This window comes from Primulina tabacum, chromosome 16 (assembly GCF_025594145.1).
Source record: "Primulina tabacum isolate GXHZ01 chromosome 16, ASM2559414v2, whole genome shotgun sequence".
Classification (NCBI taxonomy): domain Eukaryota; kingdom Viridiplantae; phylum Streptophyta; class Magnoliopsida; order Lamiales; family Gesneriaceae; genus Primulina; species Primulina tabacum.
This window is the reverse complement of record NC_134565.1, coordinates 3,226,869-3,371,047: the sequence shown is the minus strand read 5'-3', so window position 1 is coordinate 3,371,047 and position 144,179 is coordinate 3,226,869. Positions and strand designations below refer to the sequence as shown.

At 35.9% G+C, this 144,179-nt stretch overlaps 5 protein-coding genes, 1 long non-coding RNA gene, 1 other non-coding gene and 4 pseudogenes across 8 annotated transcripts; 5 read left to right on the top strand and 6 right to left on the bottom strand.

Annotated features, from left to right (window-relative positions):
* The first annotated feature begins 1,195 nt into the window (after window positions 1-1,195).
* Window positions 1,196-9,668, top strand: LOC142528273 (protein TAPETUM DETERMINANT 1-like). Its single transcript, XM_075633321.1, has 5 exons — window positions 1,196-1,360; window positions 6,739-6,876; window positions 7,082-7,142; window positions 7,295-7,399; window positions 9,121-9,668. Exons 1-5 carry the CDS (start codon window positions 1,196-1,198, stop codon window positions 9,519-9,521), a joined length of 870 nt encoding a protein of 289 aa, XP_075489436.1. The 3' UTR covers window positions 9,522-9,668.
* A 37,424-nt stretch (window positions 9,669-47,092) lies between these two features.
* On the top strand, window positions 47,093-48,489 carry LOC142528272 (uncharacterized; annotated as a pseudogene).
* A 712-nt stretch (window positions 48,490-49,201) lies between these two features.
* On the bottom strand, window positions 49,202-50,563 carry LOC142528271 (uncharacterized; annotated as a pseudogene).
* Window positions 50,564-51,014: 451 nt separating this feature from the next.
* On the top strand, window positions 51,015-51,852 carry LOC142528270 (glutathione S-transferase T3-like). The gene is made up of 2 exons (XM_075633319.1): window positions 51,015-51,308; window positions 51,388-51,852. Exons 1-2 carry the CDS (start codon window positions 51,015-51,017, stop codon window positions 51,850-51,852), a joined length of 759 nt encoding a protein of 252 aa, XP_075489434.1.
* A 1,533-nt stretch (window positions 51,853-53,385) lies between these two features.
* On the top strand, window positions 53,386-58,519 carry LOC142530020 (RNA pseudouridine synthase 7-like; annotated as a pseudogene).
* Window positions 58,520-59,947: 1,428 nt separating this feature from the next.
* On the bottom strand, window positions 59,948-61,703 carry LOC142529323 (bidirectional sugar transporter SWEET14-like). Its single transcript, XM_075634833.1, has 6 exons — window positions 61,548-61,703; window positions 61,267-61,303; window positions 60,963-61,173; window positions 60,710-60,871; window positions 60,458-60,577; window positions 59,948-60,372 (listed from the first exon to the last, which is right to left on the bottom strand). The coding sequence occupies exons 1-6, from the start codon at window positions 61,579-61,581 to the stop codon at window positions 60,085-60,087; spliced, it is 852 nt and encodes a 283-aa protein (XP_075490948.1). The 5' UTR covers window positions 61,582-61,703; the 3' UTR covers window positions 59,948-60,084.
* Window positions 61,704-83,801: 22,098 nt separating this feature from the next.
* Window positions 83,802-85,153, bottom strand: LOC142530185 (uncharacterized). Its single transcript, XR_012816056.1, has 3 exons — window positions 85,086-85,153; window positions 84,908-84,953; window positions 83,802-84,825 (listed from the first exon to the last, which is right to left on the bottom strand). It is a non-coding gene; the product is annotated as an uncharacterized LOC142530185 (long non-coding RNA).
* Window positions 85,154-93,577: 8,424 nt separating this feature from the next.
* On the bottom strand, window positions 93,578-105,003 carry LOC142528268 (uncharacterized). Its single transcript, XM_075633318.1, has 6 exons — window positions 103,611-105,003; window positions 102,130-102,509; window positions 101,074-101,520; window positions 94,026-94,128; window positions 93,808-93,907; window positions 93,578-93,650 (listed from the first exon to the last, which is right to left on the bottom strand). Exons 1-6 carry the CDS (start codon window positions 105,001-105,003, stop codon window positions 93,578-93,580), a joined length of 2,496 nt encoding a protein of 831 aa, XP_075489433.1.
* A 17,884-nt stretch (window positions 105,004-122,887) lies between these two features.
* LOC142529475 (uncharacterized) lies at window positions 122,888-124,163 on the bottom strand. Of its 2 annotated transcripts, none has more exons than XM_075635015.1 (2): window positions 123,047-124,163; window positions 122,888-122,949 (listed from the first exon to the last, which is right to left on the bottom strand). In XM_075635015.1, the coding sequence occupies exons 1-2, from the start codon at window positions 123,867-123,869 to the stop codon at window positions 122,921-122,923; spliced, it is 852 nt and encodes a 283-aa protein (XP_075491130.1). In that variant the 5' UTR covers window positions 123,870-124,163; the 3' UTR covers window positions 122,888-122,920. The 2 variants fall into 2 exon arrangements, with proteins under 2 accessions (XP_075491130.1, XP_075491131.1); XM_075635016.1 differs by having other exon boundaries at window positions 123,053-124,163.
* Window positions 124,164-126,279: 2,116 nt separating this feature from the next.
* Window positions 126,280-128,568, bottom strand: LOC142529841 (putative late blight resistance protein homolog R1A-10; annotated as a pseudogene).
* Window positions 128,569-134,650: 6,082 nt separating this feature from the next.
* Window positions 134,651-134,811, top strand: LOC142530228 (U1 spliceosomal RNA). Its single transcript, XR_012816069.1, has one exon. It is a non-coding gene; the product is annotated as a U1 spliceosomal RNA (small nuclear RNA).
* Window positions 134,812-144,179: the final 9,368 nt, after the last annotated feature.

Genomic DNA, 144,179 nt, shown 5'->3' with positions numbered 1-144,179 from the left:
AAGATTATAAAAGATATATAGATATATATTAATATATATGAGTATCAGAATGATTTATATCTTTAATCTTTTTTTAGAATTTGAGTCATACGTTAGATAAAACATATATATGTAATAAACTAATATCTCATCATTCATGCTGAACGGTTTGTTAAAGTTAAATTCTTATAAAGATTGAATATGGTTGAACCCATTAGGCCGAGATTACCAGTTATTGTTAATTATGTCTCATGTGGTTTGTGAAAATATAGGAACGCTTCAAGTTATGACTTTGTTTTCGGCGTCTCAATGAAGGTGATGTAGCGAAAGAAGCATACATTATTGAAGTAGTATCTTTTTAGGTTACCAAATTGATTTGGCAGCTTGCAGACCTTTGTGCAGCAGAGATTTTGTGGCTATCAACGGTTATCGGGCAAGTAACCTGCTGCAAGTGCAACCATATCCATTTGCACAATCTTAACAAAGTAAATTTCAAAGAGTAAAAAATAAGATAATATAGAAAAAAACCATGGAAAATGGAATGAAACAACTCATGAATTTCTTTAAGAATATCCTCTGAATTTCAAAGAGTAAAAAATAAGATAATATAAAAAAAAAAACCATGGAAAATGGAATGATACAAGTCATGAATTTCTTTAAGTATATCCTCAAACTAATCATCATGCTTATGATTTATGAACATGTTAAATCCCAAGTCACTTTCTGTAGTACACAAAACCCTGTTCCGTAGCTACACCTTTTTCTTACATTTAGACCAATCCCTTTTCAATGTCATTCCAAGAATCTGAGTTTTGAAATCCAGCCTAAAAAAACAATTTTGTTTGTCTTTTTCAAATCACGGGCTCAATAAAACATGGAAAGGGATAAAAAAATTTCTAACAAATTCTCTTTTTTCTTCTTCTTGCTCAGTTTTCAAGATCTTGGTCAAATATGAATCTGAAAGATGGCAGCATAGTTTTGAACTAAATGTGCAACGGGGGAACCGACCCTTGTTCCACCAGCTGATGAAACAGTAAAGGGCCCCTACTTCTTGTCGAATCTCTATCAGAACATAGCAGTTCTCGTGCGCACAATCTACTGCTATGAATCATGGAAGAAAGGCAATGAAAATGTTGGTGAAGTTGTGAAGCATGCATTGTCAAAAGTCCTCGTGGATTACCATCCACTCGGGAGGCGTCTCACGATCTGTTCCGAGATGAAACTTTTAGGGGATTGCACTGGAGAAGGAGCTGTCTTTGTTGAAGCTGAGGCAGATTGTGAAATGGGAGCGTTGGGAGATAGTACGAGGATGGATCAAGAGACACTTGGGAACCTTGTTTATGAAACTCCTGGTCAGGGAGGACCTGGGTTGGTCAACCTGGTGCCGCCACATATGGCCAGTTGAATAGGGCCCCCAAATAAAATTGGTGTATATTAGGTTAATGGGTTGGGTATTTGGGTTTATGGATTATGTCTTCAAATTCTTTAAAATCTAATAATGGGCCGAGCAAATCCAATCCGCTCACTTAAAATTTTTCAATAATAACGGTTATTTTTACTTTCAAAAAAATTACCTTAAAGCTCGATAATACACATGTAAAAGTTTTTTTGAAAAATATATTTGAATCTAAATCCGATAAAGCTAAATTACTGAGATGACACATTTTGTGTCAAATTATATTTTGATATTGTTATTTATTAAATTTCATGAAAATGTTCTTGCAGATTTCTTAACAAGAGATGAGCAATGTTAATGTTTATGTCATCGTGAAAATACATAGACATTTAAGAAAGCACGTTGAAATGCTTCAAAGCGAGTTCAATAATCTTGTCATAAATGTAGAAATTACGGGTAGACTACAACAAGTTGATAAAAGCACTCTTTCTAATCGAATAACATGTTTATATACTTATATTCAGCTATTGTCTGTATTGTAAAATCCGATCCTCCAGGCTATTGAGAAGCCACTGGTTTTTCGAATGGAGTGTTTTCGAGTATATATCTAGAGTAGGGGATTCAAGTACCCCTAGCACAAATGCTAAGTCTGGATCATCTTTAGATGAGTTGGCTAAAGAAAAAATCGAAGCTCTTGTTCCTTATCTCGAGCCTTGAAGTCAACCTTCACCTCGGGGATTGACGAGTGAGAGATCAACATTAGAACTCATGCTGAAAAAGAAAAATCTAAGGTTAGTACTAACGAGCTTATAGTTTTTCCATATCCACATAACTGGATAAATTGAAAACAAGAAAAGACATCAACCCAACCACAATTCAAGTCGATGTAGAAGGAAAGTATCCTAAGATATGGATGAAACCAAATTCTTATCCCAAGGATGTAAAATAATGGTATGAATTTGAGGCTCTTATCTCAGTTTATGCTACATCACCCAACTTCCCAGAAATCTCAGCACTACCAAAATGAACTAAGAGTAGATATTTTGGAGTTTTAAAACCATAACCAGTCGAAAAAGGCTCACATGAAGCCTTTCACTTCATCAAGTTAAAAAGACCAGACATGAACATTCAAAAGTTCATCAATGATCCTTCGGAAAATGAAACACCTATTGTTTCATCATTTAATGAAGACGGCATCTCAACTAGAAGAACATGTGGATTATGAGTCTGTCTCACTGAGATGAACAAAGTCAAGCTTTCATTTAAGATTTATCAAAATTCTGTAAATAGATATTTTCTGTTATATACCATGATAGGAAAAACTACAACCTTTGTAGAAGAAATATTTGAAATGAAAAGAAATATTCTATGAAACAGCAAGCCGTTGGAAGTAAAGAAACTCGTCAGAAATTCTTTAATATGGACCATGTGGGAAGATGGTCGGAAGGAATCTGCCCAAAATTTTCAAACTAGAAAAGCCAGAATTCAGGAAAGGTTTTCGGCTCAGATCTGACCGAAAACATAATGTAGAGCCAAGTCCAAGATGTGAATATCCACACAAGTTACGTTTTCCCAAAGGACCATACAAAAGCAAAAGATTTCCTGACAAAAGTAAAGAATGCATGTGATCCAATTACTCCATTAGTAGATGATGGACCACTCAACCCTCACAACATGACAAACCACTAACTAGTAGTACACCAATTAAAAAATGCTTTCGGGCTCAAATGACAATGTAATTCACAAGTTTGAAGTTCGGATTTCAAATCCACCAAGACTCCTATGTATATCATGACATAAGAAGATGGAGACATCATTCAACCTTTTCATTTTTCTTTCAAAATAAAATTTGTAATATTTTTCAGTTTCTGCTTGTTGTTATTCCAACTACTATAAGTAGCTAAACAAGTTTCTCATCATCTACAAGAAGTTAATATGTAATAATATGTTGTATGTTTGAATAAAATAACAAAGGTTTACATCCCATCTCATGTACTATTTTTAAAATTAAACTTATTTAATATACACCATAAGGTAAAAAACAATACAGAGTTGTGTTAAGTATTGTTGCGGGGATCAACATCAGGAACCATCTGTTGCGGCTGAGTGGTTAGCCTGTGAGGAGTATACATGTCAAAACGGGCTGGCGGGGCGGGCCAGACCGCCATTTTGGCGGGCCTCTAAATGGCCAACCCAACCCAACCCAACCCAACCCACCTTGGGCCGCGGGTTAGGCGGGCCAACCCGCTTATTATTTTTTTTAAAAAAAATACTAAACAGTATTAAAATAAACATAGAAGAAAAATATATTTCAGTCAAATAGTTTCATAAAAAACTTAAAAACATTGAAATAAGACATTGAAAGTATACAACAATCAACATAATCCATAAAAAATAAAGTGCTTATTCTAATTCATATAAGATTTCATCGTACACATGTACTAAAAATTAACTCATGTAATATCACCAACCGTAAATACAATGAAACCTTTAAATATGAATTCTAAATCTTTTTTAGTATACATTTTCTCCAATTTCTTAAGAATTTGTCCTCACAAGAAAACAAAAATTAACGATCTTAAGGGTTTGCCCGCACAAGGCACCTAGCTCTTACCATCCACATTTTCTTAAAAAGTGAGAAACATTTGAAGATAACAGAAAGTCGAGGAGACAGACAGTTGTAAATTTCAGAAAATATTATTTGTTCAACAATACACATAATTACTTTATTTACTATATTATTTCGATAATTCTGGATTAGTTCGAGTTAAACATTAAAGAAAAGGGAGGAGACTGGAGAGTATAACATCTTCAAAAAAATAGAAGCATAGAGATTTTACCGGAGTGATTGAAGTTAGGCACATGAGAAAAAATAAGGAAGAAATAGGAATTTTTATATAAAACTTAAAAATATAAAATTCTACCCTACCGCTTGGCCCGCCTCCAAACGGGCTGTTATTTTATCAACCCAACCCGCTCAATTTTTATGGCGGGACGGGCCGGCTTGACGTGCCTGACCCAATTTGACAAGCCTAGTGAGGAGCAGTCTGTAAAACTCAGTAAATACAATCTGATGACATTTTGGTCAAATAATAAAATGTGGAATCTGTTAACTGTTTTTGTACGAGAGATAATTGTTCACCTATGCACAAAATTGAGTATTAAAGTTATTAAATGTTGAATCTAGAGGCTATAAACCTATAACATATTCAAAATAAAAGTTTAAATTGATTTATAACGATTATAATTATTAATATAAAAATTAAAGATAGCCATTTTCATAGAATATCGACGAATATAGATTAGCCCTTATATGAGCAAGTTGTACAATCACAATTGTGTAGCCTAGGCTCGAGACTTGACAAACAAGTTTCACGATCAATTTCACATTTTTATTTTTGGTTATTTTATCAATCAATTCGGTTGCAATACATTATTTGTATTTTTTTAAATTTTAATTTTTTTTGTTGGAATGATGTTGTGGTACCCTAAAATGATGATGTGTCACAAAATTTTTAACACGACGTTGTAGGCTCGAACATTATCGACGTGTCTAACTCCACGTCACAAATGACGTGAAAAATACAAAATCAAAATATAATTTTTATATTAGTATATCGATCACAAGTCATCAGCTATTTGAAATCCCGTGGGACGGAATGTTACACGACTACTCATGTTTTATTTTATTTTTTAACATGCCAAACATGTAACCAAACAAATAATTTATAATAAATTTGAATTTATACTTTCGAAACTTATTTTTGTATTAGGCATGAAACACACACACATATATGTGTGTTAATTTTGACACGATAGTCCATCAATCGTGTTCACATCTATATTCACTGTTGAGGTGACACTCACTTATTAAATGTAATGAAAAATAATAAAATTGTACTTCCATTATGAGGAAAATTGCAATTTTAGTCTTGTAAATTGCTATTGGTCTATTTTGGGTTTTATTATTTTAATTTTTTAACGTTTGACTTTCATTTAATTGACTTAATTTTTTTGTTTTTGTATTTTTTTACCCAAAACTAATAAATTCACCAGATATTACTTATCCGTCACATATGCTCTCTTACGTGGATCATGTGACAAAAATAAAACTTATATTATACATATTAAAACATATGTAAACAAAAATACAGGGAAATGATAAATTTTTTACACCCATTTTAAAAATTGAGAGTCGTTTTGCTTTATTTATTTATTTTTTATTAGATGAATTTTAATATGAGTAATATGAGCTTTATTCTCGTCACATGTGTCACGTAGAGGGGACTCAATGTCAAATAAATTATATTAGATGGATTTGGTGATTTCAGAGGAAAAAAGACCAAAATCAAAAATAAATTCAAGTTACCGTACAAAAATCAAACTTAACAAATTACAAAAATAAATTTAAAATTGACCAACTTAAATGATTAAAATTGCAAATTTTTTCTCCACTAGATAGTGTCATCTCAATGATAATTACCATTGATGGAATTAAACCCTCAACTAACCATGCAATAGACTCCACGTGCTGTATTTAACCATGGTTAAGTTTTTCCTCAGCTAATTTCTTTAATTCCACCATTCATTTATTCACGAATAGAGAATTCAATGCTCCGCACGCTTTCATGGCTTCTTCAATTCAATTCCTTCTCCTCCAAAACCTTAATTAAATCGCGATGCATTAAGCATACGCACATTCGATCAAGCACACTTTTCGGGAATGATCCCTAGCTCGCCAGCCTAAGCAAAAGGTGAAGCAAAGGGATCTATGTGTGCATTATGCTATTTTGCTGCCGCTGCAAAAAAATCTCTGCCATTTTTGTCTGCTCTGTGTTTTCTAATCGCACACCTCCGTTTCACCTTCAATGCTCTGTCCCCATGCTAAAGTTTATATGTTTGTGTATCATGCATATATATACACGGATGGGTTTTGCAGGGTTGGTGTTGTTTTCGTCTGTTGCTGAATGATTTTTTCGATTTCTGTATGCATTTATTAGGAAAGGAGCTTTGTGTTGGGGAAAAAATTCGGCTGTGGGCTCTTTTCCCGTGATTATGTTAAAAGCCATGTCGGGGAACTTTGCCTTTTTTGATGCTTAAATTCTTAGAAAATTTTCTCGTAGACTTTCATCGAACACCCACTCCCGCCTTCCTCTATAATGTAATTTTTGTGAAACACCATTTGTGATTGACCTCTCTTTTACGAGTCAAATCTCTGGTATAATTGTTACCTTTGTGAGTATCGGAATGTTTCTCGATTCAGATACTGAAATTTTCTTGATACACGATTGATTTTTTTGTTCTTTTCTTGGTTTCTTTGCTGTTTGTGTTGATTTGAATTAGTTTAATGGGTTTTTTTTCAGAGATTTGCAGTCGTAGCGAAATCAAAGCTGTCAAGTCCCGTCGAAGCTTTTCATCGTTCTCTCTCCAGTTCAGTCAAAGGAGAATATAAAGCTGATTTAGACTTCATTCGTGGATTTCCCACAGCTCCCTCTTCGGCGGTGATTTGCTCGATTCCCGCTGTTTTAGGCTACACTTGCTAGCTTAGCTTCTGTCCGGCCCGACTTGACTCGGATATATCTAACTATATCTAACGTTCCCCTTCGGCAAACACTTAGTTTAAAAAAAAAACAGCTCCGAATTTTAATTTTTCGGCGCCGGTAAAACAAATGAGGCAAGAATCATCATTACGGCGGCGACGAATAGCCTGTATTTACTGCGGTGTTTGCGGTCAAATTCTTGCTGTTCATCATTCAAACTTATTCAGGTCACTGTTTACTGTAAACACACAATCTATATGTGGGTTTTCTGTGCATTATGGTTCTTAGTTTATGGCGGAAATTATATCAATAAACATCGAAATTCTTTGCAGTATTTTTTGTTTGATTTTGATCTCATTGGGTTTCCTTTTTGTTTCAGATCATGATCAATGGCAGGTCGGTACAGTTTTATCTGAGAAGAAGAATTTAACTGTACCCCGGAACACACCCTCTCTTAATACTCATCGCAAGCTGCTTAATCATGGTAATTTCCATTTATTGCATCTTCCGAAATACAAAAATCGTGAATAAATCGATTTGTTGGCATTCTTTGATCATACTTTTTGGGCAAGAAATATATTTTTCCCATAAAAAATGAAGCCAAAAGAAAACATATCTTGGATATAACGTACACTATGTGTGACACATACAGAGTCTGCTCGCTGTGCGCACTACGCCACAGTCGTCGGCTTGTACAGTTCGCCACCGGCATATACAGCCTCAGCCCACTTTTACTTTTTCTTCTCAGTTGTCGCATACGGCTCTGCCTCATATGTGGCTGGCGCAAATTCTACGTGTCATTTTTCCTAACACGCGCCCCTTGTATTGTACACCTCCTACTGCGTAATACTTCAACAACCCTGTAATAATATCACCCTAAGTGTCCAATAGAGTGGCTAATTATTTGGTTTTTCTGCATTTAATTACGTTTCCATCCCAAAGAATCACATGCACGTGTGCATTGATAAGGACCGGCGTCGTTTGAATTGAGGGGCGCATTTTAGCAAAGTGGATGCGTAGGTTAGTGGGTCTTTTAATTTATTATCGAACAAAATCATTAAGGGCCATTTTGGTGGCTTTTTTGAGATCCCATATTATGTTGACAGGGTGTATGTTAGCAAGGATATTTATTAGGACACCCACGTTTTATGCATTAATGGATGATTATTAACATTCATTAATATTCATGAACCAATATGGGTGCATGAATTATTAATCTTGGTTACCATGCCAGCTAAGAAATTCATCAGAATGAACGGCATTATTTCGCAAATAGCGACGGTTTTTCGTAAACCGTCGCAAATTGAAAAACCGTCGCAAATTGAAAAACGTCGTTACTTGCGACGGTTTTTCATTTTTTAATAATATTTTAATGAAAATTGAAATTAAGTTATTTTTAAAATAATAATACTATTTATTTTTAATAATATTTGTTATAAAATTTTAACCAAATTAGAAAGATATTGAATTAATTAAAATTAAAAAAAATGAGTAAGTGGACAGTGAGACCCATAAATAATGAAAGTTGATATTAAATGAATGTGAGTGTGTGTTAATAATGAGAAAGTGTTAATGTAATGAATATGTGGCTCGTGGACCCATAATTTTTGAGGAGATGGAAAGTTAATAGCATACATTAACGTGGACGGATCCAGATGCAGTGGAAACCATCAATTTGAAATGAAGTCCTCTATTCTCCCTGCAAAATCCCTTTTTGTTCATATGTCTCTTTCAAAAGTCCTCTGCTCATTGTCCAAGAAGTTTATTACAACCATTATATTAATTCTGACATTTCAATGTATTTAGCAATACCAAATACTAGAATATAATACATATTTTGTTGTTTGTGAGAAAGGTATTTTTTTTTGTGTTATTTTACTTTCTAACATGCAAATGGAGTAAAAAATGTGATGATATATGTAGCTAAAGAGTAAAGACCCTTCAAATGCCAAGAATTTGCATAAGTAGTAGCTTTCTTGATTTGTTACATTTGATATCAGATGTCCTAAATTTGATATGTCAAACTTATTGTTATCCATATTTCTGCCATTCTTGAATGGTTACGACTATAATTATATATCAATGTTATTAACTTCGATTCTTGTCAAAGATTGAGACTTTTTCCCCATAAAAATGTGTCATTTTTCAAGATCATTCTTGATTTTGTGCTAAAATTATGTTTGTATTTGTTGGGTTTTTTAACAGCTCCAAGAAAAGGTGAAAAGGGAAATGAAGAGAAAGTGGAGCCCAACAGAATCTGGAGCGAAAAGTGTTCAAAGTCGGATATAGTGCTCAGCCAGGGCGCCACCGAGTCGCTGCCGAACGGCATCCCCACGTACACGGTGGAGATAATGAACGAGTGCGTCTCCGGCTGCGACATCTCCGCCATTCACCTCAGCTGCGGCTGGTTCAGCTCCGCCCGCCTTGTCAGTCCCCGCGTCTTCAAGCGCCTCCGATTTGACGACTGCCTCGCCAACGACGGCAAACCTCTCGTCAACGGCCGCACGCTCTCCTTCCAATATGCTAACACCTTCCGATACCCCCTCTCTGTCTCCTCCGTCACTTGCTGGCTTCCGGGGCAAGCTCCGGCCGACACGAGAAATTAGAAGCAAAAATCAAGATTTTCACGCTAATCTTGAAGAAATTCCACTGCTAACTAATTTTTTCAAAAAAATTTCGATGTAGGGCTGTGTAAATCAACATAGAGTCATAGAAGCAGATTGAAGGCGAAAATATTAAAGATTTAGGTGAATTTTTTGGGCATATATTGAATTATTATTGCATGAAATTTTGATTTTTCTGATTTATTTTGCTTTATGCTTGATGGGAAATTGGCCTTTTTTTTTGTTTTTTTGTAGAATTGTGAATGGATTAATTTTTATTGATCTGGAGAATATAGGTTTTGGTTGTGATTAAGAAATATCAGAGAATTATTATTATTATTATTATTATTATTATTATTATCGTGTTAGTTTATGAATTTATTCTTTGTAATTTTCTTTTTTGGTGTTCATTTTTCGGTTTACTATGATTTGATTAATATTGCAATTATCCCTCTGAATATATTATTTTGCACCTAACTAAATGTATAAAAAAATGAGCATATTATTAAGCATAAAGTATATTTTAAATGATACAGAAAATTCTTATTTAAATTATTATTATATCCTCGTAATATAATTTTATTGATTTTATTTTTCTAAAATAACCTTTTCGAAAAGCTTTCGATTGTATTTTTAAGAAGATAAATAAGTAATTGTTTTATAAATTATATTTTCAAATAATTGATCATAACCTTTTAAAGTTATTTTAGTGTTTTATTTATATAAAAATAATTTTTAGTTGACACACCTTGTGTGTGATTGAGCGCTAGAATAATATAAAAAATATATAATATCTATAATTAACATAAAGTATTATATAAAATATTCTCAAAATTTATATTCTATTTTGGGAAATACGTATTGTAAACTTAAAAAAATAAACTTCATTTACTAACTTATTAAATTTAGGGGTGTATTGGTTCTATATTTTATATTGTTTTTGTGAAGTTAAATGTTAAGAGATATCCAATTTAGATTTTTGTATACTTTATAAAAGTTTATTTGTATTCAATTGTAAATTTTGGTAGAGTTTTAAAAAATCACGTAATATTCAAACTTGACTTTTAAAAAAACTACAAAAGTTTAGAATTATTCAAAATGTACTTTTAATAACTCTATGAAATTCTATTAAGTGCAAGAATTAAAGTCTAATGTACATCTATAAAAACTTAAAAAATATATTTGATTCAACATAAAGATTTGGATGAATTTTTAATTGAGAAATATATCAACCCACATACTCACTTTTATTTCTATTAAAAATAAAATCAATACAAACATTAATTAATTCATTCTTTTTCTTCCATATGTTATTCTTTTTCCTTGGATTTTTTAAAACCACATTTTTTAATTATTATTAAAAATAGTTTAAAATCAATATTATTAATATCATTCAGTTTTATTTTATGAATTTTTTTTATCTTTTCAAAATATCTATCACGCTACATTTTATTTTATGAAATTTTGGTCATAAAACCTCGTGAAATTTAAAATTATATTTATTAAAAAAAATTAATAAGTAAAATGTAAGTTTTTTTATTAATTATTATATAACATTTGATGTTTAATTATTTTCTATAATTTAAAATAATCTGCATCTTAATTATAATTATAACTCAAAATTCATATATGGTAGTGAACACAAATTTTTATTCACTCGAATTGATTGATATATTAATATATTTTTAAAAATTTGTAAACACACAAATATATAAATGTAATTATAATAAAGAGCATTAACATAAGTCAATTTTACAAGACAGATATCCGATCCAACTCAAATCATGAAAAAATATTATTTTTATGCTAAAAATATTATTTTTCATGGTAAATATGGATTGAGTCGACGTCTCACAAGAGACTTACTCATTTTTTATGTCGAAAATATTAATTTTCACTTCAGGTGAACTGGATTGGTCCGTTGTCGATTAGCGTGTGCTTAGAATAAAACACAACATTATTTAGTGACGGTTTGCTTCAAACCGTCGCTAATTTTAGCGACAGTTTTACCTATATCGTTGCTAATTTCAAATTAGCGACAGTTGAAATAAAACCGTCGCTAAAGTTAGCAACAGTATCATGTACACCCGTCGCTAATTTGAAATTAGTGACATTTTAGCTATACCGTCGCTAACATTAGCGACGGTTTAGCTTTAAACCGTTGCTAATATTCGCGACGGCTGTAAGCCAACCTTTGCAAATTCAAAATTAGCGACAGTTTAGCTATACCGTCGCTAACATTAGCGACGGTTTAGCTTAAACCGTTGCTAATATTCGCGACAGCTGTAAGCCAACCGTCGCAAATTCAAAAAATCGATCCCGTCCTAAACATCCCTCCATTTTCTTCCCCCACTCTCTATAAATACCTGCAAATTCGCTCCATTTTCTTCCACTTCACTTCACAACACTTAAAATTTTTCTCACTTACACGATTTTACAACTTCACAACACTTAAAATTTTTATCTCTTACACGATTTTTTTACCACTTCAAAACAATTAAAATTTTTATCTCTTACACGATTTTATCACTTCACGACATTAAAATTTTTTTTTCTCTTACACGATTGTACCAATTCAAAACACATATTTATTAAATTCTTAATTTTTTTTATTTTACCTAAAATAATAGCGACGGAATTCATGTATGAACCGTCGCTAAGTAGAGACGGTTTTGCACATGAATACTGTCGCTACCTTTAGCGACGGTTATTATTAAACTGTCGCTAAATTTAGCGACGGCGTCACAAACAGTCGCTAATTAGCGACAGTTTATATATGCTTTCCGTCGCAAATATCATTTGAGACGGTTGTTAAAACCGTCACAAATTGTAGCTACGACAACGGTTTTTCATTTGCTACGACAACGGTGAAAACCGTTGTCTTTGAGCGAACCATTTAACAACACTGGCTTTAACAACAGTTTTAAAATGGCTACGACAACGGTTTTTAAAAACCGTTGTCGTATGACATTTTTCTTGTAAGTGAATTACTCAAACATATGATGAAAATGACAATTAAATGATAGTTAATAATAATAACAACTTATATCCGTGAGACAATATCACAACATAAGTTACTCAAATATGTGACCGGGGCATGGCAGTTAAATGGTAGTTAATAGTAATAAGTAGCATTGAATTTTATACAGAGTTAGTGTTACAGCACACGTCCGTTTTCACTTGTTCATTCAAGTTATCCATGTGGATGCTCTTTATTAATAACATAATTATATTACAAGAATTCAATTCCTGTGATATGCCTACGTATAATAAGACAAATATGAAAAAATTTAAAGATTTAATCTTTGATTGATCTATCAAAATTTCGGGGGAAACTAACGTTTTTATTGTGTAACTTGTATTTTGTTTATTTTTAATAATGTTATCTGTTAGACTTAAATTTGTTGTAGAGATGCTAGTAAAAGTGGAGATGCTAGTAAAAACTAGTAGATGCTGGCTTAGTACAAAACCAGTAGATGTAAAATAGCAGAAAACCAGAAGCATTTGTATCGAGCTAAAGACCAGTAGCAACACTTGTCAAGTACTGCTTCTTATCTAAAATCATAACTAGAAGGGATACAAAACTCGAAATATACACTAACAGAATTTTGCGTATCTCAAAGTCTTTAAATATTACCGTTGATCTATTAACGTGATACTAGCATTTATTGCTTCATTAAATGCCATTAAATGTTGTACGAAAACATTTAAGACGGTTTACCATTTTTAGTATGAACTGAGACTGATTGCTTTAATGTATTCGGCAGGGTCCATTTTCGGCAATAAAGTTGAACCACTGAAAAGTCAAAAGAGCCGTTCAGATTTTAACGTTGGAAAAAGTCTATATATATGGAGACGAAGCACTTTTCAAAAAAAAGTGGAACGAATCTAAATAAAAAAATATCATTTGAGCATCGCTAGAACTTTCAGTCATCCCAAAAGTTCAACACTGAAAAAACAGCACACGTTTCTTTGCATGCTCTTGATCATTGAGATCATATTGTGCTAGCTATTTTCGTTATATCTTCTCAAGCTATTCACTTCACTATTTCATTGACAGAAGAATTTGTAACTGGAAAAGAGTCTTTTCCATAACTTAAGATCATTCAAGAAGTTGAGTTGTAAAACTAAGAGTTTCGATAGGCGAAGTGTAAGTCCTGTTGAAGTGGGTGTGTACAACTGTTGTATTGTATTCACCAAAGTCTTTTAGTGATACCTTCTGGAAACAGAAGAAGGGGAGACGTAGAAGATTCATCTTCGAACTTCCAGAAACAAACCTTGTGCCATCTACTGTTTTTCTGTTTCACTATTTTTCACCTACTAACCAACAGATCGTTTCCGTACATTATCTTGTGATCTGCTGGTCTTTAAACTTGAACAAGAATCTGCTAGTGTCTTTAACAGGACTCTAGCACATCATTCCAAAAAATCGGTTAAGTTTGTCGTTGAGTTTATTCAACCCCCCTTCTAAACTCAACCCGATCCTCAACAAGTGGTATCAGAGCAGGTTATTCTTGTTCTGAAAAATATTTAACAGACATGGCTCACTTCAGCAAAATTCCAATGTTCTCAAAAGAAGACTCTGATGATTGAAAAATCAGAATGCAAGCCCATCTTGCAGCTCAAGATGATGACATGTGGTGTGTCATCACAGATGGTCCATTAAAGATCTTAAAGCCAAATCCAGCTATTGCTATCACCGAAGGCGCACCTCAGATGCTGGAAAAACCAAGATATGAATGGACAAGTGAGGACAAAAAGAAAGCCAATCTTGACAACGTTGCGAATGACATTCTGTACAAGACACTCGACAAAAATACCTTCAGCAAAATCAAGATGTGTCCTACTGCAAAGGAAATCTGGGAAAAATTGATTCAGATATGTGAAGGAAACGAAGAAACTAAGGAAAACAAACTTTCTGTAGCCATGCAGAAGTTTGAGAATATGAAGATGAAGGCTGGAGAAACTATGAATGAGTTTGATGAACGCTTCAGCAGCCTTGTCAATGAACTCACAGCTCTTGGGAAAGATTTTGGCAATAAGGAAGTTACATTAAAGGTAATGAGAGCCCTACCCAAGAATGAGACGTCAAAACGATGGCAATGAGAGCTTCCAGGGATCTAAACAAGTTGGAACTGCATGACTTGTTCTCAGATCTGAAGGCATATGAGTTTGAACTTGAAGTTCGAAGTGGAGAAGAGCCTTTAGCAATTCCACCAACCAAATCTCTCGCAGCTACTACTGCTACAGTTGTCCCAAGTTCATCATCTGCTACTGCTATAGAGAATACTTTTGAGAGAAGTGCTGAACAGATAAGCAATGACGCAATGTCATTATTTGTTAAGAAGTTTTCCAGATTCATGAAAAAGAATCACAGAACATTTCAAAGTCCCAACCGCAATTTCAAAAAGGAATCACCCTCTGGTGATATGGCATGCTTTAACTGTGGAAAAGTTGGACATTTTATTGCTGATTGTCCAAAACTAAAGAAGGATGACCAGAAGAAGAAGGGTGTCAAACGCAATGATAAAAAGATCAGAAGAGACAGAAAGGCAATGATTGCTGAAGAAAGTAAGTCCAAATGGACATACTCAAGTTCTGAATCTTCTGATTCTGAAAGCCATTCAAGTGAAAGTGATGAAGATGAGATCAAATGTCCGATGGCAAATACTGAGTCAACCTCGACATCCGGAGAGGTATTTGACTTTGACTCTGATGAATTTACATGCACTAATTTAGTCAATGCATTACACGACATGCTAGAAGAGTATTCTAGACTTTCTCAATCATTCGAGGAAGTTAAAATTGAAAATCAGAACTTAAGAGATCAGAACAGTAAGTTAACTTGCTTGCAAGTAAACAGCTGTAATGAATCTACAAGTTGAGATGAGTAAATTAAAAACTGAGAATGAAAGAGTAATAGCAAATTACCAGATGATGCTTTCGGAAAATCAGAAGCTATCGCTACTGGTGAATGCTTGGAAGAAGTCCTCTATTTCACTCGAAAAGATGCAAGAGTTACAAAAACAATCTGGAGACAGGAGTGGTCTCGGATTTTGTAATAACGAAGGCACTTCTGAAACGAATACTAAGCCAAAACTAGATATGTGCAAAGGAAAGTACATTCACTTTGTGAAATCCAGTGTAGTACAGAAACCAGAAGTACCTACTGCTTCAATTGAGAGGAATGTAAATCAGATGAACAACAGGATGCATTATGGTCTGGGTTATGTTAAACTCAAGGAAAGAGTTTACCAGAGTTCTGGATCCAGTAGAGGATTCAACTCAGGAAGACAATTTTCTATGAAGGTTAACAGCTACCAGTACTACAATTCTAGACCTGTTCAAAAGAGATACAGGATTGACAATAGAAACAGAAGGGAAGAACAACTTTTTAAGATGCATAATGTGAGAAATAACAGACCCTTCGTTGCACACACCTCCATGGATACCCGAAGTACAAGAATTGTACAAATGTGGGTTCCAAAGGGACTAATAAGGCTTGGACCCAAATAGATTGGGTACCAGATAATAAAATTTGTGTTTGCAGGTACAGGTAAAGAAAACCAAGATCAGTAGCTCAACATGGTATTTGGACAGTGGATGTTCTAGACATATGACTGGACAGAAAAGTCTACTATCAGAAATAGTGAGTTGTGCTGGTCCAGAAATAACCTTTGGGGACAACTCAAAAGGTAGAACCATGGATAAGGGTAAGATTATCCATGATAACATCACTATTATGGATGTGCTCTTAGTTGAAAATCTTTGTTATAACTTGATCAGTATTAGTCAATTATGTGATAGTGGTTTTTCAGTAGCATTCCAGAAGCACACTTGCACAGTCAAAAATGCTGATGACTTTACTGTTCTAACCGGAGTTAGAAAAGGCAACACCTATAAAATTTCATGGAACATAGATCATATCATTGCTCCTACATGTTTAGTTGCATCTTTAAGTGATAAACACTGATTGTGGCACAAGAGATTGAATCATCTGAATTTCAAGTCTATCAACAATCTCAAAAAGCAGAACTTAGTCGACGAATTGCCAGACATAAAATTTGTTAAGAATCATGTATGTTCTGTATGTCAACTTGGTAAGCAAGTAAGATCTAGTTTCAAAAATAAAGGCAGCAAATCATCCTCAAGATGTTTAGAATTATTGCATATGGACTTATTTGGTCCAATTTCTATCATGAGCTTAGGGGGAATGAGATACACCCTTGTTGTTGTTGATGATTTCTCTAGATTTACTTGGGAATCTTTCTTGCTGGAAAAGATCAAACCAGTAGCCTCCTGATCAAACTTCTGAAAAAGATTCAAAATGAGAAATCAGTCTCTGTCATTATAATCAAAAGTGATCGATGTACTGAATTTACTAAGAAGGCTCTTGAGATTTATCTAAACGAACAGGGCATTCATCATGAATATTCAGCTGCCAGGACGCCTCAACAAAATGGAGTAGCTGAGAGGAGAAACATAACACTTAAAGAAGCTGCTAGAACAATGCTAGCAGATGCAGACATCTCTCAGCGCTTCTGGACAGAAGCTATTAATACTGCTTGCTACACACAAAACAGAACAATGATCAACAAGAGAAACAATCAGACTCCTTACGAAATATGGAAAGGGAGTAAATCGAATGTATCTTACTTTCATGTTTTCGGTTGTAGATGTTTTGTGCACAATAATGGTAAAAATCATTTAGCTGCATTTGATTCAAAATCTGACACTGGTTTATTTCTTGGATATTCAGCAGTTAGTAAGGCATTTAGAATTTTCAATAATAAAACACTAAATGTTGAAGAATCTATTCATGTTGTCTTTGATGAAGACAGCAGTGCTCCCGAGATTACTAACATATCTAATCTAAGTAACAGGTTAGACAGGGTTCATCTGGAACTAGACAATGAAGATGATGCAGAAGCAAGTGTTAAGGATATTCAAAATCAAGAACCAGACATTCATATAGCAGAACCAGCAGCTGGCACTTCAGAACCAGCAGCTGACACTTCAGAACCAGCAGCTGACATTCCAGAACCAGCAACTGAACTTCGAGAACCAGCAGCTGATATTCCAAAACAATCTAATGCTTTGTATGAAGATAATCTAAATCCTTTATTTGGAGAAAATCTCATCCTTCATCTTTGCTGATTGGAAATCCAGCAGCTCCGCTAAGGACCAGAAGACAGATGATGAATGAATACATGCATACTGCTTTTATTTCTCAAGATGAACCAAAGAAGATTGAAGAAGCTCTTCTGGATCCCAGTTGGATAGAAGCTATGCAAGAAGAGCTGAATCAATTTGAGAGGAATAAAGTTTGGTTTCTAGTACCTAGACCATCTCACCAAACTGTCATTGGAACCCGGTGGGTATTCAGAAACAAACTAAATGAGGAAGGAACAGTTGTAAGAAACAAAGCAAGACTGGTTGCACAAGGATTCAGACAAGAAGAAGGAATAGACTATGATGAAACCTTTGCACCAGTAGCTAGGCTCGAAGCCATCAGAATATTTTTAGCCTTTGCTGCTTTCAAAAATTTCAAAGTATATCAGATGGATGTGAAGAGTGCGTTCCTCAATGGTTTACTACAAGAGGAAGTCTATGTTGAACAGCCTCCAGGTTTTTCTGATCATCTGTTACCGAATCATGTTTTTAAATTACACAAAACATTGTATGGTCTGAAACAAGCACCTAGGGCTTGGTAACAATTTCACAATTTCTTATTAATCATGATTTCACCGTTGGTACCGTAGATAAGACTTTGTTTACCCTAGTAAAAAACAAGCACATATTATTAGTTCAGATTTATGTTGATGATATCATATTTGGGTCAACTAACCCCAAATTATGTGCAAAGTTTGCTAAGTTAATGCAGGAACAGTTCGAGATGAGCATGATGGGAGAATTAACATTTTTATTAGGACTTCAAATCAAGCAACTTGATACTGGAATCTTCATAAATCAAGCTAAGTATACAAAGGAACTACTAAAAAAGTTTGGGATGGAAGCGTGTTCTGCTGCTTCCACTCCTATGAGTTCGTCTACCAAACTTGATAAAGATGAAGGGGGAACTCCAGTAGAGGTAACTCAGTATCGAGGTCTTATTGGCTCATTATTATATCTTACTGCCAGTAGACCCGATATTATGTTTGCTGTTTGTATTAGTGCGAGATTTCAATCTAACCCCAAACAATCTCATTATATTGCTGCTAAACGTATTTTGAAGTACTTGAAAGGAACTCAAAATGTAGGCCTCTGGTATCCCAAGGACTCGTCGTTTAATCTTATTGGATACTCAGATGCTGATTATGCAGGATGTAAACTGGATAGGAAAAGCACAAGTGATTTTTGTCAATTTCTTGGTGATAAGTTGATCTCCTGGTTTAGCAAAAAGCAGACTTCCATAGCCACGTCTACTGCAGAAGCAGAATATCTTGCTGCTGGAAGCTGTTGTTCTCAAATACTTTGGATACAACAACAACTTAAAGACTATGGAGTTTAAGCCTCTGAATCACCTATATTTTGTGACAATACCAGTGCAATTGCTATATCGCATAATCCAGTACTCCATTCCAGAACTAAGCACATTGATATCAGACATCATTTCATTAGAGATCAAGTGCAAAAGAAGAACATTCGTCAGGAATACGTTCCTACTGATCAGCAAGCAGCAGACATATTTACGAAACCTCTGCCTGAGAATAAGTTTTCTTATTTTCGAAATACACTTGGATTGATAGACTTAACTTAATTATTTGTTATCTTCATCTCAGTTATATATATTGTGGCTTAATTTTGTTTGGTTGTTCAGTCTTAGTTTGCAGAAAATAAAAGCTGAGCGAAAGAGACAATCAGTAGACAAAATATAAAATTTCATAAATAATAAAAGCGGGGGCGTACATTCTTTACTTTTTTTTTTAACGTACTCCCTCCAGAATGCCAACCAAGTGGTCAACTCTCCGGTGGAGGTACGTAGAAATTCCTCTGAAAAAGCAATCTTTTTCTGAGTCCTCTGCTCCTTTAAGAGCATGAGGAGGTAGACGCCATCATCAGAGAAGACGTCTTCGCTGTCAGCACTATGGAGACGTCGATAATACATCTCCATTGCTACCAGCTGTTTGGTAGTAGCCAACAACCCATCTTCAAAGGCGGACTGAAGCTCCTGAACCTTAGTCCAGGTGGAAAGTACTTTTTCCAGCACCTTGTCTTCAATCGCTTGCTTCCTTGCAGCGGTCACCTCTTTCATGAACTCCTCGGCCAAATCAGGATTATTCTCTCTTGCCATTTTGTTTAAAAGTGACTGTATGACTAACCTCTATGCCTGTATTTATAGATGATAAACCAGGTTCCAGAGATCGAGGTAATCATAACTTTAGCATGAAATGCGAAGCGTTCTGAATCAAGCCATCGACAGTTCACTTACCAAGATGTGACAATTAATAATTACATTAATTTAGGGGAAACTTTATTCCGATTATATGTGATTTTTGTCAGATGCAGAAGGTGATTTGTCTTTTTAACAAAACAAGGCATTCTTTATCTTCCAGTAGAAGCTATCATAGGACGACCAACTTCCTTCTGAATTTATCTCATTATCTATCAGTTATTTATTTTATTCAGTTAACATTGAGTTATTTGCAGAAAAGAATAAAGGAACACCAAGTACTTCAACTGAAATTTTATTATAAACCATTCCAGTACATTGAACGATGCAGAAGTGAAAAATCTCAAGTCTACAGAACCGTCTTCTGATTTAAACAGACTAAGTTTTTCTTATCCTTTATTATTTTCATTATTATTGTCTAACATTCATTAAAAGCAGTAGATAAACAAAATATGTCAAAAACAAGAACATTCTTTCATAAAACCAGAAGCATTACATTGAGTTTATCTACTACTTTTAGTGGATATGAGCAGCTTGAAGTACTTTTCTTGTTGCAAAGTACTTCAGCAGAAACCTATCTAAAGACTAAGGATTTCTAAACTGAGGATTTTCTTCCTAATCCTTATAACTTGGAAAAGGATGGTCTTCTTCGAAAAGAATCCAGCAAGCTTGGGTCTTGCTAGCACCAATGTATTGGAAAAAGATGTCTTCAAACATCTGCTTACAAAAGACTTCAAGTTGTCTTTGGAATTCCTCTGCTGATTCTGACTCTGGAGAAGACTCAGAGAGATCATCCACACCTATCATTTGAATTAATTTAGTAAATGAATGACTTAGTTTGTGAATGTGCAGGCATTTATATAGAGTTTCGAGGAAACTAAAGAGACGGCGATTCAGATATCATATCCCTGCATTTATTAGTTGCATTTATCGAGGGGGAACAGTATCTGAGTCAGACTAAGATTTTCTTATCCTTTTTAGAAAACAGATAGAATGTCTATCTTTTTGATAAAACAACAAGTCTACTGGTTTTAGCAGTAGACGTTACCATAAAACGACAAACTCTCTTCTGTTTTTATTTTAGCAACCGCCTCGGACAGCCCGCCATTTTTTTTGAAATGAGTAGAGTAACTGACACACCTGTTTCTCTCTCTATATCAACCTTAAACATATTGACACGTGTCCCTATTTTTACTGACGGATGTACATTTTGTTTTTAACCGTTCATTTTCTTTCATTGCCCTTTACGAACTCATATTATTTCCTTGCATCTACTGCTTTCTCGCATCTACTGCAAATATACCTCTAATCTCTTTCAAACTTAGAAATGGCCACATCTTATACTTTGAATGCTTATCAGGTGAATTTTGCATCTGTTCTCACCATTAAGGATGAGAACCTTGTTAAGATGTTCAAATCATTGGAAAAATCTGGACTTCGCCAATTCTTGGAATCGCCTGCTATTATCTACAAGTCTGCTCTTCTAGATTTCTATGCCAAAGCAGAAGTTGTCGAAGGAAAGATTAACTATACACAGGGAGATGCATCAATCTCCATTGATGCTGCATTTCTCGGTTCCACCTTCTTTCTACCAATTTCTGGACCTTCCGAGCTTTCGGATATCACAAAGGAAGAAATATCTACTGCTTTAGCCATCTTTTCAGCTACTGGTGAAGAGCTCTCACCTTCCTGCTTCAAGAAGCTACTGAAAATTGAGTACCAGGTACTCGCTGATATCGTGGCAAAAGCCTTGTTGGTTAAGGCTGGAACATTTGACAAACTGACCAAAGAAACGGTTCAAGTGATGGTGGCCATCACTTCAGAAAAGAAAGTGGATTGAGGTCGCTTTCTGTTTCGAATTATGAAGGATATGATTCTAAGGAAAGGTACTGGATTTGCTGTGCAAATCAGTAAGATGTTGAAAGATGCTGGCTTTCCTGGCACAACAGAAGAGGATGGCTCTTCGGTCACCATGACTTATGCTGATAATGTGCTTGCCTTAAGGCCAAAGCCAACAGTTGGTGAATTTGTGGCCATAAAGAAGGAGATTGGGGAATCTCAGACTGAGGGGCAGAAGAAAATCAAAAGAAAAAGAGCTGTGGTTTTGTCTGATTCTGACAAAACGAAATCTGGAGAATCAGCAGCACCCACTCAACAAGCCTCACTGCCTCCCACCCCATCCAAGAAGAAGCCTCGCACCACCATCCGCATCAAGAAAACAGCAGCTCTTGCTGAATTAGAGAATGTTCCTCTTCGACAAGTTTTTACATCAGTTGTCCCATTCACCAAAGCTAAAGCCGTTGAATCAGGGCCTTCAACTGCTCCAAGTTTCAGACCAACTTCTGGTGTGGTCCTTAGAAAATCTGCTACTGGTTCTTCTGCTTTTAAACCAGTAGTCCCTGCTACTTCTGAAAAAGGGAAAGAAAAGATTACTGAGTTGTCTCAGTCACCGCTGGCAACATCAACCATTCAAACAGCAATTGATCTTCATCTAGAAGAAGTTAATAATTCAACCAGAGAAGACATGAAATTCTTTGACGATTGGCTCAAGGTAAGAGTCTACCATCCAATCACTTTTTTGAAAACTACTGGTGTTTATACTCAAACTGTGGAAAATGAGAAAAATGTTTTTGCTGCTGCCAACACACAAAATGTGATAGAAGCCATCAATCGCCGAAGTTACATTCTGGATAAAATCAAACAGCAGAAGATAGACAATATTCTAACAACGTTGAAGTCAAATTTTGACTCTACTGGTCCTACTGCTTTTCATGATCAGAATGTCATTCAAATTTTGTCGGAGCAGCTGACGATTCTATCTGAGCAAATTGTTACCAAGGAAAAGGTTTTTTCTCAGCCTCCAAAATTCAGTGTCACCACTGTCCCCACCATTTTGAAGACTCAGTCAGTTGAGGAACCGGCCAAAGCTTCTTCTAAAATCAAGGTCTCCAGTACTCCTGCACATCAAGAAGTTCCTACTCAATCATCCTCTCTGATTTCTGTTCATGATCTGGCATCGGTTGATGAGGTGATCGAATCGATTGTGCAGACTCAAGCAGCACAGGATGACACAATGCCCGTTACTTCTACCTCTGCTGATCATCCTCTAGTCCAATCCATTCCAGAATCTGCAACTGCTTACTGCCACTGCTACTATTACGGCTACTGCTTCTTCATCTCTTCCAGAGCTTGAGCATTTTTCAGAAGCTCATCAAGCTGAAATGGCAAATTTATTGCATACTTCACCGTCTACTGTTGAGCCACATGCCATACCTGAACCTGCTGCTGATTTGCAGCAACCAGAAGAAAGGCCAACATATCAATCTACTGCTTCAGAAGGACCTTCTGCTGAACCAGAACCAGCTGTTATCACTCAAGCAGAAGTTGCACACTCTACTGCTCTTATTATTCCTTCTCTGCAGTCTCCTGAGCGCATCGCCAGAATGGAAGACATTAAACAACGATTGCTTGCAAGAACCCCTTCACCAGTTGTGGAACCATTTGATTTAGAGTTTCATATTGATAATCTACAAAAGGAGCTACAGAATCTTTATGATATAGTCAAGCGGCTATCTCGTGAGAATGCCGTGGAAATCAATGGTGCTCAGTTTTTCTGAGACCGTATGTCCAAGGAAATACATAAAACGGCGGAATCTGTGCATAAAATGAATGCTGAAACCATTGTTTTTCGACAAGCTATATCCAAAAGTTCCAGTCAGCTCATGATTGCTCAATCTGACATACTTACCCGGCTCACCGAGCATGATGGCTTTTTTCGCTCAATCTCCACCACCATGGACCTAATGGATGCCAAGATCGATTCTCAATCTCAATCTCTCACCGCTCTAAATGATCGAGTTTCTAATCAGGCTCCATATCTGGAGATGCTGACTAATGGCATTCACAACTTATCTGGGCGAATGGATGACTTAATTGCTAGGGTCATTGCCGATGATGCCAAAAAGGGGGAAGAAGATAGAACTGGAGATAGAACTGGAGCGAGTAGCAGCAGACCTCATTCTTCTGGAAGGGATCAAAATCCAAATGAAGCTACTTTCAGAGATATTGGAACAAATTAGTTTTTCTTGTCTGAACTAATTTGTGCTTTACGTGATTTTTCTAGATAATAACTGTTTTTATCTGCTTCGTAATCTGTTTTATCTATTCATCTTAACGTCTAAGGAACATCTAGGTTTTGGCATCACCACAAAGGGGGAAATTGTTAGACTTAAATTTGTTGTGGAGATGCTAGTAAAAGTGGAGATGCTAGTAAAAATCAGTAGATGCTGGCTTAGTACAAAACCAGTAGATGTAAAATAGCAGAAAACCAGAAGCACTTGTATCGAGCTAAAGACCAGTAGCAGCACTTGTCAAGTACTGCTTCTTAGCTAAAATCATAACTAGAAGGGATACAAAACTCGAAATATACACTAACAGAATTTTGCGTATCTCAAAGTCTTTAAATATTACCGTTGATCTATTAACGTGATACTAACATTTATTGCTTCATTAAATGCCATTAAATGTTGTACGAAAACATTTAAGACGGTTTACCATTTTTAGTATGAACTGAGACTGATTGCTTTAATGTATTTGGCAGGGTCTATTTTCGGCAATAAAGCTGAACCACTGAAAAGTCAAAAGAGCCGTTCAGATTTTAACGTTGGAAAAAGTCTATATATATGGAGACGAAGCACTTTTTTAAAAAAAGTGAAACGAATCTAAATCAAAGAATATCATTTGAGTATCGCTAAAACTTTCAGTCATCCTAAAAGCTCAACACTGAAAAAGCAGTACACGCTTCATTGCATACTCTTGATCATTGAGATCATATTGTGCTAGCTATTTTCGTTATATCTTCTCAAGCTATTCACTTCACTATTTCATTGATAGAAGAATTTGTAACTGGAAAAGAGTCTTTTCCAGAACTTAAGATCATTCAAGAAGTTGAGTTGTAAAACTAAGAGTTTCGATAGGCGAAGGGTAAGTTCTGTTGAAGTGGGTGTGTACAACTGTTGTATTGTATTCACCAAAGTCTTTTAGTGATACCTTCTGGAAACAGAAGAAGGGGAGACGTAGAAGATTCATCTTCGAACTTCCAGAAACAAACCTTGTGCCATCTACTGTTTTTCTGTTTCACTATTTTTCCCCTACTAACCAACAGATCGTTTCCGCATATTATCTTGTGATCTGCTGGTCTTTAAACTTGAACAAGAATCTGCTAGTGTCTTTAACAGGACTCTAGCACATCATTCCGAAAAATCGGTTTGTCGTTGAAAAATATTTAGTTAAAATTATATATATAGTACGAAGTCATAAGATTGTGCTTTTGCGAATCCACCCTCGTTTCATGGAATTTTATATTCCAAATTCAGATGTTTTAAATTATTGTTGAAAATTATGAAATAATATTTTTTTATTAATAAACATGATCGCAATAAAAATAATTTAATCCATATGTTAATAAATTCAAAAATATAATACAGCTAGAGAAATATTTCAGAAATTTTGAAAAAAAACAAAATATCAATTTTAGTTATGTATATATATTATTGTGTGACATTTTTTGTGCCGTAAAATTTTTGAATAAAAAAGAGTAATGTAATTATGCTCTTTTGATCAATTTTAATCATTCTCGTCAAAATATATAACTAAATGAGTAATATCATTGTTTTTTTGAAGGTCAAGATCTTGTAATTTATTGAGAAGTAAATAAGTCTTTTGTTACAAGATGAATTAACCAAAGAGGAAAATCTCCAACCTCTCATACAAAATGGGATGAAGATGAACTAGCAAAAGCATCAATAGAATGTGCAACTACATTGGCTGATCGTCGCACATGGCTCAAGTGAGTGATACTATGAGAGTCCAGAAAAATTCGGATATCTTTAGCTTTGGACCCTACATAACTGAAGTTCTCTTCCAGGCTAGTGACTGCTTGCACCGCTAGAAGAGAATCGGATGTCATCTGATGAATAGGAAGGTTTCGCTCAATAGAAATCTGTAGTCCACCTTCAATAGCAAGAAGCTCAGCATATGTAACAGACTGTGTTTTGTCAATCTTTCTACCAAAAGTCATCACAGGTTGTCCCTCGTGGTTTCTAACCACCCCTCCAATTGCAAAGCTATTAGAACCCTCGTTATAGGCAGCATCAACATCCAATCTAAGTTTATCTTCGGGTGGCCCCATCCAAGTCGCAGGAGAGAGGCACTTGATTTCTCCAGCTGCAGAATATAAAGATTTCCGAGCAAGATGGAAATCGGTAAGAAAGATCTCACTCCAATCACTATTAGTTCCTCCAACAAACTCCTTTTTCTTATGTATCAGGCTTAGTCTTTCATTCCATGTTGCCCAAGCTCGCACCACAAACCTCTCAAAGTCGATCTTACTGAGATTCTCTTTCATCCATATGAAAATATCAATGGTACTCACATGTCCAACCTTTTTCAAAGTTGGCCAGAAGCTCGTCCCATTCCAGCAAGGTTTTATTAAAGGGCACATGAATACTGCATGACTAGACGAATCACAAGAGTAATGACATAGCGGGCAATTACCTAAGGATGGAACATGATGCGCTAAAAGATTTTGTTCTGTGGGTATTATATTCGGAACCGCTCTCCAACAGAATATCCGTACTTTCAGAGGGATCGAAAGAGCCCAGAGGAATTTCCACCAGTCTTCCATACGCGAGGTCGAGCTAAATTCTGGCGGATCATAAAACCCTGTACCTACCCTGTACCCATCCCGAACTGTGTACTTTCCTCTTGGATCAAAAAACCAGAAACGGTGATCTTCACTCTGAGACGTGACAATAGGGATGGCTAGGATGTCATCCACTAAATGGTGTGGGAATAGTTCTCGAATCTGTGGTTCCCGCCATCTCCCAATTTCTATAAGGTCCTTGACCATCATTTGATTGTCCCGTGCCCGAGGTAAAGCGATTTTTCCCCCTGGCCTCGGTATCCATCTGTCCTTCTTTATATCAATCTTTGTTCCATCTCCCACCTTCCAACAAAGCCCACAGTCTAGCAACTGGCGACTCCAAAGCAGAGAGCGCCAGAGGTAAGAGGGGTAATTACCGAGAGTGGCCGTCATGATATCTTGGTGCCGGAAGTACCGCGCCTTTAGGACACGAGCTACAAGAGATGATGGTTCCACTATGATCCTCCAGACCTGCTTAGCCAGCAAAGCCCTATTGAACGTTTCCAGATGTCTGAAACCCAGTCCACCCTTACATTTTGGTTTACAGAGAGATTTCCAAGATTTCCAATGCATCTTCTTCTTCCCCTCATTACCACCCCACCAAAAGTTAGCACATTCGCGCTCAATTGCTGTAAGGCCCGAGATTTTATTACTGTAATCTGGGATTAATCTGAAATGATTTATTGATTAATTGATATGATTATAGACGAAACAGATCAGACCGAGAGAGCCGAAAGAAGATTTGACATGAGGTGCAAGAAGAGTCCCGCGCACATGCGCGACATGTATGGGCGCACATGCGCGAGGAAGACAGAACCATGCGCGCACATGCGCAGCCTGAATGCACGCACATGCGCGGAACGTCCAGAGAATTTGGCGCACATGCGCGGAGGAAGGCGCGCATATGCGCGAGTATTGAAATGCCGAGACAGTAGGTCTCGCGCATATGCGCGACTTATGTGCGCGCATATGCGCGAGCAGTCTAGTAGCCAACGTTTTGAAACAGAAGCTTTGGCGCATATGCGCCGGATTGAGGCGCGCATATGCGCCAGTAGTTGCGAAGCCGAGCATTGAGACCAGTAGGTCTCGCGCATATGCGCCATTTGGAGTCGCGCATATGCGCGAGACATGCAGATTGAGGAGTCGCCATGTTTTTTTTTGATTCATGCAGGTGTATAATCAATATCGGTGCAACTCATAATTTCAATAACAATACAAATCTGATATCGAATCTCAATTAATCAATTCCAAAAATCATAACAATTATATAACCAGTCTGTTCTTTAATTTGACTTCGATTATACGATGTCCACTGTATCAGAAACACCATATATGATTCCTATTCAATTCTGACAACATCATAATTTCAAATCGTATCTAAACGTAACAAAACTTACGTCCAGTTGTAGCCTGCGTTGATAGGAACACAGTACTGCAGTCGGATTAGAAATCAAACGGACGGTTCGCTCGTAAATCAATTTCGAAAATCACGGACGAAGCCTTTTTCCCTTCCTCGGATAACTGAATGTAAATTTCGTTCATTTACATATATATATATATATATATATATGAGTTCTGGTATTATATCTGTGGTGTTGAAATTGACGGGGTTATCGAGACTGTACTGTTATGCCGTCGAAACATCTATGGGTTGATATTGATCAGATTCAGTAGTGACTTCGATTATATCGTGACATCATCGATATGAATTAGATTGTGTCTTGATTCGATATTGATCAGATTATGTTTTGAGTTGTGTATTGATCAGAACAGACTTTAAGTTAAGCGGTATATTGACATGGTCTATTTGATACTGTTATTTCAGATTTGATATAGACAGACTTGACTTCGATACTTCGACTTCGTCAGACCGAGAAGATAAATGTATAAATTAATGTTGAGTTGGGATTGCACAACTCGAGTGAGGTTTGACTCGAGTTTCCCTAAATCACATACTTTATTTTATTGCATTGTTATTTGCAATTAAATACGATTGATATCTCTGGTCTATGGATGTATAGACAATGTATGTCTTGAGTCATAGGCGAATGTGCCTAGTCGTAGACATTTGATCTTGTGACAGAAGGGCAGGATAGTGAGGAGTCGTCACTGGCCCATTGCACTTTGTCGCAGGATAGGATATTGGCGATAGGGCCATAGTCCATGACGGTTAGGTCAGGACACCGGACGTTTGGCTATATCGGAGTGGATAGAACTGGAGTCTTTTCTATTACTGGTGTTCGATATGGAAAGAGCCAAAGTCCGTGAATAAGAACATACCACCACCCCGATCGGGAGTGTAGGTGGGTGTATGTTCTTATTCCGAACGGGATCCCTAGATTAGGACTGAGTCGAGTCTGAGTCCGAGAATCACGGAGAGTGATTCATTGCTTGATGTTGAATTATGTTCCTGATGATTGTACATGTTTAGAATATGATTTATTCTTGATAGTGATTCATGTTTAGAAGTATAATACATGTGATGAATATTTGATTCATGTTTCTAATTTTGATACATGTTAGGAATATCTGTTATATGCTTTTATATTGTTTTTATGATTGCATGTATACATGATTTATACTGAGAATGTAATTCTCACCGGAGTTATCCGACTGTTGTCTTGTTTGTATGTGTGCATGACAACAGGTGGGACATGATAAGGGTCAAGAAGAGAACGAGGCTGGACTAGATAGCGTGGAGATCCGGGCTCAGAAATGGACTAGGATTCAGTACTTGATCTATAGTAATTGAAATCTAGTTTAATAGGAATGTATTAAGTACTAGACTTGTACTTTAACTTTAATATGTAAATTAGATTGATTTACATTACGTTTCCGCTGTGAATTTTAAAAAAAAATTTTTTATGTCCCACATTACCTAATTGTTTCATTTGATATTAGAAACGGTTAAGGAAATGGTTAGCGTCCGGGTCCCCACAACAGGTGGTATCAGAGCGATAGATCTTGGAGACTAAAATAGAAGAGAGGAGCGGGGTAGAATGAATTTTCTTTTTTTTTTTGCATGTGAGTGCTAGCATGATTTACTGCTTTCTTGATACATGTTACTTTATTTATCTGATTTGATATAGTAATATGCATTATTGAGGCTGGACTCTTGATCAGCTGTAAGATGATCAGAGGAGGACTGAAACTTGGAAACAGGTTGTGGTATCTGGTTACTGATCCTTATGATAATCTGATTAGCTCCTCAAAGAATCTCAGAACCAGGGAAGTATCTGGATGGATCAGATGGATGTATCCGAAACTTCGATGGAAGTACAGTTGAAGAGGTTTCAGTCATTGACACCGCCGAGTCTGAAGGGTACTGAGACGACTGTTGATTGTCAGAATTGGTTAGACGATATAGAGATACTGTTTGATTCACTTGAGTACCCAGATGAACGGAGAGTTAAACTGATTGGGAACCAGTTAAAAGAAGTCGCAAAGAGTTGGTGGATTGCAACAGAAGGGGTTTTAGAGCAGCGTGGTACAGTGATTACGTGGAAGATCTTTAAAACTGAATTCTATCGAAGATTTCTCCCAAGTTCGTACCGAGATGATAAAAGGGCAGAATTTGAAGATTTGAAATAGGGTCATTTAAGCGTTGAAGAATATGTTGCTCAATTTTCTACCTTGCTACGTTTTGCTCCTCACGTGGCTGGGAATGATGAAGCTGTGACTGATCAGTTTGTTAAGGGATTGAATCCTGAGATATTGACATTAGTAAATACAAGCTGACCCTATAGTTTCGTTGATGCTCTGAGTAGGGCCAAGAGAGCCGAAGCCAGTCTGATAAGACAGAAAGGAGCTTCGTTTGCGCCTCTAGCATTGAGACCACAAAAACCACCTCTCGGACCTGAGACTGGTAGTAGTAGTGGTGAAAGGAAAGACTATTTGAAAGCTCGAAAGAAGCAGTTTAAGAAGTTAGGCAGCAGCCTTTCTAGCTCCAGTAGTTCCAGTCAGAATTATACCGGAGTGTACTGCAGCACCTGCGGAGGGAGACATCCCACTGAGCAATGCCAAGGAGTATTTGGTAGTTGCCGTATTTACAAACAATTAGGACATTTCGCAAGAGTATGTCCACTGAAAGATTCCCGAAGATTCCCAGGAGTAGGAGCGTCTGGTGGTAGTGATCGAGGAACAGACCCAGGATGCACTTGATGATGTAGTGACATGTATCTGTTCTTTTATGATTATGTCGCATATGTATTGATATATACTAATGCATTTCCTACGATTATCTTTGACTGAGTTGCATTGATATATGTTGTACCTGTTGAGTCTGTGTTACTATAGTATTGATCTTTGTACCTTTTGGGGAGAGGAATTGATATCAGTGAATTCTGTGATATATTGTATACTACAGTAAAAAGGGAATGAGATTGAATTAGGTTGTGTTGTACTTGTGTTGTCTGATTCTGACTACATTATTGATATTGATATGCTAACAAGTACAGAACTATTATAGATTCTTGCCAGGAGATGGTAAGATTCGGACTTGAAATGGCCGATGAACGAATGATATACGGTAAGGATTCTCGATTTTGAATTCCTTGATATCCGTATTATGTAGGATTCGATGATTAACGAAAAGAATGGAGTAATTCCTTATGTATTCAGTTGATTTCTGAAGTTGAGCCTATCTGAGAATGATTTGTCAGTAGCAGGAGAGTTGCTATAGTCGTTCCAGATGGAATTCCGGGTTTGTCTTATATCAGGGAGAGCGACTTCAGCCTTGATTTGATATCAGGTATGGATTTCATTTTAGACTTCTGTACATAATGATATCGATTGAATTGAAAGAATTGAAATGTCAGTTAGAAGATTTACTGCCTGAGAATTAGAGTTACATCTGATTATGTGTTTCTCTGGGAAATACTTCAGTTCTGTGTATGGGTTGATAAATCCTGTGTTCCGAAGTGTTCTGATGACCTTATGCTCGTTTTATTTATGATATTTTGATATATTCGCAGCGTATGATTGATTGAATCGAACAGTTGAAATTTGTATTGAATATTCTGGGAACTGAGATTGTTGTATACAGAATTGTTCGGCTATGAATCCAGATTGCAACAGATTGTATTCAGAGTCTATGATATCTGAAGATAGTATACTGATTGATTGTAGCACAGTTGAGACAGTGATCAGTGGCTGAAAACGACATTGATAATGGCAGAACTTCAGAACGTTCAAGCCGGCCCAGAGTTGATGTTGAAAATTATAGCAGTTCCGAAGTTTGATCAGATTGTTCAGAACTTGATTTCGATAGTCAGAACTGTGTGTCAATCAGAATACCTGGTAGGTAAGGCTTTATTTTATATAATTAGCTGATTTTTTTGTGCCAGATATTTCGAATTTGAAATAACAGGCATTGTCAGAGGCACACGGTAGTAGATTCAGTATTATTCTAGTAACAGGAAATGTGTGATAATTCGAACGGACAGTTTTGATGTAAATAAACGAAATCAGTTATGTCAGAATTTGTATTAAAATGTCTGAATCGCTGACAGATGGAGACAGGAAGATAGAAACCAGAAAATTGGTTATACAGATTATCGATTCCTGGATAGAAATAGGAGTATAATTCTATGGATCTGGTGATAGACTTACCGAAATCCTGCCAAGAATGTACCAGGATGTGGTTATGATTGAACGATTGTTCAAATCTGCATATGTTGTATTGTACAGGATGACGTACAGATATGACTAGATGACTGGGAGGTATGTCAGAAAAGGGGCCAGATCTTATTGAATGCCAGAGTTAATTATATCATACCGTGATTTTTGGTTGACTTTATATTTTTGACAGAATGTATAGCATGATTTTTATCTATGGTTTATAGATTGACGGATAGTCGAAGCGAACTATCTAGATACTGGAGGATATCCAGGAACTGTAGTGCTGGATTTTAGCACTAGTGACCTGATGTCTTGTCACTTTATGAATTATTATACAATAATAGCTATTAGATGAATATCGAAATAGTTTTATTCGAGGCATTGTACAGTAAGTACTGCGGATTTCCTCTGAATGGGAATGATATTACGGTGATATCTGAGATTGAATTTGATAAAAGCAGAAATCTGATAAAGAAAATGAAGCTGATTCAGAAAAGGATGAAAACCAGCTTCGAATGAACAGACTTAATATGCCGACGTCGGATGGTGACGATTGGTATTTGAAGCCGAAGATTGAGTAAATCCTTGACTGGGATAAACAGATTTGATAACAGCTGATGATATTGATTTGGTATGAGCTTTTGATTGGTATATACGGATGTTGTATAGCAAGTATTTGCAATTAATTTTATCAGAATGGTTTGATAGAATGAATTTTCTGAAGTAACCTCTAGTATACATTTCTTCCATATCTGAATTGATTGCCTGTGATTTCGAGGACGAAATCATATCTTAGAGGGGGAGAAATGTAAGGCCCAAGATTTTATTACTGTAATATGAGATTAATCTGAAATGATTTATTGATTAATTCATATGATTATAGATGAAACAGATCAGACCGGGAGAGTCGAAAGAAGATTTGACATGAGGTGCAAGAAGAGTCCCCGCGCACATGCGCGACATGTATGGGCGCACATGCGCGAGGAAGACAGAACCATGCGCGCACATGCGCGGAACGTCCAGAGAGTTCGGCGCACATGCGCGGCGGAAGGCGCGCATATGCGCGAGTATTGAAATGCCGAGACAGTAGGTCTCGCGCATATGCGCGAATTATGTGCACGCATATGCGCGAGCAGTCCAGTAGCCAACGTTCTGAAACAGAAGCTTTGGCGCATATGCGCCGGTAGTTGCGAAGCCGGGCATTGAGACCAGTAGGTCTCGCGCATATGCGCCATTTGGAGTCGCGCATATGCGCGAGACATGCAGATTGAGGAGTCGCCACGTTTTTTTTTATTCATGCAGGTGTATATATATAGATATATGTAAATGAACGAAATTTACATTCAGTTATCCGAGGAAGGGAAAAAGGCTCCGTCCGTGATTTTCGAAATTGATTTACGAGCGAACCGTCCGTTTGATTTCTAATCCGACTTCAGTACTGTGTTCCTATCAACGCATGCTACAACTAGACGTAAGTTTTGTTACGTTTAGATACGATTTGAAATTATGATGTTGTCAGAATTGAATAGGAATCATATATGGTGTTTCTGATACAATGGACATCGTATAATCGAAGTCAGATTAAAGAACAGACTGATTATATAATTGTTATGATTTTTGGAATTGATTAATTGAGATTCGATATCATATTTGTATTGTTATTGAAATTATGAGTTGCACCGATATTGATTATGAGTTCTGGTATTATATCTGTGGTGTTGAAATTGACGGGGTTATCGAGACTGTACTGTTATGCCGTTCGAAACATCTATGGGTTGATATTGATCAGATTCAGTAGTGACTTCGATTATATTGTGACATCATCGATATGAATTAGATTGTGTCTTGATTCGATATTGATCAGATTATGTTTTGAGTTGTGTATTGATCAGAACAGACTTTAAGTTAAGCGGTATATTGACACGGTCTATTTGATACTGTTATTTCAGATTTGATATAGACAGACTTGACTTCGATACTTCGACTTCGTCAGACCGAGAAGATAAAGGTATAAATTAATGTTGAGTTGGGATTGCACAACTCGAGTGAGGTTTGACTCGAGTTTCCCTAAATCACATACTTTATTTTATTGCATTGTTATTTGCAATTAAATACGATTGATATCTCTGGTCTATGGATGTATAGACAATGTATGTCTTGAGTCATAGGCGTATGTGCCTAGTCGTAGACATTTGATCTTGTGACAGAAGGGCAGGATAGTGAGGACTCGTCACTGGCCCATTGCACTTTGTCGCAGGATAGGATATTGGCGATAGGGCCATAGTCCATGACGGTTAGGTCAGGACACCGGACGTGTGATGAATATTTGATTCATGTTTCTAATTTTGATACATGTTAGGAGTATCTGTTATATGCTTTTATATTGTTTTTATGATTGCATGTATACATGATTTATACTGAGAATGTAATTCTCACCGGAGTTATCCGGCTGTTGTCTTGTTTGTATGTGTGCATGACAACAGGTGGGACATGATAAGGGTCAAGAAGAGAACGAGGCTGGACTAGATAGCATGGAGATCCGGGCTCAGAAATGGACTAGGATTCAGTACTTGATCTATAGTAATTGAAATCTAGTTTAATAGGAATGTATTAAGTACTAGACTTGTACTTTAACTTTAATATGTAAATTAGATTGATTTACATTACGTTTCGGCTGTGTATTTTTTAAAAAAAAATTTTATGTCCCACATTACCTAATTGTTTCATTTGATATTAGAAACGGTTAAGGAAATGGTTAGCGTCCGGGTCCCCACAATTGCCTTGGAGATTGATTTCGGAATACGGAAACAAGACATAGCATAAGTGGGGATTGACTGCAGCACCGCTTTTATCAGAGTCTCTTTGCCTCCTGCCGAGAATGTTTTGTGACCCCATCCTTGTATTCTTTGAACAACCTTATCCACCAAATATCTAAATTGTAGCTTTTGTTTCGAGTGGACAACACCAGGAGAACAAGGTAAACGTCATGGCCTTGCACCCTCGAAATGGCCAATCGGTCTTTGATGGTTTCTGCTAGTTGTTCATCAGTGTTCGGGCTGAAAGATAGGGACGACTTCTCAAAATTAATAAGCTGCCCCGAGGCCCTTTCATAAGATAATAAGCAGTTCCTGATTGCCTCACAATCAGTCATAGTAGCACGGAAGAAAAGAAGGCTATCATCTGCAAAGAATAGGTGAGTAATAGCAGGACAGGAAGTTGCAATACGAACACCGGTTAATACCTTTCATTCTTCAAGTGATAGGAGAGCACAAGATAAGCCATGGGCACGTAATACAAATAAGTAAGGAGAAAGGGGATCTCCCTGTCTCAATCCTCTGCTTGGGACGACGTTACCAACAATGTCACCATTTAAAGTGAAAGAATAGGTGACTGATCGCACACAATTCATAATCTTCGCCACCCAGATTGGTGAAAAGCCCACTTACTTTCAAGAAAACTCCACTCGACACGATCATAGGCTTTGCTCATGTCCAGTTTTAAGGCACCATAACCTTTCTGGCCATGTTTCCTGCTTCTAATCCAATGTAATGCTTCAAAACTCAGGATAATATTGTCAGATATCAGTATACCCGGGATGAAGGCACTTTGAAATTCATTAACTGTCTTTTTAAGGATTGGTCGCAACCTGTTCGTCAAGCTCCGCGCCACAGTTTTGTAACAAACATTGCAAAGGCTGATCGATCGAAAATCTTTCAATGTCATAGGGTTCTGAGTTTTCGGCACAAGGGTAACCACTGTAGCATTCCAGTCAGCAATGTCCACCCCATCATTAAGTATCTTCAATACAGCCTCAGTCACTTCATCCCCAATCACATCCCAATACTTCTGGAAGAAGAAAACAGATATACCATCTGGCCCTTGGGCTTTATCCGGGTGCATGTCAAACACTGCTTTTCTCACATCGACGGCGGAGAATGGAGCACCGAGTACGGAATTAATTTGCTCATTTACCGTTTCAGGAACGCAGCTCAGAAACTGATTCCTTTGTTCCTCTAGTTGGGTTGCTAGATGTAAACAGATTGGAGGAGTAATTCTCTACTATCTCAGCCATGCCGCTCTGTTCCGTACACCAATCTCCATGAGTGAAAACAAGGCCTCTAATATGGTTTTTGGCCCGTCTTGTCGTCGCACAAGCATGGAAATATTTATAATTCCTATCCCCATGCGCAAGCCAGTTAACCCTGCTACGTTGTTTCCAGTAGATTTCATCCTTAGTAGCCAGATCCTCTACTTCACGTTCAAGAGTCTCAATACACCCAGAGGATTGCTTCCATTGGTTATGAGTTCTCAATTGAGCCAACTTTGTTCGCTTATTCCGGAGTTGTCGGGAAATAGAGCCAAACCGAATATTTGTCCCAAGCCCTCAACGCGTATTTGCACCCTTTAAGCCGGAGAGGTAGCGTGGTGGCCCGGTTGGTTTTATCCCACCCCCTGCGCACCACATCAGTAATATCTTCCTCAGTAGCCCAATACGGTTCAAATCTGAATACAGGAGCAGCAGTTTTCACAACTTTACTTGGTGTTCCCCAGCTCAATCAGAATAGGTCTATGGTCCGAATGGTAGAAATCAAGAGACTGCACTTGTGATGACAAGTAATATCATTGTTCAAATTTATAATTATGATGTTAAACACAAATACATATTTCAAAATTTGTTAATCAGATGCTTACAAAATATTAGGAATAATATTGGTAGTTTAATTATTGACTTTAGGTTGAAAAAATAAAATTGATCGAAGAACATAATTACATGACTAAAAATATAACAGACCAACACATAAAAATATCAGACATACATATCTCGTTAAAATAAATAATAAATTAATTAAGCATATTTTTGCTCCATTTTAATAAGGATTTCGCGCTTTCTTTAAAAACTTTTAAAAACCTAAGTTTTAAAATATCATTAATTTTATATAAAATGTTACATGCGTTTACGAGTTTTTACAAGGAGGCTAAATATTATTTCCACGAATTTACGACGATTTTATTAAGCTAATAAAACATATTTTTATCTGTTAATTTAAGATAATCCATATTTTTCATGGAACAAGTCGGATAGAACATCTTTATTTCAAAACTGAACTTTGAGATGGTTTCATAAATTACTATTTTTGTATAATAATGTTGGGTGCAATAATTGTCCCTTGTTTGGTAGAGCGATCGAACCGTGGTGCTTGAGCTGTTGTGCGATTTAAAAGATTTGAGTTGCACCATTACCACCGGCTATAGCTTTTGGTAAAGCGGTAAACACTCGATCCTACAATTGGTATCAGAGCCAATATCACGGGTTCGATTCCCATTGATTGCGAGGAGTGCAATTATTGGGAGGGAGATTGTTGAGTGCAATAATTGTCCCTGCTTAGTAGAGCGCTCGAACCGTGATACTTGAGCTGTTGTGTGGTTTAAAAGATTTGAGTTGCATTATTACCACCTGTTATAGCTTTTGGTAAAATGGTAAGCACTCGGTCCTACAAATAATATAATACAAACATAGAACAAACTTTTTTAGATTTAAAAAAATAATTTTGTTGAAAAACAACATTTGAATTTTGAGTGTGTTTTAAAAAAAACATAAAAAATCTTAAATTTAAAACTATCATATTATTTATTATTTCATCCAATATAAAACTAAATCCATCTTGCTTGTTTTTTTTTTAATTGAATAATATAAACAATAAATATATTTACCAAAATGCCATAAGAGCCATGGCAACTACGCCTGACTGCTCTATGTATAACTAGGGTTGTAAACGAATCGAGACGGTTTGTGAGTTTTTTGAGCCAACTCGATAAATATTTGATTCGTATTCGAATTTATCGATCTCGAGTCGAACTCAAACTTTTTCGAGTAGAACTCAAGCCAAATTTATTTTATTCGATAATTCGTGAGCCGCTCGCGGGCTTTAATATTTTATTAATATAATAATATGTATTACATATATATATTTCGAGATTTCAAACGTTTCGAGTTTTCGAACCTCACTATCCAAATAATAGTTCGAATAGTTTGCGAAAAAGTTCGAAGATTTCCGGCCGAACTCAAACTTCTTTTCGAGCCGAATTCGAATTAAAAAATTAAAAAATTTCGAGTTTCGAATGGAGCTCAAACATACTTAATTCGTGCTAATATTCTAATCGATTATGTTCATTTACAATTCATTAAAATATTCATCTAGTTTCAACCGAGTCACAATTTTGTGGAGAAATTTGTAAAATAATCTTAGTAAACTATTTACGTTTGTTTGAATCCATTCCAACTAAGGTCAATCTAGATAGATGATATATATAGTGAGGAAGCAGTAGCAGTGTTTACTACGTACAAGGAGAAACAATATGCTTCCTTCACCCATATTGAAAAAAACTTCGAGCTCAACCTTCATGATCAAGTTCAACTAACAATTCAAGTTCTACTAAACCCCACTAATATGAGAAACTAGCTAAACTAATAGATGCCCAGTTAAAGTTAGCACATGAGCAGCGTAAGCAATGTTTAAAGGCTGTATGAATATTCGAGGAGATAGAACATCAATTGAAATTATCTTCATGTTAAAGACGACGCTAAGTAGTTTTTTTTTATTACAACAAATCTTGGTTAATTGTTTTTGTTTTGTTTTGTAAGATAAGTGGATGGATGTTTCACATAGAAGTATGAAGGTTTGGGACAATACACAATTGCATTACATCTACAAAAAAAAATAACTAATAACTAAGTTCAATCCTTCCCAATCGAAGATTCAGAATCACATTTTCATGGCTTAGACTTTAGTGGCTATGCTTTCTTTGATCACCACAGGATGCTCTGAGTTTGGAAAGAGTCACAAAGTTATTTCCCCCTCTCACGAAGACATGATTTTGTACACACGTGGCCTTATTGACATTGGAAAAACTAATCAAAGTAATGTATTATATTTGTTGGTTCGGGTAGTGACTACCAAGGTTAGTAGCCGATGGAATACACCAAGGAAATGCTAAGGAAGGTTAACGGCCATAACCGAAATCAGTTAGCAACAAGCTTGGGGAAGGTATTCAGCTGATCGACTTACATAAACCAGAAAAAGGAGCAACAACGGACACACCACACAAAAGGAAGGAACTCAGGAGCCGAGAGAATGCATGGATAGCATGAGGAAGATTGAGAACATTTGAGAGTAGATGAATCTTTCAATTGTGATTCAATTTCTTGGCTATTGTTCTTTGCGAGTGTAACTTTTGATTGTTGATTTGATTAATAAAGTGATTGGCGTGTTCTCCCGTGGACGTAGGCGATTGAAGCCGAACCACGTAATCCTTGCGTGCATGTCTTGTTTTGCATTACCAAATGTTTGGCTACATTTGATCGAGTTGATTGCGGTGTGAATCGAGAAGGAGAAAAGTTAACAAGTGGCGCCGTCCGTGAGAACCAGGGAGGAACGAAGCCATAACCACGAAGATCAAGAAGGATGAGTTCGATGAAACTTGATATCGAGAAATTCTCAGGAAGCAATGACTTCGGGCTGTGGAGAATCAAAATGAAAGCCATACTAATTCAATAGGGGCTGATAGAAGCACTAAAGGGAGAAGAAGCGATGCGAGATGATTCAAAAGAAAAGATACAAATTCTTGCCAAAGCATACAGTGCCATCATTCTATGCCTTGGTGATAAGCCCATCAGGGAAGTGTCGAAAGAACCCTCTGCAGCAGCCATGTGGAACAAGCTGGAACACCTATACATGACGAAGTCTCTTGCCAACAGATTGTACATGAAGCAACATCTATATTCTTTCAAGATCTCGGAAGATAAGAGGGTTTCAACCCAAATAGATAAATTTATTAAGATCTTGGATGATCTTGAGAATATAGAAGTGAAGTTGGAGGATGAAGACAAGGCATTGATATTATTAAACTCCCTCCCAAGCTCATACGAAAATCTTCGGGAGGCCATGCTATATGGCAGAGAACAGACGATCTCCCTTGAAGAAGTTCAATCAGTAGTGCAATCCAAGGAATTACAAAAGAAGATTCAATCTAATGGACACATGCAAGGAGAAAGCCTTGGAATTCGAGGGAGAAATGATAAAAGGCCCTCAAGGAATGAAAGAAAACACTCAAGATCCAAAAGTAGAACCAAATATAGATGTTTTCAATGTCATAAGGAAGGACATTTCAAAAGGAATTGCCCCGAAAGGAAGAAGAATTGGCAAGACAGATCAAGAAAAGGAGATGAAGCTGCAGTGGTATGTGATGGCTATTACTCAGCCGAAGTACTGGCAGTCACAGATCAGAGCCCTTGCAGTAATTGGATTCTTGATTCAGGGTGTTCATTTTAAATGTGCCCCACCAGATCCTGGTTTGAGACATTTACCGAAGCAGAAGAAGGCTTAGTGTTGCTGGGAAATGATACATCATGCAAAGTGAAGGGCATTGATACTATAAGACTCAAGATGCATGATGGAATGGAGATATTACTGACTCAGGTGAGATTTGTTCCTGGTCTCAAGAGAAATTTAATCTCATTGGGGACACTTGATACAAATGGCTATAATTTCAAATCCGGAAATGGCATGCTAACAATTCAGAAGGGGTCACTAGTGGTCATGAAAAGACACAAAAGAAACTCATTGTACATACTGCTAGGCACCACAGTAGTAGGCAGGTCTGCTGTGGCACAAACGAACTTTGATGCATCAAAATTGTGGCATCTCAAGCTGGGACACGTCAGTGAGCAAGGATTAATTCACTTATCCAAGCAAAACATGCTCTTTGGAGCCCAGATCCTAAACTTAGACATGTGTGAATCTTGCATCCTTGGAAAAGCTAAAAGAGTGAGTTTCAAAAGGGGAACTCACAACACAACCAGGCCGTTTGAATATGTACATTCAGATTTATGGGGTCCCTCAAGAAACCCAACACATGCTGGAGGAAGGTATTTCATGTCCATTGTTGATGATTTCACAAGAAAGGTCTGGGTATTTGTGCTTAAAGCTAAAGATGAGGCATTAACCAAGTTCAAAGAGTGGCTCATTTTGACTGAAAACAAACTAGACTCGAAGCTAAAGTATCTTAGAACAGACGATGGACTAGAGTTTGTGTCACAGCAGTTCAAAGACCTGTGCAAATCAAAGGGGATCACAAGGCACCTGATAGTACCCGGAACTGCCCAAAAAAATGGCTTGGCTGAAAGAATGAACCACACCTTTCTTGAAAGGGTAAGATGTATGATGCTAAATGCTGGACTTCCAAAGGCCTTTTGGGGAGAAACCATTACCACTGCTTGTTACTTAATAAAAAGATGCCCTTCCAGTGCCATCAGTTTCAAAACCCCTATGGAACTCTGGAATAAAATTCCAGCAGATTACTCAAAATTAAGAGTATTTGGGTGCCTTGCCTATGCTCACGTCAAACAAGATAAATTGGAACCAAGAGCAAGGAGGTGCATTTTCATAGGCTACCCCGAAGGAGTCAAATGTTACAAAGTCTGGAATCTAGAAAGCACCGGTACCAAGTGTTTCTATACAAGAGACATAACCTTTGATGAGTCCAAAATGTGATACAAGATGAGAGCCACCAGCACTGGACATAATGAACTGATAACCGATGGAGTACAAGTCGATGTGAAGCCTTCAATAGACACCACAACCAATGAAAATGAGACAAATCAGGACCAAGATCTGGAGCAAAACAATCAAACATTTCAAACTGATCATGATCTGACATCCTACAAATTGGCAAGAGACAGACAAAGAAGGGAAATAAGACCACCTGATAAGTTTGGTCAAGCCGATATGATCTACTATGCATTGGCTGTGGCAGAACAGTTGGAACATAATGAACCAAGTTCATATAAAGAAGCTGTATCAGGGAAAGACAACCAAAGGTGGATTAAGGCCATGAACGAAGAGATGACATCCTTGTACACAAACAAAACCTGGAAGCTAGTGGACAGAACCAAGAATCAAAGAGTGGTCGGATGCAAATGGATATATAAAGTGAAGCAAGACGTGCCTAATGAAGAAAAGACAAGATACGAAGCACGCCTGGTTGCGAAAGGCTTCTCACAACAAGGAGTAGATTTCAATGAAATCTTCTCTCCTATGGTTAAACACTCATCCATCAGGTTGATACTAGCATTGACAGTCCAATTAAATCTTGAACTTGAACAGCTTGATGTCAAGACTTCTTTTTTACATGGGGAACTGGAAGAAACTATTTATATGAATCAACCTGAAGGTTTTGTCACCCCAGAAACAAGTGGTAAGGTGTGCCTAATTGCAAAATCTCTTTATGGACTCAAGCAAAGTCCAAGGCAATGGTATAAGAGATTTGATGAATTTATGTTGAACAATAACTTCAGAAAATGTAGCTATGACAACTGTGTGTACATCTACAAGCAAGAAAATGAGATTAAAACTTATCTACTATTGTATGTTGATGATATGCTTGTTTCCAGCACAAGCAAGACCTAAATGGAAGCTATTAAACAACTTCTGAGTTCAGAATTTGACATGAAGCATATAGGAAAAGCCAAACGAATCTTAGGTATGAAAATTGTGAGAGACAGAAAGGGAAACAAACTATTCTTGGGCCAAAACTCATACATTCACAAAGTCCTCCGAAGATTCAACATGCATGAATCCAAACCAGCTGGTATACCTCTGTCTCAATCACTGAAACTGTCCAAGGAACAATCCCCTGCTAATGAAGACCAACTAAGAGACATGACACATATCCCTTATGCCAGTGGAGTTGGAAGTATAATGTATGGAATGGTTTGTAGCAGACCAGATCTGTCCTACAGCATGAGTGTGGTGTCAAGATACATGGCCAATCCAGGTGAAGCTCACTGGCATGCTTTAAAGGGAGTGTTCAAATATTTGAAGGGGTCTTCAAACGTTGGATTAATGTTTGAAAAAAGATGTAACCAGGAAAATCCCATTGTGGGGTATGTAGATTCAGAATTCGCTGGAAACATAGACACAAGAAAATCCATTTCAGGCTTCACTTTCACTATGTATGGTACAACAGTTAGTTGGAAAGCTAACTCTCAATCCGTGGTAGCACTGTCAACAACATAGTCTGAATACATAGCTCTTAACTGAAGGGATCAAGGAAGCTCTATGATTGAAAGGAATGGTGTCTGAGCTAGGTGTGAAACAGGACAAGGTTGTGGTGCATTGTGACAATCAAAGTGCAATACATCTGTCTAAACACCAAGTGTACCATGAAAGGTCCAAGCACATCGACGTAAAGCTGCATTTTATAAATGATATTATACCAAAGGGAGAAGTCCAAGTAGAGAAAATTGATACAAAGGACAATCCAGCATTTATGATGACAAAACCACTGCCACAGAATAAGTTCGTGCATTGCATGAACTTGATAAAGGCAGTAGCTTGGAATTAAGCGAATAACAGGAAGGAAAACCGCCAACCTTGGAGTCAAGGTGGAGATTGTTGGTTCGGGTAGTGACTACCAAGGTTAGTAGCCGATGGAATACACCAAGGAAATGCTAAGGAAGGTTAACGGCCATAACCGAAATCAGTTAGCAACAAGCTTGGGGAAGGTATTCAGCTGATCGACTTACATAAACCAGAAAAAAGAGCAACAACGGACACACCACACAAAAGAAAGGAACTCAGGAGCCGAGAGAATGCATGGATAGCATGAGGAAGATTGAGAACATTTGAGATGAGAGGAATCTTTCAATTGTGATTCAATTTCTTGGCTATTGTTCTTTGCGAGTGTAACTTTTGATTGTTGATTTGATTAATAAAGTGATTGGCGTGTTCTCCCGTGGACGTAGACGATTGAAGCCGAACCACGTAATCCTTGTGTTCAATTATATTTTGTGGACGATACTACTTATTCTTCAATATTGTTGACTTCCAAGGAACTACTGATAGAGGGAGATTCACATGCATTCACAGGTATTAGAAAGTACATAATATGACAATACTACAAAAAGTTCTTATATTTCTAAAAGAAAATATGAGAACGAGGGTGACCTCTTCTCTAGAGAAGCAGGGGTAGAATGGAGGCGTGATACAAAACTAATTAACAAGTTTATTTGTTTGTTTTACAAAAATTTTTGAGAATGAATTTCAAATATCAATTAATTATTTTTTTAGTTATCGATATGAATTTGGACGTGATACAAATTTATTTATTTCAAATTCATAATAATTTCATTGGTTTGTTTAACAAAGCCTGCTTGACAATAAATTTCAAATTCATCTAGTTATTTTTTGAGTCATTATGATGAATTCTAAATTCAACTTGTTATAGACATGCTTCCGGGACACTTTTAACCGTGACCCATCTCGGACCCATATTTTGTAAAATCGCAGAACATTACTCCGAAAGCTTAACCGTCTCAAAGTCTACCAGTTTCTTCTTGTTTGATAAAATCTCCACTTCCATCATCATCTGATTCAATTCCAATCTCATCTGATCCACAGCCTGGTTCAATTTCTCCATTAACATCTTCGATATATATCTTCATTATCTGGGATGTATTGTTTAGAGCTTCTCCAATCGAGCTCTAAATTAGCGTAAAAAGCAAGATGATGTAGTTTGTTCCTTCTCAAACCCAGCGCTATGTTTGACGCCAATATAGAGATTTGCTACAGTGTTGCACCAAATTTGGTGCAACACTGTAGCATTGGTGCAACACTGTAGCAATAGCGTTGCTTATTTTTTTTTTCCTTTTTTTTGTTTTATTTTTGTAATTGTTTTTTATGTTATTTTATTTAAACTCTAAATATTATATAATTATTTTTATAATCTAATTTAATTATTAAAATGTATTATTTCAAACAATAAATTTTAACAAAGTGATTTTAAAAAACTTGGATATTTTAATTTAATACATAATTAATAAAGATAATATTATTATGTTAATAAATTATTTGTGATAAATTAGTTGTAGTAAATAAAATAGTATAAAATATGCCATGAATATCTTAATTATGTAGTTATAATTAAATTAATTAATATTGAATACAAAGATACAAGTATAAAAAAAAATTAAGATTTCAAACACTAATTTTTTGAAAATCAAAGAAAATGATACAAAATTAAATAAACAAACATAAAAAACACTAAAGTATTAAAATTGACATTACAATACAATATAAAATAAAATAAGATGACAACATGTAAAATCAAAGATAATGATACAACATAAACCTAAACCAGATAATAAACAACAAACTATTAAAAATCATACTGTATACAATAAAATAAGGATGACAAGCACTTAAATTTAAATCGGAGGTAAGCTGGATCCAGATCCTCCAATGTCTCCAAAATATTTTCCATAGTCGAAACTATCACGTGCATGTTTCCTTTCTTCCCTCTCACTCAAAATTCTTGATTGTTCGGCCCTAAAATTTTCACGCAAAGATGGATCTTGAATTGAGTTGAGATCGATTACCAAAATTTTGTTTTCTTCTTGAAACCTAGTCAAATCCAGCATTTGTCGATTTTGTTCTATTTTTGTTTCATTTTGTTCCAATTTTCGTTCAGTTTGTTGCATACATTTTATCTGTAATTCTTTGTTATGTTCACGATAAGCATTTCCAGAATTTTTTCTTGTCCTAATCTCATTGATTCAATTGTCTGTGACATATATTCATCTTTTTTCTTTTTCAATTTTGCTTTTTTCACTCCAAATGGCCGCTGTGACGAAGTACCACCAATATTTTCATCACTTAAATTAATCTCAAATGGTGATAATCCAGGGGACGCTGATTTGGGGGAATCCGTTGCTTGTGTGTCCGATTGATGAGAGTCGAATAATTCAATACCTCTTTGAATTGTTGACCGTGAATGATTTGTTGAAGCTGCAAATTTCTCCATATCTTTCATAATAGACCATACATGATCAAACTTAAAACCTTTCTTGAAATTAGAATCCTGTTTCATTAACTCTTTTGCACGAATTATCTGTATATAAAATTAAAGTTAAGTTAAATAATATAAAAAACTGATAATACTATATGTATAGATATTCTATCAAAACAAAACTCACAATATCCATATCTGAAGCACCGCTTGGATGGAGTTGTTCAACTTGTTGGATGCATGCTTTTAATTTACTAATCGCCGCCAATATTAAGCCCATACGAGATTGCACAGATCTTTTGTTACAAACTTCAGTCAGGTCGGGTACTCTGGAACTGTTGTAGCTTTGCTCAACACGACTCCAAAATTGATTTTGAGATTGGTTTATGCCTATGATAGGATCTTGGGAAATGTCAAGATAAACATGACAAAGGTGTATGTCTTCTTGATATGAATAAGAAGCAGTTCGTGCATTCGAAGCCATTGAAACAAAAATATGTTGGGAGATAAGTATAATATTTATTATATAGAGAATGATAATGGTGACTCGAAATGAAATTATGTTATATCTATATATAGAATGAGTGATACTAGATGATATGAAGTTGATGGTTGTGATTGAATGAAATCTAATCCAATGGTGAACAAATCAGATCAGATTTTTTGTATATAGGATAAAGATCCTGCGGTTCCGATTAAATGAAATCTAATCCGACGGATTATAAATTGGATCAAAATATGATAAGTTTTATAAATGATAAATAAAGATCTTATGGTTTTAATTAAATGAAATCTAATCCGACGGTGAAAAAATCAGATCAGATTTTTTTGGATATATGTTAAAGATCCCATGGTTCGGATTAAATGAAATCTAATCCGACGGTGTATAAATTGGTTCAGAATTTTTGGATAGATGATAAAGATAATGTGAATAGATTTGGTTTTGTTATATAATATCAATCATATGAAGTTATCCAACTCGTACTTCAAAATTTCCAACTATCAATATACAGCATGAATTTTCAAAATTTTCATTTTTTTAATTCAGCATCATCTAGCTCATCTGATGAATTTGATTCACATGTTCAAGATCAATTTGAGTCCATCAACGAAATAGAAAATTTATTGGGGAGTCTAGCAACCAATAACACAATTTTAGCGGCTTCATATGCTGAGCAACATGAAGTTGAAGTCAAACATGGAGGGTCGATTCCCGGTCATATCGTAATTCCACGTGATCGAGAATTGGCGGATCGTAATCTTTTCAACTGATTATTTTGCTGATAATCCAAGATACAATGAAGCAATGTTTCGAAGACGTTTTCGAATGTCACGAGGCCTTTTTTTTCGTATTGTTGAAGCTGTAAAGAATCATGATCGTTATTTCATACAACGAGTAGATGGTCTTGGTCGGCTGGGACTCTCTACTAATCAAAAAATTACTGCTGCAATGCGGATGTTGGCATACGGTACACCAGCGGATGCTGCTGATGAATATATTAAGATAGGAGAATCAACTACAATTCAATGCCTTCAACGTTTTTGTCGGGATATTGTAGAGGTGTTTGCAGAGCGATACCTAAGGTCACCTACCTCCATTGATATTGATAGACTACTGCGTATTGGTGACAAACGTGGATTTCCTGGAATGTTGGGAAGCTTGGACTGTATGCATTGGAGATGGAAAAATTGCCCAACAGCATGGGCAGGACAATACGCGGGTTGTAGTGGTCTCCGACCATTATTTTGGAAGCGGTTGCTGATTATGATCTTTGGATATGGCATGCATTTTTTGGTATGCCAGGGTCTAACAATGACATCAATGTTCTCGAGGCATCCAATCTTTTTTCAAATCTTGCGCAAGGTATCGTTCCTCCAGCAAATTACTTTATTGGTGAAAAAGAGTATCATCAAGGATATTACTTAGCCGATGGTATATATCCTAAATGGTCAACTCTTGTGCAAACAATTTATGATCCACGCGGTCCCAAAAAAAAATATTTTGCAATGAAACAAGAGTCATGTAGGAAAGATGTCAAACGCGCATTAGGAGTACTTCAATCACGATTTGCAATTGTAGCATCTCCAGCACGTGCTTGGTAGAAGAAACACTTGCAAGATATAATGACTGCATGCATTATAATGCACAATATGATTATCGAAGATGAGCGTGACTTGGATACACCAATCCAAGATGCGTTGGAAGCACCAACTCCAAATGTGGAAATGGTTACGGATCAAAATATAAGATTTCAAGAATTTCTTGCTCGGTATAAAAAAATAAGGGACAGAGAGGCTCACTTCGCACTACGAGATGCACTAATTGACCATTTATGGGATTTATATAGTAATTCCGTTAATTAAAAGTTGGATATTTGTGTGTCATTTCTATTTTATAAGCATCATTTGAATATTGGTTGTATGTTAGTAATTTATGTTCAAAATATTTATATGTGTGATTGTAATTTTTTTGAATGATTAGTTAATTATTTAAAGTAATTATAAATATATATTTAATTAATATTTTAATTCATTAATATATATAATGAATTTTAATATAGAAATGATTTTAGATATTAGTGATATTTTAATTATTGTGTTTATAAATATTTTGTGAAATAAATTATTTGTTGTTAATAAAATAATAGGGAATATTCCGAGAATATTCCTTTTAGTGTAGAGTTTAGAGTTGATGGGTTGAAGATGAATTTTGTATTTGGTGTAAGAATTACACTATTTTAAAGTTAGTGCGACACTAAGGCCATCTCCAATCCATAAATCTATTTTGGTGCAGTTTTTGCACCAAAATAGTGCAGTTTTTGCACCAAATATAACATTCATCTCCAACCCATTTACTTCAAATCTTACACTAAAAAGTATATTCCTAGAATATTCTTTTTGTTTACTATTTATTTATAAATTTAACAATATAATTATAATTAATGTTAACATTAGTATTATAATTATAATTTTATTTTTATTAATAGCTAAATTTATTTATTTGATTATTATATATATTAACTCTAATATTTATAATACGAATTAATACAAATGCTTCATTATTAAAATTGACATAATTTTAATATAGATAATTTATTTTTAGAACTTAATATGAATCCGAATTCAAACATCTGAACAACTATATTCCTCCCACAAATGATCAATTAAAGCATTTCGTAGTGCATAGTGAGCATATTTGTCTTTTATCCTTTTATATCGAGCGAGAAATACTTGAAATCTGATATTCTCATCGACAACCATTTCTACATTCGGAGTTGGTGTTTCTCTCATATCTTCAATGGGTGCGCTAAGGTCACGTTCATCTTCGATAATCATATTGTGCATTATAATACATGCTGTCATTATATCATGTAAATGATGTTTCTTCCAAGCATGTGCTGGAGATGCCACAATTGCAAATCGAGATTGGAGAACACCAAATGCACGCTCCACGTTTTTTCTACAGGACTCTTGTTTCATTGCAAAATATTTCTTTTTTGGGCCAGTGTGGATCGTGGATAGATTCTACAATAGTTGACCATTTAGGATAAATATCATCAAGCCAAGTAATATCCTGTATCATATTCTTTTCCTCCAATTGTATAATGAGCTCAAGGGGCAATACCTTGTGCGATGTTGGAAAATAGATTGGACGATCCCAAAACATTTATGTCATTATTGGATCCGGGCATACCAAAATATGCATGCCATATCCAAAGGTCGTAGTCAGCTACTGCTTCTAAAATTATTGTTGGAGAACCACTACGACCTGCATATTGACCCGCCCAAGCCGTTGGACAATTTTTCCACTTCCAATTCATGCAATCAAGACTTTCCAACATTCCAGGAAATCCGCGTTGTTCACCAATATAAAGTAACCTGGCAACATCATTGGCAGTAGGAGATCTCAAGTATCGCTCAGCAAAAACTTCCACCACGGCTCGACAAAAGCGTTGCATGCATTGAATTGCAGTGGACTCTCCAATTTTGATATCCATCCGTAGCATCCGCGGGTAATGCATAAGCTAAAATTCGCAAAGCAGCTGTTGTTTTTTGAATAGTCGATAGTCCGAGACGCCCCACACTATCACTTCTTTGTGTGAAGTAAATATCATGATTCTTTACTTCATCAACTATACGAAGAAAAAGATTTCGGGACATTCGAAATCTCCGTCGAAACATTGCTTCGTTATATCTTGGGTTATCGGCAAAGTATTCGTTGAACAGATTACGGTCGGCAATTTCCCGATCACGGTGAATTACTATATGACCTGGTATTGAACCTCCGTGTGTGACTTCTTGCTCTTGGTGGATAATGTAGGTAGCAACCAACTGTTGATCTTGTGCTACAATACTCAATATTGCATTTCGTGCATTATCCAAATTCTCAAAATCATCCATCCAATTAATAGGTGTTTCATCTTCATTATCAGACAATGAAGATGAACTAGAGGATGATGCGTGAAATTGGAAATGAGAATTCATTTTCAAGTTTGTGAGAGCGTAGAATGTGGTGTGAGAATTTAGGATATTTCGTCGCATTATATAATAATTTATCTAAAAATATGATCGTTGGATGAGATTGCCTTATCTACAATCTGTCCGTTGAATTAGATTGTGGTATCTACAACCTCATCAGTATTATGACCGTTGGATGAGATTACATCTAATCTTGCCCGTTGGATGAGATTACAATCTTATCATCATCTTGACCGTTGGATGAGATTCCCTTATCTAGAATATGGCCGTTGGATTGAATTGTGCTATCTACAACCTTATCAGTATTATGATCGTTGGATGAGGTTACATCTGATCTTGCCCGTTGGATGAGATTACAATCTTATCTTCTTTCTACTATAAGTAAAACATATCCGATTCATGAGATAATCACAGCTTTAATTTTCATTCCAATCAAATTTTTATTCCAAGCAATTCAATGGCTTCAAATTCTAGAACTGCTTCTTACAATGTCGAAGAAGACAGAGTCTTGTGTCATATGTATCTTGATATATCCCAAAATCCTATAATAGGTATCAATCAATCCAAAGATCAGTTTTGGACTCGTATCGAAGAAGCTTACAACATCAGCAAACCAAACAATCTACAAGTACGTAACAAAAGATCATTGCAATGTTGCATGAGAAATATACTCCGTGAAGTTGGAAAACTAAGGGGATGCATTCGTCAAAATGAAACTCTCCGCCCAAGTGGCGCATCAGAAGAGGATATTGTAAGTATTTCTTATTCAACTATTTATTAAATTACAAGTTTAATTTCTTATAAGATAATAGTTGGATATTTTCGTACAGTTAAATCGAGCAAAAGATTTGTTCATGCAAGATGCTGATTTTAGTAAAGGCTTCAAATATGATCACGTGTGGTATATTATGAAAGATATGGAGAAATTCTCGAGTGACATCAATCCAATGAGCGCACCAGAAAGAATGCATGTCACAAGCTTGGACTCATCACAGTCAGATAGCCAGACACCAAATACTCCAATATCAGGTTCTCCTGGATTACCTCCATTTTCAATTAATTTAAGTAGTGATGAAAATGCAGGCGACACTTCATCCCAGCGACCTCTTGGTGTTAAAAAATCTAAACTAAAGAAAAAAAGGGACGAGAATATGTTGGAATTGATATCTACAATGAAAGAAGGGCATCGCGATCTTATAAATGTATTACAAAAAGGATCTACTGAACTTCAACAAAGTTATGAGATGAAACTCCTAGCATTGCAAAATGAGCAGCTCAAATTAGCAAATCAATAAAAAAAAATTGAAACTAGACAACAACAAATAGCATTAGCAACCCTTCAAGAGGAGAATAAAGTTTTGTACATGGATTTAAGCACGATAGATGATCCTGAAATGCGCGAAATTGTTCGAAAGGAACGAGCCAAAATTTTGAAGAAAAGAAATGAAGAACATGGACAACACGAAAATGACACATTTGGGAAATATTTTGGTGATTTTGGAGGATCGGGATCTAATTTAGGAGATTATTGATCATCTACATTGTTTCTCATTTTTATGTTTTTATTCGCATTATTATCTTTGTAATTTTCAATTATGTATTATCTTCGAATTTGTATTCCAATTATGTATTATCTTTGTATTTTGTATTTCAATTGAGTATTGTAATATAATTTCAAAATTTTGCAGTTGATTTTTCTGATATTTTATCAATTATATATTTACGAGAGTTCAAAATGTCAAAAATAAAATAAAAAAACTAGAAATATTTTTATAAATTTTCTAATATAATTATAATTAATTTTTTGTGTTTAATTTTTATTATGAATTATATTTTATATCAATACGATTTAATTTTACTAATCAATTATATAATATTATTATTAAAAATATTTAATACATATTTATATTAAATAAAAAAACATTAAAAAAAATAAAAAAAATAAAAAAAAAGGCCGCTCAGCCTCCGTTGGAGCAAAAATTCTGCGCTATCATAGCGTCTATGATAGCGCAGGGTTGGAGTTGCTCTAAAATAACGTAATAGATTGGAGATGGCTTGCCATTACATCCTCGACATTCTCCAAATAGCTACCTTTGTCCGAATTAGTCCCGAGTGTGTCAAATTCGAAGCTTCTATTCTATTTTAGACCTAATTCTTCTGCGCGCGTATTCCCACAAATGAAGTATCTGGTATCGACAAACTCAATACTTCCTCCTACATATCCCTTTCATGTACTCGTCCCCTTTGTTGTTCTCCAAGATAATTTGTAGATAAAACAAATACAGTTGAACAAAGTTTTACGAGTGTCATCTAGAAAGTAATTGAAAAACAAATATATAATTTAAATTCTGGAAAAAATGACAGAGAATACCATAGCTTGGGGTGAATTGCAAGAAGCATTTACTTCGTCTAGACATCACAACTTAGTCAAAAATTTGTACGAGACGGTCTCACGAGTCGTATTTTATGAGACAGATATCTTATTTGGGTCATCTATGAAAAAGTATTACTTTTTATGCTAAAGTATTACTTTTTATGGTGAATATCGATAGGGTTGACTCGTCTCACATATAAAGATTCGTAAAACCGTTTCACAAGAGACCTACTCCAAAACTTAATGCATAAATTAAGCAATAATACAAATAAGAATTTTTGCAAAACTAATAAAAATACAAATTAAAACTACAATTTTTTTTTTAAAAAAAACAATCAAATTTGGTTCGGTTGATCTTATTAGCCAAGAATTCTTCAAACAAAATACAAATACAAAATTTATAGTTTTCTTTACAAAAGAACAGTCAAATTTTTTTCGTGAAAGAAGAAATACATTTAACTATCTGTGCTCCCGACATCTTCTCCGCCACAAAGTCGACGACTAAGAGAGAAATTCAGTAGGAATGAATTAGACGAGAGTATGATGTATCAAACAAATCAAATGAAAAAAAACATCAAAGCATATCAACAAACCATTTACAAGTGCTTATTCACTGCGCCACCGCAGTCGGAGAGCGTTAAGAATCGATGGCTTGTAGAGAATTTCAGGAGTAATGATTCGACGAATTAGATGATTTGGAAATTAAGGTTGATGGAATAGATCAACTGGGTTTTAAGTTGGGCCAAGATGTCGCATGACTACCCCACAAAAGAGTTGGTGGTGGGATAGATTTGGGACGTACAATTTATAAAACATGAAGTATGTAAATGGTCCTGAAAAAACTTTAGTAGACAACAGTACTCGGTGGATACTATGGGATTTTTTAATGAATTATCGCCACCATAGTTATCAATGCAGGTCAATGGTGGCACGAAGCAGACAGAGCATGAAGAGGAAGAATGTAAACAGAGAAGAAGCAGAAGAAACTATGGAGATCATGTGGCAAACTCCGGCCAATTCTCCGCAGCGCCAAGATTACACTTTTCGCGACGGTAGATTCTTCAAAAATCATTTACACAAAGCTCAATTCAATACAGATATTTTATGGTTTGGCAAAACATTTTTCCAATACCGTCTTTTGAATCCTCCGCAGGCATTAGATACGTCAAGCCCTACTATTCGAGTTCATCTCGCATGTAAGTGTTTAAATATGTGTATGACTATAATTTAACGGTGTTGAAGTGAAAGACTGGTATAGAGTAGGAAATGTTGTTATAAGTATTTTTTTTTATTTGGGTTTGTTGGGCAGGCTAAAAAAAGATGGGCGGGGAAGACAATTGTGGATTTGTTTACGGAAAAGTTTAAAGGGACGCCTCGACATTATTATGTATGTGATTGTTTTTTACATTTAGCTGTTTTTTTTTTCAGAATTCATATTCAGTTAGCAGGAATCAATGCTTAAGCCACCCTTATTGATGTATCTTCTTCTGCTTGTATATCCAAATTGTGGGGCCTTAATCGTATGATAGGTATTTGCAGTGAAAGCTTGACGGATACAAGTTGATGGACAAGTACCTGTGTCGTATATTGTTTATTCTTCACAAAAAATCAGCCATTTCTTGGACAGGTTTGTATCAGAGACTGTAGAAATATCTGATTTTTTTTAAAATAATATACACTGTGAGATGTTAATGCAAGCTTATTCTCATATATGTTGTATTTGGAACTTATATTGTTCACCCTTTTATCTAGCTATTCACAGTGAAATCATAATTCTAGTAGTTAAAGCTCTGAAGATTGTAGGCACGAACCTCCAGTGATGGCTTTGGAAGTTGAGATTCTTCTTACTGAACCAGATGTCTTAACTTTGCATAAGCCGGCATCAGTTCCTGTAAGTTTTTTCAGCTGAATAAGTTGGTTTTATCCACTTTCATCATCTTCCAATACTGTGTACCAACCAATAACTTAGTTGCAATTGGGATGCTTTTGCTTTTGTGAAGTGAATACTTGTATTGCTCTCCTGCAATTCCTTTTTTGCTATAGTACTAATTATATGACATCTGTTTTGGAAATCGAGTACAAAATTTTGATTTGAAATATCCCAAGGCCTTCTTTTATTTCAGAACAGATGTTTTCCGAGTTACTTTCAAGAAAATTATCTCTATTGTGAGGCCTTTCATTTGATATTTTATGTTATTTTTTGTCCACTCAAATGTGTCTTTTCTATCTTTTTTTTTTCTTCTTCTTTTGTGTGTATTCTGTTTTCACATTTAAGTGATAACCATTCTTCATTAGACTTATGTGGTTTTTGTGATGTTTTGTTGCTGGAATAATTATATCTATAGGATGGTAATGGCAATTAAGTTCCTGTATTCTTTGTTTATTGGAAACTAGGTCTATGCTATATTCCACCTCTCTTTCGATAATATTTGCTGTTCTCTTGAAAGAAAATATGATTGGTACAGGGAGAAAGAAGGGGGATCTTATTGGATCTCAAAGGCTTTGCTTGATATATTTTCTGATTGACTTCATGTTTTACCTTAAATATTTTTCTTATTTGTAATCCAAATTCGGTTCCTTTTTCACATTTATCAAACAAAATTTAAGAGTTATTTAGGATTTGGGAGTTGTCTAAAAGGTGTTGTTCGTCGGCCTATAAAACATTTAAACTCTGTGATTGTTGCACATGAGGTGAAGATGATGATTTGGTAAAAAATGTATCACATGGTTAATAATTCAAACACTATAAGGTTGAACATAAAAATTATCATTTCGAAAAGTTTACCAATTTTAGGTTTTTTATTACTAGTGTGCAGCATCTCAAAATTCCCTTCAATGAACCGCCTGAACACCAACAAAAAGATATTGAGGAACACAAACTGATTTCAACGCATGATTTTTTTTTTTAAACAGTTTGGGGAATAGACCGAGAGGTGAAGAAACAGTATAATGCAAGAGTAATAGGAGTGTTTCCTGAGAATGAGGTACTTATTGTAGTAACATGTTTTCGTTCGCATTTTGGGTTTCGATCATAGGTGCTTTAACAGCATTGCATTCTTATCCCATTGAGTTCTCTTGATGATTCTTGGACTTCATTGTACAATCTTTCCTTTGCAGCAAGTTGTCAACATGAATATAAATTATAATGCTCGAGAAGGAAAGAGAACAGTGGAGGTATGCATATCAAGCTGGCAACTTCTCTCTGGTTCTTCTTCTTGTTTCTTTTAAGACTGGAATTTCAATTGTGATGGCCTCATCATGAACTATCATGTATCAATAAAGGAAATCGATCGCAGATATTCGTCTATTTGGGTTCTAACTGAACCTCTGTCTTTCACTGGCTAGAGTGGTATTGTTTGTACTCTCTGGCTGCTGTAACGCAGTTGCCCACTAGTAAAATATCTCCTGGTGTTTTGTTCTACTCTTGATTTTTGAAATGCTTTGAGGTTGCTTGCTTTAGATTTCTTGATTTTTTTCCTTCTGCTTTTAACTGCTAAGCAATATGATTACTTTTAGCTTTTTCATTGTACATATATCATAAGCATAAGTGAAATTTTATTATTGTTCACGCTGTTCTTCATGATTTTGGGATTCACTCGTGCTTTAGGTATCTTTCTTCCTAGTTCTTTCCTGTATGCTAAAGTACAATCTTGCCATTTGTCCAGTAAGTTGCAGGTGTATCATTGTTGACTTCTTTCTTATTTATTCAGATGCAGTGCTGGTTTTTAGTTGTTTTTGTTCAATGGTTAAACTATGCAGGCGAAAAGTGGTCAAAACCGTAAAGGTCCTTCAAAAGGGAAGACTGCTCGTACCAAATTCAGCAGAATTAGCACTAATGTAACTCACAGCATTGTTTCCTGTGAACCAGTCACTGGCAGGACCCATCAGGTAATAGTTTTTTATGTTGAGGAATTATGTTTGTGTTGTAACTTAAAAGATTTCTATATTCATTGATTCCATGACATGCACTTGCTATGTACTTGGCTTAGTTTTGAAACAAGTCCAGGATTTTTCTTTTAATTCGTCAAACTTTTTTGATGAACTGAACTCTTTCCTACAGATTCGTGTCTATTTGCAATTTACCGGACATCCCATAGCCAATGACATGTTATACCTATCAGAGTCTGTTAATCATCCTTCTGTTGAAGGATTGGGTTCAGACAGAGCTGCAGCTATGTCAGAGTTCGCCATAAAGCCTAATCATTGTGAGATTTGTGTGCCTAACTCTGCAGATGATACCGTCGAAGATTTCTGCATTGATCCTATGTGTACGAATTGTCTTAATTTGGCACCTAAAGGGTGAGAAATTTTTCTTGACAGAAAGATGAATGTGATTTGATACAGTTTTCTGCTGAATTATTTTTGAATCTTTCATCTTGAATGAAGAATTTCTGTACAGTTTTATGCTATATCAAACTTGTATTTATGCCTCTTTATTTAAGTATCCATCAGTTTGACTAGCATCCTTTTGGATTCGATCAAGTGCTGATATTTTTGAGTTTCCCTCTGTGGTTCCAGCCTTTTTTTTCCCTCAAATGTGTGCGGATAAAACAAAACAATCCTCATTCTTTTAAATGCAGGTATGATGGGCATGACGATGGTTTATGGCTGTACTGCGTACGATATTCTGGGCCAGGCTGGACATACGAGTGCCCATATACCGATTGGGCTTCTCTGGACTAATTCATAGTGTTATTAGTTATTTGTATATTTCATCAAATCTTTTTCAAGTTCTCTTTTAATTTTGAGTGTTGTAGGATTAAGTTAAGCAAATTGTCAATTATAAACTGCATATACTGTCAAATACATTCACCTCATTAATGATATTAAACTGATGTACGAGTTTCCTTTACATAATCAATGTTAATCTTATTCATTCCGAATATGCAAATTTGACATTAAAGGAGATATGAAGCTCTTTTTTTAAGCCATCTTAGCTCACTGGTCTTTCTTGTTATCTTTGGCAGATTCTAGCTTTGCCTTACCAGCTGAAACAAAAAGGTGAGTGGTATACTCTTCCTCCACTCCAGTCGACACTTTATAATCCACCAACCGTTCAAACGATTCCGTGATTACAGTATATCCACATATTCTGTTTGAGTATCTCTTTCTGTTGCAACATAGAACCGCAGAAAACCTAAAGCCAAAATATATTTTACACTTGAACTTTCAGGGAATCTGATCTAATTTACATGTACAGTCATATACTAATCTATTCCACTGCTGGAATTTTCTCACTTCAGATTATTTATGCCATGATTTGTATCGACATCCCATTTCTTTCTCCACGACCATCATCGGTGCTTGTTGTTGGTTTTGCTCACTAGTAAATATTTCTTGTCGCGAACTATTAACTTATGAGGTATACCTTGTATAAATGATCGTCAAATGTGCTGAACTTTGTCATGCAGGTGTTGTCATTTGGACATCTAAGGGTTTCGAGTACATCAGTCCAGTTGACATTTTGTTCTCCTTTTCCTTTCCTGCAATGTGTGGGGAGATATATCTATACCTTATAAGTATGATGCAAGTTGAGATTGATAAATGGTGGGCCAACTTTAAGTTGAATTATTTCTACTTTCTAGTCATTCAACACTACACATAGAATCTTAATCAATAGCAATAATTTTTGGTGCTGCTGTTTATGTTATCCTTGCAAAATTCTACGCAAGGACTAAAATAAACAAGAGCACTAGAATGTTATATAGTTAGCTGCTTGTTCATTCAAGATAAAAGAAGCTGGCACAAGTGGATAAATTATTATTGTAGATGAAGAAAATTAGTGGGGTTCTTTTGTTATTTCTTTTGTTGCTTACACACAAATACCCTTCCCTATTGGGGAAGCATGTTTGATTCCCCAATAGTTCTAAAATCATGTGGATTAGTAATTGGTGTTACTTGTGAGGAGTTCGAGTTACGAAGGAGTCACAAAAATGCTCGTTGTGGAACGTATAGTATGAATATTCGAATTAATACATGGATATCAAATGAACTGTGGCATTTAAGATATCGTACATATAAGATATTTGAGTTGCACGATAATGATGCAATTCATATCAAAATCGAGAGAGGGGATATGATAGGCTCAAAGGTGTATCTCAATTTGAAAGACTTGAGTTGTACTATTACGAAAGTGTGTTTTCTTCTTCAAACATGAAATTTATGGACCACGAACGATTAAGTGTACTTTTCTACTATAAATATATTTTTAGATAAAGTCACTTCTAACTAATGCTCGCACTAATTTGAGGAATGATATCAAATTTCAAAATCTTGTTAAATATTATTGTGATCTATCTTATAAATTAATACGTCTAACAATTCAGTTTAAAACATTCGGAATTACATATTTTATAATTTTGTATCCAATAATGTATTTATTAAAAGTATGTATAATCCATGTCATATATAAAAAATTGTAGTTAATATAGACATTTAAATAGGAAACCTGGTTTATTTGAAATCAAATATTTGAAGTGAGTAGGAAAGGGTATGCATGGTTTTAAAAGAAAAAGTTAAAATAAGGTGAAATCAAATAGAGTAAGCTTGCAACACATGGCTTTAAGCTTCTGCACTTTATTTCCTTTTTGATATATTTATTATATAATATATTTATTATATAATTATAGTAAGTTCCAATATTGTTGGAAAATATACTAAATTTCCAGTTATCTATCATTTTGTTTATTTTCTAGCCTCATGCTGTGTTGTCATGATTTTAAAAATATGAATGAAATTTATATATTTTTAATGTCATATTGATTTACATATTTGACGTTAAATTGAAAATAATTTCGTGTTATTTGTTTAATATTATTTAATCAAATTAAAAATAATAATAACACATGCAACGCGTGTGCATCTTTTACGTGTATGTATGTGTGTATATATGTATATGTAAATATAAAGTCACCAAAACAAATGAAAATTGATTATAATAATAGCTATAACAATACTCATTTAATATTGCATCTTATCAATCACAATTCATAGGTTAGACAACAAACATAAACTGATTATTAAGGTCATAAAACATAAATTTAGCTTCATAATATCTTGCATAAAGTAATAGTTTTGATGTTTGGCTAATCCAAATTAATTAAAATCAATCCATTAATTCATCCGAAGGCTAATTTGCATCCTCAATCATCGTTTATTTCTTGGCTGGAATTTTCTCTCCGTCCAAATTAAGCACAATATCACCGGCATGACAGGGCGGCACCACCCCCGGAGTTATGTCGGGGTGAAGCATCGCTCTCAGTTTCGCGACGTCGATGACCTGGTCTTTTAACTCAACTGGAATTTTGTTTTCTTCCTGTCCTTCTATCTGGTTATGTGTTTGTATTTCTACATTTTCTATCACCACTTTCTTGGCGTTTTTGTATGTTATGTAAAGTATCATTTGGAGCACTCCAAAGCTGAATCCCAGAACATTAGGAATCTGTAATTCAATTCACAGAAAATGTTATACTAATTAGAACGAACCAATTAGGGAGGTACGACGATATATTTACGTAAATACTTACAGCAATGTTATAATCTTTGCGCAGTAAGCCGTAGAAGAACCACATAACAGCACTCAGTGTGAGGAAAAATGACAGAAGAAATGGCATGTACTCCACACTTTTGGTACGTATAACTTGTCTCTGCAGATGCCAGACAATTTTCCAAAAGTTAAGGAACAAATTATTTAATAATAATGTTCATGAATTTATCATGAAAATTTGTATCATATGCTAACTAATAATCATGACATTAGTAAATTAAAGTGAACTCACAACAACAGATAAAGGAGCGACGAATACGCATAACGAGAACACGAGACAAATCCATCCAACAAAATTGTCACGATTCAAATCATTAGCTAGAAAATGAGTTAGTAGCACGATCAGACCGAAACCAACGATGTTTACTAGCAGAAGAAGCTTCACTGCTTGTATCTGTATCAGAAATTTAATCAATCTTTAAATACATAATACTGTATATAGAAGTTTAAAATCTGGTGTAAATTAATTCAATTTTCTAGTATACCTTTGCAAGTTTTGGTGCGTAAAATATGTAGAGACAAATATAAACGGTTTGGATGACGCAGCCGACGGAGTTGATGGTAATAAGAAGAGTTGTGTCTGGCTTAAAAAATGCATAATATATCCATAGCATGGCACTGAATAATCCTACCACATAAGGCACACATTTGAACCCTTCAGTTGATTTTTTCTTGTAAATTTTATGAAATGTTGGCCTGCATCCAATCAAGAAAATGTATAATAATTTATTAGTTAATGTAAATGTATAATAAATTGCTACTTCATACAAAATAAAAATGCAGACTCACACAGGTGCGAGGAAAACCATGAAGGAGACAATGTTGCCTGAAAATATAAAGCAAATTTAAGACACATAATTATGTTAGTTTTATGTTGAAAATATAATGACTCAAAAAATTTAATATTGTTATAGAAAGATCATCTGCATGCATGGCACGGATCTTTTACGTACGCATAATTACCCATTATTTAAGTGCGAATAAAAATAACATGTAGGGAAATACATTGAAGAACATGTAAGAGATATTGATACTTAAGTATAGGATATGATGAAGAAGCTATGTTTTACCAAGAACACCAAAAGCAAAAACCAAGTTATTCATATTGAATTTCGACCGAGAAAGGCGTGATCTTTGCAAGTATTACGCCTCTCCGTATGTATATATATCGCGAGTTGTATGTACGTATACTCAATCTCACCCAACACGAAAGACAATGTTCCAGTTGCAACCCTTTATATAGAAGAGTGGGGGGCATTGAATTAAGCCTATTTAGCGAAAAAAATTGTTGAAAAATAATAAGATGCTGCGTTGGTGGAAGGGTGAAATCCAATTTGTTACCCTTTACAGTTGTCAAAGACTGAAGAATGCAGATTTTATCAGTATCCATTATGCTTTTTTCTATCCACAATGCTCCATTTAACCTAATTTAGATGGTTTCTACCATTTCTATAGCTTGTTTTTGGTTGCATCGGAAGAGAAATGGGCCCATTGAGCAGTGTATCTGATGTGTCACCCACCCATCCAGTTGGGTTTAAGGGTTACAACTAAGACTTATGGTTTTTGGTAGTATTTGATATATGCTTCAATATTGGCTAAACCCTAGATGTGCTTCTATGTAGTAAACTCAAATTTAGTGAAAGCTTAGCCAATGATTGCCGGTGGTGGTAGCGGTGGAGCTAGAAGTATACATGAGAAGGAGAAACTCAAATTTGGAAAAGTTTACTAGGGTGAAACCATTTTCGTGCATATATCTATACTATATTATTATACTTTAACTCAACCACGCTAAATACTTTTGTTATGACATTGCACTCGGTTCTACCGGAATAACAAAGAGCAAGGTTGGGTTATATATCCATCATGATCAATCTCAGGACATGGTGAATGGTGAGTCGATAATCGAGTTCAATTGGATAGGAACTAAAATCAGAACCAAAACTGATGAACATAGATCACATATTACATAAAAGTTAACTATTTTGGATCAATATTCAATTATATCAAGAATCGCGATTGAAATATAAGCAATCAAAACTCATTTATAATAACGATCTACACACTCCGAGACCTTAATATGATAACATATGGTACGACGGTTCGGTGATTTATTGGTTCCACTCTAATGAAAGGTAACTACTAAAATGTCCTTTAACAAATATTAATTCTAAGATTAATACCACAAACAAAATGAGCCACATAAGGCCAATGACTACTTGTCACGCCCCAGTGACGAGGTTAGTCGACACCGACGTTGCTCTCAAATTTACATTCGAAAACAACAAGTCTCGGCAGTACAAAATTCAGAAACCAGTCTTTTATTCATAATACTAAATAATTCATTGTCTGATACAAACTCAAATAACTAATGTTTTACAGCGGAAATGTAAAACCAAACAAAACAATGTCTTAACAGATACAGCGGAACAGATGTAGCGGAAAACATAAACTAGAACTGAGAAATAACAGTCTTCTTCACCAGCCCCAGAACTGAATCTGCTCTTCTTCTTCTAACATTTCTTCCTCGTTCTTATCTGAGATGTGTTTGGTGGGTGAGTGATATGTTTGTCACTCAATAAGCGGGGGCGGGAATAACTCCCAATTTTCGAAAGAAACGGTAATACAAATAATGTACAGAAGCTCTTACTTTCAGAATAGGAATCAGTGTTCAGGAATCAGTATTCAGAAATCAGTATTCAGAACGGAAGTCAGAAATTTAACAAATAAGCAAGCACTGAACACGTTTGTGAATTTCATGGCTAAACTGATATCAGTCCCCTATATGTTCTCTCCTCTAAGGGGTGATGCCAGTAATCAGAATTCAGTAATGTTCAGAATATATATTCCTACCATTAGTTCACTAGGTTTCAGTGCTTCAAAAATAAGATATCAGAAATAAAAAATACATATACTTTGCTTCAAAACAGAAATCATCAAACGGTTTTCAAGATATTTATATATAAGCCCACTTACAGTAATTTGCTAGGAGTTTCGGTTGAAGTCCGAAATCTGTTGTTCTCGCTACTGGATTTTTCTGCTTGAACAAAGACACTCTCCTAACTCGAATTTTCAAGTGATACTCAAGATTTGTGTAACACCAATTCAGAGATTTGAAAGTGTTATTTATAGGTAAAATTCTGACTGTTAGCCTCCCAATCAATGGCCATAATCTGCCATGATGTGCCATTAACAGCCTTTATTCCATGTTAAATGCTTCAGTTACAAGTCATAAGTTGAATCAGTAACTGTCTGCTAGAATCTCGCGCTACTAAATTCTTCTGCTGCTGGATTCTATCTGCTGAAATTCTGTTTGCTGGAAAACTACCAGCTTCTGGAATATTAGTTGCTGCTGGAATTGTTAGCTTCTGAAATATGCTAGCTACTGCTGGGAATTCGGGTTCTCACAACTGCCCTAAAGTGTGATTATTTATGCTCAAATTATTTTACGCGACTTAACAAAAGAACCTTTGATACAATACCATGGCATTAATATATATATATATATGAGAAAATTGCAATTTTAGTTTTGTAAGTTGATATATTTTGGTTTAGTCATGTAACTTGTCAGAATTTGGTTGTAATTCAGTAACCTGAATTTTTTATTTGGTTTTGTTCATTTTTTTTCTTGAAACCACTAAATCCACGATATATTAACTATTTGATATCGATAATCTTTTACGTGGCTCATGTGACAAGAATAAAACTTATAGTACATATATTAAAATATACATAAACAAAAATAAAGGAAAATGACAAACTTTTTTCCTCTCACTTTGTTGTATATCGCTTTAATTTTCCTTTCTTTTTGATCAGATGAATTTTAATTTTAGTAATATGTTATTTATTCTCTCTACATATGCTACATATATGAGAATCAGTTCCAAATAAATCGTATTAAATGAATTTAGTGATTTCTGGCAAAAAATGACACAAAAAATCGAAGTTATTGTGTGAAAATCAAATTTTAACAAAATGTTATAGTTCTACTTATTGATATTCACATAGGATTATCCTATTTTGATATTTTATTTGATAATATATAGACTCAAATTTTGGGATATCAGAGAAAATTTAAAATGATGGGATGTAACACAATAAGAAAAATTGCCGAATCGGTCATGTAAGTTGTCATATTTTTTATTTTCGTCCTTAGCTTGTCGAAGTCGGTTTTAGCCCAGTAACTTTGTTTTTTGTTGGTCTTTAATTAGTTTTATTTCATTGAAGTATTGACAAGATATTGGAAAATATTAATATGACACCGAAAAATTGCTGATACGTCCGACGGCATGTCCACCACCTGACGTAATAAGACTAAAGACCAACAAAAATAAAGATACATGACTAAAAGCCAACTTTGACAAATTAGAAGAACTTACATATTAGAACAACTATTTTCTCTCACATAATATCATTAGTAGAAATAAAAGGGTTAGGGCATAAGTAATTTATATATTCGTCTTAGTCTAATAAAGAAAAGAAGGTTAACAACTTGGTCAAGTTGACCACCCACCAAATTTACCTAAATTTGTTGCCAATCTTAGTACTTTTAAAACGTACACCAAATTGTATATTTTTCTCTTTTAGGAAATGATCACTCTCCTTTCCTAAATGTTTTCAGTAGTGCGATGTAAAACATGATTTATTACAGCATTATATTAACTAAAATATCTATTGGAAGCCAACTAATGAGCCACTCAATCACTAATTAGGACATTACAATTTTGATAGAAAATGTATAACATGTATATGTTATTTTCATGATGATTTATCTATCCATTTTTTAGAGCTCTCGTAAAAAAAATTGTCTTTCGTTTCGGAGAAATTATAACAAGCATTAAGATTATTTTACTACACATTTGATTTATATTTTTCTTAGTAAATGTTAATATTTATGTTTGTTTACCCATCTAAACATATTAAAAATACTATATCTATAATTGAAAAAGTTTCCGATTTAGAAATACTATCTTCTTTGAAGAAAATTCGCCAATATATTTCTTTATAATATATCGTTGTCCAATTTGACATATAATTAGGCAGATGTCAAAAGTTTTTTTGTGGGGAATTTGGCAGCCTTGAACACCGTAAATAGACAACCATTTAATTAACTTTGTTTACCTTTTCTAGCTGAAAATTTTCTCTTTTTTTTTTCTTCGTGAGATGAAAGCTTGTTGGTTACTATCTATTTTAATTGGATAAAACATCGAAATTAAACTTCCTTCATTTTTCTTTTTTTAACTAGAAAAAAGACGTGTACGTGTATTGCACGTGAGAGACATTCTCGTGTAAAAATTGCTGATTATGTAATTAGAGTCACCTAATGTTTCAACTGAACAAGTGGGACAACATCAGGTTTGGTGCAGTTCAAGTTTTACATAATTACGGTTCGTTTTACGGTTTTAATCTAGAGAATGTTATGTACCTTCCATTTCATTATAAATACACTCCATGTTTGTGGGGACCCGGACGCTAATCATCTTCTTAATCATCTTTGGGATTTAATTATCAATTAGGATAAACAGGGTCTAAAAATTTTTTTAAAATGCGGAACGTAGTGAAATAAAACATATATACATCTCAGTATAAAAGTACAATAATGTACAACAATTATTCAAACTAGTCTAAGGTTTAACTACTAAATTTCAAGTATCAAACCAAGTCTACATCCAAGTCCGGAATCACCACTCTAATCTCGATCTCTCATCATCTTCTTGACCCCGATCTTGCCCTACCTGTTGTCATGCACACATACAAAACAAGACAACAGCCGGATACTCCGGTAAGAATAAATCCCGGTATAAAACATGTATACATGCATATACACAATATAAATCAAAAAACATATTATCATGCATAAAATTCATAACAATAGGTTTCATAATCTAGGAAACCAAATCAAAATAAGCATGCAGTAACAATGGATTCCATAATTTCTGAAATCAAAATAAAATAAGCATGCAACTCAATTCAATTCATATCTTGACTCGACTCGACTCGACTCTAACTCTAGGGATCCCGGTGTGAATAAGACGTCACTGTCTGTCACCTACCCTCCCAATCGGGATAACTGTACGTCTTATTCCTAGACTTCGGTCATGTCTGTATCGAATGTCTACAATCGGATTGAATCTGATCCGAAGCGTCGATACTACCGAACGTCTAGTTTGGCAAGTCTGCCAATGACTCTCCTATCTCAATGCTTGAATATAAATCTATAAACAAGACTTAATCATAATCAAATATAAATAATAAATCTAGTATGTGATTTAGTGAAACTCCAATCAAGTCTGATTCGAGTCGTATCTCCCGAATTCACATGAATTATACCTTTGTCTTCCCGGCCTGATGAAGACGAAGTCTTGTATTCCAATCTGTCCATATCCAAATCTGATAATGACAATCGTATAAATACCATATCAGTATATAACTCAATTCAAGACCTGTTCTGATCAATACTCAAATCGGTATATAATCTGATCCATATCTGAACAAGGTACAATCTAATTCATATCAATAATATCACGATACAATCAAAATCATTACTGAATCTGATCAATATCAATCTACTGATGTTTCGACGGCATAGCAATATAGTCACGATAACCCCGTCTATCTCAACATCACAGATATAATACCAGAATTCAGTACAACTCACAATCTGAATAATAACACAACTCTGATATAGAATCTCAACTAAATCAACTCTGAAATTCATAACAATTTCATAAACAGTCTATTCTTTAATCTGACTTCAGTTATACAATGTCTACTGTAGCAGAAACATCATATCTGATTCATATTCAATTCTGACGATATCATAAATTCAAATCATGTCTAAACGTAACGAAACTTACGTCCAGTTGTAGCATGCGTCGATAGGAACACAGTACTGAAGTCGGATTCAAAAACAGACGGACGGATTTCTCAAAACTTAAATTTCTCAAGTACAAAGAAGCTTGAGGATTTTCTCTGAACTTTGGATCAATTTCCACTGTAATGGCCGAAGGAATGAAGTAATATATATACCACATGCATGCTAGGACAAGTGGCCCATTTCTTTCTCGCGCACGTCGTACCGTGGGTGCGCTCACTTTTGCACCGCGGTGCGCTCCATGTATTGATATGCATCAACTTTTCCCGAAGCTTAGACCGCGGGTGCGCTCTGTCTTTTAATGCGGGTGCGCTGACCCTACTGGTACAACACCGCGGGTGCGGTCTGTCTAGCACCGCGGGTGCGCTCAATCTCCAGTAGCAACTTTCATACCCTACTGGCCATGCACCGCGGGTGCGGTACTTCTTCACCGCGGGTGCGGTGTCACTTCTGTAATTAATCTCCAACTCTCTATCCATCAACCGCGGGTGCGGTCTTGTTCGTAGCGCGGGTGCGGTCTATATTTCATGTACCACTTCATAATCTCGTTTAGTGCTTCTCATTACATGTCATGCATACTCATATCTTCCGAATATCACATCAATGAAGACTAATAAATCTCGAGCCTTACATTTCTCTCCCTCTAAGAAATGATTTCGTCCTCGAAATCATAAGTAATCAATTCAGATATATCAGAAGAAATGTATACAGAGTTTAAATCAAAACTCATGTCAATGAATCCATTCTGAAATCTTAATCTCATATCAGATTCTGTCTTTCAAGGAATATTTCTAATGTTCCGTCGACTTTACTGTATATGCAACAGTAGAATATTTTTCGTTCTAAATTTTCTTCCTTTCACGGATCTCTGATTCCAGACTGGAGTAATCATTCAAGAAGCATAAAATCATAATACCACTCGAAATCATTTTAATCGAATCAATCAAAATACTGGCTATACAACATCCGTATATGCCAATCAACGGCTCATATCAAATCAATATCATTAGCTGATATCAATTCTGTTTATCCCAGTCAAGGATATATTAAATCTTCGGCCCCAAATACCAATCGTCATCATCCGACGTCGATATATTAAGTCTGTCTGGTCTGAGCTATCTTCATTCTCTTCTGCATTAGCTACATTTTCTTTGCCATATCTCTGACTATATCAAATCTTATCTCAGGCATCTCCGAGATATTATTCTTACACCAAAGAAATCTGCAGTACTCCCTGTACAATATCTTATCTGCAACTATCTCATTACTCTTCTGATGGCTATTATCATACTATAATTCATAGGATGACAATATGTCATATTAACTAGTGCTAGCATCCAGCACTACAACTCCATAATTATCTTCTAATATCTGGATAGTACGCTCTGGCTATCTGTCAGTCGGTGGATAATATATGAATGAGTTCATGGTACATTCTGCCACAATTACAAACTCAATCAAAATCACAATCTGATATAATTTACTCCCACATTCTGATCAATCTGACCATTTCCTTGACATCGATCTTTGTCATCTGGTCATGTTTGTACGTCATCTTGTACAAACTAATAGATATAGATTGAACAATCTGTCAATCACAATCATATCATATCACGATCTGGAAAGTATTATAGTGGTCTTATTACAAAATTCATCGAATTATACTCTCCATGTCTAGTCAGAAATATACCAATTCTGTAATAAATCTTCTGATCTCTATCTTTCTATCTTCATTTATTGGCGGTTCAGACATTTCAGTACAATTCTGCCCACATTTCAGCATAAATTCTATCATAACTGATTTAATCTTTCTATATCAAAACTATCTGTTCGAATTATCATATACTTTCTGTTACCTGAACGACTACTGAATCCATTTCTGTGCGCTTCTGACCCTATCTGTCATTTCCAATTCGAACTATTTGGTATAAACAATCAGTTAATAATATAAATTAAAGAAAAATACCTACCTGGTATTCGGTTCTGATTGTCGATATCAATTCTGTTGTACAATTCTGAAACATTTTACATCACAAGATAATCATTCTCATACCGTAACAAAATCACATATCTGCCACTCTGATCGATGTTCTGCTCTGATTATCGAATTTAAGTTCTGAACATTCTGATTATATTTCTGATCTACTGAAATTTTCGAATTCAACTCTGATTCGGATTGAACTGTGTATAATCTCAACGGTTCACATTGATCGGTATCAAATACGGCTGTAGAAATATAACAATACTCAGGCAGACATAAAATAACAATCGTATACGAAAATCTGTCAGTTCAGACCAAACATAAATTTCTGACATTTCTGACATTTCTGCTCTTTCTGATATCGGTATTATTCTTATCTACTGATCATGATCTTAATTGTGTCAAAATCAATCGGTATACTAACTTCAGATATCGCACGTTCTGCATACAATCTATTTCAAGAAGGATTCATATCTGAATAATATCTGTATACAATATTCACAGTGCTCAAAGTATTCAATACAATCTTCAGATATTCGATTCAGTCACTCAGATGCTGTAAGTATATCAAGCTATCATAGATACAACAAGCATGAAATCATCAGAATATCTCTGAACATACTGAAATATGCCAAAGAGAAACATTAAATCAGATGTAACTCCTGGTCGGTACTCTTCTACTGATCTTTCAATTCTTTCAGTGTCATTCTGTACATTCAATATCATTCTGTACTGAATTCTAAAACACAACCAGTACCTGGTATCAATTCAATTCTGAAATCTATCTTTCTGATATAAAGCAAATCTGAAATCTTATCTGGCAATTATCAGCCAACTCGTACATCACTGGCAAATCTTCCAATGCTAGACTCGACTTTAGTACATCTACTGAATACATAAGGATGTCATCTGCTCCTTTATGTAATAATCGAGTCATAAACAATACAGATATCAAAGGAATTCTAAATCTAGAATCCTTAACATGAAATCTTTACTCATCAGCCATATCTGGTTTGAATTCTATACTCTCCTGACAGAAATCTATAATAGTTCTGTACTTGTTCAGCATATTAATATCAATAATGCGGTCAACTCAGAAATACAAGTACATCATAATCTAACTCGACCTCATTCTCATCTTACTGTAGTATACAATATTTCACAGAAATCTCTGATATCAATCTTTCTTTTCCAACAAGTAAGGGAATCGATACTACAGTACAATCAGACTCAACAGATACATCATATCTCAATGCAACTCAGTCAAAGGTAATCGTAGGGAATGCATTAGTATATATCAATACATATGCAATATAATCATAAAAAATAGTACCTGCCACTTTATCATCAGGTGTGTCCGGTGTCTGTTCCTCGGTCTTCTGCTCCCTAAAATCTTCGGGAACTTCTCTGAGGACAAACTCTAGCAAGGTGTCCCGGCTGTCTACAAATATGGCAACTACCAGTCACTCCCTGACATTGCTCTGTGGAATGTCTCCCTCCGCAAGTTCTGCAATATACTCCAGTATGACTCGGGCTGGAACTACTGGAGCTAGACGAACCACTCAGTCCGCTCCCTAACTTCTTAGACGGTTTCTTTCGAGCTTTCAGCAAATCTTGCTTTCCACTCGTACTGCCTTTATCAAATCTAAGAGGGGATTGTTGTACCTGGGGTTGCATCGCACACACCCTTTTTAGTTGTCTAATCAGACTCGCCTTCGCTCTCTTCGCTCTACTCAAGGACATCCACAAAATGGTAAGGTCGCTGCATATTCATCAATGCAACTATCTCCGAGTTCAATCCTCTGATGAACTGATCCGCTACAGCTTCATCATTCCCAATTACATGAGGAGCAAAACGCAGTAGAGTAGAGAATTTAACAACATATCCTTCAATATTCAGTTGACCTTGTCTCAAATTCTCAAACTCTACTCTTTTATCTTCCCGGTACGAAACTGAGAAAAATCTTCGATAAAATTCAGTTCTGAATATTTCCCACGAAATCACTGTACCTCTCTGTTCTAGTATTCTTTTACTCGTAATCCACCAACTTCTGGCAGTCTCTCGTAACTGGTGGAATATCAGTTTAATTCTCTGCTCATCTGAATAATCAAGTAAATCAAACAATATTTCTATGTCATCAAACCAGTTCTCACAATCTTCAGACGTCTCGATCCCATTCAGAATCAGCAGCTGAAATAACTGAAATTCTTCCAACTGTATTTCCATCTGAGTTTCTGATACATCTATCTGTTCAGTCGAAGTACTATCCCTTTCTGGAATTCTCCGTGGAGGTATATCTGCTTATCAAACCATTAGTACTCAAATACTACAAATCTGTTCCAATCTTTCTCTGAACATCTTACTGCTGATCAAGAATCAAATCTGATTCATACTCAATAATACATATTACCAATTCAAATCAGATAATCAGGTAAACATGTATTTCAAAGCAGTAAATCATAGTATCATGCTAGCATACATAATGTAAATCAACATTAAAATAAATCTCATGCTAGCAATCACATGCAAGGAAAGAAAACTCAATCTACCCCGCTCATTCTCTTCTATCTCAGTCTAAAGGATCTATTGCTCTGATACCACCTGTTGTGAGGACCCAGACGCTAATCATCTTCTTAATCATCTTTGGGATTTAATTATCAATTACGATAAACAGGGTCTAAAATTTTTTTTAAAATGCGGAACGTAGTGAAATAAAACATATATACATCTCGGTATAAAAGTACAATAATGTACAACAATTATTCAAACTAGTATAAGGTTTAACTACTAAATTTCAAGTATTAAACCCAGTCTACATCCAAGTCCGGAATCACCACTCTAATCTCGATCTCTCATCATCTTCTTGACCCCGATCTTGCCCCACCTGTTGTCATGCACACATACAAAACAAGACAACAGCCGGATACTCCGGTGAGAATAAATCCCAGTATAAAACATGTATACATGCATATACACAATATAAATCATAAAGCATATTATCATGCATAAAATTCATAACAATAGGTTTCATAGTCTAGGAAACCAAATCAAAATAAGAATGCAGTAACAATGGATTCCATAATCTCTGAAATCAAAATAAAATAAGCATGCAACTCAATTCAATTCATATCTTGACTCGACTCGACTCTAACTCTAGGGATCCCGGTGTGAATAAGACGTCACTGTCTGTCACCTACCCTCCCAATCGGGGTAACTGTACGTCTTATTCCTAGACTTTCGGTCCTGTCTGTATCGAATGTCTACAATCGGATTGAATCTGATCCGAAGCGTCGGTACCACCGAACGTCTAGTTTGGCAAGTCTGCCAATGACTCTCCTATCTCAATGCTTGAATATAAATCTATAAACAAGACTTAATCATAATCAAATATAAATAATAAATCTAGTATGTGATTTAGGGAAACTCCAATCAAGTCTGATTCGAGTCGTATCTCCCGAATTCACATGAATTATACCTTTGTCTTCCCGGTCTGATGAAGACGAAGTCTTGTATTCCAATCTGTCCATATCCAAATCTGATAATGACAATCGTATAAATACCATATCAGTATATAACTCAATTCAAGACCTGTTCTGATCAATACTCAAATCGGTATATAATCTGATCCATATCTGAACAAGGTACAATCTAATTCATATCAATAATATCACGATACAATCAAAATCATTACTGAATCTGATCAATATCAATCTACTGATGTTTCGACGGCATAGCAATATAGTCACGATAACCCCATCTATCTCAACATCACAGATATAATACCAGAATTCAGTACAACTCACAATCTGAATAATAACACAACTCTGATATAGAATCTCAACTAAATCAACTCTGAAATTCATAACAATTTCATAAACAGTCTATTCTTTAATCTGACTTCAGTTATACAATGTCTACTGTAGCAGAAACATCATATCTGATTCATATTCAATTCTGACAATATCATAAATTCAAATCATGTCTAAACGTAACGAAACTTACGTCCAGTTGTAGCCTGCGTCGATAGGAACACAGTACTGAAGTCGGATTCAAAAACAGACGGACGGATTTCTCAAAACTTAAATTTCTCAAGTACAAAGAAGCTTGAGGATTTTCTCTGAACTTTGGATCAATTTCCACTGTAATGGCCGAAGGAATGAAGTAATATATATACCACATGCATGCTAGGACAAGTGGCCCATTTCTTTCTCGCGCACGTCGTACCGCGGGTGCGCTCACTTTTGCACCGCGGGTGCGCTCCATGTATTGATATGCATCAACTTTCCCCGAAGCTTAGACCGCGGGTGCGCTCTGTCTTTTAACGCGGGTGCACTAGTACAACACCGATGGTGCGGTCTGTCTAGCACCGCGGGTGCGCTCAATCTCCAGTAGCAACTTTCATACCCTACTGGCCATGCACCACTGGTGCGGTACTTCTTCACCGCGGGTGCGGTGTCACTTCTGTAATTAATCTCCAATTCTCTGTCCATCAACCGCGGGTGCGGTCTTGTTCGTAGCGCGGGTGCGGTCTATATTTCATGTACCACTTCATAATCTCGTTTAGTGCTTCTCATTACATGTCATGCATACTCATATCTTCCGAATATCACATCAATGAAGACTAATAAATCTCGAGCCTTACAATGTTTACTACTTTGTATATATATATACTTTTTGACAATAATAATATTTGTTGATTATTTGGTAAGTTTGTAAATAGTTTTGAATTCCTAAATTAGATTATCTAACGATATAATTACTCAAAAATTTTAATTAAAAATTTCAATACCCATAAATATAAAATAATACATAAATAAAAATTTACCCTGTATAATACATGAATTTATTCAGTAGATGGTCTATTATATATTTTTAAAAAATAATATAAAATAAAAAAACCATTATTTTAAACTCAAACTTTAATTTATTTCACATATTCTCCTTATCCCTCTAAGATAAGATTTTGACACTTCAAAAATTCTAAGTATTTTGATATTTAGATGTAATTTATTTATTTTATATTATATTTATATATAACTAAAACTTATTAGTATTTAAAATATGAAATTTTTTCTTAACATATTTTGGAATTGAAACAAGATTATATAGAGCTTAAATATTACATTAAAAAGGTGAAGAAAAATGTATTTACCGAGAAATAGAGCGTAAATATTACTAATCTTTAATATATCTTCAATGTTCGTATTCTTATTTTTAAACAAGTAACAGAAAATTTAGTATTTTATCTTCCCTTTTCAAGTTTGAGTCTCTCAAGGTAAATATAGAACATATGTGATCATGGAAATAGGGAAGGGAATAAGATAACTAAATTGGAAATCTCTCCTGTGAATAACTAAAATATATAAAAAAAATTCAAGAGATTAAGAAAATAGGATTGAGGGAGAAATCGACTTAGGCCAAATGATAAGTTCATATTTTGATAAATAATAAATATCTATATTTTATAGCATATAAACTTCTCAGGCAAAAGTCCACTGACTTGATTACATTACCTCTCCCATGTAGGTGAAAGGTGCTAGGTTCGTCTTTTCATTAAGCGTTTTGAATTAATTTCATCACTTTCACATATATGCAATCACTAATTGATATGATCGGGATATTGATTAGAAGGGGGTTGAATTAATAATCTCACAAAATTTTCAAATTAATTTGGTTGGGTTAGCAACACCGAATTGTAATTTTTGTCGGTTGACCTTTAGTAAACCGAGTTGGATACTGTGCGAAAATAGATTCACTGAATCGGTTTGAACAATTTACATGGCTAGGATAAATACCGGTTAGGCTAACAAAACTAAAAAGCAAATGTAACTTTACAAACAATTGTTTATGTATGTTTAGAGATCTGAAAAAATCCTACATCACACCTTTTTCTATTTAGGAATGATTTTACTATAAGACTTTGACGATTACAACAACCGGTGCCTGAGTAGATGAAGATGGGCTAGCTTGATCGATCATCAAAATTGGCTTAGCCTGACTGAATGGCCCAGCCATTTTCACATCCTTTTGTTCTTTAGCAATCATTGTAACCACATGTTCCCCAGGAATTTGAGAGATTGAGACTGATGAAATTCGCTTAGGCACTAATGGACTTGAGGATTGCTTAGTCTTGGATGTCCTGGGTGTTGGATCCCGGTTTTCTACACGCCCAAACACAGTGGAAGTTTAAAGTTTTTTTATTTAGTTTGACAATCAAAATATGTTTTGCCTTGGGCATTCGTATGATTTTATCATCAAACATACATAGGATGTCAGAAAAATTATACCTTTGGTGAATAAATCACTGGACACCAACTAATCCGGTATAAACGGATTAGCTCTTGATGAATCCCTACGAACTTTCTTCAAAGACTCATTTTCTTCTAATCAGGTCCACGACTAGGATACTTGTTCTCTTCTAACTTGCACTAGAAAGTGTAGAAGGATTTATCGTTGGAGATTGAACATTGAAGAAATCGACCCACAATTCTCAATTAAAATGGCCGAAACTTTTCTTTCGAAAAGAAAAGAGTTTTGAGAGCATCCCATGAAAATTAGGATGAGCCGAAAGTTTCTTGTGTCAAAAATTCGAGAGCTGAAGACTTTCCTTTTCAAAAACCAAAAAGTCTCGAATGATGCCTTTTTCAAAATTGCATATATTGTTTCCACATAATCATGCATAATAATAATAATAATAATAATAATAATAATAAATCATTATTATATTTTCCAATCCATTTTTTACTTAATTAATTAAATTAATTAAGTTAACTATGGAACCATTATTCTGTTTCCATTTCAGTATATTTTCGATTTCGTCACGTAATCCATTTTTGTTATCAACAAGTTAACCGAATCTAATTTTCAAGACTGGTTGGAAAATTGTTCTAAATTCGGAGAAAATGACATACACACTATTGTCAGTCCTGCTGAACTGACAAAGCATGCAAGATGGTAAGACCATAGTATACATGCTAAAGTGTAACATGCTCGCTTCTATGTCAAATGAACTGTAGGGACAGTTTGAGGAAATTTTGAATGCTGCTGATATTCGAATGCACGTGCAAGAGTTGCATGGTGCATGAAACTATGCACACCACTTTCAAGGAGCTCATGACTACACACATGCAAGACAGTGTTTTGGCCCATGAGCGTGGTGTACGTATGATTGGGCTTATTGAAAATGTGGTGGGATTGGAATATGTGATTCCTAACGAGTTAATTGATGACATAAATTTTTGTCTTTCTCTTCCTCATTTGACGGAGTTATGATGAACTTCCTCATTTGACGGAGTTATGATGAACTTCAATTTGAATAAGATAGATGATAGCCTTGAAGAGCTAGTCAATACACTTATAACTTATGAGATCACCATAAAACAGGAAATTATTGTTTTTCTTATGGGCCTCTCGTCAGACGAAAATGGCCCACAATGTAAGGGAAAGAAATGTTCTGCCCTTCACAAGAAAAAAAATCCCAATAAGAGGCAAACTCTGAAAGAAACTTAAAAGTCCTACAAAGCCCGCTAAGTTAGAACATATTTATTTCACTGCATGAAGTCCGGACATAAAAAATTATATGTGCCAGAAATGTTCTGGAAATGATAAGTGAATGTCCAAGTAAACATGATTTCAACAACAAACAAAATAAAGTTAGATGATCCAAAACCCACACAAATATGGCACGCTAAACTAGGTCATATTTCCCAAAGAAGGATGCACAAGCTAGTGGAAGAAGGCATGTTTGACTTGTCAGACAAAAATTCTTTACCTGTTTGTAAGTCCTGTCTAAAAGGAAAAATGACCAAGACTCCATTCGATGGAAACGTGGAACGTGCGCATGGTCTACTGGATTTGATCCACACAGACGTTTGTGGCCCGCTAAGTTTTAGCACAAAATATGGACATTCCTACTTCATTACCTTTACTAATGACCACTCGAGGTATGGGTTTGTTTATGTTTATGAAACACAAATCTGAAGCATTTGAAATGTTCAAAGAATTCAGATCTGAAGTAGGAAAACAGCTAGAAAGGAGTATTAAGACAGTTTGATCTGATCGAGATGAAGAATACTTGAGTGCTGAATTTTTGGGTTATCTAAAAGAGAATGAGATTCTTTCACAGGTGGACTCCACCAGCAACACCACAATTGAATGGTGTTTCTGAACGTCGTAAGCGAACCTTGTTGGACATGGTTCGATCCATGATGGGATTCACTGAATTGCCTACATCGTTTTGGGGCTTTGCGCTTGAAACTGCGGCAATGTTGTTGAATAATGTCCATACTAAAGCATTGGATAAAACACCATATGAGATATGGATGGAAAAAACTCCCAAATATTCTTACATGAGAATATGAGGATGTCCTGCTTACGTGAAGCAGACAGTGGGAGACAAATTGGATAGTAGATCCACTTTGTGCTACTTTGTAGGATATGCAAAAGAATTCTGTTGGATATTAATTCTATCATCCCAATGAAGCAAAAGTGTTTGTTTCAAGAAATGCCACCTTTTTGGAAAGAGAATTTCTATTAGATAGAAAAGGCAAGATGATAGAACTTGAAGAAATTCAAGATACTCCCTCAACTATAGAAGTTGAACCCATTTCCCAAGAACCAGTAGTTGAAGTACAAGCTCCTAGAAGGTCTGATAGGGTTATTAGACCACCTGCAAGATATACGCTTCTTCATGAACAAAGCCATTATGAGCATTGTGTTGGATGTGATCCAATGAATTTCAAAGAAGCAATATCTGATACTAATTCAACCAAATGGCTTGAAGCCATGCAGTCAGAAATGGACTCTATGTATTCAAACCAAGTCTGAACATTGGTGGATCAACCTGAGGGAATCGTTCCCATAGGGTGCAAATGGATCTACAAAAGAAAGCTTGGAACGAATGGGAAGGTAGTGACCTTCAAAGCAAGGATGGTTGCAAAAGATTATACTCAAAGACAATGAGTTGACTATGAGGAAACTTTTTCACCAGCTGCTATGTTTAAAGTCCATTAGAATACTACTAGCCATAGCATCATGGTATGACTATGAGATATGGCAAATGGATGTAAAGACTGCATTCCTCAATAGAGACATCAAAGAAGAAATTTATATGTCTCAACCTGAGGTATACACATCAGTAGGAAGTGAGCATAAGGTATGCAAACTTCAGAAATCAATATATGGTCTCAAGCAGGCATCAAGGAGTTGGAACCTCAGATTTGATAGCACTATCAAAGAGTTTGGTTTTGCTAAGAATCCTGAGGAACCATGCGTGTACAAGAAAGTTAGTGGGAGTGCGGTGACATTCCTAGTATTTTATGTTGATGATATCCTGCTCATTGGGAGTGATGTAGGATTACTGCAATCAACTAAAATACGGTTGACCTGTAAATTCTCCATGAAAGACATGGGTGAAGCATCCTACGTATTGGGAATACAAATATATAGAGATAGATCAAATAGGATGATCGGACTCACCCAAGCCACCTATATCGATAAACGATTCTCTATGGAAGAGTCCAAGACAGGATACTTACCAATGTGTCATGGTATTACTCTATCTAAAGCTTTGTGTCCCAAAACTGATGAAGAGATAGAGATGATGACACGTATTCCATATGCGTCAGCCATTGGTAGTATCATGTATGGTGTGATATAGACACGTCCTGATGTTGCTTACGCTCTGAGTGTTACAAGCAGATATCAGGCAAATCCTGGTCCAATGTATTGGAAGGCCGTGAAAGATAATCTTAAGTACTTGAGAAGGACTAAGAACTTGTTCATGGTCTATGGGGTGGAGAATTGAAATTGGAAGGCTACACTGATTCTAGCTTCCAATGTGACGTAGATGATTCGAAATCGACCTCTGGTTTTGTATTCAGGCTATATGGTGTGGCTGTCTCTTGGAAAGGTTCCAAGCAAGACACCGTTGCGGATTCCACCACTGAAGCTGAATATATTGTTGCATCTGATGCAGCCAAAGAGGTAGTTTGGATGAGGAATTTTGTCCAAGAGTTGGGCGTTATTCCTAATAGAGTTGATTCCAGTCCCGTCGTACTGTGACAACACTGGTGCCATTGCGCAAGTAAAGGAACCAAGGTCTCATCAGCGATCCAAACATGTACTGAGGAAGTTCCACATCATACGGGAGATTGTGGGAAGAGGTGACATATCAGTCGAAAGACTCTTCTCTGCAGATAATGTTGCTGATCCACTTACAAAGCCCTTGCCAGGACCATTGTTTGAAAAGCATCGCGAAGCAATGGCATTATGGGTAGTTGGCTCTAGGGCAAGTGGGAGATTGTTAGAGTAGATGTCCTGCAAGCCAACGGTTGGCTAGAGAATTTATTGACTCAAGTGAAATAAGCAATCTTTATTTTAAAATAATTTAACTTTTTATGGTCTTGTTATACTTTATCTATATACCCATGCAAACAGCATAGATAAAGTCCTTGATTATGCTTTAATACAAATGAATCGTAATTCGATGTTGAAACTCATTTGTAAACACTGCATATTCTAAATTCGTTCCTAGTCGATTCAGCCGCCTAAAACAGGGATAAAGGCCGCTTGAGCTCGAAACTAGCATCTGTGATGTTGTGTACTGCGTTTCTTGGTAAGGGCATAGAGATGTCCAAACATGCAGATGGGTAGTCATATGATGATTATACCGAACAACCCTCCCTCGGACTTTCCAAGTGGTTATCATTCATCGAGAGGATAAGTCCGTGGTTATGATTGTACACCATTAGTCCTTACGACCCGGGACAACACTGAGGCTCTATATGCTAGGGCAGTGCTTTGACTCGTTTACCGGCTCCAGGAGAGTCATCAGGTGGCGAGGTTGGGTACAGTTGCGACACATATAGGAGCCAGTGCATTGTAGTCGGGGATTCACCGCTCACCTACGGGTGTGGATATCCTATGTGACCTAATGAAATAATAGTGCATGGAATCTCTGGCCAGAGTACGAGATGTACGTTGGAGAAAGAGTTCTCCAAATAGTACACGCGATGCCACTATTATAGTTATCACATAGTTATCAAATTATTATGCAACCCTCGATGAACCAATGGTTGCAGATTCGATCGGGATATATGAGATGAAGGGACCGTACTGTACGTTAATCATAATCGACTGGTTCTTGCAGGCACTATCAGTGATACCTAGGGGATCATGGGACGATGCTACTAGACGCTCTTACCATGATCCGATGGGTGCGATCAGAAATGAGTTCTGACATTCTTAATCAAGGTGTTGATGAAAAGAATGGGGCTAACAAGGGTAAGCCCGAATAAAGGAATATGTCCTGAATCACAAAGAGTTATGAACCCACGGCTAGCTGTATCCCTGAACCATTGAGGGTCACACAAGCACTGGTTTACTTGTTCCCGTTGAGATAATAAATTCAAGGAGTTGAATTTATAGAAAACGTTGAGATAATAAATTCAATGAGTTGAATTTATAATAAATAAGTTTGATATGATCAATCGATAAGCTTATAAATAAAGTTTATAAAAGCTTATAGAAATTTGAGAGCATGACTGTTAAGACAGTCAAAAGGAGTACACCTGACTTATTTAGACATTGGTGATCTCGACATTAAAGTGTGCATCATAATAACAAATAAGTTAGATGTACTCCTTTTGACTGTCTTAACAGTCATACTCTCAAATTTCTATAAGCTTTTATAAACTTTATTTATAAGCTTATCGATTGATCATATCAAACTTATTTATTATAAATTCAACTCATTGAATTTATTATCTCAACGTTTTCTATAAATTCAACTCCTTGAATTTATTATCTCAACGGGAACAAGTAAACCAGTGCTTGTGTGACCCTCAATGGTTCAGGAATACAGCTAGCCGTGGGTTCACAACTCTTTGTGATTCAGGACATATTCCTTTATTCGGGCTTACCCTTGTTAGCCCCATTCTTTTCATCAACACCTTGATTAAGAATGTCAGAACTCATTTCTGATCGCACCCATCGGATCATGGTAAGAGCGTCTAGTAGCATCGCCTCATGATCCCCTAGGTATCACTGATAGTGCCTGCAAGAACCAGTCGATTATGATTAACGTACAGTACGGTCCCTTCATCTCATATATCCCGATCGAATCTGCAACCATTGGTTCATCGAGGGTTGCATAATAATTCGATAACTATGTGATAACTATAATAGTGGCATCGCGTGTACTATTTGGAGAACTATTTCTCCAACGTACATCTCGTACTCTGGCCAGAGATTCCATGCACTATTATTTCATTAGGTCACATAGGATATCCACACCCGTAGGTGAGCGGTGAATCCCCGACTACAATGCACTGGCTCCTATATGTGTCGCAACTGTACCCAACCTCGCCACCTGATGACTCTCCTGGAGCCGGTAAACGAGTCAAAGCACAGCCCTAGCATATAGAGCCTTAGTGTTGTCCCGGGTCGTAAGGACTAATGGTGTACAATCATAACCACGGACTTATCCTCTCGATGAATGATAACCACTTGGAAAGTTCGAGGGAGGGTTGTTCGGTATAATCATCATATGACTACTCATCTGAATGTTTGGACATCTCTATGCCCTCACCAAGAAACGCAGTACACAACATCACAGATGCTAGTCTTGAGCTCAAACGGCCTTTATCCCTGTTTTAGGCGGCTGAATCGACTAGGAACGAATTTAGAATATGCAGTGTTTACAAATGAGTTTCAACATCGAATTACGATTCATTTGTATTAAAGCATAATCAAGGACTTTATCTTTGCTGTTTGCATGGGTATACAGATAAAGTATAACAAGATCATAAAAAGTTAAATTATATTAAAATAAAGATTGCTTATTTCACTTGAGTCAATAAATTCCATAGCCAACCGTTGGCTTGCAGGGCATCTATTCTAACACTGGGTTGTTGGGAAGTGGTGGGGGACTGAATAGTGCCTCAGAGTCACTGGATTGTAGCACCAATTCTCTTTTTGTCTTAGGTGCTGGAGCTTTATTGCTCTTCTTGCCTTCTGTTGACTTCTTGACATTAGCTAATTATTTCCTTTCTTATTTATCAACAATGCTGCAGGAGAGATTTCCATGGCCTGTCCTCGAGGCCTCAATGCAATCATATTTTGCGCATTAAGTGTGATACTTTTATATCACATCTTAAATATTTAAAATGAGTTTATAATGAGCTTACAATGGACTTCTAGAGTAACTTGGATCAATCATTTTCGTAAAAAGCGATGACGAATACGAAGTAGTTGCTATAAGAGCCCATTGTGCAGTCACGCAGGCGCAGGCGCGGGCCCGGGCTCGGGGCATGATAGAATGGTATCAGAGCCGGTCACCGACAATGAACACTGGGAAATACGTGCAATGCGGGACAAAGTGTTACATGCATGAGAGTCGCCTCTTGAACCTGTGGGGCAAAGTGCTACATGACGGAAGCCACCTCTTGAACCTGTAGGAGCCACCTCTAGATTCTCGGCACTGGTGGATCGAATGGTCAGGCCGCGACGAGGACGTCGTGTTCTGAAGGAGGGGTGATTGTGATACCCTTGTCCCCACATCTTAAAAATTAAAGATTTAAAATGAGTTTATAACGGGCTCACAATGAACTTCTATAGCAATTTGGGTTAATCATTTTCGTAAAAAGCGAGGACGAATACGAAGTAGTTGCTATAGGAGCCCATTGTACAGTCATTCAGGCGCGAGCCCAAGCTCGGGACGTAACATTAAGAGTCTTGAACTTGTGCAAGGTTACTGCATCACTAAGTGAGACCTGCATCCTCGAACATGAGACTGCTTATCAGAGATAAGCATCGCCTTCAGCATTTGGAACAAAAAAACGACTGACCAATTGATTTTTATCTCAGTAGCTTTATAATAAATAAACTAGAATCCGAGGAGTGAAACCTTGGATTGTTATAATTTGTTTAATTCTACCAATTTGTCATATTTTGTTAAATTTAAATTGTTTTTGTTATATTTTATGTAAAAAAAAAACCTTGATTGATGGAGAGCATATTAGAAATGAGTGATGCTTTTTCTTGTAATTCAATATATTTTTATAGTTTTTGGTCATGCCAGATGAGGATGGAGAAAGATCACATGTTTTTTAAAAAAATTTCTCAAGTGTATTTGAATATATTCAAAATACGGGTTATTTTTCAAAATTAAAATTTGACGTCTCACGAATCTTTATCTGTGAGACGGGTCAATCTTACCGATATTCACGACAAAAAATATACTCTTAGACGTCTTTTGTTTTGGTGACAGTCTTTTGTGTATATCTTTGTGATATTGGACCTAACCTTTTATATTTAATTATTTTTAAAGTTTTTTATTTTTGAAATACCATTCATAAACTAATTCCTCAAATCTTTAGCAACACGTAGAGAAAACCATTGAGGAAAAATACCTATCCATCCAAACAAATCTAGGCAAAGTAGACAGCTACACAGAGCCAATCTATGTGCTACCACATTAGCCGCATATGATTTAAGGAAATTAAATGAAGCTGGGATTATCCAATAAAGCTCGAACCTCGATAATTAAAGCTCCAACCGGACTAAGATCCACTACATTATTGGTTACTGCTTGAATCGCCGGTAGTGAATCTGAAAATATGCAAACATTTGTAATCCGATGAGATAAACAAAAATCCATACCCACCTAATAGCAGCCAATTCCGCGCCTTTTATCAACCTCGGACTACGGATTAAACAAGCATGTTCTCCTAAAACCATTCCCTGTGAATCACGCACCACAACCCCTACACTAACATGGTTCTGTCGCTCATCTATACCAGCATTTACGTCCAAACTAACTTGAGGATCTGCAGGCGGTTTCCAAAACAATTCTGTTGAAGGCTGGACCGAAGCTTTCAAGCAACTTCCCCTCAAAGAAGCTCTCCGATACATTTCCAGAAATGAAAAAACCCAATCGACGTTTAGTTCAAGAGTCGATTGAGTATTATCATGTTTTAATTTACAGTATTCAAACCATATTGCCCGCGCCACCAAAGCAAATAACTCCGTCTATTCTTTTGTGCTCCCCTTCGATATGAATAATTCATACAAAATGTGGTCTACAAGTGAACATTTTGACCCAAAATTACAAGTCATAAAATCTTTCATCCAGTATCATTATAAACATATTATGTTAACTAGAAATTAGCCGGAGAATAACAGGTTTTGACTACCTAGAAGTTTTTCTACCAGGGCCAACTTTATCAATACATAATTATAATGCCATTCATAACCAGGAAGGGACAAAAGTCAGATTTAATGACAAACATAGAAGAAGTAAACAGATGTAGGATGGGCGAAAAATCACCAGCGTGAAGGGCTCGAGGACATCCATTTCATGTAATAAGTTTGCAACAATCTCCACATACAACACACGTATCATCGCTGCCACTTGTGACAAGGCTTTGGCTATTCGATAACATTAAGGCAATTTCATGAAGTGGCAAGCCACTGGACGTGTAAATATAACGATAGCTGCAAGGTACAAAAAACAATGTCAGCAACAGTTAAAACTTAAAACAGAAAAACAACTAAATTGCTTTCTGTAGTTACTTACAGTTGCAGACCATCCCAGCATGAGCCTCAAACCGGGAAGGACTAAGCTGAACCAAAAAATGGAAACTTATCAAAAATAGAAAGATGAAGTCAGGTGGAAGAAAGATAAGGAGTGTTTTCACTAGATGCAAACTATCAACAATAAAGTAATATACAGATTTGTACATGGAAATTATTACCTCTGTGTTGTAACAACTACAGATTATACCATAATCCCCTGCTTGTAACCCCCAAGAATGCACTGTAAAGGAAAGGGGTTTAAATGGTTATCAACGATAGCAGATAATAAACCACTGGGAAAATCAGATATCTTTAGCTAAAACCAACCTTTCCTTTGCCATAATAAGCCAAATCAGTCCCATCAGGCATGAAAAATAATTTATGTAAATCATTGTACCTGTCATACAATTGACACACAAAATCAAAGGTACTAGAGAATACGAGAGCAACAAAGAGAGCAAACTTTGGTCTGCACAAGAAATGCACGAACATAAGGAAAAATGATTAAATAGAATAAGAGAGCAAACTTTTTATTCAGAAGTTTCTGTTCCACTGGTGCCTATGTTTAGCTTTTCTGATTGACGGGGAGAAGTGCACCATCTTCTATTAATTGCATTATAATCAAACATGATTTTTCCACTTACACAAGCAGAACATATTCAAGTGTATGCATCATCTTCTATTACCTCCTGGTTTTATGATTTTTCTACAAAACGCTGTCATGTAAAGAAGCAACAATATAATATCAAATTTTGCTGTCAAATTTTTTAATATGGATACACTCACCGTATGCCTAAAGGCCCTAGTATATAGAATTATGAATGGAGATATAATAGGAAAATTTATGTTATTTTTATGACACTTAATTTATGATATTTTTTGAGTTGATGAAATTTTGTTGTCTTTCTCTTCAAGAAATTATCAAACTTCTCCATTTAATACACTTTTTTTTTTCAAATTACTTTTCATTTACGTTTTTTGTGCACTCATTTGAAAATGCCAAAAACATTTTATTCGCTCTTTTTTTTTTTTGCAATAAAATTAGAGAAAATTGGTTTTAAATCCCCAAACCGAAACCTATCTTTATCCTAACTCCCTACACCTAAAAAACTTTGTTCAAACTCCCTAAATAGTTTAAAGTTGACAAAAACATCCTTACAATTTTTAGTGATTGATTTTCCTGAGAGAAATGGTATCAGAGCTTATGTAAAATTATTTCAAACACAAAATTTATTATTATCAAGTAATTAAATGTTTGAGGAGGAGAATTTCGAAAAAATTATGAATTCGATCTCAGGTTCGAGAAAAATAATTTACAAGAACTATTCCAAAATTTTAGAATATACACAAGAGCATCTAACTTTGGTTAGATATCAGGAGCAGAATGTGACGATACAACACCCTCAGGTAAACTTATGATTCAATCTAATAAGTTTTTGGAGATAGTATCAGATTCCTCTAAGCTCTTTTCAGATCTTAGGGAAATCCAGAAAACGGTACAAAATTATGGCAATATGCTATACTTTGTACCTCATCGAGTTGAAAAAATCCTTGAAAACCAAGAAGAAATTCTTGGAATACTAAAGGATATTCAAACAATAATTCAAAAACTAGAACAACAACCAAGTTCTGGTAAAAGAACTTCAGGAGGAAGGTTACCACCATCATTTGGTACTGAACCTTTGTTACATCAATAAGGAAAGACCAAAGTGGTGTCAAAATCTTTGACTGAAGAAGAAAAGATGATCAATCTAATTAAATCTGTCTCAGAAAAGAAATTAATCTGATGACAACTTTAGAAAGAATTGGTCTGAAGGATCTACAAGAGCTTGCATAATCTTTTGCAAATTTCAAAGTTGTAGATCTGAAGATGTACACGACAGGAGGTGATCAACCTGCTATAACCTGGTCATCTTCTCAGGAACCACCAAGGGAAAGAATGGGATCTCAGAATATAAATATGACAAAATTTTAACCTGATTTCCATACTGGTGGAGGATCACACCCAGCAGGAACAAAGACAAGGAGAAGTCAAATTCCCTTGCACCAAACACCCTATGGGAAAACTGTTTTAGAACCTATACATCCTTACGGGGTTATGCTTAACCTTGATGTATTAGATTTCATAAACAGAGAAGATCTCATAGATGACTGGACATCTGTTATGAGAATCGCTGCAGGAACAGTTGATCTCAACAGAGAAGGATTCATTAAACTTTTAGAAATGAGTCTTATGAGATCAGATAAAATTGCTTGGGACATGACTTCATTAGATACAAAAGAGTCAGTCCTATCTGGTGAATCTCTTAGTGAAATCGCTGGAAAAATGGCTATCCTATTTAAAGCACAATTTATAGGGGTAGACTATTTTAACAGTCAAGATACAGAGAAAAGGAAGAAATATACTCAAGCTCTGTTTAGTCTTGAATTACATGACATATGTTTACTAGATGAATACATTATGTTATTCACTAAATATAGATGAAATTCAGGAGTCGAAGAAGATGTCGCTATACAACTTTTCTTCGCTAAAATGTCAAGTCCTTGGAGAGAAATGCTCATAAGGGAATACGTACATGGCAATTCAGATACGTTGGCACGAAGAGCCTCTTTTCTCAAAGAAAAATTGGCAGAATGGTGTCATATGGCAGCATTACAAAAGAATTACAAACGCTTAAGGGGTATTAACAAAAGAACTCCTTTGTATTGTAAAGAAAATGATCTTCCTACAATCATTGGAAGTAAATCACAGAAGCATAAGAGAAAAAGTTTTAGCACTCATCCTTATGCTCGAAGTGGAAGAAGTTATTGGAAACCAACAACAGTATGATCGAGACAGAAAGCTAGATCTTACAAATCTGAACAAAGAAGCGGACCATCAAGAAGTAAGATATCATCCCAAGAATCGAGTACATCTCGAAGCACATGAAGAACACCTACGAAGAAAACTTTCAGAAGAGCTCATACTCTAGCCAATGAAAGTTTCAAAGATTGTAATTGCTGGACATGTGGAGCAAGATGTCATATTTCGTCCAATTGTCCAGAAAATGAAAAAAGAGGTATTAAACGCTTCGATCCAACCCTGGATATTGAAGAAGCAATTTATTACCAAGATCAAATTCAGGTATACCGATTTGAGGATATTGCCTCAGATGAAAGTATATATGAAGAAGAAAAAGTCTTGAGTCAGGAAGAATCTGATGGAACTGAATCGGAATCTGACTGAAGACGAGGTGTTTCGACACGAAACATATGAAGATTTGTCTGGTTTCTTTAGCCAGACAACGATATCTCATAACATGGTACAAAGGATCATGAAAGAAAATCCCAGTCTTCAGAGATATCAAGGATTCTCTGCAGGATAGAAAAGTTCTTAGAAAGTCTTGGCCTAAGAAACATAAAGCATCATCTAACCTATACAGTTTCTAGAAGGGAAATGACAATCCCGATGGAACTTACAGGAAATAGAATGGAGATGCAGTTAATTCCTTCCGAAGAAATTAAAGAGGAATTACAAAAACTCAAGATAGAAGTAGCAAGGACTATGTCCTGGATTCATATTTGAACAATCCAAATTATGATAAAAGCTACTTTCAAAGAAGGAATAGATTTACCTATTGATATTGCTATATGCGATAAATGAATGGGGAACCTTCAAGATTCAGTACTGGGAACTATCTTAGGAAATCTCTGCGCATGAAAGATTGTAGGAGTAAACTATCCAAGAATAGCCTATAACCTGGCAGACCGAGATTTTAGCCGAGCCTTGACGTTGCACCAAAATTTCAAGGAAAAAAAGCTTATGAAAGAAGGTAATAGACCATATTCTATTACCTACCAGATTTCATATGCTCTATCTAATACACACCATTCAGATTTGTTTATTAGAAATGAGTTCATTGAAATCCTGAGATATTTGAAAAAGTTGCCCAGACAATTTATCCAGAACGAGTTGAGTTTCCTTTAATACAGGAAAAAGATATCCAAATACAAGACAAACTGATTTTACAAAAGAATCAAAGTCTTAGATTGGAAATCAAGAGGACTATCTTTTCAGGGAGATAGAATTACTAGTTACATGTGGGGAAAAACGCCTGTCCAAGAAACCCAACAGGAGCTAATTTTTTTCTACAATAGGAAAGCTTAGATGCCCAGAAGGGTAGAAGGAAGTAGAAATAATATTTGATATTACAAAACAAAGAAATCAATTTCCTTGTAATATTATATTCTATTTGGATCAACCTATGATAGGAACTTACCAAGGAATGATCAATATTGGAGAATTGGAAGTTCATATCAAAGGAATTCCAGGGAAAAAATCAGATCGACTGATTCTTGGACTAGAGTTTTTCGAGGAACACAAACCTTGGAAACGTCTAGAGTATGGAATGAAGTTTATGGTAGATGATAGAAAGTGGAAAATCCAATGACCACAAGCCCATTCTCCATATACATTGCAGTAAGGATGTTATATGAACAATATAAGGCAGAATATTTTGCTACTTATATTGATTCAGGTGCTGGAATCTGTACAGCAAAACAAGGAGTTTTTCCAAATAATTTGGAAGAAGAATTACCAAAGATTGCTGGAAGAGATTTTTTCAGAAGAATCTTAATCTTATGCAAAGGGATTAAGATGACTGAAATCGTAATTGGCGGTGCTGGACAAACACCTTGGTACAAGGTAAAAACACCACCAATTTATTTTCATGATACAGGAGCTGACATTTTGCTAGGAAACAATTTCTTACAAATGTTTAAATCTATACACAAGAAAATGAGACTAGAAGATTAGTGTTTACAACACTTTGTGATCACAAAATCATAGTCCAAAGACTAAGAGAGGCATTTTATCGAAAATTGTCAATCCAGTTTCGCAGCAAGCGTGGTGATGAAGGAAAACTTCTGAACCCAAAAATGAAGGATTCTAAACAGTTAAGAGCAGATAAAAACTCCAACCAGAATATATAGAATGCCTTAAGATAACTCTATATAAGAATGAAGTAGAGTTTGAATATAAGGTATCGTTGGAAGATGTCAAGAAAAGGATCAAAGAAAATTATAATGAAGATCCCTTGGCATGGTGGGACAGAAATCAACTCAAAGCTTGCCTTAAAATTAAGGAAGGCAAAGACTATGACTTTGTCCGTTGCAAGCCTATCCCAATGAACATAATAGATCAAAGGGATATGCAGATTATAATCAAGGAACATTTGGACCTTGGTTTTGTGAGAACCCAAATTTTTGGACACGTAATTAATTAAATATAGACATGTATAAGAATTTATTTTCGAGTTATAATAAATTCGAAAATATAAATAATACATGGAAATCGAAATCCGGTGCAAGATACATGATAAATTAAGGCTGGACATCTATTAAATTTGTAAGAAAATATTACACACAAGGTGGATTTTCTCAACAAGGTAGCATCCTAATATTTAAGGAATGAGTATCTCGATAATTATGGAAGAAATATCAATCGAATTATGGTAGGATTTTTACATCATCCTTATAAATAGGGGGACCCTTTCATTCAGAATTTACATGAATTTTTCGAGTTCCTCCCCAAATTTTCGAAATTTTGCTCCTAAAATTCTGCACGAGTCAGCAAAATTCTGTTCAAGTTCAGAAATTTGTTTCTCTCACTCGGGTGCTTGGAATTTGATCTCCACCGTTCAGAATATGCTTCGGTATGATTCGCATAACATATCCAAATTTCAGCAAAATCCAACGGTTAGTTTTTTGTTTATAGCCTTTGAAAGAAACCTGCTCAGATTTTAGGCGGGAATTCAGCATACCTACGGTTTTTCTGTATGAACAGGCCTAAACGACTTCGAACCCGATCTTCACTGTTCATAATATATTTAACGTACTTTTGAACGTACTGTAAAATTTTGAGTCCGATCCAACGGTGAAATAAGGCGCAGTGAATTTTTCAAGACGACTGATTTTTCGGTAGATGTGGTGCTGCGTTTTCGAGGGGTTGGTTGCATGATTCTTCTGTAGTTTCAGAGTTCTTCACGTTTTCTTCCAGTCTAAGGTAAGTGGGCTTGTTTTAAAGATTAAACTTTCGTTTATGCATATTTATTTCGTTTTTTGAAAATACGGTCGAGTACGTTCTTCTTCTACTCCGTTCTTGTGTTGGTTGTCATACGGTTTTGGACACTGTGAGGATTCGACTGTATATGGGTGGGAATCCCAACCATGACGTACCCATACGCGGTGGGGGACATAACCGCTATACGGCCTCGCCCCCTTAGAGTAGTAAAAATTAGGGACTGATATCAGTAAACCATAGAAAGTGGATGAATCTCAGTGCTGGTAAATGTTACGCATGTTATTATATTGTGCTCGAACGGCCCTCACTTGCTGAGTATTTCCCAAAATACTCACCCCTTACTCTACTCTCCTCAGATAAATCAGAAAAGAAAATCGAAGAGAATGAGCAAGACCAGTTTCGGGGCTGATAATAAGATGATTCAAGAAGTTAATTTTAGTTTTGGCTTAGTAAGTTGTAAAAGCTTTCGCATATTATTTTTATCATTTTAAGAATCTACGTTGTAAAGACAATCTTTTGATTGATTATGAGTAATAAACTGATTTTTGGTTTATACTGTACTACGAGGCTTGTTGTTTTCAATTGTGTGGTTGTAAAACAACGCCGGTGTCAACTAACCCCGGTCTCGAGGCGTGACAAGTTTAATCAAAGCAGAATATTCACCATATAGCACTCCAGGTTTTCTGGTAAGAAATCATGGTGAGATAAAACGAAGAAAACCCAGATTGGTTATAAATTATCAAGAAATTAATAAAATTCTAGAGTTTTATGGGTTTGATTAGTTGGATACGCAACGCCAAGATATTCTCTAAGTTTGACTGTAAGTCTGAATTTTATCAAATTCGGATACAGGAAGAAAGCAAGAAATTCACAGCTTTCTCCACATCCCAAGGACATTATATTTGGGAGATATTACCAATGATATTGGCTAATTCACCCCAAATATTTCAAGGAAAAATGGATAATCTTTTTAAAGATTATTTTAAATTTATGTTTGTTTAAATATATTGACGATGTTTTAATAGCATCTAAGAATATGGATGAACATGTTAGACACTTGGAGATTTTCTCCAATGTCTGTAAAAAAGAAGGACTTGTTTTATTTGAAAAGAAAGCAGTTATTGCAACAAGAAAGATTGAATTCCTCGGAATTTAAATCGATGAGTCAGAAATAATTTTGCAAGAACACATAGTCAAAAAGGTGCAGAATTTTCCAGATAGACTCAAAGACAAGAAGGAACTTCAAAGTTTCTTAGAAGTTGTTAATTTTACTGGGATGTTTATTAAAAACTTAGCAAAATATATAAAGGTGTTTAGTTCATTATTGAAAAAAAACGCTAGATTTAGAACACACAAAGAGACTAAGCCAATTAAAGTAGATTTGTAAGAATCTTCCAAAAATGGCTATTCCCCAAGATGAAGATGATATGATATTATATACTGATGCCAGTGATCATTGGTGGGCAGCAGTTCTTACTAAGCTCACACCTGACGGAGAACAACCATGCAGGTATTGTAGTGGTTTATTCTCAGATGCAGAAACCATAAGATGGCACATCAACGAGAAGGAATTTTATGCAGTAAAAAGTGCTTTTGAAAAATGGCCATTATTTTTACATGCAAAGAAATTTATTTTGAAAGTAAATAACACACAGGTGAAAGCTTTTCTGAAAAATAGGATTGAATCCAAACCAGAAAAGCTAGACTTTTAAGATGACAAGCTTTGTGTCAAAATTATATCTTTGATATAATTATTATTAAATCTCACGAAAATATTATTGCAGATTTTTTAACAAGAGATAAACAACATTGGCATTGATGATATTAACAAGATGAAGAGGCATTTAAGGGAACACCTTGAAATGCTTCAAACCGAGTTTAACAAGCTAGGACTGAATGCAGAAATTGCGGGAATGCTTCAACAAGCGGATAAGAGAATTGTCTCTGATCGAATCACAGGATATTTACAGGCATACACTCAGCTATGGTTTGTAACGCAAAGGCCTATCCTCCAAAGCATCGAGAAGCCATTGGTTTCCCGAATGGAGAGTTTTCGAGTACATGACTCTATACCTGGATCAGGGAATTCAAGTACCCCTAGCACAAGTGTTTAGCCAAGATCATCTTCTGATGAGTCGGCCAAAACAAAAATTGAAACTCCAGATTTGAATCTCGAGTCTTCAAGTCAACCCTTCACCTCGGGGATTGAAGATGGAGAGATTAAACTTAGACCTAATACTGACAAGGGCAAATCTAAGGTTGGTACTAATGAAGCTGCAATTTCTCCATTCCAGGTTTACAACTGAATTGAGAGAAATTAAATACAAGAATTGACATCAACCCATCGATGGTTCGGGTTGATGTTGCAGGAAAATATCCTAGGGTATGGATGAAAAAAATTCATATTCGAAGGAGGTCAAAGTTTGGTATGAATTTGGGGCTCTTGTCTCAGTTTATACTACTTAACCTAGCTTCCCAGAGTTTTCAGCATTACCAAAGTGGATAAAGGAAGCGGTGCATGAAACTTGGACAAACAATAATCATTTGTCCAGCGGAGATATTTTGGAGTTGTATTTTTTCAGTGCAGCACCAGAACCAGCAGGCAAAGGCTCACACGAAACCTTTCATTTCATCAAGCTGAGGAGGCCAGATAGGAATGCCCAGAAATTCATCAAGGATCCCCCTACAAACGAAACACCCCTAGTTTCTTCATTTAATGAAGATGATATATCTACCAGGAGAGCATGAATAGTTTGGGTCTGTCTAACAGAGATGGATAAAGTCAAGTATCCATTTAAATTTTACCAAAATTCTGTAAATGGATCTTTCCTGTTAAATACAGTGACAGGAAAACAACGAGTTTTGCAGAAGATCTATTCAGAAAAAAAATCTTATGTGGAAGAGCAAGCTGCCGACAAGCAAAGAGACTCGTCGTAAATTCTGCAATATAGCACATGTGGGAAGATGGTTAGAAAACAGTCTGCCCAGAATGCCAAAACCAGAAAGAACCAGAGTTTGGTAAATGTTTCAAGCCGAGATCTGATCGGAAACACTTTACCGACACCAGTACAAGTGGAAAAGGACCACAAGCATGATTTCCTCGTGGGCACAGAAAGCCAAAGATTCTCCGACAAAGCTAAAGTGGACATGTGACCATCCCACTAGCAAAAAGAAGGACCACCATGTAAGTGGAATACAAGGACCACCAATAATAGGTGGTAAAGGACAAAGGACCATTGGATTCCCTATTGATAAAGATAAAAGAATCCAATAAACAAGAAACTTTAACCTCAAAATAATCTATAAAAAGACATTAAAACGAGGTGAAAGAATTACAGTCGAAACCTGAAGAAAAATGTATTATACATATTTAAATGTTTATAAAAAACGAATCAAGAGAATAAGAAATCAGCTGAATGAGACCTTTCTAAGGATGAGAAATGAAGAAAGAGTTGTTGCAAATGTTATATGATATGTTTATTTGATATTAAACAATAATTTCAACTAATTTTTTATAGATGTTTTATTTTTTTTCATATTTGGTTAAAAACATAGGTCCATTTCTATGCTTGATAAAGATGAATTTGTTGTTCTTTTCCTAAATGTGTTTGTAGTATTTACAAGAATAAATCTTTTAATTGGAGCAAGAAAATTAACAAGCTATATCTACAACTTAAAATAAAATTATTCCACCAAAAGATGTCCAAGTTAATGCGTTTTCAACAAAAAAACAATATAAAACAAGATAGTCTAAATAAAAAACACTCATGGCACGCTAGGATATGACATATTTTCCCAAAGAATACGCATAAGTTGGTGGGAGATAGCATGTTTGAATTATCATACATAAACTCTCTTGACACATGTGAGACATGTCTGAAAGAAAAAATGACCAAAACCCCTTTATTATGGAAAGTAGAACATGCACATTGTCACGTCCTGAGACCGGGGTTAGTTGACATCGGTGTTGTTTAACAATCACACAATCAAAATCAACCAACCTCGTAGCACAGTATAAACCAAAACCAGTTTATATCATAATTTCAAATAGATAGCAATGTCTTTACAAGCCAATAACCAAAAAATGACAAAATCAAATGTGGAAACATTAGAACTGAATAATAATAAACTTAAACTCAAGCTAAAATCTTGAATGTTCACCAGCCCCAAAACTGGTCTGACTCCTCTTCCTCGAGTTCTTCCTCGGGTTTATCTGGGAAAGGATGAGTGATATGGTTGTCACTCAGAAAGTGGGGGTCATTCGAGCACAATATAGCAACATGCATAAATTTCGAAAATCACTTGACTTGCATACATAATTCATAACACATGCATAACATTGACCGGGCACTGAGATTCCTCTACTTTCTATGGTTTACTGATATCAGTCCCTAATTTTTACTCCTCTGAGGGGGCGATGCCATAAAACGGTTATAATCCCACCGTGTAAGGGCCATAAACATATCATATTGGGATTCCACCCATATACAGTCGAATCCTCACAGTGCTCAAAAACCATATGACAACCAACATAAGAAAGGAGAATTTGTACTCGACCAAATTTTCGAAAACGAACATATGCATAAACCGAAAGTTTAACTTTAAAACAAGCCCACTTACCGTATTCTTGAATGCTAAAAACATGGGTGCACGACTTTGTGAATTGGATCGCTTCTTGCCTCTTGCTCGGGCAGTAATTTGGCTCACTTTCTAGCCAAACTCTTGGATGAATGCAAGCAGAACTTTGCCTCAATTATGCTGCTGGATCTCGAAATTTTGTAGCTAGGAAATTCGAAAATGGTGGTGTGTTGTGGAGTGGGGGTGATGACCTATTTATAGGTGAGGGGAAGAGGCTAAATAAAGTAGTCAAATCATGTCCAAATTGGCTTCCAAATCCTATATTTGACTCCCAAAAAATTCCATTCCATGATAAATTTATTTAACTACCAAATTGTGGGTTAATTCCTTAATCCCCTCCCTTTATTGGTTGGAAAGGTAAGGTGGCTAGATCCACCTGTTTTGGTGCAAATTTTTGATTATTGTTTCCAATTAACCTTGTAAGCATCCTTGGATCTATGCATCACAATATTTAGGCATAATTATAGTAGAATTTTCGAATTTTTCTTGCAATATCATGCCTTAATTCCTTGTATGATATCTCCCAATCTGCACTTATTTCCTACCAAATTCGAAAATGTGCTTGCCTTAGTGTCGATATTATTAACTTGATATTAAATATTTATACATAAGGATTTGCAATATATTTCCCATTTAACACAAGAATCCAAGATCCTAATTTCCTTGCAAATATTAATTACAAGGTTTGAAAAAGAAAAAAATCCGGTTCTCACACACATGATCTATTGGATTTGATCCACACAGATGTGTGTGGCCCGCTAAGTGTTAGCACCAAATATGGGCATTCTTATGTCATTACCTTTACCGATGACCATTTGAGGTATGAATATGTGTATTTAATAAAATACAAGTCTGAAACCTTTTGAAAAGTTCAAAGAATTCAGAGCAGAATAGAAAAACAATTGAGAAAAAGTATTAAACACGATCTGATCGAGGTGGAGAATACTTAAGTACTGATTTTCAAAAAACAACCTTAAAGATAATGAGATTCTCTCACAGTGTACTCCTCACACCACACCATAGTTGAATGGTGTGTCAGAACAATGTAATCGAACATCATGCAGTTGAGGCTCAACAATTGGCGAAGTCTCAAAGCCTCAAACATATCAAGATTTTTGGTTTGATGCAAATCACTCTCACAATCTTGGTTGTTTGAGTCACTGTCATCAAACCAAACTGATCGATCATTGTATGAGTATCTCGCCTCACTTCAAATTCTTCACGAACCTCGAAAATTGATGCCATGAACTCTTCTGCGCAACACCTAGAGGTGGCCATATTTTTTATGGCCTTCTCAGTTGATTCCAGGAACTTGTTCAACACCTCTTCAAGTTGAGTCAAACTATATTTCTCCTCTTTATGTTCCAACGGCTAGTTTGAAAATTTAGGATTGTGAACTTCTGGTGGATATTTTTGGCTCCAATTTTGCTGTGAGAGATCCTCGTACCAATGGTATTCGAAATCTGTCATATCATCTAAGAAGTGTCATATATTAGATCAGACTACCCATAGCCAAAAAGGGGTGTCAAAATCGGACCCGGCCGATGGGATTCGACCTAAAAAAGATAAGGTTCACGTGACCCGATATCTAACCCAAAAAAATAATCGAGTTCAGATCCGAGTTGATGTTCCAATAACAAGTGTCATACATTAGATAAGACTACCCATAGCCCAATAGGGGAGTCAAAATCGGACCCGACCCGATTCGATTCGACCCGAAAAAATCAGGTTTGGATTTGAGGTTTTTGGATTCTTGTCATGTTAGGTTGGACCCGATATGTGACCCAAAAAAATAATCGTGTTCGATTCCTGGTTGACTCGAAAATTTTAATTTTTTTAAATATATAATTAATAAATATTGCTTGATTTTTTATATATCATATGTTTGAAAAATATTTATTGTATAGTTATATCATAAATTTTCATAATTTAATATTTATTGTGTAAATTTTTATTTTTAAAATAATTATTTATTTGATTTAATAAATATACTTTACTTTTCTACAATTAAAATTTCAAATTTAAATCATATAAAAATGAGATTTTTTTGTATTATATGTTTAAATTAAAATATTATTTTTTCAAATTTTTTTAAATGTTTTTAAAAAATTTAAAAAATCAAAATCAGGTTGATTGGGTTAAGTCGGGTTCGGGTTGTGAGTTTTAGGTTGGTTCGGGTTTGAGTTGAGCAGTTTTTAAATAGTACTATTCGTCAACCCGACTCGACCCACCCGGATTGACACCCCTGTAATCAATGCTTCATCAATCACCCATTGTTGTGTCAATGCATCCAACCTTTTAAAGAAAAAACGAATAAGAGAAATTGTGATACCAAAAAGTGTTCGCCAAATTGTTCAATCTTTCTCATGGCACATAGAATGCCTCTACTGTTGTAGGACACACTTGTGAATACTTGTTGATAGAAATTCTCAAAGTGTTACATAAAAAAATGTTTTTGAAAAAATATAATAGAACTATGAAATCCTATAGCTTCCGATTGGTGGGGGGGGTAAGATCTCCTAAATCTTAAATTAAAAAAAATATAGAATGAGGAAAACGATGTGAAATTTTTGTTCTTCGGTTGAGTTCTCTTGCTATCTCTCTTCTTTTTGCTTTGAAACCTTCTCTTTGCGGCTCTTGTGCGTATCTCGAGGCTGATTTTGGTATCATCTCTAGTCAACTAGGGCTCCCATATATATAGATGCATCCAAGAGTCCATCAAGGTAGAAAATCCGTGCATATCAAAATTTTCATTTTCTACGTCGCGTTCGGGCAGTATTTTCAACACGACATATTCTGTCCACATGTTAAAAATTTCTTCCGGGTGCCCTAGCGGTAGGTTTTCTATTCTTGCAATCGAGTTTTCTCCTTGCGTGATGGGGCGGTAAAAAAGAACCGCCCTAGCGCGACCAACTATGTCTCAATACCTCGCGTACACCTTTCTTCACCGTTTTGGTCAATTTTCCTACAAATATACCAACCGATGTGAAGAACGACACATATTCATAAATTATTACTAAAATAAATGAAATGTGGACTCAACAAAATAAAATAATGCAAAAATGGATTAAAAACAACACAATAAAACATGCAAAAAAATGTCTATAATTTCTATTCAAGACCAAACGAGTTGTTCACCGATTGATCTGAAAACATTATTTGCTTACAACAACCATTCCTCCCAGAGTTTAAATTTGAATATGATCAGAAAGGACAAATCTTATTCTCTATGTAACGGAATTAAAGACCTGTTAACTACCATATCTAGCAAGTGTCTAAGAATATTTAATGCTTAATGTTATATTTGGAAAGTTGATAAGGACACATGTCATTCTTTGGAGATTTTTCTCACATCCAGTATAAATGTGAGTACAATAAATTTATTAATGTTGGAGCCATTATCTATAAAATGGGAATGTATCAGAATGTTGAAGATAATTGAAACTTTAAATCCTTGCATGCTCAAGAGAATTTTCTTAATTTCTTTCAGTACTCCGAAAGATTTATTATACCAAGATGATTTGAACATGTTAAAAGCCTATCAGATCGATTAAGGATCATTTTGTGCACATGTTTTATTTTCACTCAATCTTATATAATCGAGTTGATTTGTATAGTGAGAAATTTGTAACTATCAAAAGTTAATTCTAACATTTAGAAGTTGTGTATTTGCTAGGAGTTCCAACTTAATAGGATTGTTGAACCAAGATTGTCACGCCCCGAAACTCGGGATTTGACACCGGCGTTGTTCATCAATCACACAATCGAAAAACAACCAGCCTCGTAGCACAGTATAAACCGAAACCAGTTTATTTCATAAATTCGCAAAAACAACCATTGTCTTTACAACTAAATAAATTGAACAAATTGCGGAAGCGTTTACAATTAAAATAAACCTACTAAAATTCTTAAATCCTTGCAGCAAAATTCTCGAAATTTAAATAATTTCACCAGCCCCAAAATTGATCCGACTCTTCTTCCTCAACCTGTTCCTCTGTTTTATCTTCGGATTTATCTGGGAAGGTTGTAAGGGGTGAGTATTTTGGGAAATACTCAGCAAGTTGGGGCCGTTCGAGTACACAACAACATGCATATAAAATTCGAAATACGTACACACACACACCATGCATAAATTGACTCATACCACATTCGTATCCTTGACCTGACACTGAGATTCCTCTACTTTTAATGATTTACTGACGTCAGTCCCTACTTTTTATTCCTCTAAGGGGGCGAGGCCGGATCGGTTATATCCCCACCGTTTGAGGGTCATATCATAGTTGGGATTCCCTCCCATATCAAGTTGAATCCCCACAGTGTCAACATAAAACTCATGTACAAATCGTAGCCAGAAGGGGTAGAAGAAGAATTGTACTCGACCGAAATTTCGAAAATACGAAAATGCATACACCGAAATTACACATTTAAAACAAGCCCACTTACCTTAGATATCGTAGAAAACGTGAATAGAGGGAATTCCTGCACTGGAATTTCGAACCCTAGCTTCGGGTTGGACTGCAGCAGCGCTTCGCTTCTTCGCACACTGAGAGAGCAAGCTCTCGAAAATCCTAAGAAAACTAGGAGAGAAACTCGAAAAACTGGAGTAGAAAATGGTGTGAATTTTCGAGTTATAGGCCCTCCTATTTATAGGGGTTGGCTGCTATCAGGATAGATGTCATCCGCGCGTTTAAACTTGAATCAAATCTCCATCCAAAATCGTGATCAAATCTAAATTTTATTCTTTATCCTAGACCTAAATTTCGAAATTCATGTATGTAACCCAAGGATAAATTTCGAAATTTATGCTTTGCCCAGCCTGCAAAATTTCAACTTTTGTGTCTAATTCCCAATATTCGGTAGACTTTTTATTTCCTAAAATAATAAAAATTATATTTCTTAAATCCCACAAATTTGCTGACTTACCCAAAATTTAGTAGTATTTTTCCCAAATAAGATTTTGATTATTTCCCTAAAATCCTGGTAGTTAAATCTTTCCCAAGCTGCATTTATCGTGTAAATTTTTCCCTTTATCTATGATTTTCGAAAATTCCCTAATATTCTTTCAATATTATTTTCGAAAATCCCATGATAAAATCCTCAAGATTTTTAGTTCCAAGATTGGGTTATCTTCTTGCTTAAATCTTTATCCAGGTATATCAAATCTTAGATCTATATCCGGTAAAATTCTGCATATCTCAAATTCCGAAAAAATATACACGATATTATTTAAATTCTTGAGTTCCAAAAAAATGCCACATCACAAATTCCGAAAATCTCGCAAATCTTGGTACAAAATATTATCATGATAAAATCTAAAATCTTAGATTTTACATCCCTCCCTCCTTATGGGAAGTTTCGTCCTCGAAACTTGGGTTGGCTTGGTCTCCGAAGAGGTACGGGTACTGGTTTCTCATCCTTTCTTCTAGCTCCCACGTGGCTTCTCTTTCGTTGTGATTCGACCATTGTACCTTGACGTAGGGAATGATTCGTCGTCTCAGTACTTGGTTCTTGGTGTCCACGACTCTAATGGGAACTTCTTCGTACTTTAGCTCTTCTCCCAAGTTACTTTCGATTATGAGCGGTTCTACTTCCAACACGTGGCTTGGATCCGAGATGTATTTCCGTAGTTGGGACACGTGGAAAACATTATGAATTCTAGATATGTTTGGCGGCAGCGCCAATCTGTATGCCAGTGTGCCTACTTTTTCCAAAATTTCAAAGGGTCCTACATAACGGGGGTTTAGCTTCCCGGCTTTACTGAATCGGACAACTCCTTTCATAGGCGACACTTTCACGTAGGCCTTCTCGCCAACGTTGAATTCCACTGGCCTTCTTTTCAGATCTGCCCAACTCTTTTGTCGGTCTTGAGCTGCCTTGAGTTTTTCTCGGACAACTGTAACCTTGTCTACTGTTATCTGTACGAGCTCGGGTCCTACTACTGCTTTTTCTCCCACTTCATCCCAATAAAGTGGTGATCGACATTTCCTTCCATAAAGAGCTTCATATGGAGCCATCCCAATACTGCTGTGATAGTTGTTGTTATAAGCAAACTCGATCAATGGTAGATGAGTGCTCCAATTGCTACTGAATTCAAGAGTGCATGCTCGCAGCATATCTTCCAAAGTTTGGATGGTTCTCTCCGTTTGTCCATCGGTTTGAGGATGATAGGCCGTACTTAGGGTTACTTTCGTTCCCATGGCCTCTTGAAAGCTCTTCCAAAAGCGCGAGACGAACCTTGGGTCTCTGTCAGACAGGATGCTCACTGGTACTCCATGAAGTCTTACAATATTGTCCATGTACAGTGTAGCTAATTTGTCCAGATTGTAGTTCATACGGACGGGTAGGAAGTGTGCAGATTTTGTAAGTCTATCTACAATTACCCATATTCCGTCCTGACCTTGCCTTGACTTTGGCAATCCTACCACAAAGTCCATGGAGATATGGTCCCACTTCCACTCAGGTATCTCCAACGGTTGCAATAATCCCCCGGGTCGCTGGTGCTCTGCTTTGACCTGTTGACAAACCTGACACTTAGAGACGAATACTGCCACATCTCTTTTCATTCCGTTCCACCAAAAATTTCTCTTAAGGTCTATGTACATTTTTGTACTGCCTGGATGGACTGAAAACTTGGACTTGTGTGCTTCTGATAGTATTTCTTGGCGAAGGTTATCGTTGTTCGGTACGCACAGTCGTCCATTCATCCATAGGACTCCCTTGTCATCAATTTGTAGATCTTGAGACTTCTCGTTTTTGACTTGTTCCTTAAGTTTCTTTAGCTCGGGGTCTCGGTCCTGATTTAACTTGACGGTCTCCTGTAGACATGGCTGGGCGGAGAGTGAAGCTAGAGTGGTCTTGCCTCCATTTTTCCGACTCAGAGCATCGGCCACTTTGTTCGCTTTACCTGGATGGTAACTTATAGTCAAGTCGTAATCCTTCAGTAGTTCGATCCATCGCCTTTGCTTCATGTTTAGTTCTTTTTGGGTGAACAAGTACTTGAGGCTTTGGTGATCTGTGAAAATTTCACACTTGGCACCATAGAGGTAGTGCCTCCAAATTTTTAAGGCAAAGACAACTGCTGCTAACTCAAGATCATGCGTAGGGTAGTTCTTTTCGTGCGGTTTCAACTGCCTTGACGCATAGGCGATCACTCTTCCCTCTTGCATGAGTACGCATCCCAGACCTTCCTTAGATGCGCCACTGTAGATGGTGAATTCTTTATCTTCAGTAGGTAAGATTAGCACTGGCGCGGATGCAAGTTTTTCTTTCAATGTCTGAAAACTTTTCTCGCAACCTTCGTCCCAGATGAACTTGAAATTCTTCTGAGTGAGCTTAGTCAGTGGTATAGCTATGGAAGAAAAACCATCGACGAACTTCCTGTAATAACCTGCCAGTCCAAGAAAGCTCCTGATGTCTGTGGCGTTCTTAGGTTTTGGCCACTCTGTAATTGCCTCAACTTTCTTGGGATCCACTGATACTCCTGCTTCCGAGATCACATGTCCTAAAAAGGATACACTCTTAAGCCAGAACTCACATTTCTTAAACTTAGCATATAGCTATTTCTCCCTCAGTGTCTGTAGTGCAAGGCGGAGGTGCTCTTCATGTTCTTCCTCGTTGGGAGAATAAATGAGGATGTCATCAATAAATACCACTACGAACCGGTCCAGAAATGGTTTGAACACTCTGTTCATTAGGTCCATAAAGGCTGCAGACGCATTAGTCAACCCAAAAGGCATCACTGTGAACTCATAATGCCCATATCTTGTCCGAAAAGCTGTTTTGGAGATATCTTCAGCCTTGACCTTCAGTTGGTGGTATCCAGTCCTCAGATCCAATTTAGAAAAGATGGTGGCTCCTTTAAGCTGATCAAACAGATCGTCTATCCGAGGTAGAGGGTACCTGTTCTTGATTGTGATCTTGTTCAATTCTCTGTAATCGATGCACAATCTCATACTACTGTCTTTCTTCTTTACGAAGAGTACTGGAGCTCCCCATGGGGACACACTAGGTCGAATTTGCTTTTTGTCCAGCAATTCTTGGAGTTGCTCTTTTAGCTCCTTGAGTTCAGTTGGCGCCATCCTGTAAGGTGCTTTAGAGATTGGTGCTGCACCAGGAACCAGATTAATTTCGAACTCAACTTCGCGGTCCGGAACTGTCCCTGGGAGTTCTTCTGGGAAAACATCCGGGAACTCACATACTATTGGGATGTCTTCTATCCTCATTTCGACTTCTTCTTGCACTTCGTTGATCATTGCTAGGTAGATGTCTTCTCCGGCTTTCATGGCCTTCCATGCCTGGGAAGCGGAAAGGAGTGATTTTCGTTCCTTTGATTTACCATGGTACACGATCTCTGCCTGATTTGGGGTTCGGAGCTTAACTTTTTTCCCTTTACAGTCCACTATGGCATTATTACTGGCTAACCAATCCATCCCTAGAATGATGTCGAAATCGACCATAACCAATTGTATCAAGTCGGCACTGAAAGTCTGATTAGCGATACCGATCTTACAATCCTTGTGAATTTCATGAGTTTCTATGGTCTTACTCGTAGGTGTGGCTATCCGAAAAGGTTCAGTTAGAGATTCGGGCTTAAGTCCTACTTTCTTAGCAAACCTTTTAGACACAAAAGAGTGTGTAGCACCACAGTCAAACAATGCATAAGCATGTACTTTTTGAAGTAAGATGGTACCTGATACGACTTCATTGGCGTCGTCCGCCTCTTCTTGGTTCATAGCGAACACCCTGGCATTAGGCTTATTCTCCTTTGGTTTGTTGGGGTTAGCTCCCACATTCGGCCCAGTTCCCTTGTTGGGCCCAGCTGCTTGGTTGGCGGCTGTAGGACAATCTGCGATCCTGTGCCCTGCTTTCCCACATCCGAAGCACGCACCACTGGCTCTTCGACATTCCCCGGGGTGTCTGAAACCGCACTTCGGGCATGGCTTGGGTCCTTGATGGTTGGCCGCTGAGGTTTGCCCTGGGGAAGGTCCGCCTGATTGGTTTGGCTTTTTGAACTTCTGACCGCCCTGAGAAGACTGACCGGCGTGGGGTCGCTTGTTCTTATTCTCTCCCTCCCTGCGGCGGATGTCGGTTTCAGCTCGGATAGCTGCGCCCATAAGATCTGCAAAATTGGCGGGCTGGTAAACTGCTAAGGCTGACTGGATTCTACTATTTAATCCTCTCTTGAAGCGGTGCAGCTTCAAAACTTCGTCCGCCATGATGGCCGGAGCATAAGATCCAAGGGCATTAAACTGAGACGTGTACTCCACTACTGACATGTCTGGAGCTTGAGTAAGATTTTCAAAGTCACTTAACTTCTGCAATCTGACTTCTGCCGGGTAGTACTGTTTCAGAAATGTTTCTCGGAAGTTTCGCCATGTGATTGGTCCAGCAGCGATCATGGCTGGCGAGACTGCTTCCCACCATTTAGTTGCTCTGTCTTCCAGGAAAGGCACAATCACATCCACTTTGAGTGCCTCGGGAATTCCAAAAGCCTTAACTGAGTCTCGACACTCTTTAGCCAACTCTGGCCAACTTCGGGATCAGCGTCCCCTCTGAATATCGGACATCTGTTCTTTCGGAGGGATTCATAATGAAATTTGATTCCATTCGGTTGTGGTGGTGGAGGTGGTTGATTGGCATTTGGGTTTCCCAACCCTTGCAGTGTCGTGGCCACTATGGTGGCTATGGCCATAAGATCAACTTGTCTTAGATTAACTGCAGGCGGTGGTCCATTCTTCTGTCGATTCTCCTGTCTCTCTTCGCGATCGGCATTAGCGTAACGCGGGTTGCGGTTTTGCCTTGGGGGTCTGCCGGTCATTTCCTACAATCGCAAGTTCTAAGAATTTGTACGAGTAGGTTCATGTAATAGATTGCGCAGAAGTAAATTGAAATCAATGGAACAAATAAAATATTTTATTGATTTCTCAAACAGGAAAATAAATGAACATGACCAATCTAAATAAATAAATGTAATGAAGAAAAGAAAATGTAGCAACAACGGAAATACTACAAAAAGAAATGGTCCACTAAACGTTCTAATCTGCTATCTCGCCATTTCCCACTGCCACATCAGGTGGGGCTTCTTCCTCCTCGGGGTCATCAGGCATCTCTGGGTCTATGAAATCTGCCAGCTGCATCTGAAGGCTATGATTTTCTGATTCCAACTCAGCAATCTGTTCCCTATGGGTCAGAATCTTTCCTATCGCGTCATTCAATTCATTTCTTGCGTGTGCGCAGTTTGTTTCATTCTTCTGGATGAGCTCCTTCTCCTTTGCTTTCCTCTCGTCTACCTCCTTGGATAGCCTTTGGTTATTCTCAGATAATTGCATGATCACATTCCAGGATTCTTCAATTTTTTTCTTATCCCTCAGCCGGGCTTGACGGGCTTCAGACAGTCTTATGGTGCATCTATCCACTTTCTCCTTAGCTTGCTTGGCTCGACTCATCGTTATTTGTAATGACTCGCAATTCGCAGTTATGTTCTTTAACGAGCTCGAACATTTGGAAGACCTCGTCAATTCTTTTCTCTGCTGTCTCCAGTTTGGTAGTCAGATTTTCCACTTGTTGCCTCCTCTCAAGATTACTAGCTCTCAGCCTCCTGATAGTTCTATCCTGATGTCCTATAGCCAATTCCTTTAAATTTATAGCAGCCTGAGCGCGTGTGCGATGCTGGTTGTAATCCAACTGAATAGTCTCCATATGGGTAATCGGGGTTACTTTCTTACGAGCGGTGACACGGAAACGAGCCATTTCCTGAAACAATAAAGAAAGGAAACGCTCAGAATAAATATCAAGAACTAATAGAGCAAGGTATCGAAATTTATATGTATTTTTCGAAAATTTCCGAAAATAGAAGGTTAAAGCTGGCGGGTTGACTCGATGATTCGGCCGAGTTGACTCGCCGGAGTACGGTCGGAGTAAAGGCGCGCGTTGGCGAAGGAGTCAGGGTCTCGGAACCGGCGATTTCACGGCCAGAATCGGTCGGAAGTTACCTAATTTGGCCGGAAAATTCGCGCAACTCGCTAACTATCTCGAATTTGGGCGTTTACGATTGGTTGATCCAATCCGAAAATTGATTGTTGACAAACGTTACCCATGGATTGTGTATCGTTTGTGTAAAATTAATTTAAAATCGGAGTAGTATTGGTAGGGTAATTGGACAAAACAAAATTTGGCGTTTATGGTTTACACGCCCTAGTTCTTAGATCTGAAATTACGGCTTCACCCGAACACTAAATCTGAAATTGGTTGAGGGCTATTGTTCGTTTCGTCGAGACGATTTCGGAACTGGTCTCTGATCGAACACATGTTACCGGAATCGGCGGAAAAGCTCGGCGGCGCACGTAAGGTGCTGTTTGGCCGAAATCCGAAATTTTTTTTTTTTGAAACTCGATTCTTCCACTCGGATTTTGAACCTGGCGGCTCTGATACCACTTAAATGTCACGCCCCGAAACTCGGGATTTGACACCGGCGTTGTTCATCAATCACACAATCGAAAAACAACCAGCCTCGTAGCACAGTATAAACCGAAACCAGTTTATTTCATAAATTCGCAAAAACAACCATTGTCTTTACAACTGAATAAATTGAACAAATTGCAGAAGCGTTTACAATTAAAATAAACCTACTAAAATTCTTAAATCCTTGCAGCAAAATTCTCGAAATTTAAATAATTTCACCATCCCCAAAATTGATCCGACTCTTCTTCCTCAACCTGTTCCTCTGTTTTATCTTCGGATTTATCTTGGAAGGTTGTAAGGGGTGAGTATTTTGGGAAATACTCAGCAAGTGGGGGCCGTTCGAGTACACAACAACATGCATATAAAATTCGAAATACGTACACACACACACCATGCATAAATTGACTCATACCACATTCGTATCCTTGACCTGACACTGAGATTTCTCTACTTTCAATGGTTTACTGACGTCAGTCCTTAATTTTTATTCCTCTAAGGGGGCGAGGCCGGATCGGTTATATCCCCACCGTATGAGGGTCATATCATAGTTGGAATTCCCTTCCATATCAAGTTGAATCCTCACAGTGTCAACATAAAACTCATGCACAAATCGTAGCCAGAAGGGGTAGAAGAAGAATTGTACTTGACCGAAATTTCGAAAATACGAAAAATGCATACACCGAAATTACACATTTAAAACAAGCCCACTTACCTTAGATATCGTAGAAAACGTGAATAGAGGGAATTCCTGCACTGGAATTTCGAACCCTAGCTTCGGGGTTGGACTGCACCAGCGCTTCGCTTCTTCGCACACTGAGAGAGCAAGCTCTCGAAAATCCTAAGAAAACTAGGAGAGAAACTCGAAAAACTGGAGTAGAAAATGGTGTGAATTTTCGACTTATAGGCCCTCCTATTTATAGGGGTTGGCTGCTATCAGGATAGATGTCATCCGCGCGTTTAAACTTGAATCAAATCTCCATCCAAAATCGTGATCAAATCTAAATTTTATTCTTTATCCTAGACCTAAATTTCGAAATTCATGTATGTATCCCAAGGATAAATTTCGAAATTTATGCTTTGCCCAGCCTGCAAAATTTCAACTTTTGTGTCTAATTCTCAATATTCGGTAGACTTTTTATTTCCTAAAATAATAAAAATTATATTTCTTAAATCCCACAAATTTGCTGACTTAAACCCGAAATTTAGTAGTATTTTTCCCAAATAAGATTTTGATTATTTCCCTAAAATCCTGGTAGTTAAATCTTTCCCAAGCTGCATTTATCGTGTAAACTTTTCCCTTTATCTATGATTTTCGAAAATTCCCTAATATTCTTTCAATATTATTTTCGAAAATCCCATGATAAAATCCTCAAGATTTTTAGTTCCAAGATTGGGTTATCTTCTTGCTTAAATCTTTATCCAGGTATATCAAATCTTAGATCTATATCCGGTAAAATTCTGCATATCTCAAATTCCGAAAAAATATACACGATATTATTAAAATTCTTGAGTTCCAAAAAAATGCCACGTCACAAATTCCGAAAATCTCGCAAATCTTGGTACAAAATATTATCATGATAAAATCTAAAATCCTGGATTTTACAAAGATGAATTGTGTTTGTACAAAGGGTTGTGCTTATCAAATCTTCTAGTAGAATCATCCTGGAAACAGAAGAATTGGAGAGGTAGAAGTTTTGTTTTCGAGCTTCCATGAACAAACTCTCAACTCATTTTAATTTATGCTATTTATTAATATGCATTTATATTTTGTGTGTAACTAGTTCACTATGTGTGTCGGGCTGTTTCCGCACTTGAAATCTTTTTAGTTACTCCAAATATGTAGTTTGATTGGGAAAATTGACCTGATCTGCTACCCCAACTTGATTTCCAAAATCATCTAGAAATATTTTAAATTATTTATGTACCTCTTCAAAACACATTTATGATCTCAACAAACTTACTACATGAAATACAAAAAAAGATGCAATGGAAATAATGAAGTTACGCGATAAATTATCATTTGTAATATATTACTGGAAATAGAATTGATATGATAGAATAAAAAAAGTGGTTTATATGTTTAAAAAAATAAAGTGATTTATCTTTATTTAATGAGTTTTTTTATCTAATAGATATAGATATATATATATATATATATATATATTTATCAATATATATCACACTATTATAATAATTATTATTATTATAATTATAAATATATGTCTTTCATTTGTGAGCTTACTATTTTACCCTTTCACTTGTTTTATAATTTGTCATGTTTATGAGTTCTTTAAGTCATTTTCTATGTTAGTTTATTATGATCATTAATAGTGTACTTAACTCAATCAAGATAACTATTATTTTTATTTTACTTTTAAATTTAATTTAATTACTTAATTTTATATATTTTAATATCAATCAATCTGTAGGACCGAGCGCTTGCCGCTTTACCAAAAGCTATAGCTAGTATTAATGGTACAACTCAAATCTTTTAAACCGTACAGCAGCTCAAGCACCACGGTTCGACCGCTCTACCAAGCAGGGACAATTATTGCACCCAACACAATCAATGTCAATCAATTCAATCAATCATCATCAATACTATTATTATTATTATTATTATTATTATTATTATTACTATTATAATTATATGACTTTCATTTGTGAGCTTACTATTTTACCTTTTCACTTGTTTTACAATTTATTATGTTCATCAAGTTCGTTAAGTCAATTTCTATGTTAGTTTAATATTATCATTAATAGTGTACTTAACTCAATCAAAGTAATTATTATTTTAATTTTAATTTTAAATTTAATCTAATCTAATCTATCTAATTATTACTATTATTATATTATAAATATATGACTTTCATTTGTGAGCTTACTATTTTAAGCTTTCACTTGTTTTAAAATGTGTCATGTTCATGAGGCTCTTTAAGTCATTTTCTATGTTAGTTTAATATGATTATTAATAATACACTTAACTCAATCAAGAAAATTATATTTTTATTTTACTTTTAAATTTAATTTAATTACTTAATTTTATACATTTTCGTGCTCCAAATGCAAGTCACTTGTTGCTTACTAGTTAAAAATAGGAAAACTGATAATAAATTTTCCACAAAATAAGTAATATACCTTTTTTACAGGTTGCAAATTATTAGGTATTTTTAATAATTAGTGCATCTAGGAATATATATATATCTTATGCTTTTATTGCAGTCAAATGGTTATGAAAATTTTAGATGGACGCGTGAACCCTTACAACATAGGGATGGTTCTCAACTTCTTGGAGGTACTCTACAGTGGTATTCCTCCATCAAAGAACAACTTTCGAGCAAAAGTGCAGAATGAGTTTGGATTGCAATTGTCAAACCAAGTAGTGATGGAAACCAAAAAAAATACTGGAGGAAGTGTTTTTCTCAATAACAATAAGAAGCATAGGATAAATATGTTTTTCCTACTTAACATTGATAAATAAACAGCCTATATATAGGCTAATACATAACTGAAAGCAACATGAAAATTATCCAACGTTCAAAACAAACTTCTATTGACTAGTTAAATAGAAATAAACTTACTGACACTCCTAAAGACTATGACAACCCAAACGTTTACAAACAAAAGAACTTAAATTTTCACAACAATCTCTCCTTTAAACTGATGTTCCAGACGTACATCCAGTTTAATAAGAGTTAACTTTGAAGCTCCATTCCTAAAACTGAAACATTTCAAGTACAAACACCAAGTAGTTTTCTGAGCTTCTGAGATACATGAAATTTGAGAGGCTTGGTTAGAATATCTGCAACCTGGTCTTCAGTTCGGTAGTAAATAAGATTAATGACTCCACCTGTGAGAACCCGAATTTCCAGCATTCCAGCAGCAATGCAAAATTCCAGCAGAAGCTATTATTTCAGAAGCTGATATTTTTCCAGCAGATTAGAATCCAGCAGCAAACAACAGATAAAATCCAGCAGCAGACAACAGATAAATCCAGCAGCAGCAGCACGAAATTCCAGCAGACAGTTACTAATTCAGCCCATGACCTGTAACTGAAGCATTTAACACGGAATAAAGATTGTTAATGGCAGATTATGGCCATTAATTTGGAGGCTAACAGTCAAAATTTTGCCTATATATAACACCCTCAAACCTCTTGATTGGTGCTACAAAAATATTGAGTTATCACTTGAAATATTTGAGATAAGAGAGTGCTTATTTTCGGGCAGTAGAAACCAGTAGCGAGAGCAAGCCTATTTCCAGACTTCAACCGAAACTCTCCAGCAAATTACAGTAAGTGGGCTTATGTATAAGTATCTTGAAACCCGTTTGATGATTTCTGTTTTAAAGCAAAGTTTCTGTATGATCGATTTCTGATATCTGATTTTGAAGCACTGAAACTTAGTGAACTAATGGTAGGAATATATATTCTGAACATTACTGATTACTGATTACTGGCCTCACCCCTTAGAGGAGAGAACATATAGTGGACTGATATCAGTTTAGCCATGAAATTCACAAACGTGCTCAGTGCTTACTTGTTAAACTTCTGATTTCTGATTACTGATTACTGAATACTGAATACTGATTTCTGTTATGAAAATAAGAATTTCTGTATATTATTTGTATTACTGTTTCTGTATGAAAACGATTTCGAAAACTGAGAGTTATTCCCGCCCCCGCTTACTGAGTTACAATCATATCACTCACCCACCGAAACATCTCAGATAAGAACGATGAAGAAAGATTAGAAGCAGAGGAGCATGATCAGTTTTGGGGATGGTGAAGAAGAAGACCGTTACTTTCAGTTTTAGATTATGTTTTCCGCTGCATCTGTAGAAGCAATGTTATGTCTGTTTTACATTTCCGCCGTAAAACATTAGTGATTCGAGTTTGTATCAGACAATGAATTATTTCGTATTATGAATAAAAAGACTGGTTTCTGAATTTTGTACTTCTGAGGCTTGTTATTTTCGAATGTAAATTTGATAGCAACGCCGGTGTCAACCAACCCCCGTCCCGGGGCGTGACACCATCATTTGTGAGATCTCTCAAGAAATGATACTTCACATTTATATGCTTGCTTCGACCATGTAAAACTGGAATTTTTGAAAGCTTTATTGCTGAACTGTTATAACAATAAATTTGAGTTGGTCAATCCTCCTTGAAATTCAGCTCTTTAAGGATTTTCTTTAGCTAAATAGCTTGACAAGCACAAGTCAAGCACTTGTATCAACAAATTCAGCTTCAGTAGATGATAATATGACAATAGGTTGCTTCTTTGATGACCATGAAACAACTTCTGTCCCCATCATGTAAACATAACCAGATGTGCTTTTCCGATCATCTGAATCTTCGGCACAGTCATTCTCTATAAAGCCAAACAAATCTGACTTTTCTCCATTCTTGTAGATCAACCCAAACTCCTTAGTACCTTGCAAGTAACGGAAAAATATTTTTGCAACCAAGAGATGAATCTCTATAGGACATTCCATGTACCTTCTAATCACACTTACAACATGCATTATATCTGATCTTGTTGATGTCAAATACATTAAACTCCCCACTATTTGTTTGTAGAGAGTGTCATCAACCTTCTTTCCTTCATTATCTTTGTTTAGCTTCACTCCAAACTCAGATGGAGTATTTACAACATTACAATCTTTCATTTGAAACATGTCCCAGATTTCTCGCACATATTTCTTTTAAGAAATAAATTTCCAACAGAGGACTGTACCACTTCAATTCCAAGAAAATAATTCATCATACCAAGATCAAACATCTCAAATTCAGCCATCATGGATTTCTTAAAAGTTCCAAATATGGTTGTGTTATTTCCAGTAAATCATATGCATATAAGTAAACAATGAACATTTTCAATCTTTATGAAAAATGTATGTTCATAAGTACATTTTTGAAATTCTTCCTTCAAAAATAAGTTTCTATACAATTATACCAAGCCCGTGGAACTTGTTTAATCCATGTAGAGCTCTATTTAACTTATACAGTTTTTGCTCATTGCCAAGTTTTACATAACCAGGAGGTTGATCTATAAATACCTCTTCTTTCAAATCTCCATGGAAGAATGCTGATTTTATGTCTAATAGGAAGATAGGCCATGAGTTTTGAGCTGTCATAGCAATCACCAATCTAATTGTATCATGCCTCGCAACTCGAGCAAAGATTTCTTTATAATCAACACCAAACTCCTGCTTATAGCCTTTGGCTACCAAGCATGTTTTGTGCTTTTCGACCTCACCGTTCTCCTTTAACTTTGTCTTGTAAACCCACTTTACACCAATTGTGTTATGCCCTTTTGGAAGATCACATAGCTCCCATGAATCATTTCTTTCAATGGCTGTAATTTTAGCACCCATATCCTTTCTCCATTTTGATTCTTCGACAACCACTTCAAAAATGGTAGGATCGCAATCTCCCTTAGAATGTGGTGTTATTGGCCCAAAAATGTCGGAATGAACAAGCTCCAATGTCTTCTTTGTCCTCCATGATTTCCTTGTGGGAATTGATTACGGTGTTGTTTTCTAACAACACATTCCTCACAAAATTGAGAAGAATCTATAATTTGAGGAAGTCATGTCACCACGTTATTTTGCTGTAGCATTTTCAATCCGCCAAAATTCAGATGCACATAGCAAAAGTGCCATAGCCATGCCTCGCCTTCTAATTTTGCTGAGAAGCATGGATGTGTAGTGTTGTGGAGATAAAGTGGGAACATACGATTCACTGTCATGTTAACTTGAGCAACTAAGGCCAACTTTGGGTCTTGAATTTGACATACTCTATCTTCGATAAATATCTCATATATATTTTATTTCAACTGACACAAAAAGAACATTAGCGATAGAGTGGGTGGAATTTCCTTTGGTTTGGATTGTTATCTTTCCTTTTTCCCATAACATAAATTTTGGAGTTTTCACCAAAATTAACAGAGCTGCAAAGGAAATCTTCCAATTCAGAAAATTCCTTCTTCTCTCCACATATGTGGTTGATGCAACCAGTGTCTAAATACCACATGTTTTGTTGAGTTTCTTCCTTCACATGACACACCGTCAAAAGAGACACATCTTCTTCCTTTTCTGGAAAGTTAGATTGATCTCCACTTTGTTTAATCAAATCAGTTTGACATTCTGATTTATAATGTCCATACCTATGACATTTGAAACATTCAACATTGAACTTATCTGCTGACTTTGATCTAAAAGTTGTTGGATGGTGGCCTCCATGTCCCATACTTTTTCCTTGAAATTGACTCTCTTGATATTGATGATTTTGTTGTTGATTCCCACGATCATTGTTTCTTCTTCCTCCTCTACCTTGATCTCTGCCTCTTCCTTTATTAGCTCTACTAGGTGTAGAGTGATTTTCTGATAGCGCTTTCAATGCTTGTTCTTCTTTTTCTTGCTGGTTAATTTTTTGCTCATGAACCAAAAAAAAAACTTTTTACTTCATCAATTGACAGTAAACCAACATCATTTTCTTCTTCTATATCACAGACAATAAAATTAATTTTGGTGTCAGGGATCGAAGAATTTTCTCAATAATGACAAGATCCTCTGTCTTTTCGCCATGGATCCGCATCTAGTTAATGATTGCCATCATTCTTGAACAATATTCTATAATTGATTCTCCTGACTTCATTCGAAGTACTTCGAACTCCGACAAGGTGTTTGCTGCCTCTTAGTTCTTGCTAGACCTCGGTACTTCTTCTTCATGGAATCCCAAATATGCTTGGATGTGTCTTTGCAAAGAATGGTTTCCAAGATTGAGCGATCAATAGCTTGGAAGAGAACTCTTTGCTTGAAGATCCTTTATTTTCAGCCCTTCAACCTCTGTCTTTGCGCATCTGTCATCACAACACTTGTTGTTGGTTTTGCTACTCCAGAAACAACAATCGTACAATATTCTTTGGACCTCAAGAAGTTCTCCATGAGCATGCTCCAATGATCATAGTGAACAACAAAGCATGGAATGGCTGCCAGTACAAAACTTTCGGAAGCCATCAGTCTCACCTTTTTCCTCCTTGGAACTCAACCTTACTCTGGTAACACGGATGGAAACCAAAAAAATACTGAATGACGTGTTTTTCACAATAACAATAAGAAGCTGAGGATAAATATTTGATAAACAAAATACATAACCTTAAAGTAACATGAAAATAGACATTATCCAACATTCAAAAACAAACTCCTATTGAATAGGTAAATAGAAACAAATTTATTGACACTCCTAAAGACTAGGACAACCCAAACGCGTACAAACAAAAGAAATTAAATTTCTAAACAAGTAGGCTCGATTTTTGTTAGCATAAACTCCGCATGATGCGAGAAGAGGGGCAAGGAAGGCGGCTTTGGCGAAGCCAGGTATAGACCGAGATAACTCCACGGGGCCTGAAATCACTTCCGTCGACAGAACGGAAAATCGATGGTAGAAGATTGTATCTCAATGGTAGAAGATGGCAATACCGATGTGGTAAATTATGTCTATGTGATTCTTTTAAGACGAGTGGTAATACTTCATGTTTCACTCTAGCTATTAACTTGTCTTTCAGAAGTAGTTCTCAGTTTTTTTTATTGCAATTCATGTTTGATATTATTTAAAATATCAAGGATTGAAAGATAAAAAAATATTATCTTTAGGACTTCTGCTTCAACTTCTCTTTATTGTTTAAAAAATTTCAAGTTCAATGAAAATTTATACATTTTCCTTTTCTTTTTAGCTTTTTCACAATTAATTGTTTAAATGTCAAATTTGTTTCAATGAGGTTTTTGCACATTTTTTGGGTGCAATTTATTTGGCTAATAATTTATTGGTTGATATTTGTTTTTTTTATTAAGCTAGATCCATTAAATAAATTCTAAATTAGTTGTAATCTTATTTATCAAAAAAAAAGTTGAAATTACCTCTCTATGAAGATAAATCCATTCAATAAATAAAATTTACATACTATTTTAGATGAAATTTTGGTACATCTGATATGAGTTAAAATGAGTCATATGCCTCTTTTATAAAATAATTATCTAAACTATACGTAAAGATATTATATCCAAAATAATTATCTGAACCATACGTAAAGATATTGGGTTTTTTTAAATTAATTTTTAAAAAAAAATAATTTCAAAAATAAGGTAGATGGTAGAGTTTTGCAAAAACAGTTTTTTATTTTTTATTTTATTATTATTATTTTATTGAATTTGAACTCATATCTTATTAGAAATATATGAAGACAACATGTGAAAAAAAAAATGAATGTTGAAACTCAAGTTCAATAATTTTAAAAATATATCACTTTAAATGATGAGTTAGTCAACCAATTTTTTTTTAAACAAATTCTTTATTTGTAAAATATTAATTAATTTATCTTTCAAAAAAAATTTGAGCTTATTTTTGTTTTATAAAAAATTATTTATTTAAATATATGTTGGTTTAGTTTTCAAAAAATATATATATGCGTATCTATCCACTTATTATATATATTTTTAAAAATAATGGATTTGAGCTCCAACTTACATTTTTTTGTATGTAGACTAATTTGAAAGATAATAATTTTTTTATTTTTTTCACAGGAAAAAAATTTTGAATCTGTACAAAAATTTCGAAAGATAAATTTCTTAATATTTTTAAAATAAATAATTTTCTAAATTGCTGATCGATTCACTATTTTAAAGTTATTTATCTTACAAATTAGTCCTTTTACAAAAAATGAATTTAGATCTCCAATTCATATAATTTAAAAAATAATAAAATAAGTGGATCGACACATATTCACTATTTTTTTAAAAAAAAAACTAATCAACGTATATTTAAATAAATAAAAGAGCGTATTCCAATTATTATTATTATTTTTCATTAACCATAATACTAGTAATAATAAATAAAAAATGAATGGTTGGATACGTAACTATTTTTTTTCGAAAAACTAAATCAACACTTATTTAAGTAAATAATATTTTTAAAACAAAAATAAGTTAAATTTTTTGAAAGATAAATTAATTAATATTTTACAAATAAACAATTTTTAAAAAAAATTGGTTGACTAACTAACCATTTAAAGTGACTTATTTTTCAAATTATTGAACTTGAGTTTTTATTCTATTTTTTGCATGTAATTTTCCTATTTTACTAATAAGATAAATGTCCAAATTCAATAAATAATAATAACGATAATAAATTTTTTTTAAAAAAAAACAGCGTTCAATGCCTTGGTAGCTTGGACGCTGCAATTTTGCAGCATCAGATGCTATTAGTGGTGGACGCTGCAAAATATATTGCAACGTCCGTAATTGATGGTAGCGTTTTGCCTTAATTTTGCAAAATTCCACAATATACCTTATTTTTAAAATTAATTTTTTTAAAAAAAAAACAAAGATATTATATTCAATTTGGTCCGTTCATACTATTTCAAAGAACAAGAATTGTTTGGCCATAAACTGTATACTTGATGTTTATGATTTTAATTTATATTTTTTTATTTTTAGAATAGGAAAATAAAGAAAATTTTGGGGTTTAAATAGAATATTAGAAATTTTTTACTTGATTAAACTTGTTTTACATATACTATCGGTTCAGTTTGATTTAAATTAATAAAAGTGCATATACGGATATAAAAGTGATTTTTTTAGAAGTTATTATAATTAGGTCTCGAACTTGATATTGCCACAAATTTGAAATCTTGTTATTGAACCAACAAGTAATTGGTCTTAAATTGATAATTTTTATGTCCTCATCCCACTATTTGCTTCGCATAATTGTCAAACAAAAAACTTTCATCGAAACAATACAAAATCTTACAATATTCTCTCTCAAATGTGTCTTCACAACAAAACATCTTAATCATCGGAATTTTATGTCCTCGTCCCACTATTTGCTGGGCATAATTATCAAACAAAATACTTCATCGAAACAAATACAAAACATTACAATATTCTCTCTCAATTGTGGCTTCAAAACAAAACATCATATCCATCTAAATCTATTACACGAACACGAAAAGCATCGTTTCCATTTTCATGTTGATGCTTTTGCATTTGCTTCGCTGAGATTACCAATGATTTTTTACAGTACTTCAACTCGATATATCGAAGTGTATCTATTTCTCCTATGCCGCTAGGAATCTCATTAATCTGCTTGGCACGCACAAGAATCAAGCTTTCAAGACATGGGAAATGCTCTTTTTCCATTTCCCACGTAAACAGAGAATCCAAAGAAGAGCGGAAGTACTTGAGTTGAAGAAATTGACCTTCCATCATCACCCACTTTGAAACTTCATTGACTGCCATAGTTGTTGTTAGCCAAGATCGAGAAGATCAGATCACAAAAATTAATTTTTTGTGATTTCAATCAACTCTTCTTCACAGGATCGATTGTTCTACGTATTTAACACGAATTGATTAATTACAACACACAGATATTAGAGATTACCTTTGAAGCGTGTTTACGATCTTTCTCTGCACTGGATCTACGCTCCAAACCTCCAAGCCTTCTCTGGTGTTCTCTCAAACTCTTAACGTAGGATTGTGTGTGGTCAGAAGTTACAATATCACATATATATATAAAATATTTGTGATATCTTGTAGCAAAAAGATAATAACAATATCTTTTAAAATATAAATTTAAATGGACAGAATATATTATACCATATCTAGAAGATTTGATATCTCAATCTTCCATGAAATATAATAGTCAAGATAAATTTATCCCACATATACCATAAATTATAACTCATATAATTTATCCGAGTTTATATTAGAGCCACCAAAGGGACCTGGTCGGATTCAATTAAATTAAGCTCCAATAAATTAATTTGATCCAATCAACTCATGATTAATCAAAATAATTTATTAATCTTATTCTACTCCACTAAAAGAATAAGATTGCACTCTCAAATTAATTGATATTACTGAAGCACAAAATCAATAATTATATCCTCTGATTTATCGACCCAACATATCACCCCTATCGATCAATTAGAACATCTAAAACATGGTATCCAGACCATATAACCCACATTAGATATTCATAGCTTCTCAACCCTCATCTTCTCTTTGACAGTCCCATGTGATCACATCACATAATTAATTCAACAAGAATGTTGAACTACTGAGCTCAGATTTTACTGTCTTCTAGAAGAACTTGTGAGTTTATGATCATACCTATTGACTAGGTGACAGATTCCATATTACGAATATATGTTCTTTGTTATTTCACTTTGATTCCCAAAACATCAAGATATTGACCAATAGTTTGGTCTCACTCATTGATGCATCAAAGAACTTCAAGTTAGTAATCAAAGTTCATTATCCGCTCAGGATTAAGGTGTTATGTACGACAATCAAGTGATTTTGAATTAGTATGGTCAAATCAAATTCAAATCTCACGTGGTCCAGTCCAATACAACAAAATGTATCCTTAATTTTATTACCAAACCAAAGATAGGCTTCAATAAAATTGAGACGATCTTATCAAAATAATTTGTCCTTATTTATTTACCGATCGTGGACAATAATACTTTGGATTGAATTACAAATTGAATCTTTCTGTGTTTAACGACTTAAACACTCAATTTATAATTATACCACAATCCAATGGACATATGCATTGCTCAAAAATAAATTTATTTAAAGAAATAAATTAACATTATTTTAATTTCAAAATGTCATCAACATATAACAAAAGTACTCAATGGGCATCATACTATCGAACATTTTCCTCCCACTTGCCCTAGAGTAAATGAGTCATGTCTAGTACACCCATATTTTGAATATGTTCCTCAAAAACTCTAGCAGGTAAGCTTTTGGTGAAAGGATCAGCAAGATTTTCAGTAGATGTTATCTTGCACACTGTCACGTCTCCTCGTTGAACAATATCCCTCACTAGGTGATATTTTCGTTCAATGTGTTTTCCACGCTGATGGTTTCTTGGTTCTTTTGCATTTGCCACTGCACCACTGTTATCACAATATAAAGTAATGGCATTTGATGCAGCAGGAACAACCTCAAGGCTTAGCAAAAACTTTTTCAGCCAAACGGCTTCTTTTGCTGCTTCACAAGCCGCTACATACTCCGCTTCCATGGTGGAATCAGCAATACATGATTGCTTGATACTCCTCCAAACAACAGCACCACCACCCAATGTGAACACAGATCCTGATGTGGATTTACGAGAATCTCTATCAGCTTGAAAATCAGAATCAGTATAACCCACAGGTGCCAACTCTGAAGCCGAGTAAACCAACATATACCCTCTAGTTCTGCGAAGATACTTGAGAATATGCTTTACAGCAATCCAGTGCTCTGGTCCTGGGTTTGACTGATGTCTACTAACAATCCCAACAGCATAACAAATATCTGGTCGAGTGCATAGCATAGCATACATAAGACTTCCTACAGCCGAAGCATAGGGAACTCTTTTCATGTATTCCACTTCACTTGGATTCTTGGGATTGTGGTCATTTGACAAGTGAATTCCATGTCTAAAAGGTGTTTGACCTTTCTTGGAATTTTGCATTGCATACCTCACCAATATTTTATCAATATATGAAGATTGAGATAAAGCAATCCGTTTGTTCTTCCTATCCCGAAGGATTTGGATACCTAGAACATAACTTGCTTCTCCCAAGTCTTTCATGTCAAACTGTTGAGACAACCAATTTTTAGCAGATGTCATCACCCCTACATTATTCCCAATATGTAGGATGTCATCCACATATAGCACAAGAAAAATCACCTTGTCATCCAAAATTTTCTTATAGACACAAGGCTCATCAAGATTTTGATCGAAACCATAATCTTTCACAGATTGATCAAAAACGATGTTCCAAGACCTTGACGCATGCTTAAGTCCATAAATAGACTTTTTCAGTTTGCATACTTTATGCTCTTGACCATTGTGAATAAAACCGTCTGGTTGTACCATATAAATGGTTTCGTAAAGATTTCTATTAAGAAATGCTGTCTTGACATCCATTTGCCACACCTCATAATCAAAATGAGCTGCAATGGATAAGAGGATCCGAATAGACTTTATCATAGCCACAGGTGAAAAGGTTTCATCGTAATCGATTCCTTCTCGTTGGCTAAAACCTTTGGCTACCAATCTAGCCTTAAAGGTCTCTGTTTTTCCGTCTATTCCTCTCTTTCTCTTGTAGACCCACTTACACCCTATAGGTCTCACACCTTCAGGAATGTCTACAAGAACCCAGACGGAGTTAGTGTACATGGATCTCATTTCTGATTCCATGGCACTCCTCCATTGGTCAGCGTCAACATCCTCCATAGCTTCTTTGTACGTGATGGGATCCTCCTCTTGTTCAATGGAAACCGCATCAAACGATTCTCCATAGAGCAAGTATCTAGAAGGTGGTCGAATGACCCTCCTACTACGTCTAAGTTGTGGAGGTTCTTGGTTGATTGGAATTGATTGTCGTTGTCTTAAGTTCTCTTCTTGATCATTTCCTTCATTTTCCATTTGGATATGATGGGGTGACCGATCATTAGAACCAATGTTTTCTACCACTTCATTTGTTTGGAAATCAGTGGTTAATGGTGGTAGAAATGTGAATTCAAACTGAGTAGGTTCAGTGCGGATCTCTGGAGTAGATGATTCAGTAATCTCTTCCAAAAGAACCTTACTCTTTGATTCACTCTCTTCTATGTGCTTGTCCTCTAAGAAGGTTGCATTTGTACTCACAAATACCTTCTTGTCTTGAGGACTATAGAAGTAATATCCTCTTGTTCCCTTAGGATATCCAACAAACATGCATAATTCTGATCTAGGTTCCATTTTATCCATCTTTCTCTTTAGCACATAAGCATGACATCCCCATATCCGAATATGTCTTAGATTAGGCACGTGCCCATTCCACAATTCAAGAGGTGTTTTAGAGACAGATTTAGAAGGAACCATATTCAATAAGTATATTGCAGTTTGGATAGCATATCCCCAAAAGGATGTACTGAGCTTAGAGAAACTTAGCATAGACCTGACCATGTCCAACAAAGTCCTATTTATCCTTTCAGAGACACCATTCTGCTGAGGTGTAGCTGGTGCGCTCAATTGGGATATTATCCATTATCTGATAAGTATGTTCTAAAGTCATTGGATAGATACTCGCCACCTCTGTCTGATCGAAGTGTTTTTATGCTCTTACCTAATTGTTTTTCCACTTCATTTCTGAATTCCTTGAACTTTTCAAAAGATTCAGATTTGTGGGACATTAGGTAAACATAACCGTATCTAGAGTAATCATCAGTGAAAGTGATGAAATACTCAAATCCTCCTCTAGCTTGTACACTAATTGGTCCACATATATCAGTGTGCACTAATTCCAAAACTTCATTGGCTCTATGTCCTTTAGATTTAAAAGACCTCTTAGTCATCTTACCTTCCAAACAGGATTCACATACAGGCAAGGATTCCACCTTTAAATTACTTAAAGGACCATCCTTGACCAACCGTTGAATTCTATTAAGGTTGATATGACCAAGTCTCAAGTGCCACAAATAAGTTTCATTAGTGGGAGACAATTTAATTCGTTTGTTGGATTCAATGTGATGCAAAGAGCTGTCATCTTGTTTTAAGACATACAAATCGTTATTCAAATGTCCCTTGCAAATAAGGGCTTTATTCAAGGTAATATCAACCACCATTTGTGAAAAATGGACATAATATCCTTGTCTAAACAATAAAGCAACATAAATCAAATTTCTAGTAATCTCCGGAACATAATAAAAATGTCTTAAAACCAAATGTTTATTATTCGAAAAATAAAGATAAACAATTCCAACAGCTTTTGCAGACACTACAGCCCCTGTGCCAACTCTTAGAGTATATTCCCCTTCATTGAGGTTTCTGGTTACTTGGAACCCCTGCAAAGTATTGCATATATGATTAGTGGCTCCAGAATCTACAATCCAAGTATCAGTAGAATCAACCACTAAACAAGACTCATAAAAGATAACTCACCACTACCCTGCTTCTTGGAAGCTAGATATCCTTGGCAGTTTCTCTTCCAATGACCCTTCTCTCCACAATGGAAACATTTTCCCTTAGGCTTGCCATCTACCTTGACTTTCTTCTCATTTTGTTGTGGACCCTTCTTGTTGGGCTTCTTCCTTTTATTCCCATTTTTACCTTTCGGCTTGGAATAAGACGGCCCAACAGAAGGAACAACAAATGCATCACCAGTTTTAGTCTTAAGAACACTTTCAGCATTTTGGAGTTCCTTCATCAGCTCAGTCAGGGACATGTTTAGCTTATTCATGTTATAGCTAACCTTAAACTGTGAGAACATCTCAGGGAGAGTCTCAAGTGCCATGTCAACCTGAGTCTCTGATTTGATTTCAGCCCCTAACACCTCCGCCATGTTAAACTGAGCGATCAATGCAAGCATATGATCTCTCACGGGCGTCCCAGGTTTCATGCGCATGTTCATAATGGTTCTAATGGCTGCTTGTCGTGCCTGGCGTCCTTGATGCTCAAACATTTCTTGGAGGCTTTCCATGATTTTTGTAGCAGTGTCCATATTCTGATGTTTCTGTTGCAGCACATTTGAGATGGATCCCAAAATGTAGCAACGGGCCATCTCATCAGAACTGATCCACTTATCATAAGCCTGCTTTTGAGCTACTGTGGACTCCGCCGTAGGCACCGATGGACAGGGTTCATTGAGCACAAACTTGTGTTTCTCCGCAGTTAAGACAATCAATAAATTACGTTTCCAATCAATGTAATTTTCTCCGACTAGTTGGTTGTTGGTTAATATCATAGACAGTGAATTTCCAGTCATTTTTCTGAAATTAAAATAAATTTAAATGAGCAATGCAATAAATAAAATTATGTGTTATGCATGAATGCATTTGTAGATCCCAAAAACTACTACAACACAGCAATTTACCTAAAACTTCAAAATACATAATTTTTTCTTCAGGAAAAAAACATGTTATTTATAGCTAGGCTGAGACCCTCTCACTAAATTCAATATATCTAGCAACTCATGCAATATCAATTTAGTATTGCTTGATTTTGGCCATCAAAAGATATTGTAACAACATTCTATAGGAAATTCTCACAATATCATTGACTTAAGTGTATACCCTTAAATTAATTATTTATCAAGTACCAAATTAATTATATCACCTATAGGGTGGTCACAATTAATTTTACTATAAATAATTATAATGAGTCCAATCAAGTAACCGAAACAATGTAGCCCTCCTATAGGGAGACCAATAAAATTGGCACGAGGCATACATAATTCTTACTAATGGACTAATAAGGGAGACCGTGGGTTTATTTAAAATATACCCTCTCACACTTAATATTTAAGTTTAATTTTGGGTTTTATCCGATTAATAAAATCATGACTATTTTAACTCTTAAAATAGTTCAATTATTAATCAAAATATTTATTCTCTAAAAAATAGAATAAGTAAAATTTTATGCATGATAATATGGTTACCTAAAGCGGTGTTTATGCAATCTACATGGCATGATACATGAATGATAAAATATAAACAATAATTAAGCAAGAACAAATTTATGGCCCAACCTAGACACAAAAATTAAAGATCTAATTGAACCCAAAAATTGGCCCAATACTTTAATTTAAAAAATTTCCAGCCCAAGTAGTAAACAATCTGGTTTGGCCCATGGATAATTTTCAGGATCCGACCCGAAAACCATGACCCGAACCCGTGATCCAGAACCGTGACCCATCTTCCACCCTACAAAAAAAAAAAAAAAAAAACGCCGCCTCCGCCGCCGCCGCCGTCGCCGCTGGATTCGCCGGAAGCTTGCGAACGTGAAGATTTCCACCGCGCCGGTCACTGGAAAACCACCGAGACACCATATCGATTTCGAAATCGAAAATAGGTGCCCGATTTTTACAGATCCAGCGCATAAAAATCGAAGATTTTCGCATCTCCTCCGCGCCGCTCCACCGCGAAGACAACGCATGAGAAGGACCGAGAAACACCTTCGCATACATCCCTCATCCTCACGGCCGCGTGCTTCCGATCGTGCGACCCAGATTTGCTATTTTCATGGAGGTTTTCGAAATTGCAGAACAGGTCCCTGACGAATTGAAGAAGATGCACTTTGGTCCCTGGAACTCTTTGGGCGAAATTGCATTCTGGTCCTTGTAGTTTTAATTGAATTGCATCCGGCCCTCTAGATCTTTGAAGCGAAGCAGAAAAGCCCAAATCCGAAAAATACAATAAAATTTGCACGAAAATAACAAGGGGAAACATGGAGTCGTAATCCACCCCCTTGGTTACAGACTCGAAAATACGAAATACAATTTCACCAAAAACTAAGGCCATAAACTGTTCAAAAATTAAATAAATCAATCCATTCAAACCATAATCACATAAATCTAACACCGCTTTAAACTAATACATGCATAAATAATTAATTAATTCGAAATACGCAAAACAATATCAAAACACGTGGCTCTGATACCATATGTTAGCCAAGATCGAGAAGATCAGATCACAAAAATTAATTTCTTGTGATTTCAATCAACTCTTCTTCACATGATCGATTGTTCTACGTATTTAACACGAATTGATTAATTACAACACACAGAGATTAGAGATTACCTTTGAAGCGTGTTTACGATCTTTCTCTGCACTGGATCTACGCTCCAAACCTCCAAGCCTTCTCTGGTGTTCTCTCAAACTCTTAACGTAAGATTGTGTGTGGTCACAAGTTACAATATCACATATATATATATAAAATATTTGTGATATCTTGTAGCAAAAAGATAATAACAATATCTTTTAAAATATAAATTTAAATGGACAGAATATATTATACCATATCTAGAAGATTTGATATCTCAATCTTCCATGAAATATAATAGTCAAGATAAATTTATCCCACATATACCATAAATTATAACTCATATAATTTATCCGAGTTTATATTAGAGCCACCAAAGGGACCTGGTCGGATTCAATTAAATTAAGCTCCAATAAATTAATTTGATCCAATCAACTCATGATTAATCAAAATAATTTATTAATCTTATTCTACTCCACTAAAAGAATAAGATTGCACTCTCAAATTAATTGATATTACTGAAGCACAAAATCAATAATTATATCCTCTGATTTATCGACCCAACAGTTGTCATCTCGAGTACTTGAAGATTCGAAAGCGACCCAATTATGGTCATATTTTCCGAAGGAAAAAGTACTCCATATAGAGAACTTCTTTAGACTGATTGGAAAAGCATGGTTCCATGTCTTTAAGGGATTAGCCGAGAAGAACTTTGAGATTTGCAAGTCCTCGAGGCTTTGTAAATGGCAAAGGTTTTCGAGATTATAATAATCCCAATTATGATTATTCATATTATAATATGCAACAGCCAATTTCTTCAGATTCACTAGTATTTTGATGATCTCTTCGGTAAATATGAAATCCGCTACTGTCTCAATCGTTTGTAGATCACTTGCATGAACAATTCCTATATCAAAGAGATAGGATAAATGAAAATCATTGTTCCAGATCAGATGCCTTAACTTCCGCATCTTTAAAATTTCATATGGTAATTGCCATTTGTTTCCGAAACCGATGTCATCCAGATAAACAACTATAGTTTCGAGATTGGGATGTTTCGATATTGAGACTGGAAATCCATCAAGATATGGATAACCTATCTCGAAAGCAAGGTACCTTAAATTGACGAATGTAGAGATTACATGTGACAATTTCGGCCAAGTTACTTGGGATGCATCCAAGACACCGACGTGTCTAGACCTTAGATCTATTCTTGGCATCTGATATTTCGCGGAGAAAAGTAGAACCGAACGCACGCTCGAATCTAGGATTTTCCATTCTTGAAAATCCTTCGTGCCATGAATTATTAGGCGGCGATATGGATTCTCTACAAATTCTGTTCCGGAATTGATTTTGGATGGCACATGATAAAGAAACCCCTGCTTTTGTTATGCAAATCTCCCTCAACATATCATGGATTCCAACAGTTTCGTGTTTCCCGTCAGGCCCTTTCTTGCTCACTAAGAGCAAACTTCTGTTCACCAGATCCTCCAAATAACGTTCCCCCACATCTTCCAGGCACTTCGACTGATGATTTGGTTTCAAAAATCCCTCAGCAACCCACAACTTGATTAGCTTAGAAACATCAATTTCAGAATCTTCAGGAAAAGCTGCTATGTAGAGCAAGCATGGTTTTAGTCGAAGAGGTAACCGATCATAACTAAAACACAGTATCTTTGAGCACTGAAGGGCAATGGTAGGCTCTTTAGAACTTATATTTTCCGAAACATTTTCCCACACTTCTTCTCTCATAACGGTTCCTGAAGAAAGGAGTAGTTTTGCAACCACCACGATGGTGAGGGGAAGTCCCCCACAATTTTCCGCAATCTTCTTCCCGACTTCCACCAGTTGGAGAGGACAAGATTGTTGTTCAAAAACACTTTCTCGAAGTAATTTCCAACTTTGATCATTATTTAAACAGTTCATTTGGTGAACTGGAGCATCTGAAGATCTCGCATGAGAAGCCACATCTAACAGCCTGGTGGTTAACAAGATTCGACTTCCACTACCATCATCTGGGAATGTCATCTTGAAATCATCCCATGCCTTGGTACTCCATATATCATCAATCACAATGAGATATCACCTGCCAATGAGACTTTGATACACTAGTGTTGCCAGTTTTGCTTCGTTCTCATTAGATTGTTCATTCTTGACGGACTTCAAAAGCCCTGAAAGAACATCACTCCTTCGATACTCTTGTGACACTGTGATCCATGCGCATTTGTCGAAGTATTGAGAAAGGATTGAATCGTCGTATGCTTTTCTAGCCAGAGTCGTCTTCCCGATTCCCCCCATCCCAACAACTGGGATAGTTTGGAGGTTAGCAGAGTCTTCGTATAACCGTTCTTTGATTGCGATCAAGTCATCATCAAATCCCACAACCATTTTTTTGGCAGTGGCTTGGACCGTGGATGAACGATCAACAGGAAAAGAATAAGATACAGATCGGAGATCTTTTGCCGTGTCACCGTTATTCATCTTCATCGTCTCTTCCCAAATAAAACCAATCCTTTCAGACGCCAAGGTTAGGTCTCGATCCAAGTTCAAATTAGCCTCTTCAGAACTCCCATCATCATCAATAGTTGACACCGAAAACTGATACGAATCCATGAAATCTTGAGCTTCATATGCAGCTTTTCTAATCCCATTTCCCTCACGACCAAGTGTTTCTTGATATTTATCTGAATAATCTTCAAGGAAAGAAACGATGAAATCAACTTTTTCCTTGAGAGAAACATTTTTTTCTTTGTGAAGAGAATGGGTATGCTTCTTAAGATTCAAAATCTCTCGCAATGATCGAGCAACAACAAGAAGAGCAGCATAAGCAGCAGCCATGGAAGGAGAGAAAAATGGAGCAAGTACAAGTTCATGTGATAGTTGACATTTTAGTCAATTAATTATTTAGCTTGTGGGAAACAGCTGGGTAGCATCCATTAATCATTATAATATAATAAATAATTCTAATTTCTATGAATCTATAAAATATTCATCTATGAAAAATTAAATTTTCTCCTATCAATTATTTTGAATTTTTATTAACTTAAATATGATTTATTAAAATAATTTGTACAAGTTGTATAGTGAGTTTGGTAAATGTCCACACAAATTTAATATTTGTTAAATTTTAATTATACATACACACAAACACACATATATATATTTTAAAATATTATAAGTAAAACAATGTATATATTGACATGTTATTTTAGCATAAATGTCAGTGTTATATTTAATGCTTATTATTCATTTTTATATGTGAGTTTCAAGAAAAATCAAGAACCTTCTCTCCATCGTCGAATAATATAATGTAGTGTACTTTGATTCAAGATCACACAATCCGAGCACTATTTTCTCAATGGATCGAAGAATTAACCTAAGCGATTATCTCACTTTGTTTGCACTTCTGTTTCTTGTATGAAGAACTCATTAACATGCAATCAATCGACAAGAATCATTCACAAAATAAGATGAGTCAGGAATTTACGTGGTTCGGTTTTTCAACCGACATCCACGGCCGCCGAAACAATAGAAATCCACTATGAAATCAAGAAGAAGTATTTTACAGAAAGACTCGATGGCATTATGAACCCTCACTCTTCCTTATATACAAAAACTTGACCCTCTTTTATATATATGAATAACTAACTCCTAAAGTAGTTAGGAACTGCATGGAGTGAATCGATATTCTTCCTTCGTTCTTGATACTTCATTCCAAGGTCTTCCACACACACGCACAGGGCCAACTTCTTAACAATTCTCCACCTTGGCTCTGTTTGTGATTATTGTGCACCCTCCTTGTCATAAGATACTCCTATTGCTCCTGGCTGCTCCAGTCCCTCTTGCTAAGTCTTTCCAACCCTGACCAAGTTTAGACATTTGTTAAACTTGGAAATAGATAGGACCTTAGTTAAAGCATCTGTCGGGTTGTCTTCTGAAGCAACCTTTTCCGCCTGAATTTCACCTCTCGAAATGATTTCTTGTATGAAGTGGACTTTTATATCAATGTGCTTGGACCTCTCATGATACAATGGATTTTTCATGAGATGTATGGCACTTTGATTGTCACAGTATACAACCAAGTTCCCTTGTTGTATTCCCACTTCCTTTATGAAACCAAGGAGCCATATTCCTTCTTTTATTGTCTCGGTTGCTGCCATATATTCCGCTTCAGTCGTTGACAAAGCAACTACCTTTTGTAAAGTGGCCTTCCAGCTGATTGCTCCACCGAATGCTGTAAAGATGTAACCTGACAGAGATTTTTTGGTATCCATACAACCTGCAAAATCTAAGTCCACATAGCCTTCAACCACTCTAGATGGATTTCTTTCTGCCATGTAACTAATCCCAACATCCCTGGTTCCATTCAGATATCGGAGAACCCACTTCAGAGCAGTCCAGTGCTCTTTCCCCGGGTTAGCCATGAACCTGCTGGTTACACTGATTGCATATGCCAAGTCAGGACGAGTGCAAACCATACAGTACATGATACTGCCAATAGCATTGGCATAGGGAACTTTCTCCATATATCGAATCTCTTCATCTTCTTGTGGAGACTGTGAGGCCGTGAGTTTGAAGTGTTGTGCCAGAGGAATGCTCACACACTTGGAGGTTAACATTCCAAACTTGCTTAAGATCTTGTTTATGTAATCTTTTTGAGACAGCATCATTTTTCTTTGTTTCCTGTCACGCAGAATGTCAATGCCCAAGATTTTACTTGCTGGTCCCATATCTTTCATTTCAAATTCCTCACTGAGCTGTTGCTTCAACTGGTTTATTTCTTTTCTATCTTTGCTGGCCAGGAGCATATCATCCACATACAACATCAGATACACTTGGCTATGGGTTCCAGCAAATTTAAAATACACACAACTATCATATTTTGATTTTGAATAGCCAATCTTTGTCATGAATTGATCGAACCGCACATACCATTGCCTTGGTGATTGCTTTAAGCCATAGAGTGACCTCTTTAACAAACAAACTTGATCTGGTTTTCCCAAGCTAAAACCCTCCGGTGGCCTCATGTAAATGGTTTCTCGAAGTTCGCCATGTAAAAATGTGGTCTTCACATCCATTTGGTCCAATTCCATGTCATGTTGAGTTACAACGGCTAGTATCATCCTTATGGACGTTTGTTTGACAATGGGAGAAAATATTTCATTATAATCAACTCCTTCCCTTTGTGTAAACCCCTTTGCCACCAACGAGCTTTATATCTAGCATCCTCAACTCCTGAAATCCCCTTTTTCTTTTTAAAGATCCATTAACATCCTACCAGCTTTTGGTTCTTTGGTGTGTCAACCATGATCCAAGTTTTGTTTTTCTTTAGGGATGACATCTCATCCTCCATAGCATCAATCCACTTTTGTTTCTCTCTGCAGGTTACTGCCTGTTCATAGCTTATTGGCTCCACCTCATCTAAGTCACATGCAACTAGTAGGGCGAATGCCATGAGATCAGCAAAACCGAACCTTTGAGGTGCTTTAGCTATTCGTCTCTGTCTATCGCTCACAAGTTGATAATCTTCTGAGGTCTTTCCAGTTTGTTCTCCATCAGTTTGCTCAAGTATTTCAGATTCTTTTCCTTCCTTGAGTTCAAATTCAGAAGCTATAACAGCTTGTTGTTTGTGTCACTGAATTTGATCATCCCTTCTTGGTTCAACTGGAGTTTTGAGTGGGAATTCCATTTCATTAAACTTGACATCTCTGCTGATAAAGCATCTTTCGTTTCCAGGTTCTATGCACCATAGTTTATATCCCTTGACTCCCTCCGGATAACCAAAGAAAACACACTTTTGAGCTCTAGGTTGTAATTTGTCCTGTCTTATATGGGCATATGCCGTACAATCAAAAGCTCTTAAGTTTGAATAGTTTGAGGGCTTACCACTCCACCTTTCCTGTGGAGTTTTGAATTCTATGGCAGAAGAAGGACTCCTGTTTATTAGGTAGCAGGATGTTTGGACAGCTTCTGCCCAGAAACTCCTTGATAGTCCTGAGTTTGCAAGCATGCTTCTTACGTGTTCAAGGATAGTCCTGTTCATTCTTTCCGCCAAGCCATTTTGCTATGGCGTTCCAGGCACTGTGAAATGTCTAGAAATCCCTTCATCCTTGCAATATTGTTTGAATTGATGAGAACAAAACTCGAGTCCATTATCGGTGCGGAGTTTCATTACCTTCCTTTCTGTTTGATTTTCCACCCGACTTTTCCATTCCTTAAAGGCTGTAAAAGCTTGATCCTTGGTTTTTACTATAATGATCCAGAGCTTCCTCGAGTAATCATCAATAATAGACATGAAGTAATTAGAACCACCCCTAGACTGCACCTTTGAAGGTCCCCACAAATCAGAGTGTATATAGTCGAGAATTCCCTTTGATTTTGTGTTAGCAGATATGAACTTAACTCCATGACTTTTTCCATATACGCAGTCTTCACAGAACTCAAGAGGTTCTATCTTGTCGCCACATAACAAATTTTGTTTGTTAAGTTCAACCAAACCTCGTTCACTTATGTGTCCCAGACTTAGGTGCCATAGTTTTGTCTTGTTTTCTGCTGTCATGGTTGAATCAATCTGACCAACTATTGCTTTTGCTTCGAGTGTGTATAAACCATTCTGTTTGGTGCCTTTCATAATAGTTAATGACCCCTTTGAAATCTTCATGATCCCAGCTTCGATCTTCACATTGAAACCATTTGTATCAAACATCCCTATAGACAACAAGTTCCTTTTCAATTCAGGAACATACCTCACTGATGTGATTAATCTTTGGCACCCATCAGGGAATCTTAGCATGATGTTCCCAATACCCAAGATTTTACATGTCTTGTTATTTCCCAAAAGCACAAAACCGGTTTCTCCTTCAACTAGTTCCCGAAACCATTCTCTTTTGGGACACATGTGGAATGAGCAACCAGAATCTAATACCCAAGATTCATTAGATTCAGATACGGCAGCAACCAGAACATCTGCTGAGTCGTAGCCATCACTCGCAACTGTTGCATCACCGTTTTCCATGCTCTTCTCTTGATATTTCCATTTTCTCTCTGGGCATTCACGCTTAAAGTGTCCTTCCTTATGGCATATGTAACACCTCAACCTTCCTCTGGATTTGGATCGAGATCTGTTTCTTGAGAATTTTGATTCCTTCTTGATCGATCTTCCTCGGGCCATTAAACCTTCACCATTCAAATCCTTCTTTGTTTCATGTTGTTTCTGTAATTCCTTTGAATTAAGAGCCGATTTAACCTCTGCTATTGTTAATGATTCCTTTCCGTAAAGCATGGTGTCAACAAAATGCTTGTAGGACTTTGGCAAGGAACTTAAAAGTAGAATTGCATAATCCTCCTCATCGATCTTAATATCGATGTTCTTGAGATCAAGAATGATTTTATTAAAATCATCCATGTGTTTCCTTAAGTCCTTTCCTTCTTCCATGCTGATTGTATAGAGTTTTTTCTTCAAATACAATCTGTTTGCGAGAGATTTCTTGAGATAGAGACCTTCCAATTTCTTCCATACCGCTAGAGCCGTGCTTTCTTCCGCGACTTCTCGCAGCACTTCATCGCCTAGACATAGTAGGATGGCACTATGGGCCTTTGCTTTTCTTTCCCGGCGACACCTTCTTTTCTTTCCCGGCGACACCTTCTTCTTGATTAATGGCATCAAATAAGCCATTGTGTAAAAGAAGAGCTTTCATCTTGATCCTCCACAACTGAAATCATTTGTGCCAGTGAACTTTTCAAGATCGAACTTCGACGTCGCCATATCTCACAACCTGGCTCTGATACCACTTGTAGTGTATTTTGATTCAAGATCACAAAATCCGAGCACTATTTTCTCAATGGATCGAAGACTTAACCTAAGCGCTTATCTCACTTTGTTTGCACTTCTGTTTTTTATATGAAGAACTCATTAACATGCAATCAATCGACAAGAATCATTCACAAAATAAGATGAGTCAGGAATTTACGTGGTTCGGTTTTTCAACCTACATCCACGGCCGCCGAAACAATAGAAATCCACTATGAAATCAAGAAGAAGTATTTTACAGAAAGACTCGATGGCATTATGAACCCTCACTCTTCCTTATATACAAAAACTTGACCCTCTTTTATATATATGAATAACTAACTCCTAAAGTAGTTAGCAACTGCATGGAGTGAATCGATATTCTTCCTTCGTTCTTGATACTTCATTCCAAGGTCTTCCACACACACGCACAGGGCCAACTTCGTAACACATAATGCATAGATGTCATTTTTCATACGTATCTGAAAATATTAAAATACATTTAGACAGTAAATTTTTTTGAAAATGAAGTTTGACGAGATTATTTCCTCAAAATATTTTGGCCAACAAATAAAAGTTTTTTTTTTAAAAAAAATAAAGATGGTGAGAAGGATAGAAACTTAAATGTATGTCTCTGTCAATCAAAAATCAATTATTTAAATTTATAACTTTTTTTCTGAACTGCTATTTGAAAAATGATACTTGGCTAATAAATTAAGACCATTAAATTCAATCTGCAGGCATGGAAAGTCAACATTAAAATATGACAACCGGGCAATCACAGTAAAAATTTTTTTTTTTTCAATTACAAATTGTGCATTACCTAAATAAAGATTGGTTAATTGCCGGCGGAAAAAAAATATTATGATATTTGTCTTCTTATTTATCAGCTAATTTTGTTAAACAAATTTTCGATTAAACATTATGAAAATTCTCACTTTTTATGTTCAAAGTATAATTTTTTGTTAGTTATGTTATGTTGATTTGAGTGAAAATTATTTAATCCGTGAAAATAATAATTTTTATGTCTAAAATGTTATTTTTTAATACAAAAATAATATTTTTTTATTTGTTATGTTACCTAAAAAAATTGAATGAAATGTGTTGATTTAAGTGAAAATATTTTTTTTATATTAAAAATATATTGTGTAATAAATATTAATACTTATCTATTTAATTTTTGCACAAACTTTTGGTCATTAACGTGTTTTGAGTGGGTACTTACCTGGACGGGATCAATGGGTGATCAAGAAGGCCCATGGTCTAGGTTGGCGACTTCCATTGCACTTAGGAGGGGCGCCCGCCTAAGGTCGGCCCAAGTGGTCGAGCCTACGTCATAATTTGTGGTAGAGGGGGCCTGCGTCCGCGCGGCCCCTGCCTTTAAAAAAAAAAAAAAAAAAAAAAAAAAAAAAAAAAAAAAAAAAAAAAAAAAAAAAAAAAAAAAAAAAACGTGTTTTGAGTGGGTCCAAACTTGAGAAAAAAATATATCAAAATTGGGATAAAGGGGATGATCGGAAAAAACAAGCGTGTAACAATTTCTAACAATTTAATCTAAATTAAATAAGATATTCTAATCGACTATTTTTTATGAATAAAATTAATTAAATTAAAATTATCAATTAGGATGCATAAGCGTTATCATTTCTCAAAGAAGTAACTAAATTTTCTAATTAAAGATCATTTTAGAATAATGGCATCTCATAGATACTAGAGCTGTAAAATGGATGAGATTTTCCCAACTCAACCCACTAAAATTGTTTAGCGGGTTGAGTCAATCTGACGAGAGTAGGTATTTCATAAGACGGTCTTACGGATCGATCCTGTCTATATTTACACGTCCATTAAGGCACGTTCTTGTCAAAAGAGCTCCTGACCACAAGCTTGAGAGATGTGGCATCAGTCCATGAGCATGGTGTAATGATTGGATTTATCGAAAAGCTAATGGGTCTGGACCTTGTCATCCCAAGAGAGTTGTCCATGGACATACTACTGTTGTCACTTCCATCCTCGTTTGATAGGTTTATGGTGAATTTCAACATAAATAAAATATGGGTAGCCTTGAATAGATAATTAATATGCTTACCACATATGAAGCTACCATTAAAAAGGAAAAACATGTTTTCCTAATGGGCTCGTTTTCTGGGATGAGGAAATGCCTACAAGGGAAGGGAAATAAGCATTTTACCCCTTCCAAGAAAAAAAAATCCACCAACAAGCAAGCTTCAAGTATTGTTGAAAGGCCCGCAAAATTCGATAAGTCAGAAGATGTTTGCTTCATAAATATCTCAATTAACTGAACTTATTGGATATCAGATATTGGATGTGGTTCTCATCTATACAACGATTTGCAAGTGATGATAATAAGTAGGAGGCTAAGGGATAATGATACCTTCCTAAGGATGAGAAATGAAGAAAGAGTTGTTGCAAATGCCATATGATATGTTTATTTGATATTAAACAATTTTAACTTATTTTTTTATAGATGTTTTATTATTTTTTTCATATTTGGTTTAAAACATATATCCATTTCTATGCTTGATAAAGATGCATTTCTTGTTCTTTTCCTAAACGTGTTTGTAGTATTTACAAGAATAAATCTTTAATTGGAGCAAGAAAATTAACAAACTATATCTACAACTTAAAATAAAATATATTCCACCAAAAGATGTCCAAGTCAATGTGATTTCAACAAAAAACAAAATAAAACAAGATAGTCTAAATCAAACACACTCATGACACGCTAGGATATGACATATTTTCCCAAAGAATATGCATAAGTTGGTGGGAGATAGCATGTTTGAATTATCATACATAAACTCTCTTGACACATGTGAAACATGTTTAAAAGGAAAAATGACCAAAATCCCTTTATTATGGAAAGTAGAACATGCACATTGTCACGTCCCGAGACCATGATTAGTTGACATCGGCGTTGTTTAACAATCACACAATCAAAATCAACCAACCTCTTAGCACAGTATAAACCAAAACCAGTTTATATCATAATTTCAAATAGATAGCAATGTCTTTAAAAGCCAATAACCAAAAATGACAGAATCAAACGTGGAAACGTTACAACTGAATAATAATAAACTTAAACTTAAGCTAAAATCTTGAATGTTCACCAGCCCCAACACTGGTCTGACTCATCTTCCTCAAGTTCTTCCTCGGGTTTATCTGGGTAAGGATTGTAAGTGATGAGTGATATGGTTGTCACTCAGCAACTGGAGATCGTTCGAGAACAATATAGCAACATGCATAAATTTCGAAAATCACATGACTTGTATACATAATTCATAACACTTGTGATAGTTGATTGTTTAGCTCGAGGGAAACAGCTGGTAGCATTCATTAATTATTATAATATAATAAATCATTCTAATTTCTATGCACATATAAAATATTCATTTATGAAAATTAAATTTTCTCCTACCAATTATTTAAATTTTTATTAACTTAAATAGGATTTATTAAAATAATTTGTACAAGTTGTATAGTGACTGGTAAATGTCGTCACAAAATTTAATATTTGTTAAAGTTTAATTATATATTCTTTAGAGTATTATAAGTCAAACAATTTATATATTGATATGTTACTTTGGCATAAACTTCAATGCTATATTTAATGCTTCTTATTCATTTTTATAGGTGAGGTTCACGGAGAAAATCAAGAACCTTCTCTCTATAGTTGAATAGCATAACGCATAGACGTCATTTTTCATATGTATTTGAAAATACTAAAATACATTTAGACATAATTTTTTTTCGAAAATGAAGCTTGACGAGATTATTTCCTCAAAATATTTTGGCCAACAAATAGAGGGCTTTTTTAAAAAAATATTATTATTTTAAAAGTAAATCATAAAATGGAGGAGTTTATGTAAATATTGCAATCCGTATAATTCTATCCCGGATTCTTCTTTTTAAAAAAAAAAATTTAAAAAAGAAAAGAAAAGTAAGGAGAGTCACGGATTCCTTGCTTTTCTTTTTTTTTAAAAAAAAAAATTAAAAAGAAGAATCCGGGACAGTGACACTTCTTCCCCTTTTAAATAGAAATACCTTCTTCTGATTCATTCTCGCACACGTTATTTATTTCCTCCGATTTATATGCGTAAAATCCATTTTCTTTCCTTCGACTTTGTATTAATATTATTTGTTGATTTTATCATCAATTTCATTCGAAGAGATATCAAAAGGTAATCTTTAATTTCGTTGATAATATTTTAATTATTTATTAATAAGTAATATTTTTTATAATACTTGTCATTTATTTCAGATATTAGCATCTTCCGTTGATATTATTACAAGTTCCGTATAATTACGTCTGAGAAAGTAATTTAACTAATTTTTTTAATATTTTATTTGTATTATTTAAATTATATTAATGTAATTGTAAATTTGTTCACTAACATTATATGATTAAGTATAATTTTGTTAAATAGTATATTTTTAATATTAATCGCGAGATTTATATTGTCACGCCCCGAGCCTGGGCCCGCGCCTGCGTTGTGGGAACCTGAAATTCCAGCAGTAGTAGCAGCAGCTAGCAAATTTCAGCAGAAGCTAAAAATTCCAGCAGAAGCTAATATTTCAGAAGCTGGTATTTTTCCAGCAGATTGGAATCTAGCAGCAGACAACAGATAAAATCCAGCAGCAGCAGCACGAAATCCCAGCAGACAGTTACTAATTCAGACCATAGCTTGTAACTGAAGCATTTAACACGAAATAAAGATTGTTAATGTCAGATTATGGCCTTAATTGGGAGGCTAACAGTCAGAATTTCACCTATAAATATCACCCTCAAACCTCTGAATTGGTTTACCAAAAATCTGGAGTTATCACTTGAAATTAGAGCTAAGAGAGTACATTTTCGAAGCTGTAAAATCCAGTAGCAAGGCAAGCAGATTTCCAGACTTCAACCGAAATTCTTTAAGCAAATTACAGTAAGTTGGCTTATGTATAAAAATATCTTGAAACCCGTTTGATACTTCTGTTTCTAAGTTCAGTTTCTGTATGTTTGATTTCTTATATGTGATTTTGAAGCACTGAAACTCCCTAGTGAACTAATGGTAGGAATATATATTTTGAACATTTCTGAATTCTGATTCTGATTCTGGCCTCACCCATTAGGGAAGAGAACATATAGGGGACTTATATCAGTTTAGCCATGAAATTCACTAACGTGCTCAGTGCTTACTAATTCTGATTTCAGTTCTGAAACCTGTGATATCTGAATTCTGATTTCTGTTCTGAAAAGATGAGTTTCTGTTTATTATTGTATTACTGTTTTTGTTGAAAATGATTTCGAAAACTGGGAGTTATTCCCGCCCCTGCTTACTGAGTGACAACCATATCACTCACCCACTAAACTCATCTCAGATAAGAACGAGGAAGAAATATTAGAGGAGAAAGAGCAGATCCAGTTCTGGGCTGGTGAAGAAGATTATTGTTTTCAGTTTATGTTATGTCATGTTAATTCCGCTGTATCTGTTAAGGCAATGTTGTGTCTGGTTTTACATTTCCGCTGTAAAACATCAGTATCCGAGTTGTAACAGACAATTGATTTATTTCGTATTATGAATAAAAGACTGATTTCTGAATTCTGTACTCTGAGGCTTGTTGTTGTCGAATGTAAATTTGAGAACAACGCCGGCGTCAACCAACCCCCGTCCCGGGGCATGACATTGAAGTGGTATCAGAGCAAAACCGGGTTTCATAATCTGGGGAGGAGGAACTAGAAATAATAAGTTCTTATAGACTTCTGAAAATAAGTTCTGAAAGTTACTGATAATAAGCTACTGTAATAAACTACTGAAAATAAGCTACTGAAATAGACCACTGAAATGATAGACTGAATACGTACAGTAGGAAAATCAGTAGGGAAACAAATCAGTAAACCAGTAGATCTGAAACCAGAACCAGTAGATGGAAATAAGAACCAGTAGATGGAAATCAGTAGACCCAAAACCAGTAGCCCGAAACCAGAACCAGTAGACGAAATCAGTAGGTCTGAATGCAGAAGACTGAGTCAGTAGACTCGGAATGCAGCAGACTGGTTCTGACAGTGCTGGAAAAGCAGCAGATTGATTGCAGTAGCTGCAGAATTTCAGTAGACAGTGCACTCCAGCAAACGAATGCACTAGATTTTGTTAATGGCATGGAAGTTGAGATGTTTTTCGCGCAAACTTCAAACGGCCATAACTTTTGATCCAGAGGGAATTTTTACTATTAAGAGTAGGCGTTGGAAAGCTCTCGACGAGGAGAACCTAACCTAGAATGATAGCACCGCCGACGAACCCCAAAATCCTTCTTTAAGATAGTGATATCATCATTTCCGTAAAAAATTTCCAAAATTTTGAAACTCTGAGGAATTTTCATTTTCAAACGGCTTAGTATTTTTGCACCCAACTTGGTACCATTCATGTTCTTGACGTGAAGGATTTTTAGTAAAATTTTCACATCATTCTGAGACCGAAAAATTTTTGAGCCATTTTCTTCTACTAAATGTTATAGGCATACTGATTCTATTAATTCCAGTAATTATTGTCTATAGTTCGACTTGTATTCTTCATATCCTTTATGAACCTTCGCTCTCATGTTTTGGATGTTGGATATGGCGGACCAAAGTAGCTACATTAAGAGCTTAGAGAGGAAGCTAGAAAAACTCAAAGAGAATAACTATTGCCTAGAGTTGGACAAAGATGAGTTAGAGCGTCGAACAGAACATTTGACGTGTGATGTTCAACTTTATGCTCACTATCTGCATGAGGCAGAAGAGAGGAGTAGGAAGGCTCAAGAAGAGTTTGAAACCTCCCAAGAGACCGTGGCAGAATTCATCGAGTTACGTGATACACTAGTTGAGAAGATCCAAATACTCAAGGATCAGAATCACCAACTCGTGCACCAGCATAATCAGTATAGTGAACAGACTGATGCACATATTCATGAGTTGCAGAGCACTGTTGAAGTTCTTAGTGACCAGAATGCAGTTCTGCATGGTCGTATTGAACACCTACAAGCAGTAATAGCCAACCTAGATGAACCCGAGGAGGATCCCGAAGAAGAAGAAGAAATGGAAGAGGATCCTATGGATTTGGAATTAGGAGAAGTGATAGATTAGAACATCAGTAGTGGTTTTCTTTGTAATACCACGTGTTCCATTTGCATTTATGTTCTCATTTTCGATGTTTGGTTGTAATTGCATTTTCTTGAGGAATCAATAAAATTTATTTCAATCCATTGGTTTCATATTTAAACTTTGAGCAATTACTCTATCATCGTGCTTCATTTGTTTAGTCTCTATTCTGCCATCAACCTTAGAACTTTCTTAATTGTAGGAAATGGACGGACGACCAGTTAGAAACAATCGCAATCCTCGCTACGGCAACCGCAACAATAGCCGAAATGATGAGGATGCACAGCAACAACCACCACAACCACCACCAGCAGTTGGCCTCAGTCAGGTGGACTTGATGGCTATAGCCACGATTGTGGCAACCACGCTACAAGGGTTAGTGAATCCTAATGCTAACCAGCCACCGCCACCACCTCCTGCTCAGAATGGGACTAAGCAGCACTATAAGGCTCTCCGAAGAGCAAGAGTCCCTAACTTCGATGGAAGCTCCGATCCAGAGGTCGGACAGAATTGGATGAAAGAGGTGGAAAATCATCTTCGATTACTTGAGGTTCCACAAGGGATCAGAGTAGATGTGATTACACCTTTTTTTGTGGATAAAGCTGCCAAATGGCGGGAAGGAGTCTCACCAGCTATGTAAGAGGTGGGACCTATCACTTGGCAAAGGTTCCAGAGGCAATCCTGAGGCAGTACTTTCCAACAGCAGTTCGAGTGCAGAAGCTGTCAGAACTTGAAAGCTTGGTTCAAGAACCAAACATGACAGTGGTGGAGTATTCATCCAAGTTCCACTCATTGGGAACTTACTCCCCAACCATCATGGGAGACGAAGCCTTGAAGATGCATCGCTTCAAGAAGGGATTGAACAGCCGTATTCAATCTGCCCTTGCTGTTATCGAGCCCAATAGTTTTGATGAATTGATGGGAGCCGCCATCAGGGCTGAGAATGACATCAAGAGGCGTGAAGGCGAGAACAAACTAAAATGTCCTCAGCCAAGCCAGTACCAATCGGGCCAGCAATTCAAGAGGCCTAGGTTTTCAAGCAACCAATTTACCAGTGCTCCATCCAAAGGAACCACTTCTTCTCAATCAAACAAAGAAGGAGTCAAGTGCCAAACTTGCGGATTCACACACACTGGTGAATGTCGTAGGAATTCTGGAGCTTGTTTTCGTTGTGGAAAGATGGACCATCGCATTGCTCAATGTCCTCTTCCAGACCCAAGGAACGGACCAGCAGGAGGAACAACTCCAAACAAGCCTAAGGAGAACAAGCCAAATGCTCGAGTTTATGCTATCACTCAAGAGGAGGCCGACAACTCAAATGATGTCGTAGCTGGTACCATTCTAATCAATAATATAACTGCTTATGTGTTATTTGATTGTGGTGCTACGCATTCATTCATGTCTAAGAGATTTACCAAGAAGTTAGGAGTTAAGCCTGATAACTTAGAAGAACCATATAGAGTAGCAACTCCTGCTAATCGAATTTTAGAAACTCGCACTTTATATCGGAATATTGGTGTTCTCATAGAAGATCATAATTTCAAGGCAAATCTAATCCAACTAAACATGGTGGAATTCGACGTAATTCTTGGGATGGATTGGTTAGCCAAGAATCATGCTTTAGTGGACTGTCATGGAAAGACGGTAACCATCCAAGCTCCACACCAAGAGAAACTTTTATTTCATGGCAAGACAAAAGAACGAAAGACTCTTCTTTCTGCTTCTCAAACTTGGAAAGCCATGAAAAGTGGAGAAGAAGTTTACCTGGCTATGTTAAGCGAGGTAAAGAAAGAAGGAACCACACTGACACTAGAAGAGATTCCAGTGGTACAAGAGTTTCCGGATGTCTTACCTGAAGAACTCCCTGGCCAACTTCCCGATCGCGAAGTGGGATTTGAGATTAACTTAGTGCCCAATGCTACACCAATCTCAAAAGTACCGTATCGAATGGCTCCAACAGACTTCAAACGGCCATAACTTTTGATCCAGAAGGAATTTTTACTATTAAGAGTAGGCGTTGGAAAGCTCTCGACGAGGAGACCTTAACCTAGAATGATAGCACCGCCGACGAACCCCAAAATCCTTCTTTAAGATAGTGATATGATCATTTCCGTAAAAAATTTCAAAAATTTTGAAACTCTGAGGAATTTTCATTTTCAAACGGCTTAGTATTTTTGCACCCAACTTGGTACCATTCATGTTCTTGACGTGAAGGATTTTTAGTAAAATTTTCACATCATTCTGAGACCGAAAAATTTTTGAGCCATTTTCTTCTACTAAATGTTATAGGCATACTGATTCTATTAATTCCAGTAATTATTGTCTATAGTTCGACTTGTATTCTTCATATCCTTTATGAACCTTCGCTCTCATGTTTTGGATGTTGGATATGGCGGACCAAAGTAGCTACATTAAGAGCTTAGAGAGGAAGCTAGAAAAACTCAAAGAGAATAACTATTGCCTAGAGTTGGACAAAGATGAGTTAGAGCGTCGAACAGAACATTTGACGTGTGATGTTCAACTTTATGCTCACTATCTGCATGAGGCAGAAGAGAGGAGTAGGAAGGCTCAAGAAGAGTTTGAAACCTCCCAAGAGACCGTGGCAGAATTCATCGAGTTATGTGATACACTAGTTGAGAAGATCCAAATACTCAAGGATCAGAATCACCAACTCGTGCACCAGCATAATCAGTATAGTGAACAGACTGATGCACATATTCATGAGTTGCAGAGCACTGTTGAAGTTCTTAGTGACCAGAATGCAGTTCTGCATGGTCGTATTGAACACCTACAAGCAGTAATAGCCAACCTAGATGAACCCGAGGAGGATCCCGAAGAAGAAGAAGAAATGGAAGAGGATCCTATGGATTTGGAATTAGGAGAAGTGATAGATTAGAACATCAGTAGTGGTTTTCTTTGTAATACCACGTGTTCCATTTGCATTTATGTTCTCATTTTCGATGTTTGGTTGTAATTGCATTTTCTTGAGGAATCAATAAAATTTATTTCAATCCATTGGTTTCATATTTAAACTTTGAGCAATTACTCTATCATCGTGCTTCATTTGTTTAGTCTCTATTCTGCCATCAACCTTAGAACTTTCTTAATTGTAGGAAATGGACGGACGACCAGTTAGAAACAATCGCAATCCTCGCTACGGCAACCGCAACAATAGCCGAAATGATGAGGATGCACAGCAACAACCACCACAACCACCACCAGCAGTTGGCCTCAGTCAGGTGGACTTGATGGCTATAGCCACGATTGTGGCAACCACGCTACAAGGGTTAGTGAATCCTAATGCTAACCAGCCACCGCCACCACCTCCTGCTCAGAATGGGACTAAGCAGCACTATAAGGCTCTCCGAAGAGCAAGAGTCCCTAACTTCGATGGAAGCTCCGATCCAGAGGTCGGACAGAATTGGATGAAAGAGGTGGAAAATCATCTTTGATTACTTGAGGTTCCACAAGGGATCAGAGTAGATGTGATTACACTTTTTTTTGTGGATAAAGCTGCCAAATGGCGGGAAAAAGTCTCACCAGATATGTTAGAGGTGGGACCTATTACTTGGCAAAGGTTCCAGAGGCAATCCTGAGGCAGTACTTTCCAA

Bases quoted from the DNA above. Each gene is read 5' to 3' on its own strand.
- LOC142528273 (XM_075633321.1), top strand. From the start codon at position 1,196: ATGAAACTTTTAGGGGATTGCACTGGAGAAGGAGCTGTCTTTGTTGAA. The intron at 1,361-6,738 runs GTGCCGCCACAT...GTTTTTTTTCAG, and splicing joins GACCTGGGTTGGTCAACCTG to AGATTTGCAGTCGTAGCGAA. The intron at 7,400-9,120 runs GTAATTTCCATT...GTTTTTTAACAG, and splicing joins TCGCAAGCTGCTTAATCATG to CTCCAAGAAAAGGTGAAAAG.
- LOC142528270 (XM_075633319.1), top strand. From the start codon at position 51,015: ATGGCTTCAAATTCTAGAACTGCTTCTTACAATGTCGAAGAAGACAGA. The intron at 51,309-51,387 runs GTAAGTATTTCT...ATTTTCGTACAG, and splicing joins GCGCATCAGAAGAGGATATT to TTAAATCGAGCAAAAGATTT.
- LOC142529323 (XM_075634833.1), bottom strand. From the start codon at position 61,581: ATGAATAACTTGGTTTTTGCTTTTGGTGTTCTTG. The intron at 61,174-61,266 runs GTGAGTCTGCAT...GATTGGATGCAG, and splicing joins ATGGTTTTCCTCGCACCTGT to GCCAACATTTCATAAAATTT. The intron at 60,872-60,962 runs GTATACTAGAAA...TTTCTGATACAG, and splicing joins ACGCACCAAAACTTGCAAAG to ATACAAGCAGTGAAGCTTCT.
- LOC142528268 (XM_075633318.1), bottom strand. From the start codon at position 105,003: ATGATCGCTGCTGGACCAATCACATGGCGAAACTTCCGAGAAACATTT. The intron at 102,510-103,610 runs GTGTGTCCCCAT...GTTACCATCCAG, and splicing joins CAAAAAGCAAATTCGACCTA to GTAAAGCGAACAAAGTGGCC. The intron at 94,129-101,073 runs GTACAATGGTCG...TCTTTTTGCTAG, and splicing joins GAATCATTCCCTACGTCAAG to TGGGATGGTCACATGTCCAC.
- LOC142529475 (XM_075635015.1), bottom strand. From the start codon at position 123,869: ATGACTGGAAATTCACTGTCTATGATATTAACCAACAACCAACTAGTC. The intron at 122,950-123,046 runs GTGAGTTATCTT...AATACTTTGCAG, and splicing joins TTCCAAGAAGCAGGGTAGTG to GGGTTCCAAGTAACCAGAAA.